At 37.7% G+C, this 130,311-nt stretch overlaps 3 protein-coding genes across 6 annotated transcripts; 2 read left to right on the top strand and 1 right to left on the bottom strand.

Moving 5' to 3' along the window:
• Nucleotides 1–12,706: 12,706 nt before the first annotated feature.
• Nucleotides 12,707–67,875, top strand: phf24 (PHD finger protein 24). 3 transcript variants are annotated; one of them, XR_013207116.1, is made up of 10 exons: nucleotides 12,837–13,102; nucleotides 34,684–35,111; nucleotides 42,221–42,406; nucleotides 58,260–58,338; nucleotides 58,526–58,728; nucleotides 59,293–59,459; nucleotides 60,789–60,824; nucleotides 61,749–61,838; nucleotides 63,998–64,156; nucleotides 64,694–67,875. XR_013207116.1 is itself a non-coding variant. In XM_077242970.1 (9 exons), the coding sequence occupies exons 2-9, from the start codon at nucleotides 34,686–34,688 to the stop codon at nucleotides 64,092–64,094; spliced, it is 1,284 nt and encodes a 427-aa protein (XP_077099085.1). In that variant the 5' UTR covers nucleotides 12,707–13,102; nucleotides 34,684–34,685; the 3' UTR covers nucleotides 64,095–64,565. The 3 variants fall into 3 exon arrangements, 1 of the variants encoding a protein (XP_077099085.1); XM_077242970.1 differs by lacking the exon at nucleotides 64,694–67,875 and having other exon boundaries at nucleotides 12,707–13,102; nucleotides 63,998–64,565; XR_013207117.1 differs by lacking the exon at nucleotides 60,789–60,824 and having other exon boundaries at nucleotides 12,713–13,102.
• A 6,303-nt stretch (nucleotides 67,876–74,178) lies between these two features.
• Nucleotides 74,179–80,226, top strand: prkab1a (protein kinase, AMP-activated, beta 1 non-catalytic subunit, a). The gene is made up of 8 exons (XM_077242971.1): nucleotides 74,179–74,346; nucleotides 75,490–75,704; nucleotides 75,795–75,964; nucleotides 76,363–76,456; nucleotides 77,076–77,190; nucleotides 77,344–77,477; nucleotides 79,035–79,103; nucleotides 79,194–80,226. Exons 2-8 carry the CDS (start codon nucleotides 75,558–75,560, stop codon nucleotides 79,269–79,271), a joined length of 807 nt encoding a protein of 268 aa, XP_077099086.1. The 5' UTR covers nucleotides 74,179–74,346; nucleotides 75,490–75,557; the 3' UTR covers nucleotides 79,272–80,226.
• A 12,782-nt stretch (nucleotides 80,227–93,008) lies between these two features.
• On the bottom strand, nucleotides 93,009–96,372 carry ppp1r3c2a (protein phosphatase 1 regulatory subunit 3C2, duplicate a). 2 transcript variants are annotated; one of them, XM_077242968.1, is made up of 3 exons: nucleotides 96,169–96,372; nucleotides 95,935–96,000; nucleotides 93,009–95,526 (listed from the first exon to the last, which is right to left on the bottom strand). In XM_077242968.1, exons 2-3 carry the CDS (start codon nucleotides 95,946–95,948, stop codon nucleotides 94,539–94,541), a joined length of 1,002 nt encoding a protein of 333 aa, XP_077099083.1. In that variant the 5' UTR covers nucleotides 95,949–96,000; nucleotides 96,169–96,372; the 3' UTR covers nucleotides 93,009–94,538. The 2 variants fall into 2 exon arrangements, with proteins under 2 accessions (XP_077099083.1, XP_077099084.1); XM_077242969.1 differs by having other exon boundaries at nucleotides 95,935–95,997.
• Nucleotides 96,373–130,311: the final 33,939 nt, after the last annotated feature.

Genomic DNA, 130,311 nt, shown 5'->3' with positions numbered 1-130,311 from the left:
CTGATTTTAAAAAAGAGTTGAATCTTGTGTAACTTACAAAAAAGTTGGAAATTGGCTTAACTTATTATAGGGTAACTAAACACTAAAACAACTTTTTTTTAGTTCATGATTTGTAAGAATAGAGCTTTATAAATGCTGTTCATTGATTAGAGTAATTTTTTTGACATTTGGGTTTAAAGTGTTTTAATTCTACAATATATGGTGTAAAAACGTCTGAGTGCTGCCCTCTTCAGGTTTAATGGTGGCTACTGCAGTTGAATTTTCATATTGGAAGTTGTGGTACCCTCTGACATCAGAGGGTACTAGCTAACCACGCCCTTGCCTACAGAAAAATGTGTCTCAGGTGCACAATAATGGTAAATGCCATTATTTACCACCCAAAAAAGGCATGTCTTAAACCAGACGTAACTTTGCGCTGCTCTTGATAGATTGTGTTGGTCATTATGGAAATTATCCGGCTGTGTCTGTGTTCTTAAATTTCAGAACTTTCCACTCCCATCGGTGCTTTTTTTTCGGAATTGTACTCTCACACTAATTTGCCCTGTTTAGTAAATCTGGTCCTAAGGCCACAGAAAAAGTGGACAAGCGCTATTGCACTCTCTAGTAAATTCATCAACACAGGATAAACCAGCACACAAAGGGATTTCACAGGGTCTTCAAGATTCCACCAAATGTACACCTCCATGTTTAGTTTAGCTACTTGAGCTTCTTCCCCTCAAAGTCATTCTCATTATATTATTCCCTATTTTTTAACGTTTGTCGGGGGAGTAACCTATTAGCACTCATAATTTTGCTGCCATAATTGTCCAAACTCAATAGAAATGCACGCAAGTCTCATTCATGAACAAAACTAATGAATAATATATACAGTCATTCCAACTGAATTGCACCACAGGTTTGCTGTCTCACTATTTATTATATGTGTTGTTTAAGCACGTCTCAAGCGTGTCTGATTACCTCCATCACAACCTATCTGCCTCCAGTACTGTTATAATGTGCCGTTAAAACTCAATCCGTTCAGTGTTTTTCCTGCTTCCCGTCAGTTTGCCACAGTGAAGTATATGATGACTGCAATAGCGTGGAGTCATCTCCGGGGACATCCGCTGTGGAGCCTAATTGTTGAGGATGTGCGAAGGTGGAAATCAGATCAGCTTAATTGTGTATTTTCCTCTCGTTCGGTCCAGTAGTGTAGATGCAGTTTTTACCGACCGTGCACCGTCAGGTATTTTCCACTTATATGGAAAACAGAGGAAGCTTTCTCAGTGACCTTTTAAAAAGCATGATTTATAATAGGATGAATATGTAATAACACATCTTAATAGTTACTGTGATGTATGTAGGCGTATATACAAAGTCATCAGTCATTGCGCTGCTTATAAAGACTAAGGATAGCCGGGTAGTGGCGGTCTCTTGTTTTATAGTATGGCTATGCTGTGTTAGGTAAGTAGTCTAATAGGGTTGAAAGGAAGCTCTTAATATGAGTATTACAGATATGCTTTTAGTCGAAGTATGATAGGGATGTGTCTTACAGTAAACTGTATGAGGTACAGTATTGATGTCAGCTTATGATTGTTGATGTCTCTCCTCATTTCTCTTCCCAGCACCCCCCCCCCCTTGCATTTCACTCCATTATGCACTTAAAGTTTTAAGAGCACCTCTTGTTATAAAACTGTAAGCTTTGTGAAGTGCTGTCATGATAAATTAAAGATGTAGATGGCATAATTTTTATGCAAAATACCTAAAAGGATGAGAAAGGCACCTTAGCATTATTGCGGGGTGTTTTAAAATTCATATTTCCCTGAGATTAAAATGTTGATTGAGTTTTGATTTATGTACAAGCCTCATTTCCATTCAGACACAGAAAAAGCGAGAGCCCTTCCTCAGGCCTGCATGGAGGAGAGTGGATTTGTCTTCGTTGTCAGTTCATTTCTAATTAATCAGCACATGCACGTCTTCAGAGGCCCGGGCTGCACAAGTAGGTTATGACAGTGTCTAGTTTTCAGTCTCCTCATCCTGTGCTGCTAAGAGACACCTTTCAGGGCATGCTGGTTGAGACCACCTTCAGCTCGCTTTAAAGTGCCAATATATTATGCTATATTAAAGGTTCCTAATTTTGTTTTGTGGTCTCCTATAAATAATGTAGGTTTACATGAATCCATTGTAAATCACCTAATTTCTCAAAGAGTCTGAAAACAGTTTGAAACTCCTTCTTTCTGAGAGCCTACTCTGTCTGTTGTGATTGGTCTACTCTGCTCTGATTGGTCAGATGACTCAGTCTGTTGTGATTGGTCTACTCTGCTCTGATTGGTCAGATGATCCAATCTGTTGTGATTCGTCTACTCTTCTCTGATTGATCAGATGACCAGTCTGTTGTGATTGGTCTACTCTGCTCTGATTGCTCAGAAGGTCCAGTCTGTTGTGATTGGTCAGAAGGTCCAGTCTGTTATGATTGGCCAACTTTGCCCTGATTGGTCAGACGATCCAGTCTGTTGTGATTGGTCTACTATGCTCTGATTGGTCAGAAGGTTCCAATCTGTTGTGATTGGTCAACTCTGCCCTGATTGGTCTACTCTGCTCTGATTGTTCAGAAGGTCCAGTCTGTTGTGATTGGTCAGAAGGTCCAGTCTGTTATGATTTGCCAACTCTCCCCTGATTGGTCAGACGACCCAGTCTGCTGTGATTGGTCTACTATGCTCAGATTGGTCAGAAGGTTCCAATCTGTTGTGATTGGTCAACTCTGCCCTGATTGGTCAGATGACCCAGTCTGTTGTGATTGTCTACTCTGCTCTAATTGGTCAGATGACCCAGTCTGTTGTGATTGGTCTACTATGCTCTGATTGGTCAGAATGTCCAGTCTGTTGTGATTGGTCAACTCTGCCCTGATTGGTCAGATGACCCAGTCTGTTGTGATTGGTCTACTCTGCTCTGATTGGTCAGATGACCCAGTCTGTTGTGATTGGTCTACTCTGCTCTGATTGGTCAGAAGGTCCAATCTGTTGTGATTGGTCAACTCTGCCCTGATTGGTCAGACGACCCAGTCTGTTGTGATTTGGTCTACTCTGCTCTGATTGGTCAGAAGGTCCAGTCGGTTGTGATTGGTTAGAAGGGCCAGTCTGTTGTGATTGATCAACTCTGCCCTGATTGGTCAAATGACCCAGTATGTTGTGATTGGTCTACTCTGCTCTGATTGGTCAGAAGGTCCAGTCTGTTGTGATTGGTCAACTCTGCCCAGATTGGTCAGACGACCCAGTCTGTTGTGATTGGTCTACTCTGCTCTGATTGGTCAGATGGACTCCTAATCACAACGCGTGTCAGAAATGTGTAAAATATTTCACGTTTATATAACAAAAGTATGAATTCTTTCAAAGATTTATTATTTTAATTTAGGTCATGTGGTCTTTACAAAAAATTTGCTATTTGAGCCAGTGACACAGTTTACCCAAAATCATCTGACTTGATTTATCGCATATCCTTTAAAATTTCATGGCTAATCTTCAACTATGTAATTCATGGCTTTATAGATTAGCAATTTAACATGATATATTTTTAGACCTTCTCCAATTAACAAAAAAGAAAAAAAAAGTATGGTGATGTGACAAAAATTATGCAGTTTGGTACATTAAGGGGGCCGACACAGCTGGCACATCTTACCCACTGCCCACTCTCACATATCTGATTTCAGAGGCAGTGAGTGAAACCAAAAATACATTTAAAAGCCCATGGATTTAAATATGAGTCGAAAACCACACATCTGCTTCTAGGTATTGTGAAAACAGCCAGAGCATGACTATTTTTGAAGTAGTGTGAGCCCGAGGCATAAATCTAAAATCCTGCACAAATGCTTTGAAACCCCCCCCAACACCACCAAGACCATCTCTGTGAAAATGAGGAGACATCCAAGACTTGTTTGGACCATTCATTATTTTTGTGTATAGTATGTGCAGTAATATATACCAATAAATATCAAATCTGCATCATTAGATCTTTTTGAATCCATCTTAAATAAAACCTTCTGGCTGTTCTGCTTTCAAGTTTGCTGTCCGCAATGATTAGAATCAATTTGCAGAGAACACCAAAATTGAACAATTATATTTCCATATTAGCTTTTATTGATTCTGTCATAAATAGCCTTGCAAATGCTTTGGAGAGGCTTGGTAATGTTAACTGTCTCATGCAAGCTGTATTTTGCTAGCTGTAAATTTGTCCATTATTTTTAACCCAGTTATATTATTTATTTTAGACTCTCTTTCTTTTGCTTTTATTGTATTTAAATCCTAATTTAACTCCTAGTTTAATATATATATACTGTATGTATATCTTGATTATGAATATTTTTTATATGTACCTGACTTTTTTTTTAGTTTTTTTTTTTTACCTTGTATGGTTACGTGTCTTTTGGATTTAAACTAAAATAAATATGGTGCTCCGTGTTCTAGCACTGGCCATCACATTTAATTAAAGATGGGAACTGACCGGGCTGCTGTCAGAGACTCAGCCTGCCATCCTTTCTAACACCTCTAATGGATATCTGTGCTCCACACTGGATGAATGTCAGGTCAGCTTGCCAAACTGTCTTGCATTTAAGCTCTGCATAAAATTCAGTCAAGGTCATACATTCCCAAATCCAGCTTATGTCACCATTCCAATCAAATCACTGCAGACAGATCCATTGGGTTTGATCTATAGCGGACGGTCGGGGAGAGGCAGATGGAGGCAGTTGTGCCGGAGAGTTTATAAACAGCTTTCCACCTCCAGAGGTGCAAATAAAACACTTTGCCAGATTGAACTGAAGGGGAAACACACATGGGGTAGTCTAGCAGCTCAAGGAAATAGGTCAACGATGATATTTGTTTTCATTTTACACCTTTTTGAACGAATCAGTACCATTAAGTCTTATAAACATGCCTTATAATTATAAACCTTATGGGAAGGTCTTAATTAGAGACTGGACTCATAACTGATATATAACCATCTGCCCCCAATTACTCTGAGGAAAATAATGTGCCACACAATTCAATGTAAACATGAATTTAGCAGCATATTAAAATAAATAATTAAATATTAAAGGTTTTCTGGTTGTTATCTGTGCAATGAGTCACTGACAAACGCCCACTCACTGAACAACTTTTTTCATTCCCAAGACAGTCTTTGAATTATCTGTTGGAAAACTTCCTTGAGTAACATGATATAATGTGTTGCATTGATATTAGAAACTAAAACGGCTGGTGGCAAGTGACGGAAAGGTTTTTTCCGACAGTATAGCATCTTAAAATTGAAACACAATTTTTAATCTTAGTTTTTGGCTTAGGAATTAATCACCATATTACTAAATCATATTATTCATCATTTAATGTTTTTTGTTCATATTTAAATTCTTAATCATACTGATAAAGGGTTATTGTTACATTTCGGTCTCCTATATCTAGGGTTACTAAAACAAATGTTTTCTTGCCCTGCCTTGGGGAAATATCTGCTGATAATGACAAGGGCATAATCATTATCTAATATTCATCTGATTAAGTCTTAATGTCTCTGGTCAAAACAGCGTACCTCTGGATTCTGTGGCCTCACAAATCGTCTCCTCACAAGAGGTTTTTGCACTACTGGACTGCTGTGGCAGGAATCAGGATGAAGAGGAAAAGGAGGAAATATTGCCATTGACTCTATCAAATTTCAACATTGCTGCCGTAATACAATTATGAAGCCATTCGATTAGGCCAAGCAGGAAGGCATATCCAGCTTCTGAAAATGCAGGGAAACTGCACAGCCCGTTACATATTTAAAAATCATTATATTAATGTTATATATATATATATATATATATATATATATATATATATATATATATATATATATATATATATATATATATATATATATATATATATATATATATATATATATATATATATTGAGTTTTACTTACTCCCAAAAGTTGAGATATTTATTGAGATTTATTTTTTTCATTTTGTCAGTTCAAATATTCATTTGGATAAACACAGCAAATTGCAGTAGAACTTGAAAACAAATGGCATTTTGAGCATTTTAATTGGACTTGTTTTGGTAGAAGCCACACACTGAGGATGCAGTAAGTTGAATAATAACGCGTGCTATCTAGCTGGTTTCTAGCTGGTCACAAACCAACTCAAACCAGCTACCAGCTTGTCATAGTGTTTGAGCTGGTTTTGGAAAGATTAATATTCAACTCACTGCGTCCTCAATGTGTGGCCAGTAGTTGGCCAGGCTATGCCAGGCCAATAGTTGGCAATGTCACTTTTTACCATATTAACTTGGATCTCCCAGAAAGGACATCATGAGAAATGAGTTTTAGGAGACATTTACACAACACCGTTTTCTACTAAAAAGCGTTTTGGCCATTCATTTACACATCTGTCACAAAATTGCTCTGACACACACAGGTTGAAGATCCAAATGCAGTTCTATTAGAGCAATCCATAAAACAGGCATAGCTCAAAACACAGGGCACATAATCCAAAAAGGCAACAGGGAAGAGAAAAACACAGGGATATCCAGGAAACTAGCAGAAAGTCATTAGAAAACCAGAGAGCAATGACACCTATAAAGACTTCGCAATGAAAGAGTGAATACACATATAGGCTGAGTCAACAACGGTAATGAGAAACAGCTGAAAGTTATCAAGAATAAAGAATCCTAGAAATATAGGAAATGTAGTCCATGATGAGATAATAAAGGCATATGGAGTGCCCTCTGTTGGCTATAATAGGCACTCCGGCTGGCAGACTTGACAACGACAACTGCGTTTTGGGAGACTGAAAACGCAATCTTTTGGAAACGGATTTCAAAGTTTTTGAAAACAATAATCTCTGTGTAATCTACAAACATTTGGGTCATGAGCATGCATATTACGTGTTCAGTCTATAGGTAGTTTCTTTACAAAGTGACATCGCCAACTACGGGCCTGGCATTAATAATACAGTGTTTTTAGTCATTTTCGCATATCTTTGTGAACAGGGGTCGTTTCGGACAACGTTGTCATCTGTATGGGAATAATGCATAAGTACATTAATGACGTGTAAATTTTACCTAGAAGGGAATTTCTAGGTAAAACTTATTTTTCTATTTATTATTTTATTTTCTATTTTTATTTAAACTCAGGAATAGGGAGAGAGAGAGAGAGAGAGAGAGAGAGAGAGAGAGAGAGAGAGAGAGAGAGAGAGAGAGAGAGAGAGACAGAAAGAGAGAGAGAGAGAGAAAGAGAGAGAGAGAGAGAGTTGCTAGGCAACAAACTTGGCATCAAAATCATGCTTTATTTTTCAGCAGTGCCTCACAGTGAGCCAGATCTGAATTCATTCATTTTTCGTTACAGTTTTGCCCTGCTTTCCTTGTGGCGGTAGACTAAAACCATTACGGCAGGAGATAAATTAATGCAAGGCAGTTTTGGCACAGCTGACACCTAAAAAATAAAAATAGGATAAATAAAGTGCAACCACACAAGCAAAACTGTTCTGTTCTCTGTTACTTTATTTCTGCCAAAGCTTTGTGTTAGTCACAATTCACCATAATCACAGACAACATCCATGACGTCACTTCTTGAAATCGATAAATGCATGGAGCAGTGAACTGAAATAGCCTTAACCCATTCATTCGCTTGCTGTTAGGTGTTAAGAGGTTTTGGCCTGTACTTTCAGTATTAAAAACTGAAGACAAATTCCCTTGTGTAGTAATTATTTCAAGATGGATCACCTGCAGTCTATTCGTAGAACCTGAGGGTCTAGAAGTGATAACTGCACAAATATACTAGATTATGAATGCATGATGTGGTATTTTGTCTGAAAATATTTATTTTTCTTGGTATTGTGTAGGGCAGATTTAAACATCAATATTTTAATTTTGCATGTAGAATTAGCCACACAGTGAAAACTGACATTCAAATCCAAAAGGTAAAACTTCACTTTCCTTCATATTGTGCAGATGGCACACATACATACAAAGAACCACAGTCTAACCACCAGTTCAGAAATAATTCTAATATAAATGTCTTTACTGACACGTTTGATCAATTTAATGCATCCATGCTGAATAGAAGTACAAATTTCTTTCAAAAAACTTCAGACCAGGAGAACAAGGATCAGTAAATGGTGATAGATTATTTCAATTTTGTGTGAACTTTCTAAGTATAGATCATGAATTTGACATTGCATTTTGATCAAAAATGACATTTAAATTTAGGTTTTATAGTTAAGGATCAGAAAAAAAGTCATACTGGTTGTTTTTAAAATTGATAGAAGATAATGGAGATTTATTCTGAATTAGAGAGAGAGAGAAAAAAGCTTTTACAGACATATATGTTCATAGTGATGCAAATTAATGTTTATAACAGAGCCTAGAACATCACAGTGTCATATTTATCTTTTGGGTCAGAACCATGGCATATACAGTCCACAACAAATGGCAACAAAAGAGAAATCTCCATTACTAGTATCTGTTGGCTCTGCATTCTCATTCTTCTGGTTGTTAGCAGAGAGCCTGATGGCGAGCTCCTCCCCAGAGTCCCGCCAAATGAACACTAATGGCCGAGAGATCACGCTGCGGATGGGCTGCTAATGGTGATGGAGCTAGTGCAAATGCTGTCTTCCCTGCGATTCGTTGTGAAAGCACCGCGTCTGGCTCCACTGTGCCTGTGTTTTTGTCAGGAACATTTGTCTATATTAAAGGGCCCATGAAGCACTTGTTGAAAGACTGAAGTTTGGCTGCCCTTATTTATGGCATGTTTTCACCTTATATGAACTTGACAAAGATGTAGCATTTTGCCACCAGACAAAACAAAAACATAACCTGGACGATAACCAGCTGTTGATCTTGTGTCATGTTTTAAAATGAAGTAAATACAAAGACGACATTATCACATTTATACAATTACCCTGACAAAAAACAGTGACTTTCGACTAAAATATAAAAGCTGTGCTATCATAGATGCTGATTAATATTTTAATGCAATATTCTGGGTTCAGTACAAGTTTTAAGACCAATCAATAACACTTTTGTCATAATGTTGATGACAACAAAAATTAATTCCCACTTTTCCTTCCTTTTCTTTAAAAAATGCTAAAATCTGGGTTACAGTGAGGCATTCACAATAGAAATAAATGGGGTCAATTTGTAAACATTAAAATGTGTGTTAAGATCAGTGTTGTACACTTTTATAAATTTTTAAAAGTAATGCGTTTCTCCATAAAAAAGTAACCAATTGCATTACTTTTGAGACCAAAGGATCCTAATGCTTGGAATGTGATTATTTAAATGTAACAATGTGAATGTCTCAGTTGAGCATTATTTATTTGTATTCGGTACATTTCCCTGTGGATTCTTTGGTAAATCAGTCACAATTTCGGCACAGGCTTTGCAAACAGACTTTTACGATATGAACTCGACAGTAACGCGATAACTTATAAGTAACTGATGCCTGATCCGTAGCCAGTGATTTCTGATATGTAATGATTCATGTACAGTCAGATGTTCTTTGTCTAAAAATTGTGTCAAGTGGTTCTCAAACCTGTCCTGGAGAACCACCAGCCCTGCACATTTTGTATGTCTTCCTATATCTGACACCCATTTCCGGTCGTGCAGTCTCTACTAATGAGCTCATGAGTTGAATCAGGTGTGATAGATGAGGGAGACATAAAAATGTGCAGGTCTGGTGGTACTCTAAGATAGGTTTGAGGAACCACTGGACTGTAGCCTATTGCTGTTTATGTGTCAGTACATCAAATCAGTGACTTAACAGTCAACTCAACTTCACATTGTTTCTCTTAGTAGGATGAAAATAATCTATTATTTAAACTGCAATCAAAAACGCTCTCTTTACAATCACTGGAGCTGTCAATCAAACAGCGTAAGTTTATAAGTGACTGAGTTCTGGACTGTCGCCAAAACTCCCGTTTTAATCAACAAATCTCTTATTTAGGCTACATCGTGTTTGCACTGTTAGCTATGATGAAAGCATTTGTGAGAGTGCAGAAATCGAGTTGAAATGATGAGATCACTGAATTCTGCGCTAAACATGTCTGTGATCTGCTACAATATTGCAACCTTTCATGTGCATTCATGCATATATCTAAACATAATGCTATATATCTAAATATAATGCCATAATCAATACTTTTCACGATTAGTTAACCTTGAGAGCTGTAATAGTAAAAACGTGCTAAAAGTTTTCGAGAAAGTTCAGCAGACACGCCCCATCAAACTGAGCGTTCAAATCAGAGGGCTAAAATCAGGGTATAGGAAAAATGCCTTTTATTTCTAAATTATGTCAATTTCTGATGTAAAAATCAAGTGCACTCCAGGAAACATTATAAAACAACAAAACAATGAAGTTGCGACCCTTTTCATAACAAAAAGTTATATTTTTGGCAAGAGTAAATGCCCTTTCAAACCAAAAGTGAGATGAGTAAATGCTTGCTCACATTTAGTCTAGAACTACAATAACCATCATGTTGACACAGCACACACACAGTACCTCTGCATTTACTCCCAATTTCTATCAACATGGGGACAAGAGAGGAGTCAATCAATAAATGTGAAAATAAAGTCACTTGCATTACTTATTTGAAAATGTAACTCAGATGTCTTGTTGTAAATTTGAAAGCATTGCTTTACTAGTTAATTGAAAAAATAATCTGATTTTTAACTTGCGTTACTTGTAATGCGTCACCCCCAAAACTAATTAAGATTATTTTAGTTTAAAAAAATTCGGTGTAAAGTTCTAGCCAATTCCATTGCCATGCCAATGTACCTCGTAAAACCCTTAAACAAACATAAAAATAATGAGAACAACTTTATATCTTGAATAATACACATTTTATGAGAACATTTAATGTAAGTGCTTAAAATTATTATACATTTCCCATTTCGGCTTTTAGATGCTTTAAAAATTGGCCCCATTCACTTCCATTTTAAGTGACCTCCTTTTTACTTTAAAAAATGAGTGATGACTTCTTATGCCACAAAATTATGCCACAAATGCTGGTGATTGAACTTAACTTGTTTTGAACCCAGAATATTCCTTCAATTAAAAACATCTAGCAATTGACCTCAGATGCCATGTCATTTTCGGCTGAAATGCCCCCGCATAAAGCATCATTAGCATCATTAGCCTAAACATATCAATTAAATAATATTCATTTGAACATGAGTTTGGGCTTGTTACAGGGACTAATTTATGAGCTCACAATCTTCTCTTTGATTTCCTTTTTGACAGTATAGGTATAGTGGTCCATAGGGCATCCATTGCTCAATATGCATTTACCTCAGCATTAATTATGTATGTGTCTCCATTTGACCCAGCATGCACTGGGACCACATACTGGGAAGTGTTGGACATAACTGCCTACGCAGGATTAAAATGAGATTCCCATTGGTATTTGAGATCTTCATGAAGGCATGGAAACATTTATCGATTCAAAAGTAACCCACAAACCTTTGGTGGTCATAATTATTACCTGTACAAACAAGAACAGAATGTGACAAGAGGTGTTAGGATAATTTATTATTCAAATCATGTGTGATAACCCATGTGATAACTCCTCAACCTAATTTTGTTCAAGATGATTATGTACAGATTGTATGACCTCATATTATTAACAAAGACATGGATTACTTATCAAAATGAAATTGTCATACCGGAGGACTATTAAAATGCAAAATATATAAAAGGCTATTTAAAATGTAAGCAGTTACAGCTCATGAATTATACCCTTGCGATATACATAATTATATGTACATTTGTATATAACATCTTGATTATTTTTTTCATTATCGTCATAACATTAACTGTGCCCCACTGGCCCAAAAGTTTAAACATCAGACAATTCATTTTGTAAATGTTTTGTAAAATAAACGTTCATTTAATTTAATACAATATTATGAATTTTGAGCTCTCTGGAATTCTGTAATTTTCTAGTGGTTGTTGAAAGCACACAACTAAGATGACTTCACTTGTTAAATTCAAGCAGAACAGAACCAACCACATCAAACATCAATGAGAACCGACAAGGGTCTGAACAGAACAGGGAGTATAAATACACAGGATGAAATGAGGGAACTAACTAGACACAGGTTTTAAGATGAAGATGAACTAATCAGGGACTAACGAGGAGAACAGGTGCAGACAAGCGAGGAATTTTGGTGCATTCAAATCTGCATTAATATATATATATACAAATATGCCACTCCTTTATTTGTTATATAATTTTATTTAATTAATATTTTACAATATATGTTTACCAAAACAATGTTTTGATGTTTTTGTAGGTTAACTTTTACCCTTTTATTTTAGTCATGAATTTTGTTTTACATAATTGTTATACTGTTTACATTTAACTAAATAGCCTATTAGCCTATATTTAAGACAAATTCATGCGCACTATTGGGTGCTAAATTAACCGACCATGATTATTAAATTAATTGGCTTGTACACCCTGTTATCTAGGTATTTGGTATTGATTATTTTTAATATAGCTAGAAATGTAATGATTACAACCACAAAATCAACAAGGCAATATATGTTAATCTCTAATTAAAGCAGTTTTTGCACCCATATTCCGTGCATTGGCTCCTCTCATCTCCCAGTGCCAACGTCATTTGAACCGACCAATGGAACGTCTCCGTTCGCAGGCTGAAAACAAGTTCCACGAAGAGAGCTCGAAGAACATTGGACCTTGGCAAATCTAGTGGGCTCGTCAGCTGAAGCAGCAGACAACTTTTAGCAGGGCTGTGTTTATTTACAAGAGCTGTAGGTTTTCGAGAGCAAAGTTGCTCTCCAGAATTCAGCACTGGAGCTGTCCAGCTTCCGCGCCTTCAGCTCGCGCTTCACAAACAACGCGGTTTCCTCGGATGCGGGATATTTGTTTGACTGGGTCACACACAAACACGCACGCACGCACGCACACACACACATACACACACACAACAGTAGGCTGTGGTACAGTGACCGCCGCGATTACACACGCATAGCCTTCACTGACGAAAGCAACGCTTGAAATGACTGCTGTCAGCGCGTGAGGAGAGGAGCAGAAGAAATCCAGTCCCAAGTAACGGAGCACCATCCAATTTCCGCCAGGTTAGTCTTAGTTCCTTTCTAACTATAGTAATGCTACCAAGTAGATCAAGACTATTATGATTGGCATAGTCCACATTTAACGTCAATTAGTAAATCTTGCAGAACGTGCATTGTATGCAACAGAATATTACCATGCATTCAAACTGCTGGCGATAAAAGCACGCAACTTATTGTGCATAGACGTATAGCTAAATATCACGAGACGGATCATTCATGCATCAGTTTTGTGTGGGTGTAGAAAAATACCCAGTGAATACCACTCGATCTAGGTCAGTGCTGTTAGACGGGTGTGGATGAGAGAGTCGAGCATTATATTTCATGATTTTCCAATGTGAAATGTAAGGTGAGGCTGTTTATATAGCCAGAGTTTACGCAATAACTTTTGTTGCACTGTCACGTTACATATTTGCTGTACTGTGACTGATGCATAGACATTTTCCTAAGATTTCCCTACACATAAGTTGTGCGTGATGAAGTATATGCTCCTTTGAGCAGCACTGCAGAGGTAAGTTTTGCTGGATCATTTGCAGTCTCTTTGTAAGACCTTGTGCATCACGTCTGACGTCACCGTCCGGAGTGATCAGAGTGTTATGATGTCATTGAGGCGATGGACTGAGGAGCTCGTTTGCATTCAGAAATGTTCTCAAAAGTCTCAGATTTAGGATCTGATCTTATTTTAAGATCATGTAGATCTTACAGAATTTCAAGGTCAAACATTCATTCTTTAATTCATTTTTAATGCTGTTTATTTGTTTTAGATAACAATATTTTTAATTATTAGTATTAATAATTAGTATAATAAGTAATATTAGTATTAAATGGAAAATATATTTTCATATTTAACTTTTTTCAAGAATGTAAATGTTTTTCCCCAATTATAAAACAACAGTAATGATTATTATCATCAAAAATAATAAGTTATTATATGAACATAAAGTTGATTCAAACAGAACTTGATGATGATAATAAAATAAAATAACAATAATAATTTATGACATTGATGTTATTATTAACAACAGAGAACATAAAAAATTAAGTTGATCTAAACCAAATGAAAGGGTTAATAGGAGTCTACTGAATTTGAACTGTTGTGTACATTTTTAATAATCATTTAATATAATTTAATACATATTGTAAGCAATATTATGTCAGGATTGAGGAGCAATTTTATAGTACTGACATAATTATAATAATAATAATAATAATAATAATAATAATAATAATAATAATAATAATTATTATTATTATTATAATTGGTATTATTAGTACTCCTACTTCTACTATCAATAAATATAACAACAACAAACAACAACAACACCACAACCATAATGATTATTATCATCTATATAATAATAGATTATTATATGAACATAAAGTTGATTTAAACAGAACTTGATGATGATGAAAATAATAATATAATAATAATAAAATATTATTTATTTTATATATATATATATATATATATATATATATATATATATATATATATATATATTATTTTATTATATTATTATTATTATTATTTGTTTATATAAGAAACTATATTATTGATAATAACATAATGTTATTATTATTAACAACAGAGAACATCGGAAAATAAAGTTGATCTAAACCAAATGAAAGGGTTAATTGGAGTGTACTGAATTTGAACTCTTGTGTACATTTTACCTTGTGAACATTTTCCAAATCAGACTCTTGGTAACCCTGAACACATGTGCGTGTTTGTGACTAAATTTTAGCTAAAATTTGATATATTCCATTACTTCTGGCCTTTCTAGTTATGTGTTTACTATTAGTAATGGTTCATCTTTAGCAGTGGTTCAGATGACACAAACACCCTCTATTAGCTCTTCAGGACTGTCCTCCACCTTTTGGTACTCGGTTCTCTCCTGTCTCCCATTCTACCCACAATGCACCATGAGTGTCAGCTTTAGAACCTTGCAGACACTCTAGGTTCCCTCGTCTCCCTCACAGCGCTCATTGTCAACTCCTCTCAGAAGATTGCCTGGCACAGACTCTGTGCCTGACAGCAACTGAATGCCAACGTTGGGGCTCTTCTCTCTAGAGGCATTTACATTCAAATTCCTCCACACTGCGCCGCCTCCGTGCCCATAGGCCAGCGTGCGAGTGGAATTTCAACTCCCAGCACTCTTAGTTTAGCCAGCGTATTTGCTTTTGGGCCACTGTGTGTCCAAGGTCAGGTGTTATGAGCGTATATGCACTCATACATTTTTACAAGCCCACATTGCATAGACAGACGTGATTAAGTGTTTTATCACTTTATTACTCATTAGCCTTTACAGAGAGCGTTGGCGATTTTATTTTTGAATTTTGGCTGCTATTTTTTTTTCTTTTTCGGTGGGTGTTTGTGATTCCAGTCACTGGCAGAAGGTGGCCTTAGTGAACTCGTTAGTGTGATTAGTTCCAGGCCTTTGGGGATGGGATATTCACATCAATGGGAATCATTCCCATGGAAAAAAAAGAAAGCTTTGTCGCCATCCTATTCACAGAACAGTTCCTCACAGGAGTAACACATGAAAGGCAGGGACTGTTGGGATTCAAGTCAGCGACAACTTGACAGTGCGAAGCCGATTTGTGAAACATGGTATTACAATTATTAGAGGGGAAAACAAAGGCTGATGAACATGTAGGTGCAATGCAGCTGAAGCAGGAACATTCACACCAACTCAGATGTTTTTCCCATAGACTTTAAAAAAATATGGACGTAGTGTCCATGACGTCACCCGTAGGTTTCTGAAGAGCATTTTTGAATCCTAAATTGGGCGGAGTCGGCGTGCATCACCATCTTGGCACCGCGCGTCACTCCCTGATAAATGAAAATGGGCAAAAAGGCGGGTTTTTGGGTGGAGTTGAGGTGCCTGGATGCTAAAACTACGCCCGCCTAGCTCGCCGTGATCGAGTTTGCTCAGGCTAAGGAGCTAATGTGCTACTGGCCTCGCGCTAAAGTAACAGCTGACTTGAAGAAGTAGGCCTACAGCCAATAGTTAAAGTTCATGTTTTTGCCCCTTTGAAATACTATAATAGTTAAAAGACATAACTAAACGTGAGACTGTGTATTGTGATGCATTATTATTCTGCTAGATAAAAATGTATTATCATGCAGTAACTTACAATATTTGCTCTGAGCGTGTGTGTGACAATGATGCGCATACATGTCAGTCAGCACGGCATCACACGTCAAGTTCGTAGAAAGCTTTATTCAGTCCATTTAAAATTCTGATAGATATTACATAAGAAGTTCAAGTAAATGCACTAGAAATACGCGCTCATTTAAGGGAAGGAGAGAAAACACTGACACCTGCAGGATTTCATCTGACGGTACTTTTTATTTAACACTAAAAAGTCATGTGTTCTGTAAGATCAACGGTACCGCAGAACGAGTGTAGCCTCTTTATAGACATTAGATGTTTTTAAATCTGAACTCCAAAGAGCAACAAAATTGTCAGACATCCATGAGTGCATGTTCACAGAGGAAAACAACTGAAAAACAGCGCTGGTTGTTCTTTCGATACTCGACAACGACGGAATCCAATGGCGTGGGAGAAGGTATAAGGCGTGCATTAAATTTTATGAAATAATCCCGAAAAATGTATAAACACGGCAGAGATGGCAAGTTCAGCAGCTGGAATCAGCTGAGGAGAGAGCAGACAAACGGCTAGTGACGGCAGCGGCAATCCACCTGTCACTCAAGTGGCCACGCCCTTGATTATGCAGCATTTTAAGGCTTAGAATAATTTAAACGGATGAGTTATAAAAAAATTCACTCCCACTCCTCAATTTTTATATTTTCAAGAAATACTTACTGTTTTTACATGCAGGCTATTTTTCAATTGTGTGGAGACTGTATCTTCTGAATTTATTCATGGATCATGAGAGGATGCTGATCAGAGAACCGGATCATTTTGATTCATGAATGATTCATTCAGACTGTCTTTCTGAACCAAACTGTTCTCAAATCGGCATCTGTACTTCGGTCACTACCATTTTGAAAAAATATTTTAGTTTGCAAGCTACTAATAAAAGGCTAACTGTATTGAAGCTATTATTAGTGGTTCAGCTTGCGGTTAAGCTTGTAATTGGTCAAATTTCCGAGGGTCAGCATTCTCGTAGAGAATGTCGTAGAAAGTCGTAGAGACTTATATATATGTATATGTACATATACGTACTGTACATATATGTATTCACACCGCTTACAACGTCACCAAGGCTTGCCCAATCGGCCTGACGGGGGTGCTACAACTGTGAAAAGTATGAAATTGCTCATAACTCCTAAACAGTTAGACGTAGACTCAAGTGTCTTATACCGTCGGAATCCTTGGCTTCCTTTGCGTTTTTCACGTGCGCAAAGGATTGTATACCACACGAGTTTTGGCACACGCCCACGTCATTCATACCGCATGGTAGAACTCCTCATTCTGATCAAATTTGCCTCTAGGACCACTGTCAATCGAATCGTTCTTTAAATATTGGAGATAATTTCAAAAAACAATTTTTGCGAACCAGTCCTAGGTTTTTGGCTCAACCTAGATAAAACCATTGAGGCCCAATTCTTGGGACTCTCTAGGTCAATAATTAGCAAAACAATTTTTAATTTTGGCCTTTAGATAGCTATAACTGGGTCATTTAGAAAACAGGTGTGGCCAAGTCCACCCAAAAGCCTATCATTCCTAAACGAAAACTCAGAACTTCTCATCATTAGGTGAGCACATGCGGCACATGATCCTAAAGAAGCATGCAAACTTTTAAGGAGATCGGCCCATATGTGGCGCAGTTACTGTTAAAAAGGTGTAAAATGCTTGATTATATAATGCCATTAAATGGCTGAAATTGGTCCTCTTCCTGCCTGATTTACGTAGAACTTCACAAAATTGAGTATGCACATGCAGCACATGATCCTAAAGAAGCATGGAAACTGGACCATATGTGTCACTTTAACGGTTATAAAGGATGAAAAAAGGCTTTAAAAACGTGTATTTAGGGGTGGAACGGTACATGTATTCGTATTGAACCAAATCGGTACGGGCGTCACGGTTCGGTGCACGAATTTACACTTAGAATACACGGTATAAAAATAAATAAAACTCTAAATAGCGATAAAATTCGCTCAATTCGCGTTTGGTCTGAACGCAGCATAATGAACAGACTGCGATGTCAATATTGCAATGCTGAATAATCGAACTGTGTGTGTGTGCGTGTGTGTGTGTGTGGGTGTGTGTGTGAGAGAGAGAGAGAGAGAGAGAGAGAGAGAGAGAGAGGGGTGGGGGCGCGATCGAACAGTGGAAACAAAAACATACTCCGTAAACATATAATTCAAACTGCAAAGTGTTTACATATATTTGTGTACACTCGCAATAAAACACAACATTGTGCTTTTGTCACACTCTCTCAAACTGTAACCTACAACTGTCACCCAACCAAAATCGCACGCACTCACACACACACACACACACACACACACACACACACACACACACACACACACACACACACACACACACATACACACACACAAACACACACACACACATACACACATACACACACACACACACAAACACACACACACAGTTTTACTTTTAAATTACACATTCTACATTGATTAAAAAAAGAAAATCAAATGTGGTTTTTAATGGTAGCCTAGTATTATTTTATACGGAAATCAATTATTTATAATTCAGATGAGAATACAGTTAGGGTTAATTAAAATTAAGATAAACAAATATATTGATCTGAAATATGGCAAATTAATTTTAAATTCATTCAAAAATACCAAACATATCGCAAGGTCTTTGTCTTTTTATTAATTTAATTAATAAACTAATTAAATTATATAAAACTATTGTCAGTGCACTACAAATAAACTGGTTCTATGCCTTTATTAATAAAACTTATTTAAAAAATACAAGGCTTAAGACATTTATAAAAATGCCTTCTGCATTTTTGTTTTGGTTTTCACTCCATTGTACCGAAATCGTACAGAACCGTGATGTCTGAACCGAGGTATGAACCGAACCGTGACTTCTGTGTACCGTTCCACCCCTACTATCTATCTATCTATCTATCTATCTATCTATCTATCTATCTATCTATCTATCTATCTATCTATCTATCTATCTATCTATCTATCTATCTATCTATCTGCCTCTGTCTGTCTATCCGTCTATATGTCAGTCTGTCTGTAAATATATATATTAAAAAACACTATACTCTTTTTAAAATTTGTATATAGTTTTTCTCAATCACTTTGGCATATTATTTTGCAGTCAGTCATTCTCTAAACTCTAAGCTCAATTGTCACAACTGTTTGCTGGAACATCAGAACTCTATTGCATGTCTGAAAAATGTAGTAGTTCTGCCAAAACATTTAATGCATGCTTCAAAACCCCAAGTACTGTATCAGTAAATTGGCCAGTGCCACTAAAATAAAAAAAAGTGTTTTTGTCATCGTGTCAGCCACACTGGTCAAAATGTTTTTCTAGCATGGACATATTTGTTAACTTATACTGTATACAAATGTTGGTTCAACATTTTTGTACAGTTAGGCAAACATTTAGTGGGAAAATTAGTAACCTAGACGTTCCTTATCAGTCAGTCACATTCTACGTTAATCGTCAGTGACTGATGAATTGGGATCCAAGAAGCCACAACTATCGACTCCTTCCAGCATTTTTTATGACAATTTAGACAATTGTATTTACTTACTCTTTTGCACAACATGCAATTTGTTAAAATCAACAAGAAATTAAAAATCTGATGTGAACAGGAAACTGTTCAGAGATCTGAACTTATTGTTTTGAGGGAAAAAATCTCATTCGAGAATTGTGCCAAAGTGATTGATAAAAACTGTAATATATATAAATACTCAACCAATTAAGTCAGTCCTGAAGTGTCACAAATCACAGATTAAGGTCAGGACCATAATGTGAACTGCAATCTGTGTCAAATGGTATGTAAAGAGAGACAGATTTAGCAGAGCCGTGTACATATGCCTTTATGAATTTTCATTCATGTCTCCCTGCCGCCACCAACTTCATTTCTTTTTCAGTAGAGTCATCTACATTTTTCAGGGAAGTCTAGCTGGCCTTTTAGTTCAGCTGTGTTGGTGAGACAGCTGCCTTCAAGTTTATAGGAAAGTTATTGCTCTCTATTTCTGTGAGAGTGCTGACTTGGTACAAGTCCTTTAGCGCAAAGCCGCATCTCCAAATCTAAACATTCTCAGGGTCCACAATTATTTCCCCCTGAAGTTTAGCAACAAAAATATTCTGTCTTGTGTATGGATTTCAGGTCAATGAACATTGTTTTTGCTTGAGCAGGGATTTTATAAAAGAATCATTTATTCAATGTATTCATTGATGTGTTCCATACTACCTGATTCTGTATATAAAAGCTTAATAATGTATTATTTTAAACCATAAAGTGTTTTTTTTAAATATTTGACCTGCATCAGCTATAGTATTGCATCATTTATTATTAGTAAAACATCTTATTATTCAGCAGACACATTTAAAATCTTTAGTATTGGATATTGGGCAACATTTAGGTCTATTTAATACAATCCATTTGCCGATCACATATGGAAGTCCATCTGTTACAGAAAAAGCACTTTCTCTGGTATCAATCACCATAGACATTGAAGGGAAAAACCTCCATATTCAAATGAAAGTTCAAACAATCTATATATATATATATATATATATATATATATTAAATAACTGATTCTCTAATTATTAAATTACATCCTCCTCATTCCTGAATAAGTGGTTACAGCTCTGGTGTGAACTCACCACAAAATGGAACATTAGCAAATCTTTCATAAGTGTGGCTCAGAATACAAATAGTGTCTTTTCCTTTCCGTTTCCAGAAGCAAAATCCTGGCAGAGATTAAAGAATCTGATTGTTTATCGCAATATGCTGGTCAGTAAACAAGATGATGGGGAGTTCAATATATATTCTTTAATAAACTGAGACTCGGGAGAATACAGGAACAGGAATGATAACCACCGACCAAACATGCAATGTTAATGCAAGAAGCAATACTGAGATAATCAGCTGAACAGAAACAGGTGCGTGAAACTAATTAACAACCATGGAAACTAATAAGCAAAGTGAACAATGAATACTGGCAAACCAGAACAGGAAACAGTGAAAAGTAACCCAAAACAGAACAAACATTTACTGCCCATTTAAACCATTTAATTTCTATAATCTGATTTTGAGTGAAGTGGTATATTTAATTAGTTAAAATGTAGGGTCAGACTTAATTTTATCCATTGGGAATTGGATCTTTCCAAAAAGGAAAGATGTCTGAAATGTGGAGCAAATTTCTGAAGATTCTTGAGACATTTTTTTTTCTTTTAAATATCATGCACTTATGAAACGTGCATAATAATACCAGTAATATATTAAAGAGGTATATTAGCATTATTTTGATTCTATTAAAAAGGTATATTAGCTTGGTATAGCTTTATTTAGATTTCTTGTCTGTTGAGTGTGACATACGTGTATGCTCATGATAATTTCTTTTACTAGCACTTTTAATTGACAATGCTAAATTAAAGTTCTTTACATTAGATTTATAAATAGAGAGAGAAAAATAAAAACATGTAAAATCCATTTTAAAATAATTTATGGACAAAAAATATATAAGAAATGAAAAAGACAAAAAAAAAAAAAGAAGAAAGAAAGTTTAAATTGCCATTTGTAAATATTGTAAAAATCCTGTTCTGAGTCTGGTCAATTATCTCCCTTCAGTAATTTCAGCAGTAATTGCTTCCCCTGCATCTGAAAGCACCAGTCGTCACTGAAATGAACATGTTATAATCTGTGCTAAGAGTTCGAATGCAGTGATTTCTTGCCTGAAGTCATTTTCATAAGGGTTTCACAAAGGGATTGACTCAGACGTTATTACAGAGGCTCTGTAGCCCGAGAGATTCTCATCTTTTATTCTCCTAGAGGTGGCCAGCAGTGACCTCTGCCTCCTATCTCTGAGGACTTTTCATCTGTCACTACAGTCATAGAGTAAGTCTAGCCTCAGATCATTCATGCACTGTGCGATGCATATTGGCCGCTGAAATCAGCAGTTCCATGAACTGATTGCCTGGCTTCTATGCAATATCTGCCCGTCAGGCTGTGCAGCTCTGCCGGGAAACAACATTTTGTTGCATTGACTTTCCCAGGCTTATACAATGAGGTTCTGAAAAGGAACGTATACAATTTCAGATGCATGCACCTAAGCTTCACTATAATAAGACAACTTGTCCTTCACTATTTTTTGTAACATTGTAACACTTTTGTAACATAAAACATTGCTATTTAGGTAACATTATTTGAATGCACAGACTTAAAACGCCAACATATGAAGTTTTGTGAAAAGTCTGATTCTAGTCTCACTCGGCTAGTTTAGACGATTTATTTAAATGAACCAGTTCCAAATAAATCATTTAACAAACATTACTAAACAAACAAACAAATATATACATAAATGTGTATATAATACAAACTGATTCAGTGTACAAAATATTTATTCATCAAGATATTTAATCATCAATTCTACAAATGTTTTTTTTGAATAAGTTAAATTCCAACAAAATGACTGTTTGTTTTATTGGTGGTTTTTCATGTAAATAAATATGTTTAAATACAGCTTAATTCTGTCACCCTAATTAGGAATCTTGATTGTTTTCTGACAGGTTTCCTTACTGTAATTTTCCCACTGAAAAATAATTGTTTGTTTGATAAGATACAGTTTTAAAGTAGCTTCCTCAACATGGGTAGACAGATTGCAATTTTTTATTGACTTAAGAGAAAAATAATGTTATTCTTAGACAGTAATATATGCTGCTTGTTGGCAGATTTGAAACTGTGCCTAAAAGATACACATAAATTAATTCAGTGACAAAATATTAAACCCCATCTCCCTCAGCCAGCTGATGTGGCATCTATCAGCCGGAGTACAAGAACTGAGATTTAAAAGGGTAAAATACATCATATAGCCATGGGTAATTACTGGAAAAAACTCTCTGTCACTCCCAAGCCTTCGACGAGATGAGGCTCAGGAACGTCTCCTTGATTTCACTCATAATTAAAGTTCATTCTCGGAACGGTGCCTAGGGACAACAGTGATATTACAGTGTGGCTTTTTCAGGTGGGTATTCAGAGAGAAGAACGCGATGTGTCAATGCTTGGGTTGATACTTAAGAATAAATGACAGAAGGAAATATCTATTGAAATTCAGAAGCATGCTGTGCTTTGCATTTAGAAGGCGAGAGAAATCCAACTGAAGCAGTTTCAGACCATTACCCTGATTAAAGGCTGAATAGATGGAACTAGCATTCAAGATTATGTGATGTCTGCTTCGGACAAGCTAAATCAGCTCAATCTGCCCTACACAAGGATGGAATGGACAAAAGGAAAACACAAGTTTTGGCTCCCTTGTGAATTGAGAGTGTGAATTTGAGTTGAAATAGACACAGGAAGTTGAATTTGATTGAGTCAGTAAAAAAGACTTTTACATTGTATGCAAAAAAAAAAAAAAAAATCTATTTCAAACAAATGCGGTTCTTTTGAACTTTCTATTCATGAAAGAATTCTAATAAAAAGTATCACGATTTACTAAAAAATATTAAGCAGCACATCTGTTTTTTTTCAACATTGATAATAATGATAAATGTTTCTTGAGCAGCAAATCATCATATTAGAATGATTTCTGAAGGATCATGTGACACTAAAGACTAGAGTAATGATGCTGAAAATTCAGCTTTGATCACAGGAACAAATTACATTTTAAAATATATTGAAATAGAAAACAGTTTTTTTTAAATTGTAATAATATCTCACAATATTACAATGTGTCCTGTAATTTTTCTCAAAAACATGCAGCCTTGGTGAGCTATAAGTGACTTATTTTTTGACAGTTAATAATAAATTGTATTTATATATTATAATTATTATATTCAATGTGTATATATATATAGATAATAATTATATATATATATATATATATATATATAGATAATCTAATCATGTAATCTGTTCTATTATAGGCCATACGTTCTTTATAACAAATCATTTTTTAAAATTATTTTTCATTTATTTTTAAAAACGTCTCAGGTTATGTATGTAACCCTGGTTCTCTTTCGTAGTCACTACGAATTACGTTGTGACGACGAATGGGGTTTCGCTTAGAAAGCCTATCAACTTCGAGTATTACAAAACGAACCATATCCCAGGCTGGCCTTTTCGGCTTTCATCTTCACCCAACCGTTCTCGGCCGAACCCATGAATACACTGAGGCCATAAAATACATACTGCCCCGGCAGCCAGCTGCTGCATCCACCCAGCCGACGGCACAGTTGCCTCAGTCTGTTCGCCGCCGAGGGTGTCCCCCTGCGACTCCCACCCCTCCCGCTCAGCCCCAGCAGCAGCCTTCACCCGGGCCGCACCGTGGAGGTGGTCACAGCAAGGCGCCCCAGTCTGCTCCAGCCCCGCAGCCCGCTAAATGCCAGGTAATGTGGTACTCCTGATGCGGACAGCTCAGAGATGTGCTTCAGTTCTGTCGAGGAGGTGGTAGCAGGACCACTCCTTAACTCAGTGGAGGACCGAGGGAGAATCTTTAGTTCTTCCGCTGCTGGCCGGCCGGCCAGTGGCAACCTAATGTTGTTAAAGACAGAACTGACTTTCCCATCTCTGGCCCCCACAGAGCCCGGATGGCAGTGTGTGGATCGCTGGTCCTGGCCTCTGACAGGACGCGGCTTATCCGTCTTATTCGTTACTCCATCTGGAGTGTAGTCCCCTCTTGGGTTCTAGCGCATGGCGCCTCGCTAAACAGACATCTGCAGAGCTGCAGGCTGGGCAACACCCACACATTCGTGAGATTCTACAATCACAGAGTGGAGCCATTGTCCTCTCATGTACTCGCCCCCAGTGGCCGGTCATAGGACCCGCTCGGTGTCATCGCTTGCTCGCCATTCCACTCCTCGGACTGGATACGTTCGATATTTTCCTCAGGTGAGTTTCCCAGAGAAGCCCTGAGTTCCTTCAGCGCTGTTGACGTCAATGCCAGAGTCTATGCCTGCGCAGCTTTCGTGTTGGCTAGGTGCCTCCATGTGCATGGTTCCCCCCTTGGGCGACCCCCCACGTGTGTATTTCCACTGTAAGCCTTTCTGAGCATGTGTCTTTCCCTTGGCAAGCTACCTTGACCCCCCTGGGGTTGAAAGATTCCACCCTGCGGGTTGGATACCCCCAGTGTTCTCATATGCACGCGGGTCATATGTGTATTCTGTAAGTCCTCCCTTTGGGCGGGCATTGTTTGCATATTTCCACTGAGATATGCTTCCAAGTGCACCTTGGTATTCCTTTGTGAAGTAGGAGTCCTTCGTCCATGCTAGTCTCACGACAGGGAGCTCAGACTTACGCAGGTCACTGGAAGACAGCCAAGGGGGCGTGATTAGACTGGGACCCCATTCGTCGTCACGATGTAACTTGTAGTGACTACGAAAGAGAACGTCTTGGTTACGTATGTAACCCTCGTTCCCTGAGTAGGGAACGGAGACGTTACGTCTCCCTACCACTTCCGCTGTACCGCTGGGAAACGTCTGAGTTCAGTCTCGGATCCTCAGCAGGAAAACATATCTGCATGTTGCCAGCATACTTCCTTATATACCCACGAGGTAGGGCGGAGTTAATCTATGCAAATTCAGCACACCCATGGCATTTCTTTGCCATTGGCTCGTTTTGTAATACTCTAAGTTGTTAGGCTTTCTAAGTAAAACCCCATTCTTCGTCCCGACGTAACGTCTCCATTCCCTACTCAAAAGAGGGAATGAGATGCTGCGTCGAGACACGGTGGGAACGCCCCTGCGTGATTGCGTCGTGAAGCACGTGTATAATCAGTCCAATGGAAAGACGAGACATCATCGGCGGATGACGTCTTCGACCAGGAAACTATAAAGCACACCTGAAAAAAGATAGCGCTAGCTTCTGTAAAAAGCCGAAGCAAATCGATCACATGCATATAGGGAGTATGGCAGGGCGACGCAGCATCCTGTTTCCTCTTCAGGGAACCAGGGTTACATACGTAACCTGAGATGTGCCCTTCCAAGCGAACTAGAGCTGCGTCGAGACGCGGTGGGAACACCATACCAACGACACCATACTAACAAATGCATGTTCTGTGTGAAGTCAATGCGCACACTAAGAAGCAAGCACCCTAGACCCTGGAGTGGAGCCTAGATCCAAGTCATAAAATCTAACGAAAGTATGCGGTGAGTACCAGCCTGCCACATCACAGATGTCATGGAGGGAAACCCCCGATAATAAAGACTTTGAGGCAGCCATACTCCTGGTAGAATGGATCCGGACAACCAAAGATGAAGGCTGACCAGCCGCTTCATAAGCAAGTGAGATTGCCTCGACTATCCACTTGCTCATCCACTGCTTAGATGCAGGGTAACCTTTTTCTAGGTGACCCGAAACAGACAAATAGTTTATCCGATTTTCTACAAAGGGCAGCTCTGTGTGCGTAAGCATTTAAAGCCAGAACAGGGCACAGCAGATAAAATTTTTCCTGATCTGGTGTATTAAAAGGTGGAGGACAAAAGGCCTGCAGTACAATTGGGCCCGTAACATTAGTAGGGATCTTAGGAATATAGCCCAGCCTAGGATGGAGAAAAGCTTTCACCATACAAGTTGCACATTCTAGGCACGATGGATGAACTGACAAGGCTTGCAAATCACCAATTCCCTTGATAGAGGAAATAGCAATGAGAAATAAAGTTTTTAGAGTAAGGAACTTTTCTGAAACCTCTTTAATGGGCTCGAAGGGAGCCAAAGACAGGCCTTCCAGTACAATGGCCAAATCCCAAGCTGGTGCTCTAGTGCGCAGTATAGGCCTCAGCATCAGTGTGCCACGAAGAAAACGTCCCAGGTTACGTATGTAACCCTGGTTCCCTGAGAGAGGACGAGACGCTGCGTTGAGACGCGGTGGGAACGCTCTGTGTGATTGTGTCGTGAAGCACGTGTTTAATCAGTCCAATGGAAGAGCGAGACGTCATAGGCGGGTGACGTCATAGACCAGGAAGCTATAAAGCACACCTGAAAACAGACCGCGACAGCTTCTGAAAAAGCCTGAAGCAAGTCGATCAGGGCATGCAGGAAGTATGGCAGGAAAACGCAGCGTCTCGTTCCCTCTCAGGGAACCAGGGTTACATACGTGACCTGAGACGTTCCCTTTCAAGGGAACTCGAGCTGCGTTGAGACGCGGTGGGAACCCCATACCCACTACGCCATAAAGACAAATACCCGTTCTGTGTGAAGTCCTTGCGCACACTAAGAAACAAGCAACCTAGCCCCAGGAGTGGAGAGGTGTAAGTCATAAAATCTGACAATGTATGTGGTGAGGACCAGCCTGCCGCATTACAAATGTCCTGAAGGGGAACACCCGAAATTAAAGCCTAGAGGCAGCCAAGTCTCCATTCCCCGGGCCACAGCCCCTGCCCCAACGGGATATCTGCTCTGATATACGAGACCATCAGTGTGTTGTCCGGACCCTTCGCCGAGCAACCACTCATGATTGCCCCCGACTTGTGAGGGAAGCATCCGTCGATAGCATTATGCGTCGACAAGAAGCCCCCAACACTGGCCCTGGGCGAGGAACCAAGGTTCTTCCACATGACCGAGGCACGAAGGCATAGCCGCATGACCTTGATCATGCGAAAACGGATTTCCCCTTGGAGAAAACCCCTTGGTCCTGAGCCACCACAGCAGGGGTCTCATGTACAGAAGACCAAAAGTAACTACGTTGGACGCAACTGCCATGAGCCCCAACCAAAGACCTTTCACCGAGCGGCCACTCATGACCGCCCCCCATCCTGTGAGGGAAGCATCCGTCGATAGCGTGACACGTCGACAAGAAGCCCCCAGCACTGGGCCCTGGGCGAGGAACCAAGGTTTCTTCCACATGACCGAGGCACTAATGCATAGCCGCATGACCTTGATCATGCGAAAACGGTTTTCCCCTCGGAGAAAACCCCTTGGTCCCGAGCCACCACTGCAGGGGTCTCATGTACAGAAGGCCAAAAGTAACTACGTTGGACGCAACTACCATGAGCCTCAACAGTCTCAGAGACTGTTTTGCAGTGAGTGACTGACCTAGTTTTACATTCTTTACGGCTGTGAGAATCGCAGAAATACGTGCAGGAGACAGACATGCTTGCATTGTTGTCAAATCCAATAATACACCTAGAAAAGTGGTCCTCTGAGCTGGGAGGAGTACACTCTTTTTGGTGTTGAGCCGCAACCCCAACCCCCTTATGTGGGACAGAACGACATCTCGATGTTGAACTGCCAAAAGCTCGGACTGAGCTAAAATCAACCAATCGTCGATATAATTTAATACGCGAATGCCCTGGAATCTCAGAGGAGCCAGAGCTGCATCCACGCATATTGTAAAAGGTGCGGGGTGATAATCTAGGCCGAAAGGAAGAACCCGATACTGGTATGCTTCGCCCCTGAAAGCAAACCTCAGGAATCTCCTGTGATGAGGATGGATAGATAAGTAAGCGTCCTTTAAGTCTTTTGTGACAAACCAGTCCTCGGACTGAGTCTGTGACACAATCATATTTAGCGTAAGCATACTTTGAACTTAAGATTCTGAAACCTGCTGTTTAAATGACGCAGGTCTAGAGTAGGACGCAACCTTTTCTATAGTGTACAGGACCCACCGAGAAATATGTGGCAGTAGTTTCCACGCTGCCAGAAATTCTAATAGGGGAACCAGTCTCTCAAGACCTGCCTCTGGATTTGGTTGAACAGTCACTACGGTGCCCTGAAGCGGCGAACCGGCAGGGAACAACCGAACTGACCGTTCTACAACCCTCCTCGGAGGATCGAATGGGGACGCTGACACCTCGGTGCCCTGAACGGCGAACCGACAGGTAACAACCTAACTGGATGCGCTGCGACCCTCCTCAGAGAGTCGCACCCCAGAGGGTGCCGAGGAGAAATGATTTCTCAAAACCGTCCCTGCCCCGGAGGAGCCCTCAGAAGCCTGATAGCCTCGTTTTTACGACAGGACTTCCTGTCTAAGCTTTATTAGAGATGACGACAGTCCTCAGATCTTGCCTACCTCTAAATAACTTAGTTCCTACGACCCACCTCGGAGGATCGTATGGGGACGTTGACACCTCGGTTCCCTGAACGGCGAACCGGCAGAGAACAACCGAACTGGCAGCGCTGCGACCCTCCGCAGAGAGTCGCACCCCAGAGGGCGCAGAGGAGAAACGATTTCTCAAAACCATCCCTAACCCGGAGGGGACCACCCTTTAGAAGCCTGATAGCCTCGGCGTCAGGGCTTCCTATTTGTCCAAGCTTTTTTAGAGATAAATTAGTCCTCAGATCTTGCATATCTCTAACTGGCTAGACTGCTACCGCCACCCAAGTCCCCCTTGATTGTGGAGGAGCCCAAATGGCGATGCTCGTATTGCACTCTATGCTGCGAGGAGCTTAGTAGACCGAGACTGCTCCGCCCAGCAGTCTCAGGAACATTAGATTGGTGAGGAAGAAACCTCTGGAACGCCGCTGAATGGTTTATTTCTTAGTTTTTTGAAAACGGAGCGTCCAGAAGAACAGACATACTTTTATCTTATTTTTCTTTATTTTTAAATCAGAAAAACGTATATATATATATCTATACCGGTGACAAATCGCCGGTACTGGATCTGACAGGTGAAAGCTGAGATAGGGCGGAGCCCGTCCCAACCCCCACAGTCAGATCCTTCCCGAAATGCGAGTCACCGCCGTGCCTCGGCAACCGCGGGATCCGCGCGGGGAGTGCGAACCGAACCGTCCTCCTCGAAGAACGCCCGGCGGGAGCGGAGCGTCCTCACAGACAGCTTCTCGCAATGCTCACAGTCAGCCCACTCGAGAACTGACTGTGGCATGCTCCACTCCCAAATAGTAACAAAAAGCTGATGTGTGTGTCCCCACCCGTGATATAACGTGGGCAGGGAACAACACAAAGCTGCTTGCTCTCTTTTGCCATAATATATATATATGTTGCAAGATGACAGACAACAATAAATATGACAAGGACAGAATACACAGATCGCTTGCTGAAGGCACAGAAGCTGTCGCGGTCTATTTTCAGATGTGCTTTATAGCTTCCTGGTCCATGACCTCACCCACCTATGACGTCCCGCTCTTCCAGTCGACTGATTATACACGTGCTTCACAACGCAATCACGCAGAGCGTTCCCACCGCGTCTCAACGCAGCTCGAGTTCCCTTGAAAGGGAACAAATAATGAGAGGATCTCTTCCTAATGATGCACGTATCAAGGGGAAAGGAGATAATCCAGCAGAGAAACGCTCTTGCAAATAATCAAGTACTGTACCAACAGGGCAGTTAACAGGATTCAGTTGGCGTTCTAAACACCAGGTAGAGAACAGTTCCATGTCAGTGCATAAAGTCTTCTCGTGGAAGGAGTTCTAGATTGGAGTATGGTCTCCACAACCTCGGTCGAGAGACCAGATTCTATGAGCTGGGCCCCCTCAGGGACCAAGCCCACAGTTTCCACAATTCCAGGCAAGGGTGACAAATAGTGCCCCCTGCTTGGGACAGTAGGTTCCTCCTGATCAGAATCTTCATCGGAGAGCCGTCCAGAAGGGACACCAGGTCCGAGAACCAAACTCGGGCCGGCCAGTACGGGGCTACTAATAACAGACGGGCCCCTTCCCGGTGAACCCTCTCCAGAACATGGAGGTAGAAAAGCATACAGGTGTAGCCTCAGCCACACCCAAACCATCACATCCAACCCCTGAGGAGGTGGGTGCGTGTGAGAGAACCACATAGGACAGTGCGTTGTATCTGACGATGCAAAAAAGTCGACTTTAGCTTGACGGAAATTCTCCCAGAGGAGCTTCACTACCTTGGGGTGAAGTCTCCATTCCCCGGGCCTCAGCCTGGTTTAGATGCCCCGGAATAGAAACCCTGAGAGACAGTAATTTTCCCTGGGCTTATAGGAGGATCTGATGAGCCAGTTTGCAAAGGTAACGGGACCTCAGACCCCCCTGATGGTTGATATAAGAGACCACCAATGTGTTGTCCTTGCGGACAAGCACATGGTGACCTTTCAGGTCTGACAGGAAGTGCTTGAGAACTTGAACAACCGCTATTATTTCTAGCCGATTTATGTGCCCAAAGAAAGTAGATGGTCCTGCCATAAACTTTTCGCAGGGCGACCACTCATGATCGCCCCCAACCTGTGAGGGAAGCATCCGTCGATAGCGTTACGTGTTGACAAGATGCAGGGTGATAAACGTGCGGGGTGATAAACCTAGGCCGAACGGAATTACCCGATATTGGTTCGCCCCCGAAAGCAAACCTCAGGAACTTCATGTGATGTGGATGGATGGATACATGGAAATAAGCGTCTTTCAAGTCTATCATGACAAACCAGTCCTCGGGCTGAAACTTTGACACGATCTGTTTAAGTGTAAGCATTTTGAACTTGAGTTTCTGAACCCTGCGGTTTAGTTGGCGCAGATCTAGAATAGGATGCATAATAATGCGTCCTATTCCCCCACCCTTTTTTGGAACAATGAAGTAACGGCTGTAAAACCCTGACCCCCTGCTGGGAGGAGGAACCCTTTCTATAGCCCCCTTTTGCAGAAGAGTCTGTACTTCTTGCTCCATAACCAGAGCCTGCTCGGGGTCTACCACAATGGGGAGGAACGCTAGAAATCTGGGCGGACGAGAACCGAACTGAATTCTGTAACACTTTTCTATTGTATGCAGGACCCAATGAGATATATTTGACAGTAGTTTCCACGCTGCCAGAAATTCTACTAAAGGAACCAGTCTCTCGAGACTGGCCTCTGGATTTGGTCGAACAGTCACTTCGGTGCCCTGAAGCGGCAAACCGGCAGGGAACAACTGAACTGACTGTTCTACGACCCTCCTCGGAGGAACGTTGAGATGCGCAGGCACCTTGGTGCCCTGAAACGGCAAACCGACAGGGAACAATCGAACTGGCAATGCTACGACCCTCCTCAGCGAGTCACCCCCCAGAGGGCGCCGAGGAGACACGGATTCTCGAACCCGTCTCTCCCCGGAAGGGACCACCCTCAGAAGTCTGATAGCCTCGGCGTCAGGACTTCTTCTTCATCAAAGCCTTTTAAGAGATAATGACAGTCCTCAGATCTTGTCTACCTCTAACAGGCTTCGACTGAGACCGCCACCCAGGCCCCCCGATTGTGGAGGAACCCGAGTTGCGACGCTTTGTTTTTGCTGCACTCTGTGCTGCGAGGAGCTTGTAGATGGCCGAGACTGCTCCTGCCCAACAGTCTCAGGGACATTAGATCGGCGAGGAAGAAACCTCTGGAACGCCGCTGATTACTTTTTCGACTCCTGAAATCTATCGACAACAGTGTTTATAGCGTCACTGAATAGGCTAGACGGCGAAAGTGGAGAGTCCGAAAGAACAGATCTGTCTCTATCTTTAATATCAGATGAATTCAAACGTAAGTGTCGTCCGTGGCCACCAGGGCTGCCATAGAACGGCCTACTGATTTGGCCGTCTCCTTGGTTTGTCCGGAGAGACAAAACTGTTGCGCGGCGCAATTCTCGAATCGCGTCAGCGCTGACTACCTCACAATTATCCATGTCCCTAAGCAGATCAGCCTGGTATGCTTGCAAAATAGACATAGTATGCAAGCATGCCGCAGCCTGACCTGCTTCCGAATATGCTTTACCTATCAGCATTGAAGTAGCTTTTAATGGCTTGGTGGGTAACGCCGGGGCTTTTAATGATGACGCTTACTCGGGAGAGAAATAGCTCGCAAGCGTCTCTTCAGCCCGAGGCATTGTCATATAACCAAAATCTTTAATACCCATAACATTGCTGTAGTTAGATGTCTGAGGATTAAAAACTCAAAACTAAACCGGTTTACTCCACGATTTCGACACCTCAGTGTGGAGATCGGGGAAAAACGGCAAACCCCGATGAGGAGGAGTAGATGGTAAAAATCTTTTTATATTCATATTGTTCCTCGGCGGGCCAATCAATATTTAATTTGGCAACAGCGCGAGTCACAACCTCCATAAGCTCCTCATCAACAGGGGTATGAGATGGCAAACTCTCATAATTCCATGCATCAATGCTGACGACATCCAATTCCTCAGAACTGGATAATCGCAGCATTGGTGCTCCATCCTGGGGAGAAGAAACTGCAGCACGTGCTTCTCCCAGAGATAAGGCACTGCATCTGGCAGGTGAAGGCTGAGATAGGGCTGGGCCTGTCTCAAACCCTGCTGTCAGATCCATTTGCGAACCCCAAGATGTGCGTCGCCGCTGTGCCTCGGCAGCAGCGGGACCTGCACCCTGGGGAGCGCTCACTGAACCGTCCTCCTCAAAGAACGCCCAGTGGGAGCAGAGAGTCCTCACGGACAGCTTCTCGCAATGCTCAGAGTCAGCTCTCTCAAGAACTGACTGGGCATGCTCATCATGTGTGTCCCCACCCGTGATAAAACGAGGGCAGGGAACAACACAATGAAATCTTGCTTGTATATATTTATATATAGAACTTTCTGTGAAATATTGTGCTTGCAATAAAAGACAACAATAAATAGACAGGGACAGTATACAGAGAGCGCTTGCTGAAGGCACAGAAGCTAGCGCGGTCTGTTTTCAGGTGTGCTTTATAGTTTCCTGGTCGATGACGTCTCGTCTTTCCATTGGACTGATTATACACTTGCTTTACGACGGATTCACGCAGGGGCGTTCCAACCGCTTCTTGACGCAGCTCGAGATCCATTGAAAGGGAACCATTCTTATAGTTGGTTCCTAATAAATTCTAATAAAATTCTACCATTATAGCTATTATATATATATATATATATATATATATATATATATATATATATATATATATATATATATATATATATATATATACATATAAAAAAAATCATTAAATTTAAATCATGCTTAAAATCAAATTAATATTCTGTATTCTTCAGGCATTCATTGTAATATTATTCTGATCTGAATAACTATACTTAAATTGTAATTTAAAGGCTTTCTCAGCTCCTGATTCTGAATCAGAAAACCTTGCAAATGAACAACTCTGCTTTTGTTTTGCTCCCTGTTCACACTGCAATCGCTACAGGTTGCCATAAGTGAAGATGATGAACTGTGATGGCAACATGCCAATACGAAGAAAATCTGTCCAGTGATCAATTATATGAGAGATCTGTGTGAGGAAAGCGCTAGCGAGGTGGTTTGCAACACATTCGCCGTTGATCACAAAATCTATTTGATCCAGCATGTGGGCGTAAATTGCCACAGCAATGGCTTAGAGACAAAGTCGACAGATCATTGTCTTGTTTTCAACCATAATATTTGTTATGCAACAGGGTGCTAACACTAACGCAGCAAGCATGAGGACTGTCTCTCTTTACTACATTTATATAATGAAGGATTTGAAGCTTACCCTGCTGAAAAGATCAGCATAGGTGATTGCATGGCCTGATATGCTATAATAATTTTGTGTCACTATATTGCAGCCATGGGTGTGCTGATGTCCAGGAAGCAGCAGGTCGAGAAGGTGCAGAAGTGCAGTGTGGTGGTGTCAGCGTTTAAAGACGGTCTGAAGGATCGGGTGGCCCAAGCAGATGCGGCCCAGACTGAAGAGGTCATAGCGGAGAACGGGGATGAATCTGCTGAAGGATCCCACCACGCTAACAAAGACCATACTGAACAGAAAGAAAAGGACAGTAAACCAGGGGCATTACCAAATCAGCAGGCCTCAGCTTCATCCAAAGAGGAACATAGGGCCAATCAGGAGGCTTGGGGGCGTCTTCGTGATGGGAAGGGGGTGGAGCCTGAGGATCTAAAGAAGGCACATCAGCTCACTCCTCCGACCTTTGTGCGGCCGAAGAGAGAGGTCAATGACGACCAATCGCTAGACGTCTCACTTGCGCAAACCGAGCAGGTAAAATGGCTGAAAGGATCCATATTTGTAAATAATGATATAATAATTAAACAAAAATATTTTTTTCTTTATCTGTCATTAGAAGTGTGTTTACTGTAAAAGTTTTTATCTTTTGTTTAAATACATATAAACATCCTTATAACAATACATTTGTTACAGTATTTATTCATCTTTGTTAATGTTAGGTAATAAAATACAACTGTTCATTGTTAGTTCATGTGAGCTCCATTAAATAATATTATCAGATGCAACTTTTGTTTTTAATAATGAATTAAGAAATGTTGAAATTAACATATATATATATATATATATATATACACATAGTGCATATAAATATATATATAGTGCATATAAATATATATATAGTGCATATAAATTATATATATATATATATTCTGGTCAGAATTATTTGCTCCTTTGGTAAATATGATCAAAGATGGCTGTAAAAAATAAATCTGCATTGTTTATCCTTTTGATATTTTATAAAAAATTTAAAAAAGCAAAAATATAACCTTTTATTGAAGTAAAAGAATTGAAAGTGGGGTGAAAATCACATTATGAAATAAATGTTTTTCTCCAAAACACATTGGAAACAATTATTCGCCCCCTTTTATTAAATACTTTTTGCAGCCTCCTTTTTCCAAGATAACAGCTCTGAGTATTCTCCTATAATGCCAGATTAGTTTGGGGAACTCCTGACAAGAGATCACAGACCATTCCTCCATACAGAATCTCTCCAGATCCTTCAGATTCCCAGATCCATGTTGGCACTTCTTCTCTTCAGTTCAGCCCAATCATTTTCTATAGGGTTCAGGGCTGGGGAATGGGATGGCTATTGCAGATGCTTGGTTTTGTGCTCAGTGACCCATTTTTGTTTTGATTTTGATTTTACACATGGGGTACTTTTTTTATCTCTCTGTGCACCAAACCCATCTTAAGTGTTTTCTGCCAAAAAGCTCTTTTTGGTTTCATCTGTCCATAGAACGTCCAAAAAGTAACTGATACTATTGGGACTTCAAACGGGACGGGTTCTATGGTCAGATGAAACAAAAATGTAGCTTTTTTGGCAGAAAACACTTAAGATGGGTTTGGTGCACAGAGAGATAAAAAAGTACCCCATGTGTAAAATGAAATACTCTAGTGTATCCTTAATGCCGTGGGCCTAATTTTCTGCTGGAGGTCTGGACATCTTGTTCAGATACATGGCATCATGGATTTGATCAAATACCAACAGATAAAAAATCAAAACCTGACAACCTCTGCTAGAAATCTTATAATGGGTCGTGTTTGGATCTTCCATCAGGACAGTGATCCAAAAACAAACATTAAAATCAATAACAAAAATGGGTCACTGAGCACAAAACCAAGCACGGCCCGGACGAAAACCGCACTGTTCCTCCTGAATCCGAGGTTCCACTATCGGCCGTATTCTCCTCTCCAGTACCCTGGCATAGACCTCAAGAAGTAATTAGTTTTTGTTTTTTTTGCATCACTTTTATTCACGACATGCTATCTGGCAACAAAGGATTCCATTCATTATGCTATGCTAAGCTAAGCTAGCGGCGGCGCTGCCAGACTAAGACAATGCACGCACTGAGACAAAAATGCGTTTGCCCACCTATCTAAATGTAGGGGAGACGGTGAATAACGCCTATTTCAAAAAACGGTGGCTTGTTCCTTTAAGGGGTGTGTAGTTTTTTGCATATTTGGTGGAAAATTTATATATTTATGTTTTATTTATATTTTTATATATTTTTTTATTTGTCGACTGTAGTAAACACCATGCCTCAAAAAAATCCACACCTCAAGTACAACCTCTCTTGACCTACATACATGGCTATTTACTCCATGAAAATGCCATAACTACAACTGCATGAAAATGAATAACTCAACTAAAGTAGTGGATTGGTGTTGGTGTACTTTAATTTGGAGCTGAAACCTGCTCTGTGACACACATATACGTGAGAAAATGTCAAGATTGTGAGTTAGGTAAGCTGATCCCAGCTCAGCCTAAATGGCAGCCCAGTTTTTGTTGACAGTACGTGGGCAGTGGGTAAAGGCTATGCAGGAAAAACCTGGCTGTGTGAGCTGCAGTGACGTCTAAGATCAGTCCGAAATTAATTGGGGTCACCGAAGCTTGTGGTAATGGGGCCAGGCCTCACAGCGAGCCAGAGAAGAGCCACTCCACACAACTCCACACAACTCCACTCAACAGAATGCTTTTGATTACCTCCGGTCTCTCTCTCAGCAGATATAAAAGACATGAGAGCAGGCAGAATGAGATGCAATTGGGCTTGTCTTTGTGAGTTATGTCTAGATGCATTCGCTGATGTTCAAATTTGGTTCAGGAAAATGAATAATAAAATAGACAGAACTGCTATGAAAGAAAAACAGAACAGCTGGTGAATATAATTGTGATAAAGGAAAAAGTTCGCTTTCACTTCGGCAAAGGGGAATAAACTTTATCCTAGATCGGCTTAGGATAAATAAAAATAGACACATACAAGAACATTTCTTTATCATATAGTACATTACTACGATAGTACTTTGCATCAGATTATTTGAATTTGGAAGAATTTGATGAGACATGTTTGAGTCCATAATGAAATTTCTAATGTTTGATTGCAGAATTGGTATCTTGGCAAATCTGAGCACAGTTCAGACAATGCTAAGATCTCTGCAGTGATACTTGTGAGATTACACAGGTCTTTTTTATCAGAAGAGAAATCTGAGAAGCAGGAGGATGTTAGGCAGTTGCTTAGAGTTTTAAATTGGTTGCAAGGGTGTCACTAACTGGTCACTAATGACCTCAGAGTGGTTAACTATGTGATTGCTAGGGTGTTCTGGGACAGTGGTTCCCAACCTTTTTTTGTCTGAGACCCCTTTTTCCCAAGAAAATATTTTAGGGCCCCCGTTCACATTTAATGAAATTGTCGCTCCTGTAAGCTTGCAGCAAGGATGACAAAATGTTTTGTTTATAAACAAACAGTATGTTTATTACTATAACCAGATATGTTTATGCACAAATAATAGCGTATAATATTGAAAATACTATAACAAAAACATCTGTAGGCTGTTTGTAATTTAAAAATGTGAGCCAGGAGTAGCCTAATAATTGGCCCTATTTAAAAATGAAATAAAAAAATGATCAGTATTCAACTATTACAAAATGACTGGTGTCTGAGACCTCAATACTTGCATGTTATTTGTGAGGCTTTATCAATCAGTGTGAGGATTGCGTCATTATGTCTATGACGAGTCAGGCAGGCACTGGGCTACACCACAGCAGTATGACACGAACCAGTGTAAAATAGTCCCAACGGTTATTATAGGTGTACCAGATAGTGACTCAGGATAAGACAAAAACACGGTTTGGAAAATGGATTCATGATGTATTCGCTCATTATATAAATTTTGTAAATTTTGAACACAAAAAAAGTTACGGAGTGCTGCTTTAATGCTCACTGTTCAACACTTTTCAAAATATGACGCAACCACCCCAAAGAGCTCGCTGAGGCCCCCTTCTGGGCCGAGAGCCCCCTGTTGGGAACCGATGCTCTGGGAGATAGATAGGGTGTTCTGAGAGGTTGTTCGGGTGTTGTTAGGCATTTAGTAAGAGTTCTCAAGTGGTTGCTGGAGTGTTGCTATCTGACATTTAAGGACTTCAGAGTGGTTGTTCTGAATGGTTGCTATGGTGTTGCTAGGGTGTATTGGTGGTTGCTATGGCATTGCTAGGTTGTTATAAGAACAGAGCAAACACTTATGTGTGTTTATATTTAAATAGTTTGATGGTTGGAGTATGAATTTCTGAACATTTCATGACACTCATTGCAAGTCCATTTTTGAATAATTGATTTATTCAACTCTATAATCTACAAAAAACTGTAAGAATTTATTCATTCAGTTATTTTTCTTTTTTATCAGGTGGTCATATTTCCAGTCTGATTGTTTTAATGTGGGATATTTTATTGTTAGCTACACCAAGCATATATATATATAAATTTTGTAATTTTTGGTTTAATTATTAGTATTTTTTTATGTGCTTTTGTTATTTGTATACGTTTTTGTTATTTAAATTTTTTTTTACTACTTCAGTTTTTTTTAAATTCAGTTTTAGTTTTAGTTTTTATTTCTAGCTAGTTATTTAACTCAAACTTATTTCAGTAAGTAGCCTTATTTCAGTAGAAATGCTACATTTCTAATTTTCATTTGGTTAAAACTTTTCATCTAATAAGCATCTAATATATTTCATCTAATATATATTATTTTATTTCAGTTTTATTTCAATTAACATGTTTTTAAATAGTTTTAGTTTTAGTTAACAATAATACCACTGCCTATAAATAACCAGGGCGATGATGATAATCGTGGACTCATTCATGGAGTCCACTACCATTCCAGTATTAAACACCATTCAGATGCTCAGAGTTTGATGCAGAGCTGGAGTCAGATTCAGAGGCACACTGCCAAGATGACGTCCTTTGGCTCTTCTGATCACCCCGGTTCTAAATACAGCACCTCTCCCCCGCGCTCATATCACAATCCTCACTCTCCTCTGAGACATGTTACAATCTGTGCCAAGTGTGCAAGTGTGTCTGGTGCCTACACAAGAAGGCACCTGTAAATTTTGCATCTGGAATGTCTGACAATTTGATTCCTGGTTTCCTAGAGCCACAATATACTTAAAAAGTGTGTAATGCTCCAATTTAATAAGCAAAGGAATTAATTACTGAAGCCGATTAGTTAGCCGTGGTTCTGTTGGAGTGGTTCTAGAAAAGCTAACTTTGAGTGTGCTATTTTAATGCTTGGTTTGGTATGAACAAGAGATCAGTTCCACCTCCTTCAGTTCCCCTCCTTCCAGGTCTCTTTTCACTGTGTAATATTTAGCTCTGATTTTACATTTGCATCATACCAACTCGGAGCGCCGCTAGCAATTTTGGGCATATGAAATAATATGAAGTTTGGTCCCCTACCGCACCCATATCATTAATAAAATCAATATCTGGGGGCCCCAAAAGTGTGCGGGCCCTTAGAATCATCCTAACATCCCCCCCCCCCCCCCCCTTTAGCAGAGCGCCAATTCCATATCTAGTGGTAGTACTGTAACCAGGTAGTGACTCATCATAAAAACTGCTCTCAAACCAACTAAACTCCTCTAGAGACACTTGCTTCTGCATCAAAAGTCCTTGAAATGTTTTGTCCCCACACGTTCACAAGGCTTTAAAATGTCTGACCCTGAGTTGCATTAATGTGACAGGTTGTCAATAATGTCCAGTCTCCACAATCTGTCTCTAGATGGGCGACACTATACAGCAAAGACGAGCAGCATGAAATAAGACGATGCAAGATGCAGTTCATGAGACGTAGATTCCATCAGTGATTGACCACCTTTAATGTCAAACACTCATTATTAAGATTAAGCCTTTTTTTATCCCGGAAAGATCTGGAAAAGGTTATTCATGCATTTATCTTCTCGAGATTAGACTCTTTTAACTCACTCTATTATGGTGTTCAAACTAAAATCTTGGACAGATTACAGATGGTCAAAAATGTGTCCGCAAGACTGTTGACAAGCACTCGCAAATATGATCATATTACATCCGTATTAAGATAATTTTAAGATTTTATTATTTGTTTTTAAATCTTTACATGGTACAGCCCCTCCATATATTGTGGAGCTGATTCAGGACCAGAATTTTACGATCTCAGTCACAGAATCTTTTAGTTGTTCCAAGGACGAATCTGAACACAAGAGGAGGGTGCCTTTGCAGCTGCCGCTCCAAGGTTATGAAACAATTTACCACAATACATTAGATTATCATCAAGCCTTAGTGAGTTTAAAAGGCATTTAAAAACAATTAATTTTTTCATGTCAGCTTTTGATCACATGAGTGTCGAGGAACTGTTGTCACGGGAATCATTTTTTTGTTTGAAGATATTTTAGGTGTATTTAAGACTTTTAAGAGTCTTTAGATATGATAATCTGAGAGTAGATATTTAGCATATTCTTTATTTATTTATTTGTGTTTGTTATATTTTAATGTTTCATTGTTTGTCCACCACTATGGTCAGCATTGTTGTATTATTATGTGCTTTATAAATACATTGGAATTTGAATTATACCTATTGGAAAGTAACTAAAAGTAACAAAGCTTTTACAACTTTTACTAATAACATTTTTAGTAGTGCTGTTTTGCTATGTTAAACATTATGTTCTTAAACTGCCATCTTGGCCGCTATTATTGTATTTATTCATATTTTCAATTAGCTGTTATTTTTTGATTTTGATGTTTAGTTAATGTTTTGTGATTTTTTACTTTTGTCTTTATTTGTTTTTACATTTCTTTTTTAGCTTTGATTGAATTTATAGTTATTTATGATTTTGCTTTTCGTAAATTTAGAACTTCAACTTTAACCATTTTTTTCAGTTAATTGCCAAGTCCATTTCAATTTTTTTAGTTTAGCTTATTTAATTTTACATTTTTCAACCAATATTTATTATTTATTTTATTTAAGCTTTATTTAATAGTTTTAGTTTACAATAACAACACTGGTTTGGGCAAGCTGAAGTTTCAATACCGCGGTACCCCAATACTTCTAGTTAAAGCAGTAAAGAAAAAGGTCAACCATTTTAAAGAGCAAAATAATTCTATTCTATTCTATTCTATTCTATTCTATTCTATTCTATTTCACAGTTTAGTATTCATAACACTTTAAATAAATGAAATTCCTGGGATCAGTAAAACGTTATCTTGTGCTGCACTTACCAAACCAGCATGATGTCCTCATATCATGAGATGAAAGCGAACCACATGCAGATTCAGATGCTGTAGCCCAGTGCACCATAGGAGACTTTAAATGAGTAGTGAATGTCAAGTAAGATTATTTCTATATTTGGTGACCTTTAATGGAAAGCAACTAATGCAGGGAGGTATAGAAGTTTGATCATAGAAGTGTTCGCTTTTTAATGAGTCACTATACTTCCTGTCCTGTGCATTTATGCATTTTTCAATGGGCTCTTGGGCCTTTTTCTCTGTGGATCTATAACAGTCTCGTTGCTAAGTAAGGAATGATTTGATCTGTCTTGTCTCTCATTGTTTTGCGATCAGCCCGTCAACGATGAGATGTGTGAGGTGTGTGAGGTTTGGACGGCGGATGATCTGTTCCCGTGCGGGACGTGCACGCGGGTCTTCCATGACGGCTGTCTGCGGGAGATGGGCTACCTGAGCGCTGAAGCTCTGCAGGAAATGAGAGAGACAGCCCACACCACCACCGGCTGGAGCTGCTATTACTGCGTGAGTTCTCTCAACACTCTCTCATGAATACATATGCACAAAGTCACATACAAACATATTTAAAAGCACATTTCACGTCACTGGCTGTTTGAAGTTGTTTCAGAGCTATTACTGTAAAGTACTTGTCTTTCAGTCTGTAACAATGACCTGTTCTGCAGGGATTAGTGGCCATATTCAGCCTATAATTATCTGTGCGGCTGTCTTAAAGGAACAGTTTACTCAGAAATGACAACTTCATGATTGTTACATTGTCGTGGTCACTTTTAACTGCCACTGTTTGGAAAAGATTCCTATAGATTCTTAAAAAACATTTCAGTGATCCTGTAAAAAAAAAGAACTTGTTTAGAACAATAGGCGAGTAAAAAAATGGCTGAATAAATTTTTACGTGAGTGAACTGTCCCTTTAAATAGCATTATGATATAGCATTCACAAAGCATATCACTTCTGTAACATGACATATTTCCAATTGAAATATTCAGTGGGAAATATTCACTGTATCTTTTGGGATTTGATTGGATAGTGCCATTTACACGGACGGATGGATAGATAGATAGATAGATAGATAGATAGATAGATAGATAGATAGATAGATAGATAGATAGATAGATAGATAGATAGATAGATTTTTTTTATTGTAATAACACACGTACTGTTTTTAATATGGGTCCTTATAACAAAAAAAACCCTTCATGGAAAAGTTCTACAATATATTTGTCTATATACAGGTCCTTCTAAAAAAATTAGCATATTGTGATAAAGTTCATTATTTTCCATAATGCAATGATAAAAATTTTACTTTCATATATTTTAGATTCATTGCACACCAACTGAAATATTTCAGGCCTTTTATTGTTTTAATACTGATGATTTTGGCATACAGCTCATGAAAACCCCAAATTCCTATCTAAAAAAATTTGCATACCATGAAAAGGGTCTCTAAACGAGCTATTAACCTAATCATCTGAATCAACTAATTTTTTTTTTTTTAACCCTTATTTAACCAGGGAAATAGTCACATTGAGATAAATATCTCATTTACAAGTGAGCCCTGGCCAAGGTAGCAGCACACGATATACATAACTACATAAAACAGTTTAACAACACACATATACAACAATAAAACGACAATAAAACAAAATTAAACGTTAAGAGCAAGTGCAGACAGATTTGAATAATTTGTTTAAATGTAACTTGAACTTATTTATTGAAATAAGTACTTCAAGTTTCAATGAACTTTGGATCTCATTCCAAGCAGCTGATGCGCTATAAATAAAAGCAGTTTTTCCAAACTCTGTCTTCATTAAAGGAACATTTAAAAGAATATATCTACTTGAACGTAGATTATACCCTTGACTATTAAAAGTTAATAAGCTATTCATGTATTGAGGAAGCTGGCCGACTAATGCCTTGTATACAAGTATGAGCCAGTGTTTGTACCTTCTTATGTGAAGTGAAGGCCAACCTACCATTTCATACAGTGCACAGTGATGAATGTGATATTTTGTGCAAGTTATAAATCTTAGAGCAGAGTGATAAACAGAATCTACTGATTGTAAGAGAGCTTTAGTGGTATTTCTGTAAAAAACATCTCCATAATCTAAGATTGGTAAGAAGGTAGATTCCACCAACTTTATCTTGGCTGACTGTGAGAAACATGCACTATTCCGAAAATAAAACCCCAGCTGTAACCTTAACTTAGACAGCAGTTGTTTAACATGTAACTTGAATGATAAGTCCTCTTCCAACAATGGACCCCTGTGGCACACCAGATTCAATGGTGAGCTTATCAGAGAGAGACCCCTTAATGTGCACTCTTTGACACCTATTCTTTAAATAGTTCCTGATCCAACCTAATGCGGTTTCAGAAAGACCGATACAATGTAAAGGCGACAAAAGAATACCATGATTGACCGTATCGAAAGCTTTAGTCAAATCAATAAACATTGCAGCACATGATCTTCCAGTATCTAGGGCGCAGGTAATGTCATTTAAGACTTTCATAGTAGCAGTTACTGTACTATGATTTTTTCTGAAACCGGACTGAAACCTAGATAGAATACTATTGTTAATTAAAAATTCCTTTAGCTGTTCGGTGACAATAGATTCTAAAATTTTAGCCACAGCTGATAGCTTCGAAATCGGTCTATAATTATTTAAAATGGTTGGATCACCGCCTTTCAGCAGGGGTACAACCAAAGCAGATTTCCAAACATCAGGAACAATATTCTGTTCTAATGATAAATTAAAAATATAGGCTAATGGGCCTGCAATGATCTCGGCAGCTAATTTAAGAAAATATGGCTCAATTTCATCAGGCCCTGCAGACTTCTTGATGTCTAGATTTTTTAAACCTTTTAAGACCTCACTTCTTGAAATTGGAGAAAAATTAAAAATCGGACTATCTTCTCTCAGAAGAGATGGATTTGGTATAACACTCACAGGAATTTCTTTAAAAATAGAACTTGAAGAAATAAAGTGCTTATTAAAAATATTTACCATAACCGTATTATTATTAATGAGAACATCGTTTGCTAAAATTTGGTCCGGAAAATCATTAGATAATGTGGAGGGAGACAATGATTTGATGGTTTTCCAAAATTTTATAGGATTATTCAAATTTTGTGAGGTTTCTTTTAAATAATATTCAGATTTAGATCTGCGTACAAGAGCTGTGCATTTGTTTCTCAATACTCTAAATGCTACCTAGTCTCTTTCTGTATCTGAATTCCTCGCAGTGGCCCAAGCCAAATTTCTTTCATGAAGGAGTTCAGATAATTCATTTGAGAACCATGGATTATCGCGGCCTTTTACTCTGAAAGTCCTAACAGGTGCATGTCTATTCACAATCGTCAAGAATAAAGTGTGAAAATACTGCCATGCAATGGACACATCTGGTAATAAAAACAGTCTGTCCCAGTCAGATGTAAACAACTCATGTAGAAACCCCTGAATATCAAACAATTTAAAGTTTCTTTTAGTAATAATTTTAGATTTTACTTTGGGAATTTTACAATTTCTTATAACCGCTATAGTGCAATGATCACTGACATCATCAGGAAAAACCCCTGTATAGGTGTAATTATGGGGTTTATTTGTTAGTATAAGATCTATTAAAGTGGACTTGCTTGGGTTCTTATGATTTGGCCGTGTTGGTGATTCAATGAGTTGAGTGAAGTTCACAGAATCACAATATGCTTTGAACTGATCTGAATTTGAGGTCAGCCAATTCCAATTCAAATCACCCAATAATACAAGATCTTTAGAGAGTATGTAGTTTAGGACAGCTGACAGTGAGGTGAGAGCATCACTGTTGGCTGCTGGTGGTCTATAACAACCTACTATACATAAATGACAATACTTTCCATATTCCAGGTCGATGGCCAATAATTCAAACTGTTTAGGGAAAGAGACTGATTTAAGAACAGTTGCATGATAGTTCGATTTAATATACATTGCAACTCCACCCCCTTTACTTTTACGATCAGCTCGAAACACATTATACCCTTCTAGTGCAATGTCATGGCTTGAGATAGATTTTCTCAGCCACGTCTCAGAGATAACCAAAACATCTGCTTTAGTCATCTTGGCCCATATATGTAATTGATCTAGTTTTGGCAACAGGCTACGAACATTTAGATGTACCATTCTAAGGCCTGATCTATTTGAGAAATCTAGAGGAGTTGGAACTACTCCCGCCGGACCAGGATTTGGATTTATACCGGCCAACAAAAGCAGCAACATTATCAAATATCGCTGCCTTACATTTTTAGATGTAGTACTACATTGATCATTTCAAGAGTCCGATACAGAGATCTTAGGAATGAAAGTAAAGATGAGTAAGTTCTTTGTCCTTGTGTCCATTTGCGCGGAATTAATAGCAGCCCGGAATATAAAAATAATGTCCGTACATTTGGATGGAAGAAGCATATGGAGACGCGACAGATACGTCGCTCTTTCTTCCGTTTTTGTTGGTGTGTCCCATAGTCCAAGCATGAAGATTACCATGCAAAAAAGCAACACCTTCATATTACCAGCGTTTGAAGTCAAAATCATTCAGACTAAATCCGAGACAAAATTAAGCTCGCTCGAACAGCTCCACGACCCCGACAAAAAGGCAAAGAGCAGAGCGATATTGTGGAAGATATGAGTCTTATTTACGGGCAATAAGCAGCTGGAGAGTTTAAATTAGGCAAGAAACATCACCGACCTTGACTGCTATAATCCCCACCGCCAAAATGATCTATGAATCCGGGGGTTCTTCAAGTAGTTGCCGTGCCTTTCCGTGCTGTTGTTCAACGCCGATGCTTTCCAAAGCAACAACGTAGTGATGAGATGTCAAGCCGGAATTATGCAACAGTTAAGCCAACTGTCCGATCTGCCGTAGTTCAACACAAACGCTTCCCAGAGCGAAAGCGAAAGCGAGGTGGACGACGACCCGGGGCAGAGCAACGCCAACAGGTAAGCACGCTTCACCCAACATAAAGCAGATTGTAGATAGCTCAAAGTCTGTCTCAGGAAATCTGACTTAATCCAGACTCGATTCAAGAAAGAGACCGAATTTTGAACACCTTCTTGAAATAAAACTCTCAACATCTAAACAAAACAAAAGAAGACTGTAGATCAGCAGATCAGACAAGACAAACACAGTGCTGCCATCTTGGATTGGTTTAGAGATAATTAACTCTAAACACCTGCAAAAGATTCCTGAGGCTTTTAAAAACTCCCAGCCTGTTTCATTACTCAAAACCGCAATCATGGGTAAGACTGGTCAAGCCACTTTTGAACCAGAAACAGCAGCAGAAGCGCCTGACCTGGGCTACAGAGAAGCAGCACTGGACTGTTGCTCAGTGGTCCAAAGTACTTTTTTCGGATGAAAGCAAATGTTGCATGTCATTCGGAAATCAAGGTGCCAGAGTCTGGAGGAAGACTGGGGAGAAGGAAATGCCAAAATGCCTGAAGTCCAGTGTCAAGTACCCACAGTCAGTGATGGTCTGGGGTGCCATGCCAGCTGCTGGTGTTGGTCCACTTTGTTTTATCAAGGGCAGGGTCAATGCAGCTAGCTATCAGGAGATTTTGGAGCACTTCATGCTTCCATCTGCTGAAAAGCTTTATGGAGATGAAGATTTCATTTTTCAGCACGACCTGGCACCTGCTCACAGTGCCAAAACCACTGGTAAATGGTTTACTGACCATGGTATTACTGTGCTCAATTGGCCTGCCAACTCTCCTGACCTGAACCCCATAGAGAATCTGTGGGATATTGTGAAGAGAAAGTTGAGTGACGCAAGACCCAACACTCTGCATGAGCTTAAGACCGCTATCGAAGCATCCTGGGCCTCCATAACACCTCAGCAGTGCCACAGGCTGATTGCTTCCATGCCACGCCGCATTGAAGCAGTCATTTCTGCAAGCGGATTCCCGACCAAGTATTGAGTGCATAACTGAACATAATTATTTGAAGGTTGACTTTTTTTGTATTAAAAACACTTATTTTATTGGTCGGATGAAATATGCTAATTTTTTGAGATAGGAATTTTGGGTTTTCATGAGCTGTATGCCAAAATCATCAGTATTAAAACAATAAAAGACCTGAAATATTTAAGTTGGTGTGCAATGAATCTAAAATATATGAAAGTTTAATTTTTATCATTACATTATGGAAAATAATGAACTTTATCACAATATGCTAATTTTCTGAGAAGGACCTGTATGTTTTTTCCTCCAGCCTTCAGAAGCTCACACAAAAGTCACTTTCAAACCAAGCAGATTTATGTTGGTCAAATTATAGATACATCAACAGACGAGCAAAGTTGAGAGGGACAATAATGACATTTATTAATGGCCATTTTATAAGGACCAGGGACAAACTAGGGCTTCTTTTAAATGTCCTTATTCTTTAAAAAGTGCTGATAAAGTGATCAAGCATATAAACCACCTGTTGCCCAGCATATATTCACAGATCCTTACCCTGTGCAGCTCCTCGCAAAGGTCAGCGCGGAGATAAGCATGTCAAGATGATGGTGTAATGCAAGAGAGTCTGGGCTTTGTTCAAAGTGCTCTTTCTCCCAGCGTTAGAGGAGTCTGGCTCTAAAATTAAAAAGTGGACTGCCAAAGCGTGCAAGCGTCCTTCAGAGTGAAGTAGAGCGCTTATCTTGGTCGCACAGGCTGCTGATGCTTAAATCATTTGTTGAGCGAGTAAGACATTTTTGTAGCACTCTGAGGATGCTGCTACACACTCCAGATGCACTCTCTGTTTTCCAATAGACTCACACCATCAAATGGGATGTATCCCATGCTGCATTGCAAACATTAACAGCTGTGGACACATCCCTCAAAACAATATGTGAAGCGGCTTGTTGTTTGCGAAATGTCTGGCGTGTATTTCCTTGGAGGGCTAATTCACAGCTTATGTGTCTGGTTTTCTCACTCTGCCCTCACTACAACCTAATCCACATGTGTGTGTGTGTGTGTGTGTCGAAGACAAGAGATGTTGAGACTAGGGATTACGCTGTCATATAGCTTTTAAGGGACATATGTTTTACTTCATGTAATACCATTCAATATCTTTAAGCAGGCCCTGCTCAAAAGGGGGGCCAGGGTGGGCCTGGCTCACTCAATCAGGAGCTTGGGCCACTCTGGCCCCACGCCAAAAAAAGTCCAATTGCAAAATTAGTGCTATGTTCAGTTCAGCTCCAGAAGGCAGTACATGACCACAGTCTTCACCAACATTCAACAAATTTTAAACCATTCAAGCACAAGAAGACGCGAAAGAAATTCAATTCATACACACAAACCACGCACATCAAGAGCTGCGTCTCAGAAAGTGTGCCATTGAGTTCTCTTTTGCGTCTTACCGTGCTTAAACAGATGAATACACATACAATTATGTTAAAATGCCTGTTTTGGTGAGTATCCTCGAAAGCACAGTCTCAAAGGATGATTCCGGTATTTAGCACTTTGACTCTGTCTTCTAGTTTGTTTTGGATGAACTAGAGTGGTGGACACAGAAATTTTGACGATGGGTCCTGTCTCAACTTTTTGACTCTTTTAGAATCGCCTTTGACTGCTTCAGAGTGGGTGTCTACCGGCAAGCACAAACATGTCCTTAAAGCAACCCTTAACGTTCGTTTTCAAAACTGTACAACTCACCGAGTGGTTAGTGGTGTTCGTTGATGATTAAAAACAAATATATCGGCGCAATGTATGATTTCAATCCGTGTTATTTGCTATAGTGGAACTATTTTTTCAGATACCACACAACCGCGTATAAACTTCCACTCGATATTTGAGTTTGAAGCGTAATGAAGCGCAGTAATATCATACAGCAATGAGTCCTCCAACAGAAATCAATGTGATTTTACAAAATGCCAAATAAAACACGACAGAAACTGTATTTTGCTACGATACTTGTTTTGGAACATCAACATTTGGAATTATCCTTTAACTGAGTTAAAATAAAAACTCTTAATGAACGTGTGACAATGCACTTTCATCTTTTAATAAGCACAAATAAATATGATTGAACGACGCAACGTGTAGTAACATCAGTGCCACAACAAAGATAGTGTTTTTGTCAGTCTGGTTTGGGAATACCGGATGCAAGATGAGGTAAGCATCGTATGCAGCTGAAAAGAGTATTCAGCCGACGGGAAGTTGATTACATCGATGAATGGATATGTAATCTGACTTCTGAATCTAAGCGAGGTGCACATGGAATACCTTGCTGTTGGTTGTGGTAACTGAGAGGAGTGATTCGCTGTTGTTGGAGTTCCAGTCATCCAGAGAGACTACGGGGAAAAAGCGATTTCTTCCAAAGGTATTTGAAGTATCTGAGAGAAGACGGAGCTGATCGTTTACTCGTGTAAAGCAGTGGAGCGTGAGTAATAGGATATATAAACTCAGGAGCGGCTATTGTGGGACTAATTGACTTGGTGGCTATTTACTGCCCCTTTTATACATTGTGGAATTCTTGATGGACTAAATGCCTCTGACTGTTTCTCCAAACCCCTCCTTTTGCACAATCCTTCCCAACTAAGACTATTTGAACTGTGTGAAGAGGGTTTTGATATGAATGAAACCTGCGTTGTTTGCTGTATTGTTTATATAGTGGTTGTGAATGTTTTATTATTATTCCAATGGTGATGTTTGGTGTGATGAAATTGGTGTTCTGTCATGGTGAATATACTAAAATATGTGCATATTGAATCATAGTGGTATGGTTTTCTTAGAGTTTGCTCTTGCAACATTAAGGGTTCATGTTGATTAATTTAGTACATGTGTCCTGTGTTCGCTTTCCTTCTTGACGTGACTCCCTAAAGAAGATTAAGGATATTTTGGCAGAATATATATATCTGTCTGGCACCCCGCATTAATTGAAGAGGGAAAGTGTTACAAACGTAAACAGTTGGGAGAAAATCTAATATCTGTCAGATCCATGGATTAGGTCTTAAAGTAACAGTAGCTTAATACCTGCTGCTGTCTTGTGTCATTAATGTTAGTTAAAGAACAAAAGCAAATTTAAAAACTTTGCTCAAATCTACTCTTGACTAAATAACTTCTTTAGCTTTAATTGAAATAATTATATTTAATGTATACATTATAGTTTTTTGTACCTGAATACAGTTAGACCTACCCGAAATCAGTTTATTTCATTTTTATATTTTTTCTTTTGTAGTTATTTGTGCTATTGCTTGGAATTTTTAATTTTTGTGGTGGGGCCAGTGAACATTTTGACAGGACAAGTAACCAGTAATCTCCTTATTATTGAACCCTGTGGGTTTATAGTCCCTTTTAAGACCTTCCCCTTTTGTTATAAAATAAAGTTACAAAATCTGTTACAGGTATAAAACAAAAAAAAGAATGAACTCCGTCCCATCTTACATCTTAAAGCTAGAGAACATGCAAAACCAAAGCTGGTCTGTCTTCAAGAGTATTTTAGTGCAATGGGACAAACTAGGTCTTAATGTGAAATGAGAGCGGGTTGGGGAACTCTCAGCATGAAATTTAACATCAGTAAGTGTTAACAAGAAGACCGTGGTGGAAAATTAATTGAGAGTCCAGACTTGGTTGTCAAACCGATTTGGCACTTGGCGTCAGATGTGAGATTTGCCATTCAATAGAATAAGCACTGTGATTAGTCGTGTGACAATTTAGATAATTACAGCCCTTTCTTGCTCAAAAACAGCAATAAAATCTCAAACTGATATGACATGCACCTGGTGTGGAGATATGCTTATGAAGAGCTTATCAAAAGTCATTGATGATGGGGAACGTCAACAAAGAAAACTTTGAGCTGAAGCAACATATACACAAAGTCAAAATGGGGATGGATGGCTCGGCCGTCTCACACACCTGGTCAGGCGAGCGCTGCTCGGTCTCCGTGGCGATGTGGTCCTCGGTCACTCTTGTGGACACTGGCTCATTCATTGCAGCGGTCTTCGTCACGCTACGTGCAGTGGGCTCAGGTCGACGATCCTCGCCGTCTAGGTGGTTCTGGCTGGGCACTGGATGGGGAGTGAGGCTGCCAGCATCCTCGACGGTGAATGCAGATCCGCATGATGCCAGCACCGACTCCACGTATGTTACAAAGCTCCCTCGAGAAACCTCCCTGGATAACTGTGCACGTGTGGCGGCGTTGAGTCCGACATCCAGGAACTTGCACAGACAGTTATCCGGGAAGGTGGTCTGATGGGCGAGATCCAGAATTTTTTCTAAATGTTCCTCGAGAGAGCATTCTCCCTGCTCAAGGCACATGAGTTTAACTGCTGGAAAGTCCATGGTGCAAGCAGTGGTGAAAACGGAACAAAAACACTGAACACGAAAGATGGAAAAGAAAAAATCTTACAAACGCATTCACTTGTTTGGTCCGGTATTCTGTCACTGGTGGTTGCTGGCAGACATTTGAGGAAGACGTATATGATTCAATTCAAAAGGTTTATTCTCTAAAGATCTAACAGGAAGGCAAACGGATAGCAACACACACTGAACATATACAATACCGGACACTGAACAACTTCTTTTTGAAATTTTATTGGTGGTTGACAAACAACGAAATGGTGTATAACCGCCACAGACTGGTATGGAGTGTGGATTGAAATGACATACTCTCTCCCTTTTAACAAAAATAAATAAATTATATCCTCTCTAACAAATTATTTATTTTAAGATACTGAAAAATAAAACTATAACATTAATTTCCCGATTGTAATTTTGTAAAATATATCCAAGTATAAATTGCATTTTTATTTTTGCTAGATTTTGTATTAGAATCCTTCTTTCAGCCTCATATTTCTGACAGTATAGCATAACATGTTCCACAGTTTCTTCTTGGCCAAAAAATTCCTAACTTCCCATCTCATGTTTACCCCCGGACACTGAACTGAACACACAGGTGTTAATGATGGTGACTGATGAGTGCACAGCTGAATGTGATTAGAGTCTGTGACAACAAATGAGTGACAAAGGCAGGTGATGACAAAACATAATTAGTCCAAACTAACGTGAATGTGACAGCTAGGACATTATTTGGTGTTTTTTTCCCCCTTCTTGTTCTGAAATCTTTTGAGGTTTGTGGTTTGAAAATATCACCCAGCAGTGGTCCATTGTGCTGAAGTTGCTGTGTAGGATATTTTTTCTGTTTTGTGGCTAGTCCAACTGTGCTTGTGTTCTTTACGCTGGTATCATCTTTTGGGCTTCCAGTTGAATTTAAATATTTTGGAGTTTCAGCAAACAATGAGGTTTAAAGGGATAGCTCACTTACAAATGGAAATTCAATCATAATTTACTCACCCTTTTTTCATTCCAAACCCTTCTGTAGAAAATATAAGCTTGAATTGATATTGCTGTTTTGTTTCAAAATGTACATGTAGCAAAGTAATGAGTTTAGGTATAGGGGTGCAGAGCCAGTGGTTGTTCTGTAGGCAAACATCAGTGCCTTGAATTTAATGCGAGTTGCAATTGGCAACCAGAGCAAGTTTATGAAGAGAGGTGTTACTTGTGCTCTCTTCAGCCCGTTAAAGACTACTCTTGCTGCAGAATTCTGGATCAGTTGCAGATGTTTGATAGTACCTGGAAAGAGAGCATTACAATAGTCTGGTATGGATAGAACAAGAGCTTGGACAAGGAGTAGCATGTAGCATGCTCCGATATGAAGGGCCTGATCCTCCTAATGTTATGTAAGGCAAATCTGCTGGACCGGGCAGTTATGGTTGAAGAACCTAGCTGAATGGAGAAGTCGTGAAGATATGTTGGGTTGGTTGAGACTATAAGCAGTTCTGTCTTCGCAAGGCTTACTGGTGGTCCTTCATCCAGCAAGAAATGTCTGTCAGACAGGCTGATATGAAGGACCGGAGAGGTAAGACTTGGAGTGCAGTTCCTGAGATGCCCTTCATCATGAAGGTTGACAGGAGGATCTGGTGGTTAACTGTGAAAAGCAGCAGACAGATCTAGCAAGATGCGTACTGAGGATTTGGAAGCTGCTCTTTCCAGTCTCAGAGCTTCAATAACCGAGAGCAGGGCAGACTCAATTGAGTGGCCGCTTTTGAAGGCAGACGGGTTGTTGTCCAAGAGGTTGTTCTGTGTAAGACTTGGTTGGACACCATTTGTTCAAGTGTTTTAGTAATGAATGAAAGAAGGGATACCGATCTGTAGTTTTCTAAAAGTGCTGGATTTAGAGTGGGTTTCTTAAGCACTGGGGTTACCCGAGCCTGCATAACCCTCTGGGATCTGAGGTGTTTTCTGCGTCCTGGAGGTGTTCTGACATGCTCTGACATTTGTGCTTATTTCTGTTACTTGTGACATTTTCATGGCTAAAGTCTGATTACACTGTATTCAGCACAAACTCTGCTACAGTAATATGTCAGCAGCATGTATGTAAAAGTTTTAGTTTTGAGATAATGACGTTTATGCATGGTTTGTGAAAAAACAAATGTCACTGAAATAAAGTCATAAAACTCATACTGATTATTTCTTCACAAGACTTTTGAAAATTGTATCACATGGCCTAGAATATTAGCTTCAAAACTATGTGAAAATCATCCTGACTACTCATTCAGATAAGACAATATATTGATTTAAGTTTGTAAGACATTCTTTGTGTAAGAAAGCTTTATGTGAGGAGGCGTAAACCACCCATTAATATATAGTTTTTCACACCTGAGAAAGACAAAGACCCTCCCCTAATGGCCCTATTAGGTGCTATCAGGCCCAATCATTATGAGGAGCCTTGCACAAAGAATGAGGAGAAATTTTAAAAAGAATGGCTTTTAGATCATTTGGATTTATTTACAACACAACATAATCCAAAGATACACAACAAATGACAAAATAGCACATTAGTAAACACACTGATCTAAAGACAGAGACTTGGGCAGTCACACACCTTTGTGCCATTCCTAAAACATAGTAGGCTACATACCTGTCATCTCCAAGGTGTTTGATTTTTCACTTTACCATGACCATGTACAGAGACTCATGTGAATGTTGAAGTCAGCAGGACTCATCAGTGGCATCTGGTCCCTGTAAAAAAAAAAAAAAAAAATTTTTAGAAAGAAAAAAATACACACACACACACACACACACACACACACACACACACACACACACACACACACACACACACACACACACACACACACACACACACACACACACACACACACACACACACACACACGTTGTTCAATAGCCTAGATAGCAGGCAGACTATAAATCGTTAACAAGAAACACTTCAGTAACACTACACTGGAGAAAAATATATGGATTATCATGTTACTTCAAACATTTCCATTCGTTATGACGTTATGAAATGAGATTGGAGTAAAAACATGAAGCCTAATGTTTGGTGCGTTTTGCTTTTCAAACGCACAGCGCGACTGACCCAAACTCACAGCACGTGCAGAGGACATTTACTGAAGCGATCGAGCCGCTCCAAACTATGAAAAATTATTTTTACCATATCTACGTGTGAGCAGATATCCACAAACACAGTATTTAACAGTAAACACAGGTCTAAACATTATAATATTCACCATATTAGAATAAACACTCATAGGCATACGAGCCTAGCTGTTATATCGTGCAGTGTTTAATTATCGAACATAAAAAAAAACATTCTCGTGTCGTACATGTATATACATTTAGCATTAGGCTTTATGTTTTTACTCCAATCTCATTTCATAACGTACATTTTAGTCTGGCACCAGTTTAACTAGTAGCTACAATGTAAAGTATATGCAACAATAACATGCTACTATTAGTGTCTTACCTTATAAATCGTTCTCATAATCAAATCGTGTTCTTCTGAGGTAAATCCAAGGTAAACAGCACAGCACAAACACTCAGGACTGAAGTCGCTGATTCTTTGTTTAGAGGTGATGAGGGCGTTTACAGTTCTGTGTTCCTTCACGTGGCTCATTTGCATGTGAACAGCTCTTGCACTCGTGGGTGTGGTCACATTAGTGTTAATGAGCTCGGGCTGGAGAAACTGTACATGCCGTTGCTTTCATACGAATTACTTAAACAGAGAATATTTGTTTAAGATATGATTTACATCATTTAAAAATGGAGACTTCAAGCGTTGTAAAGACATATGTTTCATGTCACAGTGACAAGTATTCGCTGAGTTACAGGTCACTTTCTGTCCCATTTCAGAATGAACTTCACATTGAGACGGGAGAACCCGCATATGTTAAATTTATTTATTTTATGAAAAACACAACATGTTGTTTTTATCATTAGAGTACACCAGGGGTGTCAAACTCAGGTTCTGGAGGGCCACTGTCCTGCAGAGTTTAGCTCCAACCAGCTCCAAAAACACCTGCCTGGAAGTTTCTAGTAATCCTGAAGACCTTGATTAGCTGGATCAGGTGTGTTTAATTAGGGTTGAAGCAGAACTCTGCAGGGTTGTGGCCCTCCAGGAACTGAGTTTGACACCCCTGGCGTACACAAATAAAAGACATTTAACAGTTATTTGAGTCTATTTTGCACTAAGAAAAAAAGCGAGACAATAGTGCTGGCGCGATAGCCGACCTCAGAGGGTTAAATGCTGTGGCAACGGTACCAGTGTGAAGAGAGGTGTTGATCATGAGTGCAGGTACAACTGAAGAAGAAATGGCTTGAAGGAGATCGGAAAGAATGAGTTTGGAGACTTCTGTCTCAGAGAGCAGAGAGAAGGAGGGGAGTGTGTGTGTGTTTCCTATTAAGATATGTTTGTAAGTTTGAGGTGTGGAGAATTGGCCGCTGGGTAGTCACTGGTGACTTGGAACTGCATGTTCTTGCTGTGCCATCAGCCAATCAGTGTTCTCTTGATGGCATTGCATGGCATTTATTGGTTATAAAAAAGTGCCCATAACTAATGGGAAAATTTGCTCACTCATGAGCAGATGGCAGATGGCAGATTTCAAATCACATACTTCCAGAGGGTCAGAGAATTTACCAATGAGATTTGAACAACGGACTGCAAACATTCTCATCTGTGTACCTGCACAGAGTATGTTTGTGGGCTTCGAGACCATGCCAAATCCCACCTCTCGCTCAGCATTGTTTATAACATCTGTTCTTCATTTTGGGGCCTCTGACCCGTGTCTGTTGAGAATGGGTCGTAGATAACACAATAGACTTGAAATCCAATCTCATTTCAATGATCATCCTCAGAAAAGGAGTGTATCTCACAGGAAATGGAGGAACCTCTGAGAATTACCCTCCCCATCTGCTCTAGTGCCATTGTTCAGATGAGTTCTCATCAGGCTGAGAAAAGCTGATTGAACATACAGCTACTCCCAGTGCTACTGGGCTCTGACAGCATTTGTTTGAAGGCAGAGCTTGAGCCAGGAAAGAAATCTCGCTCTGAATGTGATATGAAAGGACAAGCTGTCATTTGATCACTGAGAGCTTTTTCTTGCACCTCTTACACCTCAAACTCATTAGGTTTCCTTAAAAGCCGAGTTAGTCAGGCCGTTTATTACCCTTAGTTCAGAGATTGTTAGCCTTTTTAGAAAGATAAAGGGAGAGAGAAAGATTGAATCACCTGCTGCTGAAGATAATTAATGTAACAGTGTTTTAAGGCTCAGTCTGAAGGGCCCAGAGGCTTTATGTAAGATTTTTTTCTCATTAAGTAATTAAAAAAAAAATAATCTTTTTTCAAGAGTTGTCTATTTAATGTGTTAATTTAGAATACTTATCAACAAATAAATCACTTTTTGTAATATCCATTCCATGGTTTACTAATCTGCCACATCACAATGCACACACAGTATGTGATTGGTATAATTAATCAGTAAATATTGTGTAGTGTATATTAGTATAATTGAGATAATTTTGAATTTAGTTTTTATTTCTATATTTTATTTTTCATTTTTATTTCATTTTGTTGAATTTTTGTCATTATTATTTTTTTAATGTGTTTATTTAAATTTATTTTTCATTTCAGTTTTAGTTATTTTAACACATCAAGTTAAACTAGATGAAAATGAGAAATGTCCATCTGAACAGTTTTAATTCTGTCTTTGAATAATACTGATCTGGGATTTTATTTTGTGTTGAATATCTAACGTTTAATCTTACCTTTTCATGATTTAACATTTTGTGCTATCACTAAATTAGCAAATGTTTCCATTTATTCCACTTTGTAAATATATTGGATTATGCATCATCATCCTGTACATGCTAAAATCATCTTTAAATATCTTACAATGTATCAGTGAAAGCACAATGTTCTCATCTTATTGTTTTATTACTAGTATTAAAAATACAACAACTAGTCCACAAGCAAGGAAGCAGTGTAATGTAATATTCTCTTTAAAGTGAACTAACCGCTCTACCAGAACTGAAAGACTCTTTCTCTTCATCCCTCAGGATAATGTGAACCTGCTGCTTACTGAAGAAGAGATGTACAGTCTGATGGAGACCTTCAAGCAGTGCAAGATCATTCCAGGTGTTTCTCTCAGTCCCATTTAACAGCCTCTTCTAGAGTCATGCTTTAATTATTTCACTTTGTGGAGTAAACTAAGGAAGCTAATTAAAGGTTTACTAATTTATCACATCAGTACGGTAATTAGCCCTGAACTGTTTCCATTAATTGATGATGCTGTAACTTTCCTCTCACTCACTTTCATGCTCAGAGTCGTGCCTGGTGTCAGATGAACTCCTTCAGTACAGGCACTTTGTGACCAAGCAGCTCTTTGAACGAGACTTGACCGATGAAGAGGAAGAGGAGGTTCTGGCTCAGTTTGCAGCACTGGATCCAGAGAAAAAGGGTCAGATTGAGTGGTCTGACTTCCTCTACCACGAGTCACTCTCAGTGCTGCAGAAATTCCGGACTGAGGTAGGGCTTTCAGAATGGCTGAAAAACTAAATTAGAACTTTTTACTTGAATATTACTAATATTATAATTATATTTGAATTTAAAAGGTATAATTTCAGTTAGGGAAAAAAAAGCTTTTGACTTGTCTCCTAAGGCCAAAAGAGGCCACAATGATTAAAATATGAATGCACCGCATTCAATTGTTTATTCAAAGCAATGAAATAATACGACTGTCAGTAAAAACAAAGAAAGTGGAAAACGTTTAAACTAATGTTTATCAATCAAATAAAATTGAATAATAATAACAATAATATTGTGAAATATTATTACAGTTTGGACATTACATATTACAACATAGCAACTTAACATGTGAGTTGTGCGTTTTTATGAATAAACAGCTTTAATTAAACGTGGCTAAACCAGAGTTTACAAGCATAACTATCTGTTTTATAAGCATTTTTTTGATGTTCAATACTTTCAAAATGCTAAATTATTACAAACAATCAAGCAATCAACCAAAAGCATTATGGAAATTTGCTGAATTGAATCGTAATGTGAAATGTACTCATTGAATTTTCAATCCAGAATTCGCTGGTGAGAATCCTCACAGCGAAGGAGAGGGATCGGGCACGGGTCGTTTTCCAGAGTCTAGATCAAGACAAAGATGGGATCATTACTGCCGGAGAAGCTAGAAGAGCCCAAACCTCCTGGTTCCACAAGATTAACAAAGAATCACAGTCCTGCAGTGTCAGGTGAGCCAATTATATGAGAGTCAGTGAGGCTAATCACAGTTAGCGGGACATTTCTGAACGGTTCTCAATCACAGCCTCCTACGTAATCAACAATAAACTTCAGAAAAACATTTCAAAATCTTTTCAGGGACTCATCCAATTTGCCTGGCCTCTGGGAGCAACAAATCGGATCAAGCTTGGCAGTTTTTATAGCTATGTCATGCTGCCAATGCCTCCATGAGCTTCTAGCCAATGCTAACTGCTCTCACTTTAATTAGCATGTATCCCTCATCTCTTCTCATGAATTACTGGCTAACTTTGAGTTCAGTAACTCTACCGAGGGAATATGAATCATTTAAGCAACACATTTGCTGACAGTTCTGACTTTGGGATTAATGCATAACGTAAATTAGATGATATAACCGCTTGGATAAGTCATCTGTGGAAAGGAGAAAGATTCTCAATGACAGGCTAAATCCAAGGACAAGGACTTTGACAGAGCGCACTTTGCCAGTCATATCATAATTCAAACCTTGCTCGAAGAGTCCAACAGACAGAATGATGCATTTTTGCTGAGATTTGTGGGCGAAAATGGAGCCAGGTACCTCAAATATAGAATTTATTCATTCCTTCATTCCTCAAGCGCCATCACCCAGAAAGAAATATCACAAATGAGATGTATTTAATGTCTTAAATTTTCTCCTAAACAGCAGTGAGTTTAAATGAAATTAATTAATTTTGTATATGTCATTTAAATATAGGCTATATAAGTATCTGAGACAAGGTTGATGTTTTTGAACGAATTCTCGTGTTGTAACCTGACTGCATTTAACCAAAAATACAGAAAAAACAATAATATTGTAATAAAAAAAATATATTTCTATTTTAATGTAATTTATTCCTGTGAATCAAAGCTGAATTTTCAGCATCATTGATGTCATATGATCCTCTAGAAATAATTCATATAGTCTGATTTGCTGATGAAAAAAAATATATTATTATTATTGTTAATATTATGATTACTATTATAATTGTTATTATTATCAATAATGAAACAGGTTGTGATGCTTAATAGGTTGGAAACTGATACAATTTTATTCAGGATTCTTTGATATTTCGAAAGAACTGCATTTATTTGAAATAAAAATCTTTTGTAAAAGTATAAATGTCTTTACAGCCACTTTTGATCAACTTATTTACTTTTTTAAACATGAATTTTTATGAACATATCAACATATCTGTGAATTCAGTATTTGGACCGTCTGTTTTGACATTCCATGCTTTATTTTTAATTTTTTCACCAATCATCCCATCCTTTTCACCATTGCTGAATGTCCATTTGCCCTGCAGACTCATGGGATTGTGTTCCCCTTTGTTCAGTATGGGGTAAGTCACTCAATCTGCATGGGCTTCCCCTGGAAACATCTTACGTTCCCTGCCATGACCATCATTATTCTCATTATAATTATTATCAACATAATTACTAAATATTCCATGATTGAGGCCAAGGAATCAGTGCCTAAAAATATCAAAGCTAAACTGACTGAAATGGTTGTTCGCTATGGCTGTATTAGATCTTGTCGTCCCATTATCAAGATCAAAAGAGGGGCTTCTGTTCCCCTCAGAGAAAACCTTAAGGATATTTTTCATCAGTTTTAAGGGGAACAGCAGGTTAAATGAGCGCCTGAGTGTGCGGGTGCATGGGGTTGTGGGTGTTTGGCTTGTTCATGGCATGACTAAGCTTGCATCCTAATTTACGCTCATTAAAATCAACTGAGGGCTTGAGATCAAAGCAGACCGTCTCGACTCTGAGCGGTCCCAGTTCTGCAGGAGATGTTTTGGTTGCTGTTCAATGCTCTGGTCATGGTTGCACTCTGTTTTTTGCTTCACACGTCATTAGACTTAATTACAAGAAGTTCATGTTTCAAATTAATTTATTTCACTCAATGAAGTTTGTCAGATCCTTTCAGTGCACTGAATGGCATGCAAAGTCTGCAGTTTGTGAGACTACTGTATATAAAGGATTGTGGGCCATTCAGAATTGAATTGAAAATGCATTTTGAATTTCAATTCAAGTCCTGAATGCATGAGTGAACTAGTTTTGTCTTGCCGGTGGTTGGGTATCGTCTCCCCGGGGTCGGAGGTGTCATGAGAACAACAAATAAGACTCTGAAAACCCAGAGCCGGTAGAAGTGCTGCCTGCTGTGAGCTGTCCAGTAGTGTGTGTGTGTGTGTGTGTGTGTGTGTGTGTCTGTGTGGGTGTGACTGAATCAAACAGCGTGTGTTTCAGCTTGCTTTCTTCATCTGCAGCATCAGCCATGTTGGTCCAATATCTGAGAGCAGTCCTGCTAGTTCCAGCAGCGAGAGAAGCAGAGACAAAGCCATGGAGAATGACAACAGGTTGGTGTGTGTGTGTGTGTGTGTGTGTGTGTGTTCACTTACAATCCATAAGGTCTATCACCCAAGATGCACTGCAAAACTATGCTCCCATAATAATCAAATCCCATTTTCCACGATTCCCATTTTCCATGATTCCCATTCAAATCCGTTGAAAAAAAGTCATAGACTAATAAAGGAGGAATCTGAACCATGTAAGAACATCATAAGCACCGCCTAGTAACACCCTAGCAACCACTTAGAAACGCGCAAGGAACAACCCAAAACACCCTATCAACTGCCTAGCAACAACATAGCAACTGCCTAGCAACAGTATAGAACCTACCCAAAACACTCTAGCAACCACCTAGAAATTCCAAGTCAATCAACCAGAGCTCTTTAGTAACTCCCTATCAATGCTTTAGCAACCACCTGGAAGTGCCCTACCAACCATCCAGAACACCCTAGCAAATGCTTAGCAACCACCTAGCAACAGCATAGAAACCGGCCAGAACACCCTAGCAACAACATGGAAATGCCAAGTCAGTCAACCAGAGCTCGTTAGTAACTCCCTATCAATGCTTTAGCAACCACCTGAAAAAACCCTACCAACCATCCAGAACATCCTAGCAACTGCTTAGCAACCACCTAGCAACAGTATAGAAGCCGGCCAGAATACCATAGAAATCACCTGGAAATGCAAAGTCAATCAACCAGAACTCTTTAGTATCCCCTTCTAAAAAATGCTGGGTTGTTTAAACCCAACTTTTGGTCAAATATGGACAAACCCAGCCATTGGATTACATTTATAAATTACATTTTTTACCCAATGTTTGGGTTTGTCCATATTTGACCCAAAATTGGGTTGAAACAACCCAGCATTTTTAGAGTGTATCAATGCTCTAGCAACCACCTGAAAACTCCCTACCAACCATCTAGAACACCATATAAACTGCTTAGCAACAACCTAGCAACAGTAAATAAACTGTCCAGAACACCCTAGCAACCACCTCAATCAACCGGAATTCGTTAGAAACTCCATCAATGCTCTAGCAACCACCTGAAAACACCCTACCAACCATCCAGAACATCCTAGCAACTGCTTAGCAACCACCTAGCAACAGTATAGAAGCCGGCCAGAATACCATAGAATACCAACCGGAATTCGTTAGTAACCCCTATCAATGCTCTAGCATCCATTCAGAACACCCAAAGCACTGTGTAGAAATGCTAGCAACCATCTAGAACACCCTAGCAACTGCTTAGCAATCCACTGTCAATCAACCATCTAGTAACTACCTAGCAATGTCCTAGAGAACCATTCAGAACACCCTAGTAACCACCTAGAACATCCTAAGCACCACATAGAAATGTTCTTGCAACCATACAGAACACCCATCAACTGCTTACCAACTGTCTAGAAACAACATGGAAACCCCCCAGAAGACCCTAGTAACCACTTAATAATGCTGTCAATCAGCCAGAACTCTCAAGTTAGCACCTAGAACAGACCTAGACTGACTGTGAACTAAGAGTTTGTAAATTCATGGTGTTTGTTCTACTGAAGCCTTCAGCCGACATTATATTAAAATAATTGTTTAACAGCTGAATTCCTGGTGAGAAACTTCATTACCCATGATGCTGTGCAGACACTGTGCACCAGTTATAGTTGAGAAAGCAACACGCTCCAAAAAAAGCTCTTTGACTCTGCCCACTCCCACGAAGCAATATGAATGACGTAATCAAGTCGATCTCTCTACACTCTCAAAATACTGAAATTTTTAAATATATATGCATATTTTGCAATAAACTTAAAATATATTTATCAACATTTGTAAATGAGCAGTTTTATATTTCATCATCGTTTTTAATTCGATTATGCTGTACACAGTGCTTAATGGGATTGTAGTTCTTTCCCTCACTAAAACTGTTACTGCTTTAAATCACAGTTTGTAGTGTTGTGATTTGCCTCGTGGCTGATTAGCTTGTTTCATGGCTTATAACACTTTAACAAAGGATTGCCATGTCTCTGTCAGAAGGAGAATTGGGCGGACACATAGTTTCCTAGAATTTTCGACAGAAAAGGAAGGTTTGAAATAGGTCTATAATTATCACGTGTCAATATTTGGCTTTAAGATTTGGTTTAACAGCTTTCTCAGTAATTGTACCATCGTATTTTCCAGACCGTTTACCTGGGATAACTTCCTGAGGGAGAGCGCCATCTACATCCTGGCCTCCAGGCCCAACAGCTCAGCCATGCATATCCGTTTGCCACTCTAACCGCGGCCACATAGCCTGAGACTTCCAGAGGGGCTTCCTGGGTCCAGATTCACGAGCAAGAGGTACAGGGGACTAAAATGAGAGTTACACGAAAGTCAAAAGCAAATGAGTGCGCCACTACGCTCAAAGACAGTACAAGCCATCGATGGATTTTTCCTCTAACAACCCAATCTAGCGACACACTGACAAATTCAACGCTCTTGAACAACAGCACATCTGTCAGCACTTCGGAATTGAGCTTTCACAAGCTTGTTTGATTTTGTGACCAAGTCACTGTTTCAATCAGAGAACCTGTGACACGTTTGCAAAGTTACAGCACCACAGTGTTTGCATAGTGTTTTTGATGTTGATGTGTTGTACCATTTTCCAGTTGTGGCTCTAGCCCAATGAGTTGTGGGATCAATGTGTGAGCAGTAGTCGGATCATTGCTGATCTAATTTCAGTCACCATAAAATATGAATATACAGAGAATATGGTGGGCTCATGAATCAAAGTGAGATGCTATATATATATATATATATATATATATATATATATATATATATATATATATATTATTATATGAAATATTGTATTTGTGTTTATTCCTATACATTCAGGGATGGATCATGGACCAGGCCAAGGAACTTCCAGACTGCCAGGGGCCTTAAGCTGAATAAAGTGAAAACAAAGGAAACATAAAAATAGTTATTGACAGACAAATGCTACTTGTAATTAAAAAAGAACGACATCAGTATGAGTTTTCAGTCACTTGACAAGTCGCATTATGACAAGTTGTGATTCTTAATTTTCTACTTCCATATTGTATTTCTGAGTGAAAGAGGATATGTAATGTGGAAAAGTAGGGCAGAACTTGATTTCTATATACGGGGAATTGATTGGATTGTGAAATAAGTTATTTTTGATTCGTTTCTAAAACTTAGTGAGCTGCCAACTTAGGCAGTATTTTAAGGCACCATAGGCATGTTCCTGATGCAAAATCTGTTCCAAAATGTACAGGCAGCATAAATTAGTAAATCGATATTGAAAAGTTTATAAAAATATTTTTAATCTATTTGAATCTTATTTTACCCAGTATTTGTTTGTGAATATTTATGGTTATTAGAGTATTTCTTAGTTTAGCAACCAAAAACTTGCTTAGAAAGCAAAAGTTTTCTAATACCTAATTTTGACAAAAATCATATAATTCAATATTAAAGAACACAAATTAAAAAGTTCCAATTAAAGATCTTATTATTTTACCCAGTATCTGTGTGTTCTATGTATTTTAATATTTTTCAAAATATTACGTCATTAACTTTGCAACATGCTAATTTCAAACTCCATTGAAATCAGTCAAAGGCCCTGTCCCAAATGGCACACTTGTGGACTTGCGGACAAGACTTGTGGACTTCCTCAGAGTCCACACTTTGGTGACGTCATGTAGTGCAGACCTATAGGGCCCTTGGCGCGAGACCACGAGGGCACATTGAGAGGCATTTTTTGGACAGACTCGATCGTCACGCCGGATTAAGGAAGACGGTCTGGTTGTTATGGACAGGAGCTGCAGGTTCGGAGAAATATGCTGCCTTATGTTGTCGTTGTTTTTACCATTGTGTTTGCGAGATTTTTGCGCTCCGACGTCGTAGAAGACAAGATTATTTTTCGAGCATACAAATGCTGATGTTATGCACGGAGGAAAGGGTAAGGAAATAAAAGTTATTGAGTTTGTAACTAAACGCTATAATTGTCAAAACTCGTAAGTGTATTAAGTTATTTTAATATAAAAATTTATTGTACATAATAATACATAATGTTCCATTTGAACTAAGATTACAATTTTAACACATAATGAAAATGTGCGTGTAAATATTCATACTACGTTTACATATGACTCAGTAAAGCCCTGACATTCGGTTCTATTTATTTAATGAATCATAATACGATTGTATTATTCAGTGCGCTGTTATTAGCCTATGTTTGGGACATCAACCACTGGACCATGACCATAATATTTGTATAAACTGTAGGTAATAACTGGTAAAATGTACACCTAGGTCATAAAAACCGTAATACTTACACTTAAATATTTTCTTCTCAGCCATGTTAACAATTGTCTGTGAGCGAAATCTCCTCCCATCCGTTGTCTGTTTGGCCTTTCGCAAGGATCCCTGGGTAGTTAAAGTGTATGGAGCCTGCATCCATGCGTGCTTCGCGGAAGACCCACTTCAAGGGTACAAAGGGGGCGCTGGTGAGCATACTTCAGAGTCGGACTCGTAGACTCAGCGAGCACGCGCAAAGTCCACGAGACCGAAAGTCCACATGAGGTGCGCCATTTGGGACAGGCCCAAATTCCGTTTAAGACAAGTAATTTCGCTCGGTGACCATCTTTGAAACGCCTCTCGGTCATGCAAGTGCATATCTTTTTGAATGGGAAAAAATATAATTTTCCAAAACTGTTCGCCAAGCTTACGATTAAATTTAATATTTGAAATCACCAATGAAATGTGACAACAACTGTCTCATACATTTTGTTTCTAAACGCTCGAATCATGACAGAAAATATCATTTTTCAAGCTGGATCAAGCTAATGCACAGTGGAAGCGCGTCTGACTCCGGAGCTTCTAACGGCAGTGGCAGTGATGCGATGACTTTACCAATCGGCTATTGGCTCTTATTTAGAAGGTGGGATTTATTTCACCATATTGAGCGTTAGACTTTTCCCCATTCAAAACAATACGAGTGACACGTCTTGTGTAATTCTATAGTCTTTGAATCAGTCAAGTCTTAGCATGCTTCTTTCTAAGGTTCCAACCTATGTTTTTTTTATTTTATTAAAATGGGTATTACTTAAATAATAAAATACTATTAGGTATAGTTAGCTAAGCAACATGCTAATGCCAGACTGTGCCAATCGGTTGTCAGTCAAGTCTATCCTGTGTGTTACATCCAATGTAACATCAGTTCAAATTGGTCCCTTTTAAGGTTTCATTTCAGGATTTTGTCCTACCTATATGTATAGGCCCATAGCAAAGCAGCTCACTTGGTTGATAAAAAGTCTAAAAAAAATACTTAAAAAAAAACAATTGTGGAATGTAAAGTCACAATTACAAAGTATTATAAGATTTCATTTTATAATTTGTTTCATCCCTGGAGAAAAAGCAATAGCACTGGGCCTCGTATAGACCATAATCCTTCCTTGCATTCTTTGTGTCATGACCTGTTGTTTTATTTTTCATTTGATGTTTCTTTAATTCACTAGTTTCAGAATTCAGAATCTGTAAAAACTGTAACGCCTGTTGAGGTGACTTAACTCAGTGTTTACCTAAAATAGCTGATGCAAATGTACAATCTCCCAAAAAATTAAAATGCTAATTTAAAGGAAGGAGCCCTGAAAGGATTAGAACTTACTGCCTAAACAAAACGACTCGGAGATCTTTCTTTCTGTCTTTCTTTCTTTCTCTCTTTCCTTCCTTCCTTGCAGTAGGATCATGTTGAAGTTCTTAGATCTGGTGCAGATGAAAACACTTTCTAATATCTAAAACCTTTTTTATTAGGTGTAAATCATGCACACTCCTGTAACGTGGCACCTGGGTTAAAACACTCATTATATCGAACTGTTTGAGGGGTAGGCCTATATATGAAACATATCCGCTCTTGTTTATATGGTCATATTCACTGTATTTGCTTATAGAAAATTGTATTGGATTGCGCTAGGCAGGTATTTCAAGGGACTGTGCAATACTCCTGAGTTTTGCTGGTAGTGCTGGAAATAAATGCATGACGTTAACTCCAAAAATGACACTTCAGCTGTGTGAGTCTGAGTCATTTATACACTGTAAAAACATTACTGTCTTAAAATATTAAGTTCATTGTATTAACTAATTTTTTTTTATTTCAATGAAGGAGATTGGATAAATCAACAGAAACACAAAATGTCAAGTTATCTGAACCACGTAAATGATCTAAGTTGATTTGACTAAAGAAAGCATCCATCCATCCATCCATCGTGAAATGGCATTAAAAACTGTGATGTGTCATGTCGGCCCTCATGATATACAAAATATTTGTCGGAACGTAACAGCTGGAAATGGTGATGGCCCTAATAAAACTAATAAAAGTTGAGCTCGGAGGAGAGCACTAAGGGAAGTTGCAGTAGCAGATGTGACAGACATGGCCCCTGGCAGGGAGCTTTTTACACATCTGGTAACACACAGCGTCACTGCCTCTGCGCTGTCCCATGGGGCTTGTCCTGTATCTCACATTCTCTTGACAATATCAGACTGCCATTTGGAACATTATGTTGAAGAACTCTAAGTGAACACTTAGCTTAACTTACTAAAGTTTTTTTTTCTTTGCATTACCCTGAATGAGCTAAGATGCTCATTTGTCTAGATAGTCTGGATATGAAGCATTTCACATGAAATGTTGAAGACTCGTACACATGATGATGTGTTACTGACAGCCCCTTCTTTGATTCGGAGGGAAGTTGTGTCATGAGCAGTGATCCATTGAAGCGAAGATGTTTCACAGCGCAGTAGAGGGCATCACTCATCAGCTGGAGGACAGTCTGGCTGAAAGCTGAGTCTCATCACTCTGTACGCTTGGACATCAGTGTCTCCTCAGCACTCATTCATGCTCTCATAGACAAGCTTGGAATGTCAGTAGGTGAATTAGATTTAAGAGCAGAAGTCAATTTGTTGTTAGTGTAGCCTGAATGTACAGAAGCAGTCTTGTCATGTTTTTTTTTTCTTTTTCTGAAGGATTCGTTTAAAGATATAAATAAAACTTGAACTTTCAACATAGCATCAACTACAAAATACCAGCAGGGTACATGAAAAAAAACCCTCAAAATAAACAGACAAAAATAAAAACCTTTTTTTTAAGGAAATTTGGCTTAATTTAGGTCCATTAAAATATTTGCATTTCCATGACAATAAGCTTACCCTTATTTAATGTTTATTGGGGTGCTTTGCACTGCTATTTGTTATTTATTTATATTAAAACAAATACTTTATTTTTATCTTGTAAATATGCAAAATACATGTAATATATGCCAATTAATAAAGTTAAGCTTAATTTTGGAATGTTAAGAATTTAAGAGGTAATATATATATATATATATATATATATATATATATATATATATATATATATATATATATATATAATGTACCCATACAGAAATGTAATATATGTCAATATATGTAAATTACATATATAATGTCAGTGCCCATGTATGTCTGCTGCCTATATGAGAAATATATGCAAAATTCATATATATAAAACACATAGACTTATTTGAAACATATTTCAAAATAAAGTAAAAATGGCCGTTTTCATATAAGTGCCATATATTTTCCTGTATATGCACATAAATGTTAAATATATGTAAGACGCATATATGAATATATGCATATACAGTATGTACTTATTTCAATGCATCATATCATGTGCATGTATGTTTACATATTAGATATGAGGGGAAACAAATATGTATGTATTGATATATGATATATTTATACTTAATGTTGTCCATATGCGAGAGTATAGACTTTTTTTTAAATTTTTCTAAAGGATTTGTTTAAAGATATAAATAAAACTCGAACTTTCAACATAGCATCAACTACAAAATACCAGCAGGTTTCATAAAAAAAACCCCTCAAAATAAACAGACAAAAATAAAAACCTTTTTTAAAGGAAATTTGGCTTAATTTAGGTCCATTAAAATATTTGCATTTCCATGATAATAAGCTTACCCTTATTTAATGTTTACTGGGGTGCTTTGCACTGCTATTTGTTAGTTATTTATATTAAAACACAAATACTTTATTTTTATCTTGTAAATATGCGAAATACATGTAATATATGCCAATTAATTAAGTTAAGCTTAATTTTGGAATGTTTAAGAATTTAAGATGAAATATATATATATATATATATATATATATATATATATATATATATATATATATATATATATATATATATATATAGCCATACAGAAATGTAATATATGTCAATATATGTAAATAACATATATAATGTCAGTGCCCATGTATGTCTGCTGCCTATATGAGACTTATATGAAACATATATTTCAAAATAAAGTAAAAATGGCCGTTTTCATATAAGTGCCATATATTTTCCTGTATATGCACATAAATGTTAAAAATATGTAAGACGCATATGCATATATGTACTTATTTCAATGCATCAGTATCAAATGCATGTATGTTTACATATTAAGTATGTGGGAAACAAATATGTATGTCACATATTTAAACTTAATGTTGTCCATTTATGTGAGAAACCAATACTATACTGTAATAATGCAGACACATGGTATCATATATGGATGAACTCAAATATTTTCTTCACATGTATGGACACATAAATGTTCATATATGTTGCAAGCATATATTGTGTTCTCAGATAAGTCAAATATATGTATAGATATATGTAATGCTATTTAAAATATAAGTAGGTCTACATATATGGCCATATATTACATTTATATATATAGAGAGAGAGAGAGAGAGAGAGAGAGAGGTACATACATTTTCACATTTTTATGTTTAAATAAGCTATAAGGAAATAATATTATTAATAGAATATTATATATGTTACAGTATACAGTATGTTGCACTGCCTTTAATTTATGTTTTTCTTTTGCATAAGTATTGTAATGGAATACTCATTTTGTTTTTGCAAAATTTTATTTCTAGTTTTGTTTTTCTTTTGATTTTGGGGATGAAATATGAAAACAAAAATGAATAATTATAACCCAGTTTCCTTTTTAATACTACATTTAGTTTCACACACTGATCAGACAGAGCAGGAGGTGCAGCTGATGGAGTCTTAACAGTCCTAACATCTTTGTCTCTATTTTTAAAAGCACATTTCATGAAATATTCAACCAATTCTTTCAGTGTTTTCAGCTATAATGCACTCTCCTGACCTCTTTTTTTTCAATATGATGCAGTAACTTTAAAAATTCTTCTCACCTTCACAGGCTGATCATTCATTCAGTGCCACAGATTTCTATATATAATTTTCTACACAGAATCATTTGACACCTATTTCATATTGGTTTTTACTTCAAGGTCTGCATTTGACAGTTTACCAGACCAAAAGTAGACTATCTAGTCAGTCAAGTTCATTACATCTGTTTTGCTATTGTATGGCCAAAACAAAGAGAAGTACTGTAATGTGTATACTGATGTAAAGCCTGGTTATCATCATAAATAATGTAAATAGCACTGAAGCTCCAGTAGAGCATGTCTAAAAGGAAGTGAGACAGTCTTTAATTTCAAAAGCAATAGTCTGCTTTTGCTTATACTATGCAAATTGCCAGGCATTGAAGATTAATATGAAAAGAAACCGGTTGAACTGCAATCCCACACTTGTCTCCCACTCTTTTCCCTAGTCTTTTCTGGTGCGTGTCTATGTGTGTGAGCAAAACGGTGTGCTGTCAAATAGGATGAACTTGAAAGGGAACACAAATGCAAATTCTGGTATTCAAATGTTGCCTTCTCTGATTGTAAGGCATCTCAGAAAAGCACTGCAAAAGCATAGTAAAGTAGGACATGTTATACATTCTTGTTTTTGCACAGCAATCTTCCTTTTTAATGCATAATTAAACAGCATTTTTTCACTGCATGTTTTAGTGGGAGGGTGAGAAAGAGGAGAAATATTGTGTGTGTGTGTGTGTGTGTGTGTGTGTGTGTGTGTAGTGGTTGGTCTGTAACACTGGTTATGACAGAGGGTAAGCCAGTGGGGGAGTAATTGCACTTTGCATGACACACACAGTGAATCTGATGACACACTGAGACTGAGGAAAAGCATTAACAGCGGATAACTCAGATACATGTACATGCCATGCACACAAGATGATTGTTATCATATGTACACATTCAATATAGATACCTTGGCTTTGGGATCTTAAAATGACAGCAAAATCAATTTAATTTATTTCCTGAGACCAACATCTCTTCTGTCTTCTCTATCTTGTGGTTAAATGTTTCCACCCAGTGGCGGTTAATGGACATTGCACATATTCCCATTTGGACAATACCTAGGCACTTTTCGTTCCAAATGCCATGAAAACAAATAAAAAGACCTTTCATGTGGAAAAAAAAAAATATTAAGGCTGCTGCACACTTGTGACTGCACCATTTCATGGGTGTTCTATTACTATGTTACATGGTTTAATAAAGATTTAGCTTCTAAGGATTCCCCTATAGAGCGTATTCACAGAGCGGCATCTTTGATTTTTAAAGGGATAGTTCACCCAAAAAATTAAAATTTTGTCATCATTTACTCACCCTCAATTGTCCCAAATCTGTATGAGTTTCTTTCTTTTTTTTAACACTAAAGAAGACATTTTGAAAAATGTTATAACAAGAGAGTTGACGGAAAAGAAAAATACTATGGAAGTCAATAGAGTAGTGCAGGTATGACATCAATTTGCCGTTTCCATCTCAACTGGTTGCCAACATTCTTCGTATGTATCGTATTTTGTGTACAGCAGAAGAAAGAAACTCATGCAGGTTTGGAACGACATGAGGGTGAGTAAATAATGACAGAATTTTTATCTTGGGGTGAACTATCCCTTTAAAGGGTATGAAAGCAAGGTGTGAGGGATAGCCATCTTTTCAGTGGGTTATTAATTCAGCAGACAAAAACTGAAAACATGAGCCGTGGAAAACTATAAGTGATCTAGGAGCTTTCCATAGACATAAGAAATAGCCTACATAGGCACCCTATTGGCCGCTGGATCGTACGTCAACGGCGCCACCATATTGAGGAAGGCAACTTTCCCATAACTCTCATAAAAGGGATAAAGAAAAATGCCTGTGTGCTTCGTGTGCTGCTTGGGGTTGTACTTTTGTTTCTGGTTGTATTTGGTCATTATATAATTAGCAAAAGTAACGTTGGCCATCGGAGTCAGTCAGTGTAAAATAGCTAGCGATGTCGCTAGTTAACTTAGCTGTGAAAGTTGAGACATGAGTCGACATGATATGTATTATAGTTTTATAAAACTTGTCTCAAACTTTCACAGCTAAGTTAAATAGTGACATCTATATCACTATTTAACTTACTATCTTTAATTGTCTATATTATGTAATTGATATTTCATATTCTTTTGCTATTATTGTAGTTTATACATAAAGTATGCTATTATCAGTATATTATTATTATTATTATTATATTATTGTACTTATGCTATTATATAATTATACTATTCATTACTATTTTATTTTCTGTATAGGCCTACTGTTTGTTTATTTGATTGACTATACACTAAACTATTTACTATTACTTCTCGCTTTATCTTATATTTAGGCCTACTATTTGCATTGCACTGTAGTTGTACCATATCATATGTATTACCACAAAGGATCCATCAGTTATCTTTGTCATTGTATATTTGGAGTATCTATCTGTATCATTTTAGTGCTATAAAATACAAAAAGAAGCCTGCCGGTGATTTGTATTTGCCGATTTGTTTCATTTTCTCAATGGCGGTCAATTCTAAGCACAAGAAAAGCTAAAATCGGGTCAAAGACAGGAAATGCTTTTTCCACTATAAGAAAACTTTATTTCATTTAATGTGAAAATTAAATTATATCTCAGTATGTTGGTCTTCACAATTCTAATCCAAGAATAAAAAGCCAAATACATGACAAGCCTGAGCTTTGACAATTCCTTATTAAAAAAAATATTTTATAAGTCTAACTATCAAGATTTTAAATAACTAGAGATGGAACTTTTTGTACACCACGTACAAAACACTGAAATCTGTTGATAAATGTCAACGTTTATATCCAGAAAAACCACAGCTCACCCGTTTGTACTTGCATTTGTTTACATAGCAGTCTTGCCCTCAGCAATATGGCGGACGCTTTGGCGTATCGCAGCAACGTTCCAAAGCGGCGTCTATGTATTTATTATGTCTATGAGCTTTCTACATCTTTTTACAGCGGACGCGATTGAAAATACGGTAAGTCTATCCATATTCATACTCTTGTGCTCTTCCCCTAGAAACGCGCATGCGCGTAGAAACAGCTGCTTCTACCCCCTAGCGGGCGTAGTTGAAGTCGCGCATGCGTTGTGATGTTATAGTCCGCGGTGGGCGGAGTGGTTGCGAGGATGTACAGTTTGTGACGATAAGCAATGTGAATGAAAAAAATGACGAAATAACTGTGATCGAGCCGAGGGCAAGTAGCGGTCGCGAATCCAATTCATACAGTGCTGCGCAAAAGGGCATGTAAGTCCTGTCACATTAAAATGTGCAACCGTAATTAAATTATTTAAAAACATGAAAAATGTGTGGCAATCTTGCAGTCGATAAGAATGCTCGATGCGGCTAACTATAGCCCTACTACAGTGTTGTTGCAGTGGGGCGCGATAGCGTAGACTTGTTTATAATTTCAATATAACGGTATTTGCATAGTTTCACTGTCAAAGCGTTTGCATTATTTTCCCGTCATATTGAAGATTGATATTCGATTTAGATGAAGGCTGCCATTAAAGGCAAATCGACTGGATAATGCATTTAATATCAGGACGACACCTCTTCTTTCATAGGTTTGAACCTGAAGCTGAAGTTACTGGCTCTTCTTTATCTTTTTTGTTTGTTTTGCCAGACTTCCTTTGAGAGCTTGTGACCTTCCAGTAGAGTAAGGTTTTCTAAAAACTCTGTGCCTCGAGGTTGCTTCAGCAATGAAGTACGCAGTTAAATTAATGAGGCTGTCAGCGTTGTCAAAATGTTCTTTTGTTGAGGAAGCAGTAAGAATCAGAAATGCCAGTGCTTGATGAATAACCTAAAACACATTCATACCAATTTGGACTACGAACTCAGATGTTCGATTAAGACCAACCACTATTTAGTGTGCTAAAATTACAACAACCTGACAGCCATCGATTTGATCAAATGATCAGTTTAATTCAATGAAGATTTTAAAACTAGTCTTTAAATTCTTAAGTGTAAGTATTAAAATCCAAAAACCTTAAGCACACCTAAAGACCCAATCAAAAATGAAATTAAAAGGTTTTTTTTTTTTAAGTTCATGTCTTTACCAAACATGTTGGCTTATTAATGTACATGGAAAAATGTATCTGAAACATTCATGTATCTTGCATCATGGGCATATGCAAAATCTCAAAAATGCTCTTGAAGGATGTATAAATAACATTTTAAAAGCGTTATTGCTTTGAACAATGTTTTATTAATGTTACTGGAATAATGTTTGTTCATAACTTTGAGAGAACCTTGCCAGAACGTTAGCCAAAGCTCTGATAACTTTCCCTGTTAGCTGGGGGAAATCCATGTTTTATATAAGATTAGTGATGCATTACATTAAGATCAGCATGTTTCTTACACTATTGTGTTGTTTGTTTTGGGTTACAGATCATTTCTAGCCCAACCATCTGGCTGCTTACCCTCTGTGACCTCTGGGAAGGTTTTTTAAGAGCACTATGGGGAACACAAGCAGTGAGAGGGCGGGCATGGGCCAGGAAAAGGCCCACAGAAGGGACAGTCGAGGAACAAAAGAAGGAGACCGTCCTAAAATCCTAATGGACAGCCCAGAAGATGCTGATATTTTTCATGGAGAGGACATCAAAGTGTGTGCTGGCTCACATTATCTGTTCGCTTATGAAGATATCATAATTTAGATATGATGACCATGTGTTCTATATTTAATTTTCTATTAGGCACCATTAGTAAAAGAGGAATTCATTGACTGGAGATCAGACCTGGAGACCAGTGAAAAGGTTCTCACTTTAGATCGACCCACTGTGTTTCGGTGGACAGGGGCTGGAAGAGAAGTCTATATTTCTGGCTCTTTTAATAATTGGACCAATAAGATTCCTTTGATTAGGAGGTACGTAACATTTAACGGTAACTAGAACTATTAAAAAAGTTTTGTAAAATAAATAAATAAAATTAAACCTAAAATGTAATATAAAAAAAAAACTAAGATTAATAAAAAAGTAAAATTGCTAAAAACTTAACCTAAGATTAATATGAAAACTGCTAAGCTAATAAAAAAAAATATAGTAGTATATAAATACAAAGTTCTGTCATGAAACTCTAGATGGCGCTGATAGGTCCTTAACTCAGTCTGCTTGCTATCACATCATTCTCTGTAGGGCACAGATGATTGGTTATGCTAACTGTTACAAATGGAGAAAAAGTCTTCTCCTGAAAGTATTCTTCTGATATCTTTAAACTACAAATTCATTCATTTAACATTAATGTTTACCTCTGTTTCTTCAATAGTCAAAACAACTTTGTGGCGATTGTTGATTTGCCCGAGGGTGAACACCAGTATAAATTCTTCGTGGATGGACAGTGGACACATGATCCAACAGAGGTGACGTCAATCATCATTAGGGGTGTAGCGATACCCTCATGTCACGCTTCGATACATATCGTGATACTGAACTCACGATACGATATTATTGCGATACTTCAAGACGTGATAAAAGGCTAAAAAAATTGTGCTGTTGATTAAAATGCTAAATTTGGTGTTACTTTTTGGGTGTAAATGAATAGGCTTGGACTTGGTGCTGGAAACCCAGAAATATTCATGATTCTGAAGCTGAAAATACAGAATTATTTTAGATGAATATGCTTTCGCTCTGTCAGATATGTTTAAAATAATGTCGGCCACTATTTACTGGTAACATCAGACATTTGGCATTATCAGGAGCCACAAATATTCCACTCATTGCATTATTATACATTATGTTCAACATTATATTTAGTAGTTTATTGTAGTACTGACACTAAAACTCTGTAAACTTTAATTTTTTCTCACACAGTAATTTTTATTTTGGGTGAACTATCCACAATACATATTGTTGCATTTTTTTATTGCGATATATTGTGACACGATATATTGTTACAACCCTAACCATCATCATCATCATCATCATTATCCTCCAATAGTACTATAAAACCAGCGTAATATTGACCTTCTTTCTCTTCAGCCTGTGGTGACCAACCAGCTCGGCACGGTCAACAACATCATCCAGGTGAAGAAGACAGACTTTGAGGTTTTCGATGCACTCATGGTGGATTCACAGAAATGCTCTGACATGTCAGGTTTGAACACAACCATTTCCACATTTCCTTTCATCATATTTTAGAACTGTTTAATACAAAAAACTGAAATTTATCTGCTACATGAGGTATCATTAATGGACCGAAAATGGTCAGTCGTGGGTTGTTATGACACATTGTATTTATTGATCATAGACCTGTCCAGCTCTCCTCCTGGGCCATACCATCAGGACTCTTACGTCCCCAAACAGGAGGAGAAATTCAAATCTCCCCCCATCCTGCCCCCTCATCTCCTACAGGTCATACTCAATAAGGACACAGGCATCTCAGTGAGTATCTGCAAAAGACCTTGCATTAGGCCTGTAAAAATGACAGTTAGATAACCATCATAGTACCATTCTCTACTATTTGATTTGATGAAGGGCCCTATGATTTAAATTATTAATTAAATTGCAATTAAACAATTAAATTTAAATTCATATTGCGATATTTGGACTAGTGTCTTTGATTATTAAATCACATTATTAAATAATTCGAAGTCAACTTGCTCTGTGTTTTTGTCTACTGCACATACTCACAGAAACTCGCAACAAACCGCCAAAATAAAAGTTTTGTTTAACTTGAAGTTATGACAGAAATGGACTATTGTGTAGTAAAATGTACTTCTTAAAATTATAATAATAATAATAAGAATAATTGGTAAGAATAATAATAATACAATTTATTGAAAAATATTTTGAAGGAATAGCTCAATTAAAATGTTATTTTTTTCAATCCTTGCTGTAATTTATACAATAAAAGTGTAGATGTGCAGTACTTTATTTGACAAAAAAAAGTTGATTACATTTTTAAAGATTTATTACATTTTAAGTTTTATAAATTCATTTGTATTAAATCATAAAACACAGAATCCAGAAAAAAATGAAACCGACAACAAAGAAATTAGAAAAAAAAAAGTTTAGGAATTTTTTTAAAATATAATTGTATTGCATAGCACTCAAGAAGTATCAATAATATCAATAAAAATTTGTAGAAAATACAAATTTCAGCTATAATATACACAATTCTGTCTATAACTTTAGAATCTATAACATTATGTGCACTTATAGCTCTTATCTGCAATTATTGTTCTTGTATAGAGTAAAGCTCCCTTCACACCAAGGATGAGTTCTATAACAATAAAGATACAGTTCTAAAAATCTTTCTAATTATAAAAGAACGCAGACCTCCACACCACAACTATAACAGCACAAAAAAACACTATATTTGGAATCTCTTTCAGAGTGTTTTTCCCCCAGCTGATGAATGCTATACAAATTTGACAGTCAATCAGAATCCATCCTGCTTTAAAGAGCTCAAACATTTAAAGTGACAGAGACAAAACTGCAGTGCTTAGAATAAATTGAACGATATTCTCCACTGGTGTGGACACTAATATAGTTATGTATAGTTAATTGTAGTTATTGCTCTTGGTGTGAATGGACCTTACAACTTGCTTGCCATAGTGATGTGGGCCATTCTTGTCTTTTCAGTGAATAGGTTGATCTGGTTCACAGTTGATCACAATCACATGATTAACTAGCAAATTGATTTGAATTTTAATTGAAAAAGGCATGAGATATTTATATGAAAAGTCATGTTATTTAATTGGTCAAAAAAAGTAATTGGTCAAAATAGACTCCCATTACAAATGACTTAAATGAAGTAGTTCAGATGACCCTCTTTTGGGGATCGAGGCCCAGATTGGGAAATCCTGATGTGATTAGAGTAATTGTGTTCATTTTATTTCTACACTTTATTACTTCAAAAGTGTTTCATTCGCATAGTTGCATTGTAAGGTCCAATATTGATGCTGCTAATATAAATGAGTTCTTGTTTTCTAACAGTGTGATCCAGCTTTGCTCCCTGAGCCCAATCACGTCATGCTTAATCACCTGTACGCTCTGTCCATCAAGGTAAAGCAACTTAAAGAGCTCTGTGAGATGAACCCGCATTGATTTCAAGTCTGTTCTGATGACTCTGTATCTCGTCTGGCTCTCTGACAGGATGGCGTAATGGTTCTGAGTGCCACCCACCGGTATAAGAAGAAATATGTCACAACCCTGCTGTACAAGCCGATCTGAGAAACATGGCCGTTTCAAACGCTCAGTTTATACGACCTCTGATATATCTTATATATCTTATATCAGTAGTATGTATTATTGTAAATAGGAATGTACAGAGATGCACTTTAGAGAAAAATCCCTCCTTACTGGGTATACACTAATCAGAAACTACAGGACATATCGGTAACACTTTATTTTGATGGTCCCTTTTGAACATTCTGTTAACTATAAGTAACTTTGCAACTACATGTCAACTAACTCTCATTAGAATTATAGTGGACTATCTGCTTCATATCTGCAAACTCTTTATTGTGATGGTCCTCCAACAGACACTCTACTGACTATAAGTAATTTTGCAACTACATGTCAACTTATTCTAACCCTAACCCTACCAGTCTACTAATACTTTACTAATACTCTAATGAGAGTTAGTAGACATGAAGGAGCAATGCTACTTATAGACAACAGAATGTGTTAAAGGGACCATCGAAATAAAGTGAAACCGACATATCTGCTCTTTTAGAGGTTGGTACACTATTTAAAATTATTACTCAATCTAAACCAGTATTTGGATAACAGGAGGTGTTCTTGAATGTGAAAATGAGTGTAAATAGAGCTTGACATGTTCATAATTCTGTTTAGTCGAGTGTTTAAAAAAAATATAGCTGTGTTGATAAATATTAATATATTATTAGGAAGCCTTTTGATTATGGGCCAGAAAAAGGCCTGTTATCAGCAGTTTGTGTCGGAGCCCCTAATATAGAAAAACTGAATGGTTTAAGAAATTGTTTCACTCAAGAAACTAATTTTTTTTTTTTCAATTTCATGAAAAAGTTGATCTTTTTAAATCCATCTTTTAATCTTCTACTTTTTTTTTTAGAACAGAGCAAAATAATTATTGCAAACATCTTGATTTAACTTTTAATCTGTGTTATGAAAATCTCTGAAATTAAATATCACTTTTAATAAATGATTTTGGCTCCGTTTCATTATCGCATTTACAATCGTGTCAGGGTGGATTAAGTTGTGGAAATGTTATGCTCTTACTTTATGCTCTTGAAACCGTGAATGCCCTTCATGCTGGCTTTGGACATTCTGGGTAAGTACTGCAACAAATGGAAATCAATCAAAATATCAAAATAATCAAATAATTGATAACATCCACAGAACATTTTCATTGCATAAAAGGTTCCTTATAGTGGAAAAGAGTTCTTCAGATTATCAAAATATTCTTCCCACTAAGGTGAAAAACAACAACAAAAAAACCTTGTTCACAAAGGTTCTTTGGCATCAGTAAGAAAAATCCCTTTTTGGGGGTTAAACCTTTATTTTTAAGAGTGTATATAAACCATTTAAGAACTGATATAGCATTTCTTTTAGTTGCATCTATTTCAATTGTAGTTCAATTGCAAAAGTTTTCAAAACTAACATTTGATAAATTTCCTCTATAGATGATGTCAAATTCATCACAAGATTATGCAATGCATAAAATGCTAGTCCATCCAGGACCACCCATATGCCTACAGCTGTGACGGGTCAGGAAAGAAGGTCATCTGCAGTGAATAACAATGTTTCGTTTGGCCTACTTATCAAATTGTTAGATTACAGAAACTATTCAGGTGAGAACAATCCATGTTATAGCACTCCTCAGTAGTTACTCATACAATTACACGGTCATATAAGGCTTAAGTAAATTACAATCCTAATGTGTTTTGGCACTTCTAGCACAGAAGATGGATATAAATTGCTAGGATACGCATGACGCAGGGTGCGCAGTACAAACAGGTCTGTCTGCAATCTTTGGTGTATTAAAAAAGACGATTACAGTTTATAGGTGTGCTGACGCAAAACATCCAACCAGGCTACGTGAATGTTGCATTATTCACTGCGCGCGCGTGTGTGCATGGCTTAAGGCGAGACACTACAGGTGAATAGGGTAATTTTTTTAACTAGCAGACATCACCATGAAACTTTGCCAGTTGATTACCTACATTAAGATGAGAAAAAAATTATTAGTTATCCTGTAAATCAGAATAGACTGCCAATAGCCTTAAAAATGATTTTCGCCTTGTTTTTTGGAATAAAATGTTATATAAATCAGACTAGGAATAATATATTTACAAATCCCTCTGTAAATGTCTTCATAATATAACTTGACACAAGACTGAAAAGTTTGGTGTATATAGGTGCTATTGAAGTGGAGATTTCGGACTTGGAGTATGAGAGAAAATACATTTTGAGAAAACGGGCTTTAAAGAATTAGCATCAGCCAATGAGATTGCGCATTTAGAGTAATATCCCCCGTTTTACTTTCACGATTGGTTGGTGATAAAAAGGAAATGACCATATTTTGATCCGATAATATTGTACACGAGAGAGAGAGCTTTCTAACGGTGTGTGTGATGACAGAGTGCAGATCGCGGAGCAGAGGGATGATTTATAACGACAACTTTTGATGAATTTATGAGAAATCTACAGACGCAAACAGACAAAGTGTACTAAAATAAAGACCTAAATGAGTATTTCAGACTTTTTTTCACCTCAAGTCTGAAAGTAGACATGTTATTGAAGACAAATATCCCAAAATCTCAAAATTGACCAGTGAAAAAAAAAAAGATGTTTTTGCCTGCCGTGTCTCGCCTTAAAAGCACACATTGAAATTTTGTCAGTAAACAATGTTCTTGACAAAATTTGGTAACACTACAAACTTCTATTTGTTAACATTAGTTAACTAACTACATTAGTTAACATGAACTAACAATGCAAAATACTTGTAAAACATTTATTAATCTTGGTTGATGTTATTTTCACCATTTGCATCAGCATTATTAACTCTTTCCCCACCATTGACGGAAATGTCCGCCATTTATGAGACAGCACTTCCCAACCATAGACGGAAATTTCAGGCTTTCCGTGTTTTAACTGTTATATGGCATGGATGGGGCGCTATTACACATACATTAAACAGCATACATCAAAACTGCCTAATGATACTGAAATATTGACACAGGACGAGCTATAGGACTGTGTAGCTTTAGGGTGTTGATGGAGAGGGCTCTCAAGTGTCACGCATTGAGCGTGACAGTCACTCATATTTAATATGCCGCAGCGCCCAAAACTATACAATAGCCAATCAGATGTGTCTTTAAATAAACATCACATTTGTGTTTCATTATTTTATTTTTCCTATTCAGCGCCCTCTACTGTACATGTGTGGATTTGTGGAACTTTTGGCGTAAGTGGGCCTTCATATTTGCCAAAAATCCAACTTAAAAACAAACAAAAACAAGCAAGCTCAGTCCAGGTGAGAAAAGTAACATAACAGATTACTTTCCATAAAACGTAAATTAGTTACTATATTGTAACATTACATTTAAAAGTAACTTCCCCCAACACTGTTGAACCAGGACCTTATTGTAAAGTGTCACTGAAAATTTAATGCAGTTAATAAAAAAAAGGCACAGACTTAAAAATGAAGGTTCAATAAGGTTGTTTTTGCAGCAATGACATATTGAACAATTTTTAGTTCCCCAAAGAACCTTTCAGTGAACGACTCTTAAAAGAACCATTGTTTTCTTAGTGTGAAGAGCATTTGAATAATCTACAGAAACATTTCCACTAGTACAAAGAACCTTTTGTGGGATGGAAAGGTTCCATGGATTTTAAAGGTTCATCTGGCAAAATAAATTGAAACCTGAGTATTTCTCTACAAACTATTTACTTGGCGAGAGGCATATAACCTTTGTATTAAAAAGTTGTTAAAATAATGAAAAATACTGTATAAATGTAGTCAAATGAGTCCAAACACTTGGTAGATATACACTGGTGTCATTAAATAATGTCTTTTGATTCATATATGCTGGTAAACTTTCTTTGACAAGCAATCAACTCTGCGCAGATGCATGGCAAAAAAACAAAAAAAACAAAAAAAACAAAAAAAAATATTTTGGAATAAATCATTCACTGATGAAATCCCGTTTCAAAATTTGTTCATGTCAGTATGTTCCTCAGGATTTGGACCCGTGTCTTGAACTGCACAGACAGAGAATGACCTGATTATGGATGTCCTTGTCCTCGATTTTCAGTTTTTAGAATATTTTTATTTTAGGCCTAAGTATTAAATAAATAGGTAATATGTTTGAAGGTTTAATCTGGACAAATGTGAACTCATAAGCCATTTCCTCATTATTAGCATAATGAGGCCACAAAGACATGCCATTGATTTCTTAAAAGAGCAGGAAAAACTACACGTCAAAATCAGCAGGAATGTTTGGATTCCTGATCATTCAAACCTTTTGTTTTCAGATGTCACCATTTGTGACTCGTTTCAAATTGAGAGTTTGAGGTTTCACTTGTGGCTTCAGTGTGAAATCAGGTTAGTAAGTCTGTGGAGGAACTGTATGTCGGTCAAACTCTGGATATCATGCATTGGTAAAGCTAACATTTATGATTAGATTCCAGTTCTGAGGAAATATCTTGAGAAATATTTTGTGTACTTTTGTGAACAAGGTTAACAAATTCTTAGGTTGTAATTTAAATGTTCACCACTAGAAGACACTATAAATCAACTTTAAGGTTTTAAGGATGGTTTACAATCCTATGCAATATTCAGGCCTAACTTAAAGAAAATATCCATTGTCATGGAATAATTTATTACAAGCAATGATATGATACAAATAATTAAATGCAAAAAATGGTCTGACAGTTGAAAAAAAATATTTAAACTAAAGATTACAAACTAAATGTTATTTCAAGAGGAGATTGTGAGGCAGAAAGGCAGTTAAACAGTCGGATTTCAGATCATTCTGGGACTTTAAAATACATCCGAGAATGTCTTGTAATTTAGTCAAGATTCTTGAGATTTTGGAAGGAAATTATGCTTGAGTTCAAACATCAGGCTGACGGAAACATGTCATGAACTTTAAGGTATTCTCCCAGAAGACATAGAAAAACAACAGGAATACTTCTGGCCTGAGGAGAAAGACTTGTGTACATCATAAATCTCCAAACGAGCTGACAAACTGATTTTTTAAAAAATTTCTTTAAAGATTTATTAGTGCTAATCATAATCAGTCATTGATTTACATAGGTTGATAACGCTATATATGCAACGTTTAACAGAACAGTTCGGAAAGAAAAAATGAAGTGAATACCTCTTGATTAATGCAAGTTACTGCAAAAACATAGATATTACTAAGTTTGCTTCAAAAATCAAAGATGTATACTTAACCTAAAAAAAAACAGTTTGAACAAAATGATTAGACATTCTGTTGATATTTTTCACTTTGAGTATTATTTTAAACTTGGTTTTATAATTGCAAGATTGCATACCTGTTGTCAGCCAGATTATATGCCATTTAGCCAGGTCTCATTGTATAACCATACTGCCCTGACGTAAATGTCCTGACCTTATGAAGAAATTCAATTTATGAATAACCTTTCTATCTGAGTCAGTGGCATTCTAAAGGATGGTGAATTGTTTCTAACAGAAAAGGTGGAGAAGAGGCAGTTCTCTGGCGAGAGACAGAAAATAGAATTGATACCATCCCATAACAAAAAGGAAAGGTGAGGCAAACATATCAGAGAGGAAAAATTTGTTTCTATAGCAACAATCTCTGACTCATGTGACTCTACTTCAGTTTGGCCATAGGCAAGTATGACAAAGTGCTTTAAATACATACGTTTTATATTGATAAATGTAACGCATCCTTGAATGCTGAATAAAAGTAGCCTATTAAAACACTTTCTTTACAATAATGTGTTATAAAATACAATTATTATAATTTTTTTGATTATATAATTATTTTGTATTTATAATTACCCCCCCCATCTGTGTGTGTGTATATATTTTATATATGATTTTAATGATAAAATATCGTATTATATTGTAATTATAATAACATCAAATACATATATATACACATTTATAAATTTATAATATATAAATTATTAATTTAAATGTTTACATTTTAAATATAATTATATATATATATATATATGTATATATACAAATTTAAAATAAATGATTGATTGATCAAATTGATTAAAAAAATATTATTGCAACATATATATAATGTTGCAATAATCATTTAATCATTTTAATCTATCAATTAATAATTTACATATATATATATATATATATATATATATATATAATTCATTAATTTTAATTTTTTTAATGTTTTTTATTATTTTACAATATATATTTTTTACATTTTTATTATTTTTAACATTTTCATTCATATATATGTGAATTTTGCAATAACTATTTTTGAATAATTTTAATTGATGAAATAATAATTTATTTTACATATAAAATATAGTTTACTGGTGTATCACATGAATAACAGCATGACATCCAACAATAACTGACAAAGGACTGAACAGCAGGGAACAGGGTAAATGAGGGAACTAACTAGACAGACACAGGTCTTTAGATGAAGATGAACTTATAAGGGACTAACGAGAACAGGTGCAGACAAGACAGAACATGATAGTGACATATATATACACACACACATTGTATTTTATATTTTATTATAAAATGCTTGGTAGTTTGTATTATATATTAGTATGCACTTACATAATACATCGATGATTCTTATAACATTGCATGTGTCTTTGGTTAGGTCATTGGCGTTTCAGTAATTCGTTACCAGGTGTTACAACGTGATATTTTGTTTGCAATATACACATTATGTTCTGCATCAAAGAACATGTATAGCCTGCAGGAAATACCAACAAAAAAGCTTTCTTTCACTGTTCCTTTACCCTGCCCCTCTCCTTTCCTGTTTACGTCCATGCGAACAAAGCCCTCAATTCCCTTGTGCTATCAGGTTACCGAGTCTGAACACGTTAGAGTGTCTCTTCTTTTCGGAGAAATTCCTAAAGCACAGAGAAGCCTCATCCGGGGATTCACGTTTGCCAAGAGCAAAAGAAGATATGGCACTACGCCAGAAGCCTTTGGGGAATTTGACTAAACTCAGGGATCATCAACATCCCAGCATGCACCAATGATCAATCCAATACACCTGAGAATCATCAGCAATATTTCCTCCTCTCCTGAAGACATATAATATATCATTCTGTCAGAATGAAGCCCTGTCTAAGAACGGAATTACACACAGAATCTGTGCTGTGCAGCTGGTGCTAAGACACTGCATATGCTTGTGAGTCATATAATATTTAATGAGGCAGTTAATTCAGTCCACACATAGACCGAACGTTAAAAAAATGCAAGCATTACGTAAATCACCTCAGATGACAAAGGAGAGGTATAAATGTCAAACTGTAACACAAGGACATTCCAGTCTGCTTGCTTCATTGAATTCAATCACCAAAAAAGGAATGAGAGAGGCTTTCCCTGACATGATTGCGGTATCTTGGGACTAGAAAAATGTAATGGTTGAATGAGAAACTAAGCATTATATAGAGTATGTCTTACAGATAGAATACACCCAGTTCATCTGTTTGCATGTAGCATTTCCCCATACAGTCGTCCATGCTGTGGGAAGACATGACGTACAGTAATATTTCATCATGCAGATGATGGCCCGTCTAAGAACTCAATTACACACAGACAGTGAGAGCAGACGAGATGTTCCCACTCGTGAATCCAGATGCTGCTTTTATACCATCATATGAATCATATCAGGATGAGGTTACAGAGAGAGATTATAAAGTGTCCAAATCCACAAATCTCTTTGTGTCTCTGTTTAGCATTGAGCATTCTCTACCGTTCAAAAGTTTGGGGTCTTTTTTGAAAAATATTTTGAAATTTATGCTCACCAAGGCTACATTTATTTGATCAAAAATACAGTAACATTAATATTGAGAAATATATTTATAATGTAAAATAATAATTATGAAGTGACGAGAATACTTTTTGTGCCCCAAAAACGAATTTATTAAAACACAACAATATTAGCGAAGCACTTGAAGAAAACATTGAAAAACCTGAATATTTTTGAGCATCATTTTCAATGAAGCTGTAATATTGTCAATTTAAACAAATTTAGAGTGAAGATATTATTCAGCTGTGTTTATTTAGGATTGATGTCAAAAATGTAATAGTTCTAGTTCAGAATGTTAATTTATCAAATATGTATTTGTGATGAAAATGGTGGTAATGTCCATGATGTTTGATTGAAAAATGACAGAATTCTTGTGTACACCTTTAAACATTGTTTGTGGACAAATTCAATATTGAGACTGTAAAAAAAAGTGTTTTAAAGGCTCACTGAAGTCCCTTGAAAAGCACAGCATTATTCAGTGTGTTGACGTAATTTCCACCGAAACAGGAATACAGGGCGGGACCCATTGAGCAGCTCCTCCCCTATTTAAAAATAGCCAATAGCGTTTAGTTTATATCACAGCTCGGCCAGAGCCGTTGAGCTCGGTAAAGCCGCAGTTTTCTCTTAATCTCTAACCAGTTCTCCTCTTAATCTCCTCCATTTCGCTTTAAAATACAGCATTCTGTGTAGAATTCAAAAGATCCGAAACGTTTTGTGGTTTGCGCCAATCCGCGCATATCTGCTCTTTGCTATCATGCCTCTGGACCAGAGCAGACTGTGTGTGTGCTGCAGTGGTTCGCGTGACACTAACGCAAAACCAGACTTTATTACCAGCTCCCGAATAGAAAGCATATTTACACCGTCTGAATCCTTACCTATCCCCTATATAGTGCACTGTGTGGCATTACCCATATAGAAAATAGTAAATCTGTGCAAATTACTGATTTTAGCCACAGCTTCAGTGTCTATTTGTAATGTAGGAGGCGGGACGCTTTAGATTCTAGAGAGCATCTGACTGGGCAGAAAATCTGATGAGAATCTGAAGTGCAGAGTGATGTCATCAAAATCCTTGATCCGTATTAGCGGAAGTTAGAGACTGTACGTTTTGAATGCTTATATCTTCTAAATGCGAATTTTGTCATTGTTTTGGGGCACACTAGCTTAAAGATAACAGTAAGGCTAACAAAGTCATACTAAAAGCCAAAAAAAAAAAATTTTTGATTTTATAGGGACTTTAATTGTGTCCTCAGGACAATATGTACCCACATAACTGAATACACCCATAGAGAACAGTATGTGAGTTTTGAGAGTTAAACAGGTTTGTTTCTGACATCATTACAAACATAAACTGCCAGAGGGGGAGACACTTCGAAAACGCATAAATCAACTCGGATGACAAGGGACAGGTGTGAATGACAAACTCCACAGATATGAGGACATTCCAGTGTGTTCGCCTCACTGCACTGGGCTGAACGAATCACTATAATTCGTGGGAGGTGGAGAACATAGTGACTTTCCTTGCTTCATATTCACACCATCCAGGCACACAACCTTTTACTCTAATGCCTGCGGTATCTATTTACACAATATTGCTTCGGTCCGGGTGGGTTGGGCCTCACATTGATTCCCTTGTCACTGTTTTAGAGTTTGCACGAGAAGAAAGAGGGAAGACTCATGTGAAAGTCATTTTCAGCTTCTCCTTCTCTAGAAAGACCACATGTGGGTGGTCCATACGGTGGCCATAGACACCCATTCATTTCTATGGGCAAAATGAATGTTGAATATACAGTGATGTGAATAAGTTAGGACACCCATACTAAAGTTGCCTAAAAAGAGGAATAAAAAAATCATCTTTTGGAAATTGATCTTAATGCTTTAATTAAAAAAATGAGGATAAATCCAACCTTTAAAGACACCAATTTTCTTTGTGAATGAATAATGTATCAAATAAAAGTTCTTCCTTAAAATACAGGGTGCATAAGTCAGGACACCCCTATGTTAAATTCCCATAAAGCAGGGCAGATTTGTATTTTTAAAGGCCAGTTATTTCATGGATCCAGGATACTATGCATTCTGATAAAGTTCCCTTGGCCTTTGGAATTAAAATATCCCACATCATCACATTCCCTTCATCATACCTAGAGATTGGCATGGTTTTATTTCAGTTAGCCTAATAGCTGGTTTGATTTGCATTGAAAGATGATCTTACGGAAAGTGCCCCATGCCAATCTCTAGGTATGGTGAAGGGAATGTGATGATGTGGGATATTTTAATTCCAAAGGCCAAGGGAACTTTATCAGAATGCATAGTATCCTGGATCCATGAAATAACTGGCCTTTAAAAATACAAATCTGCCTGACTCTATGGGAATTTAACATAGGGGTGTCCTGACTTATGCACCCTGTATTTTAAGGAAGAACATTTATTTATTAATGATACATTATTCATACACAAAGAAAATTGGTGTCCTTAAAGATTGGATTTTTCCTCATTTTTCTAATTGAGGCATTAAGATCAATTTCCAAAAGATTATTTTTTATTCCTCTTTTTAGGCAATTTAGCATGGGTGTCCTAACTTATTCACATCACTGTATGAATGAATGTATATGTACATGTATATGTATATGTATATGTATATGTATATGTATATGTATATGTATATGTATATGTGTGTGTGTATATATATATATATATATATATATATATATATATATATATATAAAGCATTAATTTTGCCTACAGAAACGAATGGGTATCTATACAAATCCAGATGTACTACATGCTTATCTTCAGTTTGTCCATTCAAATAAATGAATGGGTAGCTATGGTGACCATTGTTTGTTTGCTCTCATGCTAAAACACTCTCCCAGTAAATGAGGTGTTGTCGACTTTTTGGCCTTTCTAAGAACTCGCTTACATATATAATCAGAGGTGACGGTTTATGCAGTAGTAATGTCAGTAGTGACATCAGTCCTGAAGGCCAGTGGCTCCTGAGCAGAACCTGTCGTTTCTGTAAGAATGAATCACATCAGATAGTTAATCCCATGATCAAATGCATAATCACCACATCATTCTTAATCACAATGTTACTTCGACTACTTAAAAAATGGGTTTTCGCAGTTTCCGCAATTTGGCTTTATTTACGCTTTGTATATGTTATGTTTTATCGTTGAATACATCCATATTGAAATGAAATAAAAGCATGCCGAAGATTGGTGCGTAAACGGTAGTTAGGTCAAAAAACGCACGAGAAGAAGCATTAGAATAATACAACATCAGCAATCACAGACATTCACATTCAGACGGATTCGGTTTCTCAGAGGACCATTGAGTTTGCGTAAAAAAATAGGGAATTTACCCTGGAATTTTTACAAAGGTTGTGTGGGAAAAACACTGACATGGCAGATTCAGACGGGATTAAAAGTACTTCTGTGAAACGTCTGCTGTTTTAACTGAAAGCACCTTGCATATCTTAAAACATGTCACTGTCATTGTTTTGTCTGAAGATGTACACACCAGTAATGCTTTTTTTCCTAGGGCACGATTATAAAAGCTCCTTAAATGCCCATTGAACTAAGGTCTAATCCTGGCTTAAGCCTATCCCCGTCTGGGAAACCAGGCTTTAGAGTATCTGATTTTAACAGTAGGCTACTTAAGTATCTTACTTGTAGGCTCAAATATGCACTAGTCCCCAACACCTAAGAGAAATGCCAGTGAAAAACAAGAAACAGGTGATTTGTGAGGAATCAAAATAAAACAGAACACCTCAATATTGCAATAAATCAAGGTCGACATAACATGCTCTTAAACATCTACAAACACTCAATTTTCACTCAGTCAAGCTCAAGTGCTCAAAAGGGCATAAGTAAACTGATATCCTTCAAAAAGTTCTCTTCAATATAACAAATAAGTAAAATAATGTTATTTAGTGAAATAGTCAAATCCTACTTGTACTGGACATGCTGTTTTTGGCTGCAGCCATGTCCTCATCTCAAATAAAAAACACTTGCTATATTTATGGAAGCATGGTTCCGCCAGAGAATACTTTTCTTTGTAAAGATAATTGCAACTTTTTATCTCACAATTGTGACTTTACATCTCACAATTGTGACTTTATTTCTCACAATTGCAAGATATAGTCAGAATTGCATGATATAAACTCACAATTGCAAGAAATAAACTCGCAATTCTGACTTTCTGTCATTGTGCCATACAAAATATTATGAGGCTCATTACAAATGTATTGGAGTAAAGAGTATATTTACAGTACTTGCTCAAAAATATAATCAAGTAGAGAGTAAAAGTTGCTAATAGCCTATCTCAGTGAAACCACAAAGTAGGCAGTAACTTATTACATTTACTCAAATACTTTACACCACTGATCACAAGCCCCTGGAGAGCAGCCATTTCTGTGCACTTCACTAACAGGCTTGAATACTGGACCTTTGTTAAGGGATTCTATACGTACAGTGTTTCCATTGGATCATTATCTTTAGGAGACTTTAGAGGACCTAGAAATGTTCCCACCTTTCTCCCCATTATCTACATATAAGATATAAGATAAGGTAAAAGAGACTGCTAGTGTGCATGTTCACATGTGTGGTGTTGTAGGTTGTTCACAGATAGAACAGGGCCGCCTTTCCCAAAAGCATCATAAGCATAAGTTGATCATAGAACAATTGCCACCAATGGTCTCTATGATCAACTTAGGCTTATACGATGATTTTAAGAAACACAGCCCAGGTTAGCTTCTTACATAATTAAAAGTGCAGACACTCTGGTTTGTATGACAAACTCTCACGCCTACAGCATTCCAGTCCTGGGCTGGAATCAAACAAAAACTTGATATCACAAATTCAAATCTGAAGTTGAGATGGGGAACAGAGAGAGGTGTTCACCGCCACGCACTTGTGAAACTCAGTTCACGAAACCTCTAATTCTCCTGCTTGTGGAATTTAGTTTCTCAATATTGCCTCAGCACAGAACATGGAAAGAATGTGATTGAGGGAAGACTCATTTCAGAGGTATTCTCAGGACATCCATTGCTTAAGAGGACCATTTGTAGGCTTATGCAGGCCTTAATGAATGTATGGCAGGGCTTCCAACTCTCACACATTCATTCAGAGTGAGACTCATGCAATTGATACTGTTCTCACACTCTCACGTCACACATCCATTTTCTCACGCAACGAAAAATCACAAAGCAAAGGCGCTGACAGACAGAGCAGGTTACTTTGATATGAAACAAAGTCTCGGATTTCAAATTCTGTTAACTTTATTACGAAATTCAAACAATTAATACTCTTAAATGTGATGTGACATGTCGCTTTAGCTCCTCAGTTCAAGCGGCACGTGAACTGATCATCTCTTTACTTTACTATCCAAATGTATCATGTCTCATATAATCGCTCAGTGTTTCAATCGCAAGAGGTCAATAATACAGCTTGTAAACAATGTCACGTAACTTTACATTTAGCCTACCTCAGGGAAGCCATTTACACTAATATTTATAGCATGTTAGTTAGCTAGAAAATTTACTGTTTGTTTTAATTGCTTACACACTAAAAGTAATACTTGAGTTGAGGCCAACTCAGTGAAACCATTCACTCACATAGCCTACCTAATCTTTAGACCAATTCTACAAAACTGCAAGCATATTATATGCTTTACACTGAAAAATGTAAATGCCACAACAATTTACCTTTTTACCTACACCCAATAATCATGCGTGAAAACGATCACTTAGAAATCAAAACTCAATGTTTTCAGAAAGAAAGAAACCCTTCTGTTACTAGGTAGAAGCAAACCCTGATTTCTTGATTTACTTTATTCGGACATGATTGACTGACTGACTTTGACCAAAGTGTTTGAAAACATTTAGGTTTCAAAAGCATATAAATGTTTTTCCTGCAAGAAAAAGAAATGTTAGTTATGATCAATTTAAAAAATCCATCACAATGGATACAAGTCAAGTCACCTTTATTTCTGTAGCACTTCATTCAATACAGACGGTTTCAAAGCAGCTTCACAATAGTAAACATTCAAATTCAGCTGTAAAGCAGCTCTAACAAGCCAATAAGTCATTATTCAGCTCAATATAGTTCAGTGTTGATTCAGTTCAGTTCATTTACACTGTAAAATTCATCAATTGTGCATACATGTATATACAGTGTATTTATGCACATACATGTACGTGTGAGTGCTATGACAAACTCCTGTACACTCCACTGCACATTGAACAAGTAAAAGACACAAAAGTTGATTACTTTAAATTTACAGTAATATGACTTTTTTCTATTCTACCCCTAACAACCTTCTTTCAATTTATAAACTCTACTCTCATGGCCAATGAATGCATTAGAATGTAGTTCCAGAAACAACAAAGATGTTGATCTAAGATCTTTTACTGTTTCCTGCACGGCTAATTAAACTTGCACTCACAAACTTGTTTTGAAATCCCTTTGAATCAGTGTAACAATTCTTTACACTATAAATATTAATCTCACTGACTGAATAAACATTCACAAAGAGATAAAAAATATATATATATATTCACATTATTATTGTTTTTACTGTTTAACCTAAGTCTACTAAAACTCTAATAAGAGTTAGTTGACATGTAGTTGCAAATAAATAATTAGCTGACATGTTACTTATAATTAGTAGAAGCCATGGAGTATTGAAATAAAGTGTAACCTAATATTATTATTTAACTTACATTGGTAACCTGTCAGGAGATAAATTGTCAATATCAATATAAATTGACATAATGTACAGTAAATGCGGTTGTGGTTTGGTATTTTATGTTCTATTCCATGAGAACATCTGGAACATTCTTTCACACTAATTGTTTGTCTGGTTGCTAGGTGCGGTTTCAGTTAGATAATATGCCAGAGGAGTGTCTTGATATAATACATTAAGTTGTGAGATCAGTTTAGGCATGACAATGCCTCAGGCACGTACTAACTTTTGTGCTACAATGTTGCTCAACAATCCTTGACAGAATGACACAGTTCCTGCCGTTTTTTTTCCCCGGCAGTGCAAGACACAAAAATCATGCAAAAGTTCATATAAAGCAGTTCCTTTTTAATGACAGAGTTCAAAATAAATAAACAATTATATATACATTCTTCTGCACTTCACTTTTACATGTTAATTTACTTCTTTAGACACAGGAAAGACAGGTGACGATAGGGAAAGAGCCAGTTTCCCCATAAAACTTGTCTTATTGTATTATTAGGTGTAATGTGCAAATTAAAATCAATTGCAACATATTTAAATATATAGTAAAAATATCATAGTAAACATTCACATTTCACTGCCTCGGCAGCATGTGCAAACTAGCAAGCACTGAGCAAGATAGTCCATTCAAGTAAGTGATATGTACAACACTGGGGCGCAAAAAGTAATTTTCGTACTTTGTTGAATCAGCAATTACATCTAATAAAGATCAGGTAGAAATATGGACCACACAAGTGTCTCAGTCCCAGTCTTAACACAATGGAGCAACATTTGTCATTCTTCCCCAGGTCCTGTGTACCAGACGGTTTGGGTAGTGTGGTTGCCAGGTGCCACATGCCAGGTTTTTCGTGATCTGTAGATTATGACTTCTGACCACAGGCCACACAGAAAGACGTTGAGGACTTGGTATAACAAAGTTCCGCCTGCTTGGCATCACCAGCTGAGGTTCCGATGCCGCATTTTCCACATAAATCAGGTAATTTTTACCTTTGTTATTGTCTATGAGCACCAAGTTGCTATTGCCAGGTTGGTATGCCACTATGAATTCCAGGCGGTCCTTTTGGTCCAGCTCGGAAGATAGAGACACATTAAAAGCAAATAATTTGGTCTCCAAATTTGTATGTTGTTCCCTCACATAAGTGCATGCAATGTCTTTGTGGCTTCGCCATGAGTCAAAAGTTAATCGGACAAAGACAGTCTTGTCACACTTAAAGTTGCAGACCCGTACAGTTCCGCTCAACACCCTTTCGGACACGCTACAGCTCTCCAACTGCACAAAGGTTTCCTTCAAGCTTGAATGGTCTACAACAGGCTGTGGAAAACCAAGCTTCAGTCGCTGTCTCATGCTCTGTAATGGCGCTCTAGCCATCACGCGCTCCTCTGTTTGTGGGGCATCTTCTGTTTCAGTCTCCGATGGGTCAGTGGTGAAAATGCGCACGGAGGAGAGAGCGAGGCCTTTAGCATCAGCAAATACGACTCGCTTCTTCTTGCGTAGCGTGCCGCTTCCAGGAGAGTACGAGGACAGGGAGCTGCCAGAGCTGGAGGAAGACAGTGAAGATGTAGGGGAAGGAGGCGAAAGTCTGGCTCTTAGAAGCTCCGGTGAGGACATGTTGGATGATGAGGGCCTGAGAGAGGACATGCCAAGGAGCTGAGACACCGGTGGGCTAACTTGCGCATGCATGGCCACATCCACTGGCATCACCACCTCAGGGAAATAGTAACCGCTGAATACATATGGTCTGTTAAAACACATGGAGAAAAAGCTATGTTAGACAATTTGGAAAATACAGAGACATACAGTGGGGTCCAAAAGTCTGAGATGACATTGAAAATATAATCAAATCAAATTTAATCCTGGAAATTCTGCACTCGTTTGTTGATTTAAAAAATAAATAAATATTATTTAAACTATAAACTCTTAAAAATAAAGGTTCTTTATCAGAATCTATGGTCTCATGAAGAAACTTTAACATCCACATTCCAAAAAAAGGTTCTTCAGACGGGGTCCCAGACAATGTGACAAAGTTTTGTGATCAAATATCCGAAAATCCATTTCAACCCAAACTGTATCTTAACTGAAGCAAATAATTACTTTCTGTAATAGGCTATCACATGCATTCTGTTGTGCAGTGTACTACTCAACTTACTTTGTGATGCTCATTTTTACTCAGATGAACGTCGGATGAAGAGGATTGTTGATAGTGAAATGTCTGCTGGAAAAGAATAAGAAAAAAACCTAAGTAAAAGTTGAAGTAAACACTGAAAGGGAAACAATCTTAGACCTGTGGGTGAATCTATTTACTGAAAACGATTAATTTTTATAAAAGTGTCAGGTCATCAATGTTAAAACATGCAGAATTATTTGAAAGCCCTTAACTTACCTATGAAAGATGCGCTGAAATGTATTTTCCTTTAACTTATCAATGTAGAAACGCGGTCAATGCCAAAGAAATGTACTGCAGAAGTAGTTATGAGAAGTAAACATTACTCTTTTCCATTCAACGAACCCTCACTGGCAACCTTCCTCAAACTAAAGCGTGTGTTTCTAGCCCTGTGCTGTTTCTCAAGAGTTTTAAAGCGCACTCAAATGGGGCGGAGGATCAAATGTTCAGAACAGCGTGTACAATGAATGACGTATTTTTAGTCTCAAGGAAAGTAGCGCAAACTCCAAGAAGACTACACGGACCCACCATCCTTAAATTCAGATTAATGCTAATCATTTTACATTGAATGAGTAACAATTGGGATTGACAAAACAAAACAGTTAGTCATAAATTTTCACACTCCTGGTAGTTAATATAATTTACTTAAAAAGGTCAACAGTGAACATGAATAACAGGATAATTATTTTTATGAAAGAATGAACATTTGGAAAAATAAAAATCATGATTTTTTAGAAATGTTATTTTAATAAAATGTTGAAACAAAACTACACAGTAAAAAATTATGAAACAAGTTATGACAACACATCTTTATATGTAGCTTTAACTCATCAAAAGACGTTTAAACTTTTTTTATACAAGATTCAACAACTTTTTAAGTCAGTTTAATGTAATTTAAGTTGGAATGATTTAAAAATACAAGTTGATTGTACTTCAAAATTTAAGTCTTTTTTTTAGTGGGATAATTCCAACCAATAAAATGAAAAAACTTGAATGCAATGTAAGTTCCTTTGGTTTAAAAATTATTATTAGCAAGGTTTGTACTGAGGAGCTTAAATTTTTTTGCATGATAACAGGACTGTCACAAGGGTTTCTGGGCCCCCAGCCTCCCTGACTAAGATCTGTTGTTATTAAAGAAGACATTAAGAATAGCTCTACAGAAACATGATTAATGTGGTGTCACGTCATATTGCAAATATTATTGCAGCATCTAGACTAGGAGAAATCATCATGTGACATTGTATCAGTGATATAAAACACCATGTAATAAGCCTCTTATCTGACACACTCATTGAGATGAATAGGTGTGTTTGATAGTGTGTTATGGGTTACGACAATGCCACAGTTGAAAGCCACTGTTGTAAAGAACACTCTTCTGTTCACACTCTAGTTGATTTAATTCGACTACTTAAAAAGTCCAACACTGAACATGAATCACTGGAAAAGTCTCTGTTTTTTATGAAAATCATGAACATAATTTTAATAAAATGGCTGGAGTAAACAGAAATTTTTGTAATCGCGCACCAGGGCGATCGCAGGCTAAGATACAAAACAAAATTATGTGGATTAGGAAGAACGTCTGATTGGCTAATGCCACGGCGAAAAAACAATGTGTTCTTGGTAAGAGTTTCATTTATTGACTATGTACAGTGATGTGAATAAGTTAGGACACCCATGCTAAAGTTGCCTAAAAAGAGGAATAAAAAATCATCTTTTGGAAATTGATCTTAATGCTTTAATTAAAAAAATGAGGATAAATCCAACCTTTAAAGACACCAATTTTCTTTGTGAATGAATAATGTATCATAAATAAATAAAAGTTCTTCCTTAAAATACAGGGTGCATAAGTCAGGACACCCCTATGTTAAATTCCCATAAAGCAGGGCAGATTTTTATTTTTAAAGGCCAGTTATTTCATGGATCCAGGATACTATGCATTCTGATAAAGTTCCCTTGGCCTTTGGAATTAAAATATCCCCACATCATCACATTCCCTTCATCATACCTAGAGATTGGCATGGTTTTATTTCAGTAAGCCTAATAGCTGGTTTGATTTGCATTGAAAGATGATCTTACGGAAAGTGCCCCATGCCAATCTCTAGGTATGGTGAAGGGAATGTGATGATGTGGGATATTTTAATTCCAAAGGCCAAGGGAACTTTATCAGAATGCATAGTATCCTGGATCCATGAAATAACTGGCCTTTAAAAATACAAATCTGCCTGACTCTATGGGAATTTAACATAGGGGTGTCCTGACTTATGCACCCTGTATTTTAAGGAAGAACATTTATTTATTAATGATACATTATTCATACACAAAGAAAATTGATGTCCTTAAAGATTGGATTTTTCCTCATTTTTCTAATTAAGGCATTAAGATCAATTTCCAAAAGATTATTTTTTATTCCTCTTTTTAGGCAACTTTAGCATGGGTGTCCTAACTTATTCACATCACTGTATATATTTACCTGGATTTTTCTTTGTTTTCTTCACACTTCGCATCTAATTTTTTTAAAGGAATGTTCATCTGTTGTCTTCTTGGCGAATAAGTACCCTTACATTTGAAAAACTTTATAGGGTGCACATTTGTTGTTCACTCAATAAAAAGATAATCAGTTCTAAATCAACCTCTTTGACATTACTGGACCATATTTAAATAATCACCCATATCTTCCATGTATGTACATGTATGTGAACAAAACATTTGGCTATATTTGAAACAATGACTTCTCTTGACTTTTCACAATACACAATAGGACCAATTATTTACACAATGCATGATTGCATAACATTACATAATTTGGATTAGCTAAACTAAACAATTATTATAAAATAAATAGATGTAATTTTGATTGGGTGATTTAATTCTGATTGGTTGAGCTACAGTATATTTGAGGTCACTGTAAAACGCAGATAAACATATACATGTGCATAATAATATAAATGACGCTGTCCTTTTAGAAAAAAAAACAATAAGTCACTTGAAGTCACAAGTAAGGAGTTGTCATTTTCTAAGAAACACTAAAATTATTTATGTAGATCACAAGCTAAATAAGACATGTTGCATATTTGGAGTTTGAAATGAGGTAATTTCAGTTTACTGGCCTCTGTTATAAAGTTTAGGTGATCTACTGGCAGGAGGATTTGATTTACAGAGAACACACACATTTCCAAAACTCAGGAAAAACCTCACCCTATTAGAATGAGAACGTAGTCTGATGATCTAAACGTTACTCAGATTTTTTCCATTTTGTATCTGCAGTTTGTGAAGACTGGTTGCTAAGTTTTGATTATGTAACAATTGTTAACAAGATTCATGCTCAAATGCAATGCTAAATTTAATGCTTACATAATATAAATATTTTGCAGAATGTAAGCAGCAAGTCTTTGAAATCTTATGTTTGCGATTTACAAAAGCTCACACAGTAGAACAACGTAAAGGTTACTGATAAAATGTATATATTGATTGCAATGTAAGTCGTTTAAGGGTACGTTTACACGGCAACAATGCAAAAAAAAACAGAAATGTTTGTCCTTTGCATGCTCCAGGCAACACAATTGTTAAAACAATCTCCGTTCACAAGGATCCACACAAACAACTAAAAACACTGTATTATTCATGCCAGGCCAGTAGTTGGCGACATGGAGACGATAACGCTATCGTTATCAAAAACTTGCACTTTGTAACCTGTTTTAAAATGTTTTTAATAAAGTTTTATGTTTTTAGTTGAAAGCTGTCATGTAAACAGTCCCTAAGACAAAAAATGAAATGCATTTATGTAAACTTCAAAACATTATTACAGATTACTTTTCTAAGGAGCTAATTTCTACAGTAAAGCTAATGATAAAATTCACATTTTTCTGTTTTGTTTACATTACACCTGCAAATAAAGGATTGGCATATATATATATATATATATATATATATTTTTTTTTTTTTCCAAAAATGTAAGAAATCAAGACATTTATTTTTGTACGTCATCAGAACTGACACTAGGGCTCTGGCTAGGTTGGTATCACAAGTCATTGGGAATAGTTCCACAGAAACATGATTGATGTGGTGACTTCATGTTGAAAATATCATAGTGGCATCTGTAAACTGGGTGAAATCATCTCTTGACGTTGTAACAGAAATCTGACACATTGAGCTGAATCAGATGAGCTTAAATCAGTGAGTGTAGAGAGATAAACTATAAAATGTGCAGTATTAGGGTTAGTACAGGACCCTCTTCTGATATGAACTGTTTTCACTGTAGGGTTCTTGAATTTGTTGTAAGTTAGCAAGTAATGCAACTAAACTTATAAAACTGTTTGAAAGTTTGCTATATGGAATTGCTCCTGTATACAAGAGGAACATCTAAGATCCAAGACTGACAACATTTTGCATAAAATGCAAAATTGAATACAGTTTTAATTATAATTAAATTAATTCATTATTATATTATTGCTGGTTTGAAATTTAAAAGCAGTTTTTCACATGCTCATATTGAAAGTGTCAGGGATAACCTTTATTTAAAACTTACAACAAAACAAAAGCTGTGACTTCTGTACAGAGGTGTGTACATTCTTATTTCATAACATCACAATAAGGCAGAGTAGTTTATAGGTGGATCTTGCATATGGTTGTGCAACCAAGACCTCTAAGTTCCCATCCAACAGGTTTCGCCCACTCCTTATGACTTCTGTCCATAGGTGATCCTACTAGCCTTCACATTTTACACACAAAAGAATTCTTGTGTGCAATCCTTTTAGAATTCAGATCCCAACTGATGTTATGTTGCCATAGGATCTGGATGCCACTTGGTTTGTTATTTTGTGTGCAATGACATTGATACATCGCTAAAAGTGGTTCAGCAGCATAATAAGGTGAGCTTGGTTTTTATGAAACATAGGCCAACTAGATCATCATTCTTTTTTTTTGCACATCTTGTAGTCTCCGGATATTGTAATCTCCGGATACATTTGAAAACAGCGTTTTTGTTTAAAAACGCCCTCCTTTCACACACACTAGCGTTTTTGTGAGGTTTCAATGTGGATGAGAAACCTTAGGAAAATGGCCGAAAACACTTAATTCACTTTACTGCGCACGCGTAAAACCTCACTGAGATGATACAGACGGAAAAATATGAAATAAAATTATCCCGCAATTCTTCTGACAGGATAATTTTACTTAGCAAAATATCTCACCATTCACTGATGCGTCCAGGTCGTACTCAGTCACCAGATGTTTGGTCTAAAACGCAACTGCTCTCATGTTTTGCGGCGGGACAGCAAATGTGAGTGAATTTTCTGTTATCTTTGCAGGACTGTAATGAAGAGTGTGCAAAGTAACATATTTTAGCAACAGTGTTAAAGTGAATAGCACATTACAGGCACAATACCGGTATAAACATGAATATCTATTGGTACAATATGCGTCACGTGACCAAACTTAGGCTTTACGTCGTTTTCAAATTTATCCACTTCCGAGAGTGTTTTCAAAAAGCTTAGTTTTTATCAATAAAAATGCCGTCTCAGTATTGACTGAAGCGCAGAGAAAAAGATGCGTCTTCAAACGAAAACGTAGTGTGGACAAGGCCGCAGGTTGGTTTCTTCCAGCAGCTCTCTCTCTCTCTCTCTCTCTCTCTCTCTCTCTCTCTCTCTCTCTCTCTCTCTCTCTCTCTCACACACACACACACACACCATTATTGGAGTAGTAATTGGCTGTGTGGACTTCACTGAATCTATCATCTTAGTCTGTAAAACCACTGCACGCGCGCTGATTGAACGAAATCAATAAGGATTGCCTCAGCTAACTCAGGTGATCAATTCTCCTCAACAGGTAGACTGTTATCTGGGAATTCTCATTTATTGGAAAGGCAGCACTGGCAAAGCAAATGTCACCATCTCTGCTCTCCAATTCCGCTACTAATCTCTGCATTGATCTGTGCGGGTGCTGGACCTCTGTGCACACTTTGATCGGTTTCAGTCTCCCAGTTAGGCTAGAGAAAGAACATGGGAAGGTTAATATTTTCCCTTGTGTTCATGTTGTGCCACTGAAATAAAGACATATTAGTGTCACATTAGTGTTGTGCTATAATGTACTGCACTGTGCAACTTTATTCAACTCAAACTAGTTTTTTTGTTTAGGTATATATTAGTATTTTCCTGTAAAAAGACTTGACAAGAATGTAGCCTAATTTATTCAAATTATTAGGCCTTTTTTAATCACTCCTAAATCTGGAATGTAGATGATTATGCAGAACTGGTAGTCTAGGAAGGCGTTTTAGGTCAGGTTATGTAACATTTTTTCCTATTTCTTTTATATTATATTACTAGGCTCCAAATGCACTGGGTGGGGTGAGAAATTACCACAGTTGAGTGAATAATAAGAGTCTCAATTAAATGACTGTAGAGTTAGATGTTTCTTTGTTGCGTGCCCTCAAAATGTTCAAAAAGATTGATCGTTGCATTCGAAAATAAATACAGGCTTAGTTACTAATCAATGAATCAGAACTCTTTAAACAGGTTTTTGACAGGCAGGGCAAGTTTATAGCATTTCGTATGCAATTAAATCAAAGTGATTTACGTAAAAAGAATAAAAGTAAAATAATTATAAAATAATCACAGCGAATGCATTAGAATTGACTATAAAAGGAAATAATAAAAATGATAAAAAATTGATTTAAAAAGTATTACATATATACAGTGCAAACCTGAGGTCTTTTGTGATATGTTCAGATTTTCTGGTTCTGCTCAGAATCCTGGCAGCAGCGTTCTGTATGAGCTGCAGGTCTTTTTTGGGAAGGCCAGTTAGGAGTCCATTACATTATAGTCAACCTGGTTGATGAATCATTAACCAGATTTTCCAAGTCTAATTTTCAATGCAAATGAAAATATAAGCTAAAACAATAGGGCTATGCTATGGTCACAACCAACAATGACAATGTGTAACCACATGGTGGTAGCAAAGCACCAGACAACTTTTAAGTGCACACATACACTTTCAATCTGCAGTGCAGTAATACAGGAAACACAAAATACACTACCTTTAAACTATATCACCGTAATCAAGGCTTAAATATGCTTGCCCAAGCTTGTGGAACTGGCCATGCAAAATAATGCCTCACAAGAGGAAAACTGTAATGTGATCTGTTTTTATAGAATAGATCTGATGGAAGAGTTGATTGATTGCAGCACCCTGTGAAAATTGGATCAAATCTTTGAGGTTCAGAACAGGTGTGTTTCAGAGAAACATCATGGACTGAATTCAAATGTTCACGGCTGTGATATTATATGCGGTAAATGGTAGAACCTGAGTGAGGCTCTATTGCAATTTGTCTAGCTATTTCCTTATTTAACACAAAGGGGGTTAGCTTATGTTGTTTTGTTTATGCTGGAAAAGCTTATGCTTGATGGAATCAGATTTCATATTAGATTAAAACAAGAAGCCACTACAAACAGACACCAGGCATTTTTCCAAGTGATTCACATACTGTATGTGTGAACCTATACATAACGAAAGTGTGAAGCTCCAGGTAATGCTGGTTAAAGCATGTTTTTTAACCTATAATTAATTTGCCATTAAAGATTTTGAGGCCATCAATGGTATTTGAACCTGCTGAAATGGTAAATCAAAATCCCTCGCTGCCATTGGTCACAGCTGTGCTGCATCTAGACTGATTGTTTCCCAAAGATGAGACATGTGCCATTTTTTGAGCGCTATTCCCTACTCATGCCACACTTGGTACACCCTGTGTCATATAATCTCACTGTCATTTTTCATTTTAAATGTTAAATGTTACCTTCACACAACAACAACAACCCCCAACACAATTCCCTTCTGTGATATATCTATTGGCCCTAACTTCCTGTTTTAAAAGGAAGTAAGTCAATGCAGGACAAACAATTGCTGTTTTCAGCTGGCCTTTAAAGCAGTTACGTCAGTACGGCTTTGTCAAAGGGGCCTCTATGAAGTGATTCCATTGTTCGCTCTTGTTTGAAAACCACAGTGCTTTCTGAGGATGAAAATAGTAATGCCTTTTGCAATTTGCCTTTCATTAGCATGTTAGCGGAGCACTCTGGGAAATCACAGCTCATTTTGCTCCCTCACTCTTTATGTAAACCTTGGCAGCTGTTTGATCATCTCTGTTTGAAAGGAAGTCTTACATCACAGTGACTGGTTTCCTTTTGTGCTTTATTAGCAGCCAACATAGCGACAGGTCAAAGAAATTAGCAAAGGCTAGCAGTTAATGATCTAACAGAAGAGCTGTAGGTTCAAATCCCACAAGAGTTGATCTATGAACCATTGAACCTTCGAGCAGGGCACTTAACCTCAAGTTGCTCCAGGAGGACAGTCCCTCTAATAAGTGTACTATAAGTCGCATCAGCAAATAACGCTCAGCAATCAACTGCTAGTCGTGAAACACACTTAAATTCAGCTATGCTGCCTGACAACTGCAAAGCCTGAATTTGTTTAATCCTCTGAGATCTTTCAATTTTTGTCTTCATACAAAGAGTTTTTTAAAGGTTTAAATGGAAAGGTAATGATATTATCTCAAAATGAATCTCAAAACCAGAGGGACCAGAAATTCCATCTCGATTTTTAATTATATCATTGAAATCACATTGTGTTGGTTTTAAACGATGAAGCATTTAATTGCTTGACAAATGAGAGCGGTGTTTATTAGGAATTGAAATTCGATATTAACCGTTCTGCTTCCCTTGTGCAAAACCTCCTCTTACAAATCTTCATTATAACATTGTTGGACTGATAATGTTCATACAGTAAACCCATTTGCATAAGAACATATGGGCTGCTGATTAAGTGACAAATGTGCCAATGCAAAATACTTCATTTTTTGTGCACACTGAGCAGCCTCTACTGTGAGTCTGGTGTTTGCAATGGTTTTTGAGATACTCAGTGGGCTCGCGGTTAAAACAGAACCAAAGGAAATGTCAAGGAGGAACAGACGTTCCTACCATTTACTACTGTAAAGTGCGAAAGCTCTTTCTAAAGGCACTTTCTTTGTGTCTGTTGAGTGACTGCCATTGAGCGCTAACTGAGGGTTGTGTTCAAGGGCTGTTAATGAAACCCTGACCGAGGTTTTCTGTCTACAGGTCCAGGTGAACCTCAGTAGGGGCCGTGAGTCTCTTGCACTCATATTGAAGCTGAAAAGGCTGAGCGCAGAGGAGTATAGAGAAGAAATTGGTTTTGATTTTTATTCTTACAGTGAAAATATCTCAATCATTCTGCCTAATCGGTTTGTTCTTTATGGCACTAAATTCTGTTCTGTTCATTTGTGCTAGTCACGTTCATTTGAGCACAGTAGATTATTTCCATATTTGATTTCAGTGACTTAGTAGCAACAGCAGTGGTGGAGCTATGTGTGGGCCTAGGTGAATCTAAAGTGCCCAATTCATTCAATCTTTTAAGGTATAAAGGCAGCAAATTTTGTCTTGCACTGCTGCAACCGAAGCTGAATTACTTTAACGCATCAGCCATGGTCCCAGATACCCTTTTCCACCAAAGCATTTTGAGAGCCGGTTCGGAGCCTGTGCCTACTTGCGAACCAGTTCTTTGTGTTTTGACAGCCAAAGAACCGGTTCTCGGCCAGGAAAACTGGTTCTAAAGCGGCACCAACTCTTTGCTGGAGTAGAACCGTTCTTTTACCACGTCTTGCTTACGTCGGGGGCTGGGGGCGGGTTTAGATGTGTTCTAAACATCTTTTCTGACCATAATATAGGATCGCAAAGCCAGGAGAAACATCTCCAGAAACACGATGTAGTCCGCCATTGTAATTGTTATGCTTGAAGTTGGCGCAAACGTTTCTAGTTTAAAATTTTTTTTTTTTTTATTGAAAACATTATTTGAGCAAAGAAGAAAACAGTCACAATATAAAACAAATAAACGGAAAGAAAAAAAGACACAGGACAGGGGTACATAACTAATCAGAAAAGATTACATATCATAGAAAAGATTAAAAGACTTACATATTTCAATTATTTTTAAAGCCTTCTTGGTACACGAGTTAGAGATAATCCCAAAGTAATGTTGCACTTGCAAGCGTTTCTAGCTAAGACGTATGGCGACGTACACAGTGACGTAACAACGTCGGTCTCTGGGCGCTCTAGTCAGTGGAAAAACACTGAGGAGGATCGCAAGTTGAACCAACTCTGAACCAACTTTGAACCAGCACCAGTTCGATAGTGGATAAACACCCTCTGGCTCTGCCTGCTCCAGTAGCCACGCCCCCAAACTCACTCTATTGGTTGAGCTGTTAAGAGATTTACAGATCTGAGCGGACCGCTTTCAATGTTTTGATGGCTTCTGGGAGGCTCAATGTTTAGACTTTAGGGGGAGATAAACCCATGAATGTCATATTACATTTATAGTGCCTCGCAGGGACCGGTCCGTGATTTTTTTTCTCTCGAATTAAGCTGGTTGAAAGACATGAGAACAATTTGTTTTGTAACAAATCTTTCCCTCGTGGGTCAAAATGACCCGAATCCCTAAAATTATACTAAATTCTTTTTGTCCAGAAAGCTTATTTTTTTTTAATTTTGATAATATTTTTTTCTATTCTTTTTTACCTTTTATTTACCTAATATTTATTTACCTTTAAATTACTAGATTTAATCAATAAATAATAAATAAATAGCAATTTAGAAGCACATTCCTCACATTCTTTCAACTTAAATTCAAAATAACTCTATCTTGAAAATAACTCTAATATTTTAATTCAGCTCAAAATATCTTCTGCTGGGCCTTTAAGTCAGTTTTTCTTCAGTATGCCTTCAGATACACACGTAGACATTATAAAATATTTTTTTTGGTAAAGTTTTAGCATTTTTATATTGAATTTTGAGCATTTTTTAGGTTTTTCTATATGTACTGAAGCATTCCTCGCATTCCATTCATTTCTATGGGGGTCAATTTGACCCAATTTGTTACTTTTTAAATTTCAACCACAAAACTCTTGAAATTTAGAGGCTTTTAGAGGCTTTGCATCTGAAGTCGTCATGTACTTCATATGAAGTATAACTATATTAACCAAATTTCATAAACAAAATGAACAATTCTTTAAAAAAAAAAATTTGAAGTCAAAGATGCATATAAAGATCAGACTTAAATACTATTACATTAATAGCAATACTAAAAAAAACCATCAGCCTTTAATATGATGGTTACAATCATGACAATTTAAAGTCAAAGATATGTACAAATTATCACCCTTAAATGATATTCAATTATAATAAAAAGGAAGTAAATAAATAAATACAAATCAGCATTTAATATAGTTTCTAGTTAAAAAAAATTATATAAAATTTTTATCCACAGATAAAATAAAGATCACACAATTAAAAATAAATAAATCAATAAATAATCAAACACACAAATCAATCAATCGATCGACCAACCAACGACTGACAGATCAATCAATCAGCATTTATTATAATATGTAGTTGTCCAATCAATCAATCAATCAATCAATCAATCAATCAATCAATCAATCAATCAATCAATCAATCAATCAATCAATCAGTGTTATTATAATGTTTAGTTGTTCTTGATTTTTTATAAACAAGGAAGCTGGTGGTCATTTGGTTGGATTATATATTGCAATTCAACTTGATATCTACATTAACATTCACGTCAACATTCATTCCTCCTTCACATCTGACTTCTAGCAGGTGAGGATACTTTTCTCATGGGCCTACAGACAGCTGCAGTGAGAAGGGGATAAGACAGAGAGCTGTTCTGAACAAGTTATCCATGGCTCTAGGACATAATTCATTTTCAATGAGTGGGCGCAATCTCTTAAAATGGATTTCAACAATGCTTGATAACAGGCTTCTGTAATGACATCCTTTGTGCACTGTCGGTAAGTGGTTTAAAAAAAACATTTCTGATGTTTTTTTTAGAGGGACGGCATCAAATCATTTTAAAATGCATCAATCATTATCAAAAAAGTTTATTTATTTCTACATATAAGTGGATCCAAGCCCCCTTCCCAAATGTGATAACTGAGCCATGTCATTGTGTCTGAGCCACACAAACAAACAGACTGCAATTCTGACAATTTATTGAATAATTTAACATTTAAAAGTAGGGTAGGCAAGTTCGGAGAGGCTAGCAATAAGCTAGCTTTGAAAGCACGAGATCCCATCCTCCCCTACCTCATGTCTCAAAGCACATAACATCACGATAATATTGAACGTGAACAACTTACAGAGCTCTTATTGTACCACTTGACTGCTGCAGATTCATTTTGGCTTTGACAGAGGTTGAGATAGAAACGCATAAATCCGAGACTGAGGACGTGAACAGATATACTGTATGTGCATATTTTAATATTTAGACCACTTTTTTGATGATTGCTATCAGGAAATAAAGATAGTTTTAACCAGTATAACAAAAAGTGTTAAAAAATTGCCTACCCTACCTTTAAAAATGATTTAAGATTTAATTTTAGGCTATAAAATGTGTAGCTTTCAATAGGCCACTAGTCTTACTGACATTATATTGAAAATAATAAACAGCTTTGTGTCCACTTGACAATTTATTTGGTATATCCAAAGTAAGTAAAAAAAATAAAACAATTAAATGCAGGATAACAGTAATGAGACCTAAAATAAGCAGGTTCAGCCAGGAACAAATTCATTGTGAGCAGGGACCACGTGTACCACTCTGTGGGAGTGGGCAGGTGTGGAATGAGTAGTCTATAAAAACAAGTCTGCACATATTTTTATATTGCAGTGAAAAACATTTAAATGGTCTGATAGAAAGTTTTGTGCTATATTTTCACCAGAGTGAGACATGTGAAGGCATTTTACATGTTGCAAATCTTTTGCACTTTCCCCCCTCTTTTTTCAATATCAATTAAGTGAGATTCTTTAAAAAACACTTATTTTAAATCCTCATAAGTAATCTTGTGGCCCCTTGTATGTTTTCTGGGGCCTCCAAATGGGCTCCGGCCCCTTGCATGTGAATCATCTAAACAAAACGAATGAACCATTTGAGTAGCTACAGAAAAACTGAATTACTCACTTAGACAGGACTGACCAACCCTTATTCAGGAGTGTATTAGATGGTGTCCTCATTATTGCAGGAACGTGACAAATGAAGAAGAATATTATCTACTTCCTACTATTTACAGAAGTTTGGCAATCAGGTCAGGGGGCAGGAGACAGTGAGAAAACAGCTACGCTGTGCTTTGCTCAAGGGCTGAGAGAGGAAACAGGCCCTAAGTGATCTAAATGAGGAACTGCTACAGCACAGCTGTTGCTCCATTAAGAGTATCCTAAAGGAGTATCCACAAGGAGCTCTTACAAAAAACCAAAACAGGGTCCATGCCAGAGGACCTGTACGTTTTCCAAAGAAAATGGTTTACTTGTGAATAAAGAAATATATTTGGCCGCAACTGCTCATGAAGTTAATATTATCCCCTGCCGCATGTTAGTCAATAGCTTCTAACATGACCCAGCATTATACTTTTATTTGCATTGATATACATTGCACACAAATATTTCAGGTTAAATACTGTTTTAATTATTTTAAACTTAATTATTTTATTAATACTTTTTCATATTAAACAAACCATATGCATGGATTGATTTCGCTATGAAGGACATATGCAGCCATCAAATTCAGCATAACTCAATACACATTCTTTTTTGTGCATTAAAATGCTGCACCTGTTGGCAGCTCACTAAGTTTCGAAACAGAGCTGATTTCATTTTATGACACATTTAGAGTGACATGACCCTAAAAAGCATCTAATGATTCAATTTCCTTTCAGTTTTCTTTTGAATTACTCAATAAGGCCATATAATATGTACAACAACAAAACCCTTAGACTTTTGACCAACCAAGAATAGAAGGATTACAACTGGGATTGGTTTGTATGTTAGCTAATAAAAAAAAAAAGTCCTATGACTTACACTAAAAATGGGCAACATGCCAAAGTTAACCAGACCTATCACATGTAGTGAATAACAGGAGGAATGTTGTCCTTAACATGTCAATCACAGCTGTAGTCAGGCAATCCTAGCAGTTACAGGCCACACCTTCATAGGCTTCATAGTACATCGATACTCCCCTATAGCAAAACCAAGTCACAGTATAGAATAAGAGAAAGTAAATGCTACTTGCTGTTATTGAAAGCATGGCACTCCTGTCAAAGAGCTCTTTTGTGAGCACGTATCAGTCATTCAGAGCACAAAGATAGTCCCCAGTACCTCACGACCCTTTTGAATGATGTTCCTTTCCCTTTTTGCAATTTTACGTCACATGATACACTATAAGGCAGAGACAAAAAATGTGAATACATGGCAAGGTGTACTAAGAGGTAATGTCTTGCTAATGTTCTGAAACCAAACTGTGTTCTCAATGGCTTTAGATATATTTGCTATGACTCATACACTTTGTTGCATAGCAGCTCAGGTCAATTAGGTGTGGACATTATGTGTGACAAATGCACTGACTATTCAAAGACCGAAGACAATGATTCATAGCTATCAGTCACAGGAAAAGCATGCCAAGTGATTGTTCACTCCGACCAGCAGCAGTCTTTGGTGCAGAACTTTTGACTTGAAAATGCAATTGGCTCCAGGAATGAATATCATCCACTTTGATTTTACCACAAACTGGAGCCACTTTCGCAACCCTTCACCTCTTGAAAGAAAGTATTCTTTGAGTAATTGGATTCGTAAATACTTTTTTTCCCCCTCGCCCCTTGTCATGATGACTTTGGTCATTGCCAAGATAAACCGCAATAGCGGTGGACCCTTGCTTATTTGACGATTGTGTTTCGAGATGATGAGCCAAATGCAGTCTTTGGGATTGCTTTGGCTGAGACCTGACCTTCCACCTTAGGGCTGCTGGCGAGCTGAGATGAGTTTTCTTTCCAATCACACAAGCCATTTTCCTTTGAGAAAAAGACTGTGAAATTTGTAGTTCATCCCTCTTATGTCTAAAAGAACTCAACTCAAGGATCTCAAAAGAGACTTTTCCAAGAAAATGTATGGAAACCGCAATACAATCTTCAAATCTTTGTAAATGTACATTTTATGACTTTCTTTATTCTGTGGAATACAAAAGAAGAAGTTTCTCAGAAAGTTCACGCTGCTTTTTTCTATACATTGAAAGTGGATGGGGCCCAAGTTTTTGAGTTAGGTCTAAAACAACACTGGACTCCACTGACATTCATTGTACAAACAAAAACAGTTGAAACATTATCCAAAATACCTTTTTTTGAGTTCAGCAGAAGATAGAAAAGTCATACAGGTTTGGAACACCACAAGGGGCGAGTAAATGATGTCAGAATTTTTATTTTTGGGTGATCTATCCTTTAACCCAGTGGCGCCAATAGGTTTTCTGGCCCCCCTGGACAGCTTATTGCCTCTGGGCCCTTTCGAAATTGCGTTCCAGGGGTGGTGGCTCTCTGATCATGGCCCCTGGAATTGTCCTAACCATCCTTTGTGGTTTTTGGCAGCCCTGCTTTAACACATCCAGAATAAAGACCTCCTACTCCCCTGTGTAATTTTTTAACATTGCTGCTGTTTTCATCAGATTTTATCAGTATAATACCACACATACCGAATAATTCTTTCATCACTCGCCGTAGTTCTGCTCAGTTTATATGGCATGTGTGTTGACTGGTTCCTTTAACACAATCTACTCTTCGTGGACCACTGTTGCTAACCAAGACAAAGCACATGTTAATTATAGGGAATGGGTTTCGGGACCTCTTTGCTACCCACGTAATGATATTTACTGTCAAGGTTTCTCATTGGGACTAACAGTATGTTGACAGCGGTGTCAAAACAACGGAATAGGATGTTGCGCTGCTGCAGCCCGGCTGGTGAGTAGAGGTGTTTGAGAGATTTAGCCTGCTGTCTGGCTGTGTCTGTGTTTGATTTTGTGTGTTAGCGCACAGGGATCTCTGCATTCCCTCTGGGATTCAATGCCTTTAATAGGGTTTACCATAGACTAAGACAACCAGATTGGGAGCGATGTGGCACCTCGGGGGTAAACAGTAAACTAGAGAAGAGAGCGATTTTTCAAATGAGCAAGTCTAGCGTTTCATGCATAGAGTCATATGTCCATTAAGCACCATTGGCCTTAGATGTTTTCTCAATTACCCCCAGTGAGTGCTTCATCCTCACTTCTAATGTTAAGCAAACATCCTCTGCGGCAAATTTTGTCTGTTCAATGGTAAATAAATTTTCGGCTGTAAATTTTGATTTAACGTTACCCTGCAGCACATGACCAATGAGGGTTGAGCTTTCCTGAAGTCAATGTGAAATGCTATTGCAATGCAACCCATTTTACTTCTGTAGTCTGGCATATTTGCCTAATATATACAAACATCCATTTATCCATCCATCTGCTTGTACTATATCTTGAGGATGTTGAAACCCAACCCAGCATCTCAGGCCACAAGCTTTAGATTTTGGGTGATGCTTTGAGAGGCTGCTCACTGCAGAGCAAATGGGTGGAGCTTCAAATCCAGCTCCCCTCTCTGGACATAATGGGTGGAGCTTGAAGGTCCATTGTGCCTAGAGAGATGGAGATGGATGTCATTTGGATCTGTAGTGAGCACCATTTACAGTAGATACTTGAGTACATGGAGGAAACCTAAAATTGGGAGAACATGCAAACTCCATAAAGAGAGGTGTCCTGGTTCAGCCAGGGCTTGAACTAAAACTTGCTGTGAGGTGACATTGCTACCCACTGAGCCACCATTGAGTGAAAGTTGTTCCAAGCCAGAATGATTTTCTTTCTTCTGTGGAACACAAAAAAGGTTAGAAATGTATCAGTTTTTTTGTCCATACAATGAAAGTAAAGGGGGTCAAAAGCTGTTGTTTCTGAACCCCACTGACTTCAATTGTGTGGACAAAAACATTAGTTGAATCATCTTCTTTTGTGTTTCAGAGAAGAACGAAAGTCACATGGGTTTGGAAAGAAATAAGGGTGGGTAAATTATGACAGAATATCCATTTTTGGGTGGACTATCCCTGTGTCAATACCAGCCTGTGTACTTGGACATCACATAACACTGACTCACTGATGCATTTGGCTTATTTTGACAGATACTCTACTGGCAGAATCAACCTAGATGTTGCCATTTGATTGGATGTCCTCTAAAAGTCAGTTAACACGTGAGTGTTTAGCGGGCTTGCTGAGTATCAGCCGGGTTTCAGGCTCACATCTGGTGCTGTCGAGGAGTCAACCCACTGAGGCTTTTGGATTATACTCCGCTAAAGAGGGTCAGAACGTACAAACACACACACAGACACACACACACACACACACACACACACACACACACACACACACACACACACACACACACGCACACACACACGCACGCACGCACGCACGCACGCACGCACGCACGCACGCACGCACGCACGCACGCACGCACGCACACACGCATACACACAAACCTCAGTTCGCCAGGTCGACTGATCGGAGTCTGGGCAGTTTGGTATCAATTTGCAGGAGTGTCGTATTGGACCGTAGTGTGTCGGAGACCTGCAGGACTGCTGCAGAAACCTTTCCCTGACCCAGACACACCTCTACGCAATTCCCCAATCTTCAGGCCTCTAAACGGATTAACTCCACAGCTGGCTCAGAAAACAGTCTCACCACCATATCTCGATCAAACACCTCTTCTTTCCTCGTTCCATTCGTCCCTTCCACCCTGTTTTTTTTGTCCCCCCCCCCCCTCCTTTTTCCACCCACCCTTCGTCTTCTTCTGCCCTGTAACATGCCAGCCTGTTGAGGGATTTACTTGCAATTTCATTTTCTCCTCATCTCACCTCACCTCTCCTCTCCCATTTCCCCTGTCCCTCCTTCTGACGGAATTCTCTTCTAGTGAGCTTGTGACTCATATGTTCTCTCTCCTCTGTTTATATTCCCCCTCCCATATGTCCCCTAGCATAGCATCTTCCATAAGGAAGAGCACAGGAGGTGATTCCTTGAGGGAAATCATTGCTTATTCTTTTTTAAATGGGAGGGCTCATTGTGTATTTGCTCCCGCGGGAGCAGAAGGTGCCGAATACCATTTCCTATTGCCCCTCAGAGGGATATTCGACATAAGATATCTCTTAAGATATAAACACTAACCCTTGATATATGTCGGACTTGGAAACAGATATTCCGTTGAGATACCTGTGCACAATTTACAGATGCAAACTGTCGCAAACATATTTGGCCTTTCATGTATAAGGACTTGAAGCTAGATGAAAGAAGTGCCTCATGTTAAATTTGCTTCAGAGACTTCCCTTTAATTATTAACCATAAAACTTTCATTCACGTACCAGTCTACTCACCTTTCCTGACCTTTCTTAGCTATCGGCCTGAAATTCATTCCCCTCCTGCTGCTGGCCTGTTCCAATTAGATTAAATTAAGCCATCAGAGCTGGTGTATGTACTGAAATAGAATGTAAGAGAAGGAGTTACAGAGTGTCTACCACTGAAATTATGCTTTAAAATAAAAAAATAACAAAATTTGAGTGGTCCACAGAAAACTCACTATCACAATTCACTACATGTGTAGTAAGGTGTCCAGAGTGTTTACACATGAGCTAACACATTAGCATGTTGCTATGTAATTGGCCGCAACATTTAGGATGCTCAGTTGGAATTTGAATGAGAGGAAGAAGTAATGCATTCTGGGAAATTAAATGTTTCTTTCGCCCTCGTCTACAAAAATGTATCCATCCATCCATCCATCCATCCATCAAATATAAATCGTATATTAAGGCCTATAAATTAAAATTTAAGGCATTTCTTGACAAACATTGCTTTTGTAGTTAAACATTTACATTTTAGTTAATTTTAATTGTTTCCTTAATTTCAAATTGCAATTATGCATCCTTGTTTGCTATACCTCAATTCCAATTTAAGAATTTATTTTTGGAATTTAAAAATGCACACACTTGATAATAATAATAAGTTTGGCCCCAAGATGAATTTCCTCTTGCATGCAGAGTATTTTCTTTGTGGCACGATATTTTGGCTGTATTCTGTCTGGTATTTAGTCATTGCTTTTTGATCTATTAGAGGCCATTCACGCAAGATGCTTTCTTGCATTTGAAACAGATGGAGAGCAATGGAATGGAAGAGAATGCAAAGGGTCTCGAGACACACTTTTCACAGTTGAACTGTCTTTGAACTAAACGCAGTGTCTTACACAGAGAAATAAACAGGAAGACACGACACAAAGACCAAATACACCCCTCTGATGAATAAACTACTTAAAAATATATACTCTTCTCTTTTCAGATAACAAAAGTTTTTTAGCCCTGGTCATTTGATTATGTGGGTGTCATGACTTCCGATTGGAAACCCTGGACTATGGGAATTTGTTGCATTGGGAATTTACATCGTCCTACAGACAAAACCAGTATAGCCATTTGCTTAAAAAAGTGATAGGACACCTCTTCTCAGCAAACTACATGATTTGAGGAGTCATCCATGTTTGTAGCACAAACTGGAATTATGCATCATTAGGTTACATTTTTTTCAAATCACTAAAACTAGAGTAAGCAAAACAAATAGAACAAAACACCATTAAAAATCATAAACAGGACAGTATCTGTGTTTGACTTAGGCTCTGAAACGGCAACATATGAGTCTGATGGACAAATAAACAAAACCGAGAAAAGGTGGAGGGTGCGAGTAGGAGGGTGAGAGGGAAATAAATATGTCCTAGCAGTCAGTCATCTCATCAGACGGATCGACACCGATCACTCACACCCTGTCAGTGGGAGAAATAGAGCAAGCGAATGAGTGAGCGAGAGAGAGATGTATTTGTGTGACGGATCAGCGGATGCATCGCACGCCGTTGCCCCAGCTGGTCTGCTTAATGAAATGTGTCCCATGACAAGATAGAGCAAAGTGATTTAAACTGAACAAGCCAGGCTTGCCTTTCTCTACCTCAAATGAGCCTAGAAATAGTCTATTTCCCCACTTCAGAGTGTACATCACAAACTTGATTCTGCATAATATTTAGATAAAGTAAATGAAAATTGCTTTCCATGTTTGACAAGCTGTTAGATATTTGAATACACTCTCTAATAAGTACAAAAAACAACAGGCGACAATAACGCACATGCAACATCGTGAATACAGCTTTGATATTTTAATTCACCTGTCAGAAAACGTGCTCTACCATCAAGTAGCATCAAAGTTGGCTCCCTGGGCAGGGGAAACATCATACCATGTGTTTTCAGGCAAAAAAGAAAACGGCGAAGAATATTTTCATTTAGTCTTCATTTCCTCAGCTTAGCTCTCCAATGATTTCCCTGTGTGAATAACAGTCTGTGGAGAAAAATAAATGATTAAAAGTGCCATTGAAACATGGTCACCAGGGACAACTGTCTAAAAATGGCAACTAGGACAGAAATGACCTCAGCTCAATACAATTACACTTATAGACAACACACAGAACAAGGAGGGAACACATTTTGCTAATTTTGTGCACCAACTGTGAGAGGTAAGAAATATATAGCCACAAACTGTAATTTAAGTACTGAGTAATAATAATTAACTACATGTACTTACTATACGGTTAGGGTAGAATTATGTTTTAGTTGAGGGTTAATTGGATGTAATTATGCATAATTTACTGTTATTACTACATTTAACCTATGTAACAAGGACACTATAAAATAAAGTGTTAACAAAAATCTTTACACTAATCTTTCAATAAAATATTATTTTATTTATATTATAAAATTAATATACTGAAGTATTGCTACTGTAATGCTAGGTAAAACTCTGAGACAAACTGGTGATCAGGAGGAACTGGTGACGGCCACAGTGGAGCAGGAGGAATTGGTGATCAGGAGGAACTGGTGACCACCACAGTGGAGCAGGAGCCGGTGATCAGGAGGATCTGTATATATATATATATATATATATATATATATATATATATATATATATATATATATATATACATATATTTATATATATATAGTACATGATATATATCTGGTGTGATTGAGTGAGCTAATTAAGTAACTAGGTAAAAGTCCACTTTTTTCTCATTTTATTTATATGAACAGAATGTTCCGATTATTTTAATTATAGTCATGGTACACAGTAAATATTTTTTTTGTTTTGCTTTGTCTTCTTTATCCTTAAAAAACAAAAAACATTTACCACCAGACGCTTAAGTCAGTAATTTTGTTGTTGATTTTAACACTGATTACTATTCTCCTTGATCCTGTTGATTCAATTTTTATTTTGTGTGTGTTTGGGACATTTGCTATACGCCTCTTTCTTTCTCCTAGTGTCTCTCCTTGTGTGGTGATGGGGTCTCCTGGGGGGCCTAAGGCTCTGTTTGCACTGACGGAGGGAGAAAGGGCCAAGGACAACATTTGAGAGCACTGGTGTTTACAAATTCTCCCCCAGAGCTCCATGGGGCAAATCCCACATTTTCTAGTTTCCTTTTCTAATCCATGCTGCTTGTTTCCCTGTTTCATGTGGCTGTGTGCCACGAGAAGAGGGACACTCACACTCCACTCCACACTTCACAAACACTTCTAGTCAACAAGCCTCGCTTTACTGATGACATATAACAAGTGCTCTTAATCCATTTTAGTTGAATTAAATGCATTATATACCAAAATTAGCTGAGAAAAGCCCTGAAATAAAAAAGTCCCCCTTATTATGCTTTTCAGAAATGACCTTTCATGCAGTGTATAATATAGCTGTTTGTGAATGTAAAAGGTCTGGAAAGTGTTAAAGATCAAAGTGCACAATAGTTATTGTCTCCCAAAAGAAAGAATTGATTCTTTTACTGACCGCAAACAACATCTATTTGACCCACCCTCTAACAATGTAGCTTTGTTCATGTTGTGTACATGTTGAGAAGACGCTGTTTTCTGCACTGCAAAAGCTAATTCTCTTCTTGTACACTTCCAAAGGGTAAGGATGTGAAGAGTCAGTTAAAATTACCACAGCGATACAACAGCAGTTTAACCTTTTGTTGTGTTCCCGTCATAACAAGGGCGACTTCTCAAAATCTCATCGAGGTCAACATGGGATTTGTAAAATTCTTAGTCCATTAAAGAAGGGACAGTACCCACTTTATTTGGATAAACTTGCTTCCTTGAATCACAACCTATAAGTATGTGTTACGTCCCTAAAATGGCTAAGGGCATGAGGGAACACAACATAAAATAAATTAGTTAATTCCTGGATCGTTTATCCCTGGTAACGTGATTAAGGTGCAAAAGAACACAAGAACAAAGGGAGTTTAAATTGAGAAAAGGAATATGTTTATTCACAACAAAGTGCTCAAAAGAGAGAGACTAAAAAAGAAAAAAAACACAAATACCATACACAGGGAGTAGGAACCTGAGTGGGGCTAAATAAAAATAAAAGAAGAAATAAAACCAAACCCGCATTCTTACTACATCCCCTTCCCAATAAGCTACTAATACAGCAAGAAAGGAAAAAAGATACAACAAACAAAATAAAGTCTTCGCCGTTCAACACGCCCTATTGCCTAAAATGGTGTAGATTAATGCAGATTGTCTGTCGTTCTTATTACTTTAAGTAATGATAAAGGATGGAGCAAGATTTTGGTGTAAAAACTTTAATGTTACATCCTGCTAAATAACAAGTTCTTCCAAAAAAATCTACGCCATCCTTACTGTCAAGTCAAGTCATCCTCATTTATATAGCGCTTTTAACAATGTAGATTGTTTCAAAGCAGCTTTACAGAGATAAACATATCATTTAAGGTAACAGAGATTGGTTTGGTTTTATAGTGGTTCTTGAAAAATGTTTTTTCCAGCTAAAGTTAGTTTTGATTGATTCACTTCCGTCTAAATGATCATTTGTTATTAAATTAGGGGCCGCTAAGACGACACTGTTCTCTCTAAACAAACTTTAAACGTGAACCTGCAATAGACGCTGATGGCGTCCACATGCACATTAAGAATTGATTCTATAGTTATGTGCGTTTGAATATATGTGCGCAGGTTTGTAATTCCTTACAAACCATGCCTAAACAAACTACTTGTCTTGTCTATAAATTTTGATGCAGAATTTTATTTTATCTTATCACTTTGGGTAGGTACACGAACCAAAAAATTCCACAACGCTTTATCTGTAGAGTGGTATAGGGATCCTCCATAGGGAGAGGCTAGTTGGCACTTCAGCACTGCATTGTCATCAGGTCCAGGTGAAAGTCCTTCGTCAGATCTGGAAACGGCCTGGATCCAGCAAGCTGCGGGAAAACCTCGGTATAAACAAAGACACTAAAATTAGCGTAGATGCCATTCTTCTTATGATGTAACGAGTACATCAGCATTTAAGGGAAGTGTTCCCAGTTCCGGCTGACCTAATCTAAGCAGCCTAATATTGAATTATAGAAGTCTATAGAGTGTTATGTGAATGCTAGGTCAAAGAGATGTGTTTTTAGTCTAGCTTTGAACTGACAGACTGTGTCTGCTTCCCGGACAATGTTAGGAAGATTGTTCCAAAGTTTTGGTGCTAAATAGGAAATGGATCTACTGCCAGCAGTCGATTTAGATATTCTAGGTATTATCAACTGGCCGGAGTTTTGAGATCGCAATAGACGTGAAGGACTATAATGCGTTAAGAGCTCGCTCAAGTACTGGGGAGCTAGACCATTTAATGCTTTGTAAGTAATCAGCAATATTTAAAAATTTATACGATGTTTAATAGGGAGCCAATGCACTGTTGACAGAACCGGGCTAATATGGTCGTACTTCCTGGTTCTGGTAAGTTCTGGTTTTTATGAACTCAGAGGCACGGGCGCGCGAGAGAAAAACAAATAAATAACTGAGCGCACGGGGTGGCGCGTTAACAGGCTAGCGAGTTACTAGCGTGTTGTGCTAACAATAACGGAAGCTAGCGATGTCAGGTTAATCTGAGATGTTGTCTAAGCTGTATTTAGTAGTATAAACAACTAGAAATGGTAGTAAATGGTTCAAAACAGAAAGAAATACAAAGCTAATAGGCTTAGACGGAGCTTACAGCCTCGAAGCAAACAAAACACAGCAGGCAGCTAGGCAGACAGGAGCAATCGATCAGGATCAGGAACAGCAATCGATCCTCAAGTCACATTTATTTATGTAGCGCTTTTTACAATACAGATTGTTTAATAGGGAGCCAATGCAGTGTTGACATAACCGGACTAATATGGTCATACTTCCTGGTTCTAGTAAGAACTCTAGCTGCTGCGTTTTGGACTAGCTGTTGTCACGATAACACACAGAGGACAGAAGATCCAATTGCAGTATGTTTATTAATAGGGTAATCCAAACTCGTAGTCATTCAGGCAGGGGTCCAAATCCAATAAGGCAATCCATAAACACAAGACAAAAACAAGAAACGGACAGAATGAACTAGGGGGATACATTTTTATGATGGAAGAATGCGGTTTTACAGATGCTAGAAACGTGGCTTTCAAATGAAAGATTGGTATCAAAGAGCACACCCAGGTTCCTAACTGGCGACGAAGACTTGACAGAGCAGCCATCAATTGTTAGATAGTATTCTAGGTTAGTGCGTGCAGAGATTTTTGGTCCAATCATTAGAAACTCAGTTTTTTCAGAATTAAGTAATAGGAAATTACTAGTCATTAAAATTTTTCATCCAATCAGCTATGCATTCCGTTAATTTCTTGAATTGGCAAGTTTCGTCGGGGTGCGAAGAGATATAGAGCTGAGTATCATCGGCATAACAGGAACGGTCAAATAAGTATGATTTAAACCATGCTAATGCAATTCCACTAATGCCAACATAATTTTCGAATCTATTTAAAATAATGTTCTGGTCACTGGTATCAAATGCAGCTCTAAGATCAAACACTAGAGAGATACAACCACAATCAGATGATAAGAGCAAATCATTTGTCTAAATCCTGGTCTAAATCCTTACTGGAAATCCTCGCAGATATCATTTATTTCTAAAAAGGAATATAGTTGAGGATACTGCTTTTTCTATTATCTTTGTCAAAAAGGGTAGTTTTGAGATCGGCCTGTAATTAACTAATTCTCTAGGATCAAGTTGCGTTTTTTTTAATAAGAGGTTTAATAATAGTCAGCTAAAAAGTTTTCGGCACATATCCTTGTGACAAAGATTAATTAATGATATTAAAAAGAGGATCTATGACCTCTGCATTTATTTCAGTAGCTTAGTTGGTATAGGGTCTAACATACATGTTGTCGATTTGGATGATTTAACGAGTTTAGACAATTCTTCCTCTCCTATTGCAACAAAGAAATGGAATTTGTCCTCAGGGACACTACAGTGCACTGCCTGATACGATACTGTAGTAGATGGTTGCATAGTTATAATTTTCTCTCTAATATCTAATAATTATCAATCTTGTAAGTCAAGAAGTTAATAAAGTCATTACTGCTATGCTCTTTGGAAACTTCAGAAGTAGATGCTTTATTTCTTGTTAATTTAGCCACTATGTCAAATAAATACCTAGGGTTGTGTTTGTTTTCTTCTAAGAGAGTCAAAAAATAAGCAGATCTAGCAGTTTTTAAGGCTTTTCTATACACAATCGTGCTCTCTCTCCACGAAATTTCGAAAAATGTCTAGTTTTGTTTTCTTCCAGTTGCACTCCATTTTTCTGGCTGCTCTCTTAAGTGCCTGAGTGTGCTCGTTGTACCACGGCGTTGGACTATTTTCTTTAATCGTCTTTAAGCGCAAAGGAGCAACAGTGTCAAAAGTTTCTGTCGCAATGTCGAGTTCTTCTAAGCTATCTGGGATGCTGAGGAGTTGAAACTGATCAGGAATACTATTAATAAAGCAATCTTTAGTGTCAGAAGTGATAGTTCTAACATATTTGTAACACAGAGTCGGCTTTGCAACCTTGGCTAAAAGTATAAACGAGACTAGATAATGATCTTAGATGTCATTGCTCTGCTGCAGAATTTCAACGGCATTAACATTGATTCCATGTGACAATATTAGATCTAAAGTATGATTACGACAATGAGTGAGTCCTGACACGTGTTGTCTAACTCCAATAGAGTTCAGAATATCTCTAAATACCAATCCCAATGTATCTTTTTCGTTATCTATTTGTGTAATAAAATCACAGACAATTAGGACTTTATCTGCAGCCAGTACAATTTTTCCGATAAAAAGAAGCAAATTCTTTGATAAAATCTGTATGGTGCCCTGGTGGCCTGTATACAGTAGCTAGCACAAATGTCAAGCGCGATTTATCATTTACACTAGATAGAGTTACATTAAGCACCAACACCTCAAAAGAATAATATCTGAAACTAGACTTATCAGTAATTCTGAAGATATTACTATAGATTATAGCAACACCACGCCCCTTTCCTTTCAGACGTGGCTCGTTTGTATAACTGTAATCTTGGGGGGTGGACTCATTTAAAGTAATGTAATTGTCTGGTTTTAGCCAGATTTCTGTCAGACACAACATGTCTAAGTTGTAATCTGTAATCATATCATTAATTATAAGTTCTTTTGAAGTAAGGGATTCGAATATTCAGCAACCCAAGCTTTATCATTTGTTCATCTGTATTATATCTATTTTTTATTAGTTGAACATCGATTACATTTTTACCCTTAAATGGGTTTGGGAGTTTTTTGTATGCCCTAATTCGGGGAACAGACACAGTCTCTATATGATGATATCTAGGTGAAGGAGTCTCTATGTGATGGAATTTATCAGACCTCAGTTACGTGAGACAGCTAGCAGACGGTCGGTTTAGCTAGTCTGTCTGCTTCCTGACCTGAGCCCCAATTCATGTTTGAGCTCTAAGACTATGTGCCAAATTACTACAGAGAAGAGCAGCACCATCCCAGGAGGGATGAATACCATCTCTTTTCAACTGGTCAGGTCTGCCCCAAAAACTTTTCCAATTGTGAATGAATCCAACTTCCAACTATGAATTCTATATTATTTTGCTGACACCACTTAGACAGCCAGACATTGAGTGAGGACAGTATACTAAGCATCTCATCACTCCGGTGAACATCTCTTTAATGTTAATTTTCGTGATCTCCGACTGGCGAAGTCGAACATCATTAGTGCCAACGTGAATAATGATCTTAGAGAATTTACGATTAGCATTAGCCAGCACTTTTAAATTTGCGTTGATGTCAGGCACTCTGGCTCCTGGCAAACATGTGACTATGGTGGCTGGTGTCTCTATTTTCACGTTCCGTGTGAAAAATGCCCAATAACTAGGGCATTTTCAACAGGATTCTCTGTGGGTGTTTCACAAAGTGGGGAGAATCTATTTGTCATGGTAATCGGAACGGAAGAGCAGTGTTTTGTCCCACGCCTACAGCGTCTCATGGTCACCCAGTTGCCCTGCTGCACGGGCTCTACAGCCAGAACCGAACAATGTACAGAGTTCACTAAGCTAGTGGCATCCAAAGCAGTACCTAAGCCCTTGCATTCTTACTATCCTCGATTAAAGTTTCTCCGTCAGCCTGAATATCTCCCTGCATTTATCACAAGAAAAGCCCTCTGTGCTGACAGAAAATGCTATACTATACAGTATATGTGACACAAAGTGCAAGTAACATTAACAGAAGACATTACTCACCGTGTTTGTTGACTGATCCTACTTACCACAGTTGTTTCATGGACTCGTACTGTCCTCACAGTGCGTACAATCGCTGAGCACTGAGGTAGCCTCCGGAGCAGAAATTCAGATATAGTAAAGGTTGTTTAATTTCCGACATACGCTGTAAGTGGTCGACCGATTACAATAGTCATCTGACCAATCAGAGCATAGTAAGCTCACGGAAAGGAGGGGTTTAGATATACTGAATCTCTAAACTATTCGTTTTAGATTCTTTGAGAAATTAGGTGATGTACAACTATTATGAAAAAATTAAAGTGTTTTTTGACGTTTGATGCATGTAAACCTGTTGTAGGAGACATTCAAAACAGAATTAGGAACCTTTAAAATACATTATATTAACACATTAACACACACTTTAACACATTATATTATTATGACCGACAAATGAATCATTTAATAGACAAAATGTGGCTTTAATACTGTTTGTTAAATTTCCTTATCAGGTAGACTTAAGTTTTAGATTTTATGTCTATTTAAACATAGGACTGATGAATGCAACACTTTTAGCAACTCACGCCATTAGCACCAAATTTATACTACATTTTAAGAGGAAAAATGCACTGAGACCCATAAATTCTTCCATTAACTCAATTAACACATTAAATTGACAGCCCTGCATATAACACATCCCCATTTTTCTTCTAGACTTTATATGTGTGAGTGAAATGCCTCATTTCCCTCCCTGGAATAATTGATTTAACAAATAGACATTTGTGTTTTTGGAGGAGGAAGTGACAGGGTGCGAGAAAGTGAGCCGCGAGCCAGAGAGATTAATTAAGATACAAAGTCTTCTTGTAGGAAATTATACACATCTAAGAATTCAGCATCTTAAACGTGGGCAAAGCGAGAGAGAAAAATATATTTTTAAAACATTTTCAGAGCAAAATGTAAAATGAAGAAACTTTGTTTCTTCTGTGGAGCTCAAGAAAATATATTCCCCCCCCTCCCATTCAATACAAAGTCAAGGGGGTCCAAAAAAACCCCAAAAAACATTGGACCCCATTGACTTTCATCGTATGTGGGGAAAAAAAACTCTAAAGTTCTTTAAAATATCTTCTTTTAATGTTCCACAGAAATAATGTCATGCAGGTTTGGATCGGCATGATTGTGACATTGAGGCGTCTGACTGATTTTAATTTTTAATTTGGGTGAACTGATGCTAGACTATTGCATCATGGATATTGTCTGCCAGGTAATCATTTAAACAATAGTGCACTTTTTACATGATTTGAGAGGTCTTCTATGGGTCAGGTTAGATATTCTAGTTTAACACTTAGAGTTAGGTATCAAGTATGCACAATAATACGAATATTGCTTGCCTTAGCAAATAAAAATGAATGAAAACATCCATCTCAGATCCGTTTGAAAAAAAACAGGCACCACATTGAGTGCACATGTGAACGTGGTTAAATTACACTAATCAACAGAGCAGCAGAACCTGCACAAACCAGATTACATTAAAATGTATGTCCGTATAAAAGAACCTTTGTGCATAATGAAGGGATCCTACTGCTTGATGCAGCAGGCTTTTGCATAGCAAGCTGTAGGCTAACCCGTTCCCACAGGAGCTGGTCTGAATCGCTAAACTGCTGGGAGAGCATGAATGCAGAATTCTTTACATACGACGTGCATGGGGACACTGTGGCCTTTTGTGTATACTGATAAGATTTGGGCCAAAACAGCACAATGCTCATTTAAGTCACGTACCGAAAATGCATTTATGTGAGTGTCGGCTGGGTGAATTAAGGGTGAGAGAGAACGAGAAGCGCTCGTCTGGTTGAATTTATTACTTTGATCACTCAGTGGTTGCCCTCGTTTAGTAGTTCTCGACGATTGGCTGCACGCTCCAGTCCACCGCATTTCATTATAATTCAAAGGGATGATTGGGAGCTGAGCTCTTCCTCTTCAGACTAAATCAATAAGCCAAAATAAATAAATAAATGCTCACTTCTCTGCCTCCTCACGAAGCGATATTTATTTCCCCGCTTAAGACGCCTCGCAAACATGAGTCATTCCACTGCAAACACACTCACCCAGGAAAAATACAAAGCAGACTTTTTGTGACCTTAATAACAGTTTAACAAAAATGTCTTATCACTCACTGCATTTCTGATTGCTGTGTGCATGTGGGTGTCTTTGATGTTTTTTTTGTTTTGTTTTTTTGTGTGTAAAAAGAGTTCCTGGGTCCACAACAGCAATTCTTGCTCTTTCAAACTAACAATTATTATGTGCCCAGCAGCACCTGTGATTTTTGAAGAGGCGACTGGGGCAGTCCTGGCACACTTGGTATCCAATGAAAGTTTAGGCATGACCATAAAAATAAATAAATAAGTAAAAATAATAAATTGTGTAGACATTTTACAACTATGACACCTTTTTCAAATAAATGATAAGATAATAAAATTGATACCATATGTCACTTGGGTTCCCCTGAGAATAAGTTTTTTAGCAGACATGTCAAATACTTCTAGCTTTATTTCAGTAAATAGCTAAATGTGGTCCTTTTGCTCATTGAATAAATTGATCATGGCTTAATGTGAATTTAAAGTCAAGTCAAGTCAAGATTTGCTTTTAAAAGCACATTTAAAGGGGTGGTTGATAATGATTTCACTTTTCTAACTTTAGTAGTGTGTAATGTTGCTGTTTGAGCATAAACAAAATCTGCAAAGTTACGATGCTCAAAGTACAAAGCAAAGGGAGATATTTTCTTTTAAAGAAATTGCTTTTTAACACAACAATCGGCTGGTAGGGACTACACGACATTCCTCCCGGGTTAGTGACATCACAGACCCTAAACCCTATTTACATAAACCCTGCCCCCGGAACACAATTTATAGATTATCAAGCAAAATATGCTAATTAATGACTAGAAAATAACTAGGCAACACATAAGCTACATAAATTCACCAACTAAGCATTTAGGAATGTTGTCTACATGTTACCACCTCTTCTTGAGTTTCTCCATCTTTCTGACTCCGATTTGAACATTAAAGGCTAAAAGTTTTTGAAATTTTCAGTGCATGTCTGTGTGAGGTAAAAGGACACAAGCTCTTGAAGCTCCACCCTCTGTGCCGCGAGCAGCAGCTCATTTGCATTTAGAGGAACAGACACAAAAACGGTGCGATTTTGCTCACCCTCAAAAAGTGACAACTTTAACATGCTATATAAACATAAAACTTCACATACACACTCCGGGGACATCAGCGACTTATTTTAGCCTACATCTTGTAAAATGGGCATTATACCACCCCTTTAAAGACAAAGGTATCAGTACCTGAAAACCTTTTGATGCTGCATCCGTGCCACTAGGTGTCAGTAGTCCAAAAGGACTGCCATATGAAATACTGCAGTTGAACTTGACAGCCAGCGATCATTATACAGATTATTATGAGGTTTTGATTGATATACTTGAATTAAATGAGAAATCACTCAGTTAGAATAACTGAAGTGGTTAAAATACAACTATTTTCTGTTAAGTCCACTTTTGGTATAGTTTATGCGACTGTGACTGACTCACAGAACCAAGTGGGACCGAGTAGTGCTATCTATCAGAAGGGCATTTTGGCTCTTTTATCACTCCGCTACATCATCTTTGAATCACTGTTTGTGTTAGTGATGAGTGCTATGCGAAGAGTAAGATATCACAATCATCTGAGATGCTGTGAGCTGCTGAAGAGGCTCAGGTTATCATTCCCACTTACACCAGTAAACAAGCAAAGTTTCTTTCTCTCGCTTTTATTAAAACTGCCAGAAATAGTGAGAACTGTCTGTCAAAGTAGGACATGCGAGTTACAAACATTCAATGTGATCTTTTGTGTAAAAATCTGTGATTTTTTTATGCTAAAGTCATGGAAAAAAGGCAATGGCTAGCTTGCTAGGATGCTAATTTCTATATCAATATTAATCAATATTATTTGTTATACATGTTTTCAGATGTTTCGTTCCATGCTTAATATGTGAAAGAAAGAATGTGACTGTATTGTGTGTTTTAAAGCAAACTGCATAAAATCTGAGTCTCACATGTCATTTTGGGGCCCAAGTTGAGTTTCATATGAGTTAAATATAAATTGATATGAACTGGAAGTTGTGACTTTACTTCAGTATTGTGACACACAAGTGAATGAGAATATTGGGTTTCACTTTATTTTGATGGTCCCTTTAACACATTCTGTTGACTATGGGTGCTTCTCATTTCTTATTTGTGCATCCTCGTTTCCTTTCCTCGCTTCCTTTCCTAGCGTCTCAGCTCCTCCCCCTGTAGGTTGTGAGGGAAGGATGCAAGGAAAGAAAGTGAGGACGGAGGAATCGAATGAAAGCTTTTTTTATACGTTGGAATACTTGATCACTCGAGCGTCACTTCATAGCGTCAACAGCAGCGCTCAAAGGATCTGCCCTTATGTTGTTGAAGTTTGTTTATTTAAGAAATGCATAATGAATAATAATAAAGCAAGATACCCTGTTGAAATATGTGAGATGTGTAGTTTATATAAACCGCAAGGGTAAAGTATAAATTCAAATTATTGTGACCGATGTGAAGGGGGAGGAGAATTTATGCGTGCGTCACGTTTAGTCAATAAAACACTTCCGCATAGGATACACCTGTGTATCCTCGCTCATGACTCCTCTGAAAGCCTCCTCACTCCTCGATCCTCTACTCCTCGCGGTGCAATTAGAGAATTGAGATGTCCTTCAAGATGGCTGTGCTTGATTGGTTTCCAGGTCATAGGATGGAGGACAGAGGAGCGAGGAGACGAGGAGGGATATTGAGAAGCACCCTATAAGTAACGTTGCACTTTACATTTACAGAAAAGAACATTTTCAGATTCTGACTAAAGATTATGAAGACAAACTTCTTTTTTTCTGTAGATTAACTTGCACGGATTAATTGTTTACCACAAGATTAGTAATTAGTAATAAAAAGTAAATTTTGATTTGAAGCAAACTTTAAGAATCCCTGCACTAAATCAGAAACCTAGGGCGAGAAAGACACTGTGGAAACTGATCTTTTACGGAAATGTCACATTTGAGATCAGTTACCGAGGCCACTGTCTTGTTCTTTCAGACCTTTAGCTAAGTTTTAGTCAGACTGTGCATGCAAAGAGCTCAGATAGATTGATGGACAAAGAGTGAAAGAGCGTGCAGGAGAGACAGAGAGGAGTAGAGCTGACTGAAAATCCTCTCACAAACACAGCACCAGGCCATTAATCCTTGTCTGTTAGGCCACGACCTCAAAAAACCTGCATACTTTACATAGAACTAGAAGTTAACAGCCTATGTCTGCCAGGATTCAGAAAAACAACTGTCCTCTCTGATCCTTCTCAAGTTTGTCCTATTACTAGGAGGATAAGGAAGTACAGTACTTTTGTTAAAAATTAACGATACATCATCAATCCTTCTTCAAAAATGTATTTTTGTCTTACCCAGACAAACATGTTTTAGACCTGTCACAATGTTTTTTTGTGAAAAATTGCATACAAACATCACCAGCCCATGCATGGATTGTCATATCTCTAATAAGAGAAAAGTTGCTCTGGCTACTTTGACGCGTGTATGGTGTGGGGGCATAGGTTGTCACTACGAGAGAGAAAGGTTGACATGGAACACACTAAATCTTAAACCTCTGGAGAATCACCCATTTAAAAAACAGTGAACAGAGGGGAGTCTGTTGGCAAAATGAGAATGCGACAGAGCTCGTAATAAAACAAGAATCAACATGAGCATGGCTTTTTGGAGATGGCAAGAAAACGTTTAAAGGAGTAGTTCACTTTTTAAAAAACTTTTGCTGATAATTTACTCACCCCCATGTCATCCAAAATGTCCATGTCTTTTTTTCTTCAGTTGAAAAGAAATTAAGGTTTTTGATGAAAACATTCTAGGATTTTTCTCCATATAATGGACTTCATGGGGTACCAAACGGTCCAAGGTCCAAATGACAGTTTCAGTGGCCATTTCAAAAATAAATAAAAAAGTTTAAGTTTTATAAGCACAAATACTCGCCTTACTCTGTTCTGTGATTCACGTTCGTGACTCTCCTGTTCGAACTCGTTCATCAAAATGAACATGATTTCCATTACACGAGAGTAGGTGTTAAAACTTCATGCTGATTTGTACTCGGCTTTCGCCAAGATAATCACCACCTAAGACGTAGCTTTACAGTAACCTATGCTTCTCCATCCATTTACTCTTCTTTCCATCTGGTGACGTGAATCTCCTTCTGTCTGGTGTTAATAGCTTCAGTGTATTGCGCATCAGCACACACAACGGCTGCAACCACAGTGCGGTCCCCCCATAACAACCCTCTGGATTGAGCGGAGTAGGGAACATCTCTAGGGTCTTCAAGTTGGCACCTTCCGTCCTCAGTGTTTCGTCGATATGCCCACGACACCTCAAGAGGGCTCGACAGTGACTCTGGCGTCCCAGAGTCACCCCCCTCCGTCCCCCACTCAACTCAGCCCAGCTTACTGACCTCTACATCCCTCCTGCTGAGACCTAACCACAATCTCACAATCTCTCTGCAACCCAACCATACGCGCCAACCCGTTTGACTAAGGCTGTCGAGCCCCACTGGTGCGCTAATATCCAGTTTCAGTGGCAACGGTTCCATATGGCATTCCACCTACCAGAAAACACAATATCTGCCCAACCATCCGTCATTCACGCAATATACACAGGAACGTAATGACTGTAAATACTATACAACCTATACAAATAAACCAACAGTTGCTGCTGAGACCTAACC

Source organism: Siphateles boraxobius, unplaced genomic scaffold (genome assembly GCF_051911475.1).
Source record: "Siphateles boraxobius isolate OS27281-9 unplaced genomic scaffold, OSU_SipBor_1 25, whole genome shotgun sequence".
In the NCBI taxonomy this organism is placed as follows: domain Eukaryota; kingdom Metazoa; phylum Chordata; class Actinopteri; order Cypriniformes; family Leuciscidae; genus Siphateles; species Siphateles boraxobius.
This window is presented reverse-complemented; position numbering and strand designations above follow the sequence as displayed.

What these genes read in the sequence shown, in the direction of transcription:
- phf24 (XM_077242970.1), top strand. Translation starts at nt 34,686, where the DNA reads ATGGGTGTGCTGATGTCCAGGAAGCAGCAGGTCGAGAAGGTGCAGAAG. An exon ending in TCACAGTCCTGCAGTGTCAG is followed by an intron (nt 59,460 to 60,788) that starts GTGAGCCAATTA and finishes TTTGCCCTGCAG; the next exon opens with ACTCATGGGATTGTGTTCCC. An exon ending in GCCATGGAGAATGACAACAG is followed by an intron (nt 61,839 to 63,997) that starts GTTGGTGTGTGT and finishes CGTATTTTCCAG; the next exon opens with ACCGTTTACCTGGGATAACT.
- prkab1a (XM_077242971.1), top strand. Translation starts at nt 75,558, where the DNA reads ATGGGGAACACAAGCAGTGAGAGGGCGGGCATGGGCCAGGAAAAGGCC. An exon ending in TTCATGGAGAGGACATCAAA is followed by an intron (nt 75,705 to 75,794) that starts GTGTGTGCTGGC and finishes ATTTTCTATTAG; the next exon opens with GCACCATTAGTAAAAGAGGA. An exon ending in GGACACATGATCCAACAGAG is followed by an intron (nt 76,457 to 77,075) that starts GTGACGTCAATC and finishes CTTTCTCTTCAG; the next exon opens with CCTGTGGTGACCAACCAGCT.